This window comes from Gossypium hirsutum, chromosome D11, assembly GCF_007990345.1.
Source record: "Gossypium hirsutum isolate 1008001.06 chromosome D11, Gossypium_hirsutum_v2.1, whole genome shotgun sequence".
Classification (NCBI taxonomy): Eukaryota; Viridiplantae; Streptophyta; class Magnoliopsida; order Malvales; family Malvaceae; genus Gossypium; species Gossypium hirsutum.
Window position 1 is genome coordinate 1613921 of NC_053447.1, and position 124414 is coordinate 1738334.

The 124414-nt window shown below is 34.5% G+C and overlaps 16 protein-coding genes and 1 pseudogene across 20 annotated transcripts; 7 read left to right on the forward strand and 10 right to left on the reverse strand.

The window, feature by feature from the left end:
- Positions 1-6185: 6185 nt before the first annotated feature.
- Positions 6186-10854, reverse strand: LOC107904513 (trehalase). Of its 2 annotated transcripts, none has more exons than XM_016830906.2 (11): positions 10157-10854; positions 9964-10083; positions 9177-9292; positions 8938-9038; positions 8735-8844; positions 7877-7949; positions 7626-7793; positions 7435-7522; positions 7174-7273; positions 6830-7046; positions 6186-6397 (listed from the first exon to the last, which is right to left on the reverse strand). In XM_016830906.2, the coding sequence occupies exons 1-11, from the start codon at positions 10696-10698 to the stop codon at positions 6311-6313; spliced, it is 1722 nt and encodes a 573-aa protein (XP_016686395.2). In that variant the 5' UTR covers positions 10699-10854; the 3' UTR covers positions 6186-6310. The 2 variants fall into 2 exon arrangements, with proteins under 2 accessions (XP_016686395.2, XP_016686397.2); XM_016830908.2 differs by having other exon boundaries at positions 6830-7043; positions 10157-10852.
- A 336-nt stretch (positions 10855-11190) lies between these two features.
- On the reverse strand, positions 11191-14958 carry LOC107904512 (luminal-binding protein 5). Its single transcript, XM_016830905.2, has 8 exons — positions 14742-14958; positions 13753-14020; positions 13454-13668; positions 13117-13359; positions 12552-13031; positions 12310-12464; positions 11996-12078; positions 11191-11901 (listed from the first exon to the last, which is right to left on the reverse strand). The coding sequence occupies exons 1-8, from the start codon at positions 14797-14799 to the stop codon at positions 11400-11402; spliced, it is 2004 nt and encodes a 667-aa protein (XP_016686394.1). The 5' UTR covers positions 14800-14958; the 3' UTR covers positions 11191-11399.
- Positions 14959-24065: 9107 nt separating this feature from the next.
- LOC107904510 (hsp70-Hsp90 organizing protein 3) lies at positions 24066-28249 on the reverse strand. The gene is made up of 7 exons (XM_016830904.2): positions 27098-28249; positions 25622-25910; positions 25365-25450; positions 25037-25260; positions 24879-24945; positions 24725-24784; positions 24066-24335 (listed from the first exon to the last, which is right to left on the reverse strand). The coding sequence occupies exons 1-7, from the start codon at positions 28004-28006 to the stop codon at positions 24222-24224; spliced, it is 1749 nt and encodes a 582-aa protein (XP_016686393.1). The 5' UTR covers positions 28007-28249; the 3' UTR covers positions 24066-24221.
- A 2338-nt stretch (positions 28250-30587) lies between these two features.
- LOC107904509 (elongation factor G-2, chloroplastic) lies at positions 30588-34746 on the reverse strand. Its single transcript, XM_016830903.2, has 4 exons — positions 33827-34746; positions 31656-33070; positions 31029-31541; positions 30588-30931 (listed from the first exon to the last, which is right to left on the reverse strand). Exons 1-4 carry the CDS (start codon positions 34080-34082, stop codon positions 30764-30766), a joined length of 2352 nt encoding a protein of 783 aa, XP_016686392.1. The 5' UTR covers positions 34083-34746; the 3' UTR covers positions 30588-30763.
- Positions 34747-35491: 745 nt separating this feature from the next.
- On the reverse strand, positions 35492-38721 carry LOC107904508 (uncharacterized). The gene is made up of 8 exons (XM_016830902.2): positions 38399-38721; positions 38134-38280; positions 37935-38032; positions 37200-37272; positions 37050-37110; positions 36871-36956; positions 36701-36790; positions 35492-35745 (listed from the first exon to the last, which is right to left on the reverse strand). Exons 1-8 carry the CDS (start codon positions 38507-38509, stop codon positions 35683-35685), a joined length of 729 nt encoding a protein of 242 aa, XP_016686391.1. The 5' UTR covers positions 38510-38721; the 3' UTR covers positions 35492-35682.
- Positions 38722-39504: 783 nt separating this feature from the next.
- On the forward strand, positions 39505-41571 carry LOC107904507 (non-specific lipid transfer protein GPI-anchored 7). Its single transcript, XM_016830901.2, has 3 exons — positions 39505-39936; positions 40150-40182; positions 41244-41571. Exons 1-3 carry the CDS (start codon positions 39627-39629, stop codon positions 41336-41338), a joined length of 438 nt encoding a protein of 145 aa, XP_016686390.1. The 5' UTR covers positions 39505-39626; the 3' UTR covers positions 41339-41571.
- A 205-nt stretch (positions 41572-41776) lies between these two features.
- LOC107904506 (monothiol glutaredoxin-S14, chloroplastic) lies at positions 41777-44094 on the reverse strand. Its single transcript, XM_016830900.2, has 3 exons — positions 43830-44094; positions 42799-43068; positions 41777-42002 (listed from the first exon to the last, which is right to left on the reverse strand). Exons 1-3 carry the CDS (start codon positions 44008-44010, stop codon positions 41947-41949), a joined length of 507 nt encoding a protein of 168 aa, XP_016686389.1. The 5' UTR covers positions 44011-44094; the 3' UTR covers positions 41777-41946.
- Positions 44095-45743: 1649 nt separating this feature from the next.
- LOC107904505 (FAM10 family protein At4g22670) lies at positions 45744-48874 on the forward strand. Its single transcript, XM_016830899.2, has 11 exons — positions 45744-45947; positions 46038-46095; positions 46189-46332; positions 46420-46507; positions 46587-46667; positions 46785-46849; positions 47071-47211; positions 47558-47674; positions 47759-47926; positions 48073-48130; positions 48555-48874. The coding sequence occupies exons 1-11, from the start codon at positions 45826-45828 to the stop codon at positions 48650-48652; spliced, it is 1140 nt and encodes a 379-aa protein (XP_016686388.1). The 5' UTR covers positions 45744-45825; the 3' UTR covers positions 48653-48874.
- An 846-nt stretch (positions 48875-49720) lies between these two features.
- LOC107904504 (maspardin) lies at positions 49721-54753 on the forward strand. Its single transcript, XM_016830897.2, is given in 9 exon segments — positions 49721-49973; positions 50728-50853; positions 51564-51662; positions 51935-52077; positions 52858-52871; positions 52874-52965; positions 53131-53238; positions 53951-54091; positions 54201-54753. Coding segments are annotated over 9 exon segments (1221 nt in total). The 5' UTR covers positions 49721-49901; the 3' UTR covers positions 54627-54753.
- A 304-nt stretch (positions 54754-55057) lies between these two features.
- LOC107904503 (actin-related protein 2/3 complex subunit 5A) lies at positions 55058-56745 on the forward strand. Of its 2 annotated transcripts, none has more exons than XM_016830896.2 (5): positions 55058-55406; positions 55500-55693; positions 55792-55858; positions 55933-56033; positions 56435-56745. In XM_016830896.2, the coding sequence occupies exons 2-5, from the start codon at positions 55596-55598 to the stop codon at positions 56568-56570; spliced, it is 402 nt and encodes a 133-aa protein (XP_016686385.1). In that variant the 5' UTR covers positions 55058-55406; positions 55500-55595; the 3' UTR covers positions 56571-56745. The 2 variants fall into 2 exon arrangements, with proteins under 2 accessions (XP_016686385.1, XP_016686384.1); XM_016830895.2 differs by having other exon boundaries at positions 55065-55406; positions 55561-55693.
- A 1277-nt stretch (positions 56746-58022) lies between these two features.
- LOC107904502 (uncharacterized) lies at positions 58023-60496 on the reverse strand. Its single transcript, XM_016830894.2, has 6 exons — positions 60325-60496; positions 59239-59873; positions 59080-59160; positions 58922-58997; positions 58726-58818; positions 58023-58507 (listed from the first exon to the last, which is right to left on the reverse strand). Exons 2-6 carry the CDS (start codon positions 59851-59853, stop codon positions 58305-58307), a joined length of 1068 nt encoding a protein of 355 aa, XP_016686383.1. The 5' UTR covers positions 59854-59873; positions 60325-60496; the 3' UTR covers positions 58023-58304.
- A 2452-nt stretch (positions 60497-62948) lies between these two features.
- Positions 62949-66344, reverse strand: LOC107904500 (AT-hook motif nuclear-localized protein 1). The gene is made up of 5 exons (XM_041105446.1): positions 65551-66344; positions 64475-64542; positions 64162-64293; positions 63660-63821; positions 62949-63519 (listed from the first exon to the last, which is right to left on the reverse strand). Exons 1-5 carry the CDS (start codon positions 65945-65947, stop codon positions 63295-63297), a joined length of 984 nt encoding a protein of 327 aa, XP_040961380.1. The 5' UTR covers positions 65948-66344; the 3' UTR covers positions 62949-63294.
- Positions 66345-71341: 4997 nt separating this feature from the next.
- LOC107904499 (ACT domain-containing protein ACR8) lies at positions 71342-74516 on the reverse strand. Of its 2 annotated transcripts, none has more exons than XM_016830892.2 (7): positions 74119-74516; positions 73986-74031; positions 73758-73872; positions 73294-73361; positions 72622-73188; positions 72436-72540; positions 71342-72349 (listed from the first exon to the last, which is right to left on the reverse strand). In XM_016830892.2, the coding sequence occupies exons 1-7, from the start codon at positions 74178-74180 to the stop codon at positions 71984-71986; spliced, it is 1329 nt and encodes a 442-aa protein (XP_016686381.2). In that variant the 5' UTR covers positions 74181-74516; the 3' UTR covers positions 71342-71983. The 2 variants fall into 2 exon arrangements, with proteins under 2 accessions (XP_016686381.2, XP_016686382.2); XM_016830893.2 differs by having other exon boundaries at positions 74249-74491.
- Positions 74517-89835: 15319 nt separating this feature from the next.
- LOC107904498 (O-fucosyltransferase 38) lies at positions 89836-96174 on the forward strand. Its single transcript, XM_016830891.2, has 11 exons — positions 89836-90101; positions 90337-90415; positions 90566-90633; positions 92421-92509; positions 92618-92795; positions 93175-93303; positions 93551-93687; positions 94501-94714; positions 94816-95000; positions 95285-95380; positions 95752-96174. Exons 1-11 carry the CDS (start codon positions 89883-89885, stop codon positions 95876-95878), a joined length of 1521 nt encoding a protein of 506 aa, XP_016686380.1. The 5' UTR covers positions 89836-89882; the 3' UTR covers positions 95879-96174.
- A 2153-nt stretch (positions 96175-98327) lies between these two features.
- LOC107903060 (expansin-A7) lies at positions 98328-99831 on the forward strand. The gene is made up of 4 exons (XM_016829119.2): positions 98328-98437; positions 98596-98706; positions 98801-99116; positions 99339-99831. The coding sequence occupies exons 1-4, from the start codon at positions 98380-98382 to the stop codon at positions 99649-99651; spliced, it is 798 nt and encodes a 265-aa protein (XP_016684608.2). The 5' UTR covers positions 98328-98379; the 3' UTR covers positions 99652-99831.
- Positions 99832-100895: 1064 nt separating this feature from the next.
- Positions 100896-110406, forward strand: LOC107904497 (ubiquitin carboxyl-terminal hydrolase MINDY-1). 2 transcript variants are annotated; one of them, XM_016830890.2, is made up of 12 exons: positions 100896-101305; positions 101727-101845; positions 101938-102044; positions 102141-102228; positions 102493-103516; positions 103641-103695; positions 103812-103893; positions 104056-104136; positions 104217-104324; positions 109670-109719; positions 109865-109976; positions 110143-110406. In XM_016830890.2, exons 1-12 carry the CDS (start codon positions 101122-101124, stop codon positions 110296-110298), a joined length of 2166 nt encoding a protein of 721 aa, XP_016686379.1. In that variant the 5' UTR covers positions 100896-101121; the 3' UTR covers positions 110299-110406. The 2 variants fall into 2 exon arrangements, 1 of the variants encoding a protein (XP_016686379.1); XR_005920915.1 differs by lacking the exon at positions 109670-109719 and having other exon boundaries at positions 110143-110354.
- Positions 110407-118429: 8023 nt separating this feature from the next.
- LOC121223006 (DNA-directed RNA polymerase IV subunit 1-like) overlaps positions 118430-124414 on the reverse strand; it is a 6856-nt pseudogene continuing 871 nt past the window's right edge.

Here is a 124414-nt window from a genome sequence, read left to right on the forward strand (position 1 = left end):
TATGCTTTTTCAAAGGAGACTTCTGCAAATAAGTTGTGGGTGGCACTTGAAGAAAAATTTTTGAAGAAAAATAGTCAAAATAAGCTCCACTTGAAGAAAAGACTGTTTCGCTTCACATACGTCCCAAGTACCACAATGAATGATCACATCACCAAATTTAATCAGTTAGTCACTGATTTGCTGAATATGGATGAGACATTCAAAGATGAAGATTTGGCTTTGATGCTGTTGGGGTCACTTCCTGAGGAGTTTGAGTTCCTAGAAACTACTCTACTTCATGGCAGGAGTGATATATCTCTGAGCGAAGTCTGTGCGGCCTTATACAGTTATGAACAGAGAAAGAAGGACAAACAGAAAAACTCAATCAGAGATACAGAAGCTTTAGTAGTCCGAGGTCGTTCATACACTCGGAAGAAAACTCAAAAGGGGAGATCAAAGTCAAAGTCCAGACTCGGGAAAGATGAATGTGCTTTTTGTCATGAGAAAGGCCACTGGAAGAAAAATTGTCCAAAGCTGAAGAATAAGGGAAAAGCTGCTGTAGATGCTTGTGTTGCTAAGCATGATACTAGTGACTCTGAACTATCACTGGTTGCATTATCATCGTCGTTCCATTCAGATGAGTGGATATTGGATTCGGGTTGTACCTATCATATGTCCCCTAACCGGGAGTGGTTCTCTGATTTAGTAGAACTAAATGGAGGAGTTGTTTATATGGGCAATGACAATGCCTGTAAAACTGTTGGGATAGGTTCAATCCAATTAAAGAATCAAGATGGATCAACCAGAGTTCTGACTGATGTTCGGTACGTGCCCAGTTTGAAGAAAAATCTCATCTCATTGGGAGCCTTGGAATCCAATGGTTCAGTTGTTACTATGAGAGATGGGATTTTGAAAGTGACATCTGGCGCACTTGTGATATTGAAGGGCATCAGGAAAAATAACTTGTATTACTACCAAGGTAGTACAGTTATTGGAGCAGTCGCTGCAGCTTCCGGTAACAAAGACTTGGACTCAATGCAGTTGTGGCATATGAAGTTGGGACATGCCAGCGAAAAATCCTTGCAAATTCTGGCAAAGCAAGGATTGTTGAAAGGTGCAAAGGCTTGCAAATTAAAATTTTGTGAGCACTGTGTTCTGGGAAAGCAAAAGAGAGTGAAATTCGGTACTGCTATCCATAATATAAAAGGTATTTTGGAATATATTCACTCAGATGTGTGGGGGCCTTCCAAAACACCTTCGTTGGGAGGAAAACACTACTTTGTTACTTTTGTTGATGACTTTTCCAGAAGAGTTTGGGTGTATACCATGAAAACTAAAGATGAAGTGCTTGGAGTTTTTCTTAAATGGAAAACTATGATCGAAAACCAGACTGGCAAGAAAATCAAGCGGCTTAGGACGGACAATGGAGGGGAATATAAAAGTGATCCGTTCTTCGATGTGTGCCAAGAGTATGATATTGTTCAACACTTCACAGTTAGGGATACACCACAGCAGAATGGATTGGCAGAGCGTATGAATCGAACATTGCTGGAGAAAGTTCGATGTATGTTGTCCAATGCTGGGTTGGGCAAGCAATTTTGGGCTGAGGCTGTGACATACGCTGGCCATCTTGTTAATCGTTTGCCATCATCTGCATTAGAAAGAAAAACTCCTATGGAGGTATGGTCTGGAAAACCGGCTACAGATTATGATTCCTTACATGTGTTTAGATCCACTGCATATTACCATGTGAAGGAGTCAAAGTTAAATCCGAGGGCAAAGAAAGCTCTCTTTATGGGAATCACTTCTGGAGTGAAGGGATTTCGTCTTTGGTGCTTAAGCACAAAGAAAATGATCTGTAGCAAAGATGTTATCTTTGATGAATCTGCCACATTGAAAAAGGTAGCAGATAAAGATATTCAGACGAGCAATACTCCACAACAGGTGGAGTGTACTCCAAAACAGGTGGAGTTTGAGCAGATGGGGATTTGCCCAGTTAATAAGTCTAATTCTCCAGCCACAATGGAGGAATTAGAGGTTGAAGAGGTTCTGACCCAAGAACCACTAAGTACACCAGAACCAGTTGCAGTTGCAAGGCCACGGAGAGAAATTCGTAAACCTGCTCGATTTACTGATATGGTGGCCTACGCCCTTCCCGTTGTTGATGATATTCCTATCACTTATCAAGAAGTAATACAAAGCTTAGAAAGTGATAAATGGAAAAGCGCCTTGGATGAAGAAATGCAGTCTCTCCGGAAGAACAATACTTGGGAGTTGGCGCAATTACCGAAAGATAAAAGGGCAATCGATGCAAGTGGGTATTCGCAAAGAAAGATGGATCTCCTAGCAAGAAGGATATTCGCTACAAGGCAAGATTGGTAGCTAAAGGCTACACTCAGAAGGAGGGAATTGACTACAATGATGTATTTTCCCCTGTTGTGAAGCATTCCTCCATTAGAATTTTGTTGGCCTTGGTAGCACAGTTGAATTTGGAGCTAGCTCAACTTGATGTTAAGACGGCTTTCTTGCATGGTGAGTTAGAAGAGGAGATCTATATGACTCAGCCAGAAGGATACACAAATACTGGTGGTAGAAATTGGGTTTGTAAGCTTAACAAATCGCTATATGGATTGAAGCAATCCCCGAGGCAGTGGTACAAGCGATTTGATAGCTTTATGAGAAGGCAGAAGTACACAAGAAGCAAATATGACAATTGTGTGTATTTGCAGAAGCTGCATGACGGATCTTTCATTTATCTACTCTTGTATGTTGATGATATGTTAATCGCTTCGAAGAGCCAAAATGAGATAGATAAGCTGAAAGCTCAGTTGAATCAAGAGTTCGAGATGAAAGATCTAGGTGAGGCCAAGAAGATTCTCGGCATGGAGATAAGTAGAGATAGACAGAGAGGCAAACTTTGTTTGAATCAGAAGCAATATCTGAAAAAGGTATTACAATGTTTTGGTGTAAATGAAAACACAAAACATGTAAGTACCCCACTTGCTTCTCATTTGAAACTTAGTGCTCAATTATCTCCGAAAACTGAAGAAGAAAGAGAATATATGGCGAAAGTCCCATATGCTAATGCAGTTGGGAGTTTGATGTATGCGATGGTGTGTACGAGGCCTGACATTTCACAAGCTGTTGGAGTTGTGAGCAGGTATATGCATGATCCTGGAAAAGGACATTGGCAAGCTGTGAAATGGATTCCACGGTATCTTCGAAAAACCGTAGATGTTGGTTTAATTTTTGAACAGGATGAAGCACTTGGTCAGTTTGTAGTTGGATATGTTGATTCCGACTTTGCTGGTGATTTAGATAAACGTCGTTCAACTACGGGGTATCTGTTTACTCTTGCGAAAGCCCCAGTGAGTTGAAAGTCTACCTTACAGTCTACAGTAGCTGTGTCTACTACAGAGGCAGAATATATGGCAGTTACAGAAGCTGTTAAGTAGGCTATTTGGCTTAATGGATTATTGAAAGACTTGGGAGTTGTTCAAAGTCACATTAGTCTATATTGTGACAGTCAGAGTGCTATTCATTTAGCGAAAAATCAAGTCTATCATTTAAGAACCAAGCATATCGACGTAAGATATCACTTTGTGCGGGAAGTCTTTGAAAAAGGAAAAATTCTACTTCAGAAGATTCCGACAGCAAATAATCCCGCAGATATGATGACCAAGGTGGTAACAACAATCAAGTTTAATCATTGTTTGAACTTGATTAACATCCTGAGAATTTGAGCACCTTTAGGTGTATGGCGCTCGAGAGCGCATTTGGAGGCACTACAAAAGATAGCTTTATCGAATTTGGGGAGTTGAAGGAAGTGTGTGAAGATGTGATTATCCTAATCAAATCTTCAAGGTGGAGATTGTTGATAAGTTAAATTAAAAAGGGGTTGAAAAGTCAAAAATGGTGGGAGGTGCAATTGGCACCGAAAGAAAAAAAATAGTTGGCAAGTTGTTTAAAGTTGAAAGGGATAATTGCAATTTTGGTCCCTAATTTTTTAGGCCATTTGCAAGTTAGTCCCTGAACTTCAACTATAAATAGGCCTAACCAATTCTCATTTCAACCATCCCAACCAATCTTTCTCTCTTAGTTTTCTCTCTTCTCCCATTTGAGAATTCTTAAGGAATTCTATTTGTTTGTAATACTTTGGAGATAGTAAAGTTATCATCTGGTGTTAGTGCCCGGGGACGCAGGTATAATTTACCGAACCTCGTTAAATCTCTTGTGTTCTTTCTTGTCCTATTTTTCTTTCAATATTTGAGGGTATAATAGTAGTATTTAATTGTGCTATTAAATTACTATAGAAGGGATATTCTGTCTAAGGAAAGACTTGGTATTTAAGAGATCCATGTGATCCACCTCTCTTCCCTGGGAATTGAACTTTGTGTGATTTTTTAGTACAATAATTTACACGCTTCCGACCCTATTGGAACAACACTAATTGTTTGAAATCCAACAACAAGAAGTACAAGTTTGAAGTTTATGTCGAAAGCAGCACATGGTTTCAAATGCATGTTTTTGAGCCAACCAAATCTTTAGTTTCTGGCAGCTGTCAAAAACTACATGCAATGTACGCTTAGAACCAGTTTAAAATATGGTTAAAGTCCATCAATTTTTCATTTAAAATAAAAATATAATGACTAATTTTCAAATTTATCTGTAACTATTTTTGTCACTTCTCTTCTATGTTGTTTCTGTTAATATGCATGCAAAATTACAGTTCTATAAAAAAAAATTTAAGCATTTGTACAAGTTTTTTTAATAATGAAGTATTTTATAATAATTTAACTTTTCGTATTTAATATATTATCCACATACAATTTTAAAATAAATATACATTGATGGATTCATACATCAATAATAAATCTCACATCAATTTTGAGATTTATCCGTTTAACATGTGATATTATGTAATTTATTTTGATATATAAATTTATATAAATAGTACATTAAAAAAACAACAAATATAGTAAACCATGATGACCAAAAAAAAATTATAATAAACCATAATTTAAAGATAAAAATGAAGATTGTACGTTGAGACTGAAATTCTAATAATCTTATAATAAAAAAAGAAAAAGGTTACCAAGTCAAACTTCATAAAAAATACTTATTTTATTTGGACTTTTGTGGTGCAAATATTGGATTTTCTTTATATGATTAATCTTAATTATTTTATTTTATCATAAAATTAAATGAAATTCATATATTCTCCATTTGGTTTCGGTTTGCTTCATTTGCCAGCTCTGTTTGACTAATGAGGTGGGCGGCATTGAATTCATAAATATTGGCGGTTGAACATACTAGGGGTTTAAAAAGTGAGAGTGTTTGAGTAAAAAAATAAACTCAAAAAATAAGTTTGGGTAAAAAAATAAGGTTCGTTTAGAAAATAGGTCAAGTCTCAAGTAAAACTTTTTTGGTCTGAGTCTGACCTGACCCGAATTTGCAAAAAGAAAAAAAAACCTACTCTTTTTGTTGTTTTCCCACTGTTTTCTTGTTATTTTTCTACTGTTTTGTTGACTTTTCACTATTATGTTGCTACTATTTTGTTGTTATTATTTGAATATTATATAACTCTTATTTTATTATTAATTTTGCTACTATTTTAAAAGCATTTGTTTGTTAAGTTGCACCTATCTTAATATTATTTAAGTATAAAGATTTTTTAAATTTTATTTTCAATTTGTTGGGAAATAATTTTTTTAATATTTTTAGTGTTTTTGATGTATTATATATATTTTTAATATATATAATTAATACGGGCGGGCCAAGACTGGGTTTTAACATTTTTGGGTCAAATTTGGACAAAATTTTAGGTCATTTTTCAGGCAATACCAAGCCTATCAAACGAACCTGAAATTTTGTCAAAGCCCAACCCGAACCCGATCCAACCTATGGACAAGTCTAATTAACCTTTGCTTCTGACTATGTTTGTCGATATAAGGATTTATTAAAAAATAAAATTAATTAAATACAATTTTTTAAATGAAGTTTTTAATTTGCCTTAAAAAATTGAAGTTTTTAATTTTAATGTCACTATACTTTATAATCTATGTATAACAGTAAATAATTATATACTTTTTTTTAAAAAGAAATTAATTAACCTATTATTTACAGTAACAATTAATGTTATTAAAGCAGTAAATGATGAATATTTTATCATAATTTTGAATGGCTTAAATAAGAATATCACATTATATATGAAAAAAATTATGGCATAGAATACTAGTACATGGCTGCCAACATTTAACCTCTTGGTTTTTATTTAATGAAAAGATTATTGTCTTGTTTATTTAAATCAAACCAAACCCATTTTGAAGCTTTAGTTGCAGTCTATGTTTTGGTCTTTAGGCCATCCAAATTCCTCCAAAAATGTCAACACCACTCCATTCGACCAACCGAAACCTGTCTGCATTTCATTATCCCCAAAATAAAATCTTTAAAACAAAAACTTTGATGCCATTTTTGAATATAGCAATTCTTTTCTGCAAACTTAAAAAATATATATAAGGTCGCTAAACTATTAATAGATTTTTATTTTGGTCATTCAACTTAAAAAAAACAATAAAATTATAAAAAAAAATTAAATTACATAATGTATAAATGTCGAGGGTTTGATTTTTAAGAATTAAGATTAAATTGATACAATGTATAAATGTTATAGGTTAAAGTTGTTATTATGTCAATTTTAAAAGTTACCACCGTTGGGTGACCAAAAAAGAAATTTACTAATAGTTCATTTTATAGCTTTTGATAGTTGGATGACCAAAAAAGATATTTATTAATAATTGGTGATTATTAACGGAGTTTACGCTAAAAAAATATGTAGATGAAACGGTACCTGGGGTCTATAAATGCCACCAGCACCATATTCGCCACACTTTTCCACGTTATATTTCTCATGCATTGTCCCTGTTTTCTTGTAGGCCACGTAGTTGGCTCTGATCCATCTTTCAGCTATGTCTCTAGCTACTTTCCTTGCTTCTGTCGATGCAGATCTCCACAAGCCTTCAACTATCATGTGCTGAATTGGAGCCCAACCATTTGGGAAGTCCCTGCTTTTTATTTTTATTTTTTTCCTTTGGAACATTAATTCTATGTGAAAGTAAAAGAAAATACATGGACCAGTGTTTAACGCTTGCACTTAAATCTGTGTAGTTTTAAAGAGTGAAAAGATGTGCTAACCATTGGTGTCCCGAATTTGTCAAAGAGGTTGCAATCCCAGCAGCACAAAGCAGGCCTGAACTTTGAAGACTTCTTGTTACCTTTTCCACCAGAGGAGTATCTTTACATACAGACAGACAAACATATCGAAAGATTTTTAAGTTTTTCTTCCATTTATGAAGCAAAAAAAAACACAATTTCTTCTTGTGAAAATAATGCATGGTTTCTAATTGAGATGAATTTGTAAATGGGTAGTGAGGCTTTTTGCAAAAAATTATAAACCTGAGTTGAACAAATCAATCCACAAGGGAACAAAGTTTGAAGCAAACACATTCTGGTTCTGATTCTGAGCTTCCCAAGTTTGTGGTTCCTGAAGGACAGCAACACAAAAAAACGAGAAGAATGTTAAAAGAATTGTTATGGTATAATCTTACAAAACTACGGTACTTTTGGTCCTTTGGACACACACAAACCTTGGGTTCAGCACCATAGTTAAGCCAATAATCCACCCATTGTCCCATGTTTTCGTTCCAAAAGACAGAGTTGAATGCCTTCTTTCTTGTGTGAGAAGCTGTAAGGAAATCCTCAGCAATGGCATCGTCTCCAACAATTTTGGCAAAGAAGGCAATGTCAAGTTCCATCTGTACATATATCAAGAAATGGATGAACATCCATGGAGTTACTGATCTCATGGGTGTTATTAAAAGAGAAAGTTACAACATACCCTCAGCATGAATGCATTTAAATCAACAGGTAAAATAGTTGTTGTGCTCAAACTTGTAAATTCAGAAGGGTTCCTATAACAAAGATTTCATATATTTGATTAGTACAAATGTCCTTCGTAAAATACAACAGACTCGGGTGAAGCTAGAATGTTTTTATTAAGAGGGTTGGAATTGAATTATAAATTTTTATATGGTTAAAGTGTAATTTTATTTTGTATTAACTTATAGATTCATCATTTTTGAAGGACTAAATAGAAATCTTTTCGATTTAAAATGTATTTTTATCATATATTAATTTTTAATTTTAGCATTTATAAAGGACTAAAAGACAATTTTTGTTTCTAATTTGGAGGGGTTGAAGCCCTTGACTGCTCTAAATTCACCTCTAGCTCAATGGTTGATTCGAAACTCTACATTGTTTTTGAAATATCAGTGTCTAATACTACCTCCGCCACATATTCAGACATGGGTTTGGGGAAAAATTCGTGTTAGACACATTACATTCATCACCCACACCCTGATATGAATAACATAGCTGTAGTTAACCAATTCATCAGAGCTGAATACGAGGGTATAATCAGGTGCTTTGACCTTCCAAAAATGAAATTTTTTTCAATTCAGTCTTCTTATAAATAGAAAAATTATAAATTAATATACTAAAATTGCATTTTAACCCCCCTAAAAATGGAAAAAAAATTCTATTTAGTCCCTTTAAAAAGGATGAAATTATCATTTAATACTTGGTAAACTTATATTTTGATCTATGAAAAAATTATAATTAAAGTCCAGCCCTGCTAAAAAAAATTCTGAATTCTCCTCTGATGAAAAGCTATAAATGAAAGTATAATTTGTATAACCTCATCCATCTTGTGCTGAAATCCCATCCAGATTCAGCAGTTGAAGCAAGCTCTCGGTAAAATTTCTGTTTCTCATTAACATTCAAGAACTTGGAAGCAAATCTTTTATCCTGGTACATATGATCATGTTAAAAAAAAATTCCTCAAATATACAACATGAAAATACTAGCAAAGGTAAAAGGAAGTTGAAGACAAGAACACACAATGGCTGATGCTTCAGGCCTGGGTTTGTTCCACATTGCATAATACCGGTTTAATGAGTGATTACAATTCTCAGCATCATGGATGATCATCGTATGTATTTCTACATCATAGTTCAAACTCAGAAAAAAAGCTCAATTTGAAGAAAGATTTTTAGTGTGAGAGGAAGTTAAATCTTATTTTCCGGGAAAGTTAGAACAAGCAAGAAATTGGTCATACAAGTGAAGGGTAATTAGTATACCTGAATTCCAGAACTGATATTCTTTAAGCAATGCAGGGAGAGCCTTCTTCACCAAATCCACATCACCAGTTCTATTGTATATCTCATAAACCATTGCACTCAGGAGTGGAGGCTGGCTGCAAAAAAAAGGGTACCTCAAACCTTGTAAATACTTCCATGAGCAAATCACCTGTAAGGCTTGAAAGCCACTGAACTTTTGGGATTTTAGAGGTGGCTAAGCACTTAGCTCAGTAAAAGCACCATGAGGGCCCTTCTACTGGGAGTCAATTTGCATTTTGTCCCCTTCTACTCTTTGATTATTCCATCAGTCAACTCAGTTTTTAATGGATGAAATTTTTAACAGAAATGACTGGTTTGTTCTTTGCTTTAAAAGAAGAGGACTAATTTATCATTTTTTTGAGTAAAAGGGGTCAAATACAATTTGACTCATAGTATAGGGACCTCTATGATACTTTTACTCACTTAGCTATTATATTCTTATTAGTGATTGCTCACAATTTTTAACTTTCAAGTCTCTATGTTTATATATTATAGCTGGTCTTAAGAGTTTTTTCAATGCGAGATTAGGGTGATAAAAGTTATTTAAGAAAGGAAGGAATAAAATCAAAGATATTCGAATCCTGAACTTACTAGCTATCATCTCTTAAAGGTAAGAAAATATACGTGAACTGATTGAATTAAACTTTAAGACTGAGTTATATTAAAAGAATTTTTTTTTTAAAAAAAATTACCTTTCACAAAATGTCCCTACAAACAATGGGAAGAAAATAAATGAAAACACCACTACCTTCGATTCGTGTAATAGGCTCTGGCACCATTAAGTACATAACCATATGTATCTAGCAACGAAATGAGATTAGTCACAATGGCTTTTGCTGTCTCGTGCATTTTACTCGCCAGCAGCCCTCTGCACAACCATTTATATCACATTTATATCTTCATATGAAGGCAAAAAGTTAAAAAGGAAAATCAAAACTAACCTGATAACCCAATAAGAATCCCAATAATAAACTTCCCTGAACCGTGAACCAGGGATCATACCAGGCACCGGTAAAGGAAGCAAAGTATGCAATTCAGGATGATCATGAACCGAGCTCGAAACTTCCCTACTCAGTTTCTTCCACAAACCATGCACCTCTAATGCCCAAGCTCTCACCTCTGGGTTCTCCACCTTGGGCAAAAACCCATATGGCTCCGTCTCAAAATCCATTGGCTCAACATAAACAAGATCCTCTCCTGCACTTTTAAACCACTTTCCTATAAACTCTTCAAAATCCTTAGTCGACACTGACCCATTTTCTGTCTTGGAAATTTCATCGAACGCCTTCACTGTGGTTGAAAGATCGAACTTTAATGACAAGTCTATAAAGTCTTTGTGATCAAATTTTGATCTCTCGTAAGTTTGGAAAGCAGTTTCTTGGACACGTTCAAGGAAAGTAACTAAAGAGGTTGTTGGTATTACAGGGCCTGAATCTTTAGCACATGAGTAAGGCGATGAAGGTGAGTGATTGGCAGCCGCCATTGGAGGTCTCTCTGATAGTAGTGAAAGTAGGTGAGGAGGTCTCTCCGATAGTAGTTAAAGTAGGTGATAGATGACTACCATGAAAGAACTAAATATTTAATCCTATAAACACTATCAGTTGATCAGAATTAGCTTCCTTAATGTAAAGACAAAAAAACATGAACTCAACAAAAGGACAGGATATTTTTTAAAATTTTAAATTATTAGTTGATAATATAAAATAAATGAAAAATGAAACTGCTAAGTAGTCACATCACCATTGTTAAAAATTACTATTTTAATAGAAATTTTTGTTAGAACAAAAAATTGATGATGATCATTATGCAATGTAAATGTTTATTTCAGGTAAGTTAAACATAATAATTTACTATAAACTTTTTACTTTGATAATTTTTTTTTACGATTATAAACACTAGATAAACTATGATTACAATAACACTTGATAACCAATTTAGAAATAAGAATTTTAACATATAATTATTAAGAGATGTAAGCCATGAAATGTTATTTTGAAAATGTATTACCATTTTTCTAATCCTTCAAAATGTATACATTCACCAAGCAAAAAAAAAAACAAGCGAAGAAAGCGGGAATATTTTTCTCCCTTTTAGAACTTCTACAAAAATTAGCACAGTATCCTCATTGCACCTAACTCTAATAAACTCAATCACTTTTCAGCGGCAGTAGCCAAGATTTTTGTTTTAGAGTTCATCATGTGAATCATCCTCTTCTTCATTTGACGCAGCACCGCCAGGACCTCCGCCGGATCTTTGATATACAGCTGTGATGATAGGGTTGCAAACAGCCTCAACTTCCTTGAGCTTCTCCTCAAAATCTTCCTTTTCGGCATTCTGGTTGTCATCTAGCCACTCGAGCGCTTCTTTCACGGCCGTTTCAACTTTCTCCTTCTCGTCGGATTCAAGCTTGTCAGCAAGCTTGTCCTTGTCGCTAATCTGGTTTTTCATGTTGTAAACATAAGTCTCCAGGCTGTTGCGAGCATCAATCTTTTCCTTCAACTTCTTGTCCTCCTCCGCGAATTCTTCGGCCTCACGAACCATTCTCTCAATCTCCTCCTGGCTCAAACGACCCTTGTCGTTGGTGATTGTGATCTTCTCTGATTTACCTGTGCCTTTGTCTTCGGCCTTGACGTTTAAGATACCATTTGCATCAACCTCAAATGTAACTTCGATTTGAGGTGTTCCCCTGAGAATCGAGAGATCAAATAATAAGAGTCGGTAAACTTGGGCGAAGATTTGAAGAAAACATGAAAGTGAGTTGATGGAACAGAGTAGCAAACCTTGGAGCTGGAGGAATTCCAGTAAGATCAAACTTCCCAAGCAACCTACAATCCTTTGTCATACTCCTTTCACCTTCAAAGACCTGATATCAAACCACAAATATTCAAATAAGGTTCAAATTATGTTTCAGACTCTTCTTTTTCATATTCGGAAGTAGGTATTCAGATACGATCCTTCGTTTTATAGGTTCAAAATATCCCTATATGAATTCAAAGTATCCCGATTCTTAGCATTAGGAAAGAAATCCAAGTCTCATGCCTTCTAATGGCAGACAGGCATTTCTAAGTTTCAATTATGAACCAGTGAAATGTACCTGAATGGAGACAGTGGTTTGCTGATCCTGATAAGTGGTGAAAACTTGCGACTTCTTGGTTGGGATAACGGTGTTCCTGGGAATCAACTTGGTCATTACCCCACCAACAGTCTCGATACCGAGGGTAAGAGGAGCCACATCAAGAAGAAGAATATCTGTACATAGATTCAGTTAGAACAGTTTACATCAGCTATAGTCTCGTGTAGTTGTGATAGAGAAAGTTGCAGGAGATGAAAACGTACCTTTGGTTTCATCACCACCCTCTCCACTCAAGATGCCTCCTTGTACTGCAGCACCATAAGCAACTGCTTCATCCGGGTTAACACCCTTGTTGGGCTCCTTTCCATCGAAGTAGTCCTTGAGGAGCTGTTGAACCTTGGGAATTCTAGTGCTTCCACCTACCAGAACAATCTCATCAATTTGTCGCTTCTCCAAACCAGCATCTTCCATTGCTTTCTTCACAGGTCCCATGGTCTTTCTGAACAGATCATTGTTCAACTCCTCAAAGCGAGCCCTGGTCAGTGGCTCGGAGAAATCGATACCATCAAAAAGTGATTCAATCTCTACTCGGACCTGGTGCTGGCTGCTGAGAGCTCTCTTGGCACGCTCAGCTTCCCTCCTAAGCTTCCCAAGAGCCTTGTTATCTTTGCTGATGTCCTTTCCATGCTTTTTCTTAATCAATTTAATGAAGTAGTCCATAATCCTATGGTCAAAATCCTCACCTGCAAGAAAAATTACCATAAGCAAAATCCATAACATAAAACATTTTCTCAAAAACCTAAAAGCAAAACTAAGAATGATGCTTACCTCCCAAATGAGTGTCTCCATTTGTGGAAAGAACCTCGAATACACCATTGTCAATTGTCAAGATACTGACATCAAATGTTCCACCACCAAGGTCAAAGACAAGAATGTTTTTCTCACCACCCTTCTTGTCCAAACCATAGGCAATGGCAGCTGCAGTTGGTTCATTGATAATTCTGGCCACATTGAGCCCAGCAATAATGCCAGCATCCTTGGTGGCTTGTCTCTGGGCATCATTGAAGTACGCTGCAAATCAAACAGAGAGATCATTTGAGCATCATGAAGCATCAGCAACAGAATATTTTCCAACAGAGAACTCTGGTTCTTATAAAACACTAACCAGGAACAGTGACCACTGCATCCTTGATTTTCTTCCCGAGGAAAGCTTCAGCCGTTTCCTTCATCTTAGTCAGAACCATAGCACTGATCTCCTCAGGACTGAAGACCTTGGTCTCCCCATCCTTAATCTTTACTTGAATATAAGGCTTTCCATCCTTGTTCACAATCTTGTATGGAACAAGTTTCATGTCCTTCTGGACCTCCTTATCATCAAACCTGCAAAGAACAAAAATGCAAAGTAAGCATTAAATCCCAATCTATCCTTAATAACTCAAGAAACATAAGAAGAATGTAAATTACTTTCTTCCGATAAGTCTCTTAACATCAAAGATGGTTCTCTCTGCGTTAACAGCTGCCTGGTTCTTTGCAGCCTCACCAATCAGCCTCTCACTGTCAGTGAAAGCCACCCAAGATGGTGTAATACGGTTACCTTGGTCATTGGCTATGATTTCAACATGACCATTCTTGTAAACACCAACACAAGAATAAGTTGTACCAAGATCAATTCCAATGACTGTCCCCAATTTCGTGGCTTCCTCCTTTGCAATTGAGATTGCAAAGAGACATCCTGATTAAAAGCTCACCCAATGTCAATACTTAATACCATAATAAAGGCCCACTGGATAACGTTTTACATCATTATTAACTGCAATTATGATGTTCGCTCACATAATTAAAAGTAAATTATTTATGGAATCGGAAATCAATATCAGGTGTACCAAAAAAAACATATCACAGACAAAAAAATTGTTTTCCACGGCTAGAAAGATATTCTTTACATTAGTGCATTAAACTCGAAGAACATCATGTATCACACGTAAAGATAAAACGGAATTCTAACGAATTTTCTAGAACGTTCTTGCGCGCAAAATTAACAATTCTAAATTAAGATATTGCACATCAAATGAAAAACGAAATAAAGTGAAACACATGATTTTTTAGTAATTAGTTCAAGCGTCATTTTAGACAAAAGTTCAAATCAAACGAATTAGCTAGTCAATCATTCTATAAATCCAGAGATTACTACTAGTACTCGAAAACCAATGCGGAGAATATCAAACGATATGAGATCGCTAAAATTCTCTTTCATCATCTAATGCATCACTAGAACCGTAGAACATGAATCAGATCCAAACGTGCAGCTATTTACGCGCAATAAAATCATCAAAACAGAATTATATATAGTTTATTTCCTCTCCAACATAAAAAAAAAGATCCATAGATCATGAAATCACATAAAAACAAGCAGATCTAGCAAAAAATAAAAGCAAGAACAGCAGAGCACTCACCGAACAAAACTATAGCTAGAACCACCAAAGAGCCGCATGCTCTCCACGAGCCAGCCATCGCGCGTCCTAAACTCCTCTACCTCTCTTCGAAGAAGTCTCTCGGAGCTATATTTCCACTATAAATCGCTGAATCGTTTAAATGAGCTTTGAGGACCGAGACTCCTTTCCTTTTATAGTGAGTCGCTGTTGGAGCCATTTTTATATTTGGAGTATCCCGAATCTAACATTGGTTTCAGATGAGGGTGCGAAAAAGAGAGAACATGCCATAGGTGCTGACGTGGACCAATGACATTCCGAATAAGGATTTTATGAGCCAATCAAATTAGATCTTGTGTTGGGGAGATCCTGGCCGTTTATTTTCTCTGTTCCCAATCGTCCGCTTTCCCGATTAATAAATAAACGACTCTTTCTTTTTGGTCATATACATAAGACGACTATTGACTAGTAGACTGGCAATTGAACCTAAAACGCACGATAGCTGAATCGTTTTGGACCAGCCCAAAGCCCCAAATGTCGTCCATTAACATTGAGTCAATTTTTTACATAAAATCAAAACAAATCATCAATTGTGCAATAGCAATTAACTTGCTTCTTGAGATTGCGATTTGAATTTCGCATTCGAATAGTGTGCTTATGTAAAAATATATGAGTAATTGGATAAAAAACAAGGTTTGGTTTTGGATAAATTTTTTGTTTGGATTCAATTTAAATTGGTCTAAATTTTTTTCTTTTTGTTGTTTGCTTATGTTTTAGTGTCATTTTGTTATTATATTACTATTATTTTATTATTAGTGTTTAGATATTATATAACTCGTATTGTATTTTTTAAATTTATTTTTATATTTAAAAAATAATATTAAAAAAATTTAATACGAACAAATCAGATCGGGCACAACTTTAATATTTTTTTATCTGTGTTGAAATTTAATAAAATTTTAAATTTATTTTTTAAGTCAAACCCAAATCTAAAAAACAGTACTAAAATATTGCATTGAACTGAGCTAAACCGGACCTAACTTTCACTCCAACAAAACACTATTATTGTATGTATTCAGCACTCTTGAAAGATCTCTTCAAATCAGCAATCACATACGAAAGTCTTACTCGATCAAGTTCATATATGTTGTTGTCGACACCTCATCTCGCAAAATGCTAGATGACAATATACACAGATTATACACGTGGCTCTCATACATATCCCACAGGGATTGGGGCTATACAAGCTTTTCTCATGGCTTAGTTGAGAACTAACATTCTCAAAATACGAAGAAATCAAGAGGAAAGGGAAGCTCTCTCTTTCTCTCCAAAAATCCTTCAATATTCGGAAATAATATTTAATAAATTTGAGATCAGATAAGTATTCAACATGAATAGCAAACGTTCAATCGAATACAGCCTTTTTTTTGCAAATCTTGAAAAGACAAATCGATTCATCAGCCAATCCAATCAAAGAGGGAAATCATTCATTAATTAATGTATGCAAACACTATTAAATTTTTAGCCACAAAATTAAACCAGGCATTACAGTAACAAGAAGAGCAATCTGTCTGTAATAATAATTATTAGCCAGATGTTTAGTTTTCTAATTACAACCTCTGGTAGTGCCACCCTTCTGTTAATTTCCCAGCAATATCTCATCTTCTGTTGGAGATGAGACTTTCTTGAGGTGTTCTCTTTAAAAGGATAATATATATTTTAAAATCATATAACTAAATTCATCGTTATTTAAAAATTTAATTATTATAAACACAGAATCCAAGCAAATTAATTAAATCATTGTAGTTTTTTTGTTATTCAATTAAAATATATATTACTCTATCATTCATGAATCACGATAAAAATGTCATTCAAACTTTTATATCAATAGTTGAATTGTATTTTATCTCTTTCATTAAAAATTTCAACAAATTAATGTTGGGTATGGGTCCCACTACGTGGGAAACCCATATTTTCTGCCACAATGTTTTGCCTTCCTTTTCTTTTGGTTTTGTCAAAAGCCAATTTTTTGGCTTATTAACGTGGGAGTGGGCAGAAATTTCTGCAGAGAGCTAAAAAAAAAATAGAGAGAAAGAGAATAGAAAAATCAATTTTTCAAGCTTGGTGCAGCAGTGATCAACTCTTCGATCGAAGGTCCATCCGTGGTTCGATTGAGCTGATTTTTGGACAGCAGCTAGGTGATAAGGTGTTCTTGACTTTGTACGGTCGGATTTTTCATCCGAGTCTTGTAGCGTCGGAAATACCCATTTTTCAACAGCTACGTTTTTGGTGATGTTCTCTCATTTTTCTCTCTTTTGCTAAAGATTACATGTTGTTAGCCTTGTCGAAGTTGAATGCTTGTTGTAGGCTTGATATTGTGATCTTGTAGTCGAACATTTGATGATAGTAGAGCTCTTTATCGGACTCTAAAGTCCCGTGGTTTTTTACCCTTGATTTAAAGGGGTTTTCCACGTAAAAATATCGGTGTCTCTATTTATTTTTGTTGTGGTTGCATTAGTTGATTTGTGGTTGATTAAGGTTGCTAGAGAACATATCTTGTGCTATTGTGCTTGCCATAATTTTTACAGGAGTTATAAGGAGAGAAAGAACACCGGTTGTGCTTTCGCTTTGTTTCGGTTGTTCGGTTTCTTCCCAACAAACTGGTACCAGAGCTTGGTTATTGTGTCAGATAATTATGGAAATTAATACGAGCAAGATGATTATGTTGAATGGCACAAATTATCAACTTTGGCGGAATAAAATGAAGGACTTGTTGTTTGTGAAGGCTTTGCATCTTCCGGTCTTTACTACTCAAAAACCCGATTCGAAAAGTGATGAAGAATGGGAATTTGAGCATCAACAAGTGTGTGGCTTTATTCGGCAATTTGTTGAAGAAAATGTTTACAATCACATTGATCAAGAGACACATGCTCGAACATTGTGGGAGAAGCTTGAAAGCTTGTATGCTTCGAGGTCGGGCAATAACAAGTTATTTTTGCTGAAGAAAATGATGGCGCTGAAATATAAAGAAGGAATGTCTATAGCTGACCATGTTAGTGAATTTCAGAGTATGATGAATCAGTTGCTTGGTATGGGTGTCAAATTTGATGACGAGATTTTAGGACTTTGGTTGCTTGCTACTCTACCAGACTCTTGGGAGACCTTTCGAGTCACACTCATTAATTCTGCCCCACAGGGTATTATTACTTTGGATTTGGCTAAGAGTGGTGTGTTGAATGAAGAGGTTAGAAGAAGATCTCAGGGTTCTACATCACAGTCCGAGGTGTTGGTTATCGAGAACAGGGGGAGAAACAGAGACAAAGATGGAAAGGGTAGAGATAAAAGCCGAAACAAGTCAAGATCGAGATACAAGAATCTTGAGTGTCATCATTGTGGTAAGAAAGGTCATATCAAGAAATATTGCTTCAAGTGGAAGAAAGAGAACAAAGGTGGTGGTGATAAACACGACCGGAATGACGATGAAAAATCCGAGCGTGTTGCTACTGTTACTCGTGAAGATTTGTTAGTTATTTGTGATCAGAATTTGGTCAACCTAGCATGCGACGAGACTAGTTGGGTGATTGATACTGGTGCATCACTTCATGTCACGTCGAGGAAGGAATTCTTCACATCTTATACTCCTGGTGATTTTGGGGTATTGAAGATGGGTAATGATGGTTTGGTTTCGGTTATTGGTATGGGAGATGTTAGCTTGGTAAGTAACAATGGAACAAAGTTAACTCTCAAGGATGTCAGACATGCACCGGATGTCCGTTTGAATTTGATTTCTGCAGGAAAGCTTGATGATGAGGGATTCTGTAACACCTTCAGTGAAGGGCAGTGGAAGCTGACTAAAGGCTCCTTGGTTGTGGCTCGAGGAAAGAAGAGCTCAAATTTGTACTTGATGCAAGCTTTGACTTCTCGAGAGACGGTGAATGTGACACTGAATGACAACTCAACTGAGTTGTGGCATAAACGACTCAGTCACATGAGTGAGAAGGGGCTTAACTGTTTAGCGAAGAAGAATCAACTTTCAAGTTTAAAGAATGCTACACTGAAGAATTGTGCTCATTGTCTAGCAGGAAAGCAGAAAAGAGTTTCATTTAGAAGCCATCCTCCTCATAGGAAATCAGAGTTGCTAGAGTTGGTCCATTCAGATGTTTGTGGTCCGATAAAAGTAAGATCACATGGTGGTGCACTTTACTTTGTGACTTTCATTGATGATTGTTCAAGAAAGCTATGGGTTTACACTTTAAAGTCTAAAAATCAAGTCTTTGAGGTGTTTAAACAGTTTCAAGCATCAGTTGAAAGGGAAACTGGGAAGAAGTTGAAGTGCATTCGTACTGATAATGGTGGCGAGTACACAGGGTCGTTTCATGAGTATTGTCTGCGACAGGGAATCAGACATCAGAGAACACCACCAAAGACTCCACAGTTAAATGGGTTAGCTGAAAGAATGAACCGAACATTGATTGAGAGAGTCAGATGTTTGTTGTCAGATGCAAAGTTACCAAGATCGTTTTGGGCTGAAGCTTTGAATACAGTGACACATGTGATAAATCTGTCTCCTAGTGTTCCTTTGAAAGGTGATGTGCCAGATAGAGTTTGGTTTGGTAAAGACGTGTCATATGATCACCTACGTGTGTTCGGTTGTAAAGCATTTGTTCATGTTCCAAAGGATGAAAGATCCAAGTTGGATGCCAAGGCTCGACAATGCATTTTTATTGGTTATGGTCTAGATGGTGAGTTTGGTTATAGACTCTATGATCCAGTTCAGAAGAAACTCGTGAGAAGCAGAGATGTTGTCTTCATTGAGGATCAGACCATTGATGACATTGATAAGACGGAGAAAGTGGATTCACAAGGTAGTGGTGACTTGATCGATGTGAATCCGGTTCCCCTAGACTCTTCACCAGATCCTATCCAGGATGATGTGCATGGTGATGTTAGTGGTGACCATCAGACTATAGGTGACTTTGATACTCCCATGGATGATGTTGTGAATGATCAACAACAAGCACCTATAGCTCCACCAGCAGTTCCACTTCGAAGGTCTTCTAGAGATCGACGATCTTCTGTCAGGTATTCTCCTGATGAATATGTTCTTTTGACTGACGGGGGAGAACCTGAATGTTATGAAGAGGCTATGGAGAGTGAATGCAAAGATTAGTGGGTTGAAGCGATGAAAGGCGAACTTCAATCATTGCATGAGAACCATACTTTTGAATTGGTGAAACTGCCTAAGGGCAAAAGAGCTTTGAAGAATCGGTGGGTTTACAGGTTGAAGCAAGAAGAGAAGTCTTCATCTCCATGATACAAAGCTAGATTGGTCGTCAAGGGTTATACTCAGAAAAAGGGGGTTGATTTTGAAGAAATATTTTCTCCGGTTGTGAAGATGTCCTCTATCAGAACTATACTGAGTTTGGCAGCTTGTTATGACCTAGAGGTTGAACAAATGGATGTGAAAACTGCTTTTCTTCATGGTGACTTGGAAGAAGAGCTTTACATGGAGCAGCCAGAGGGTTTTGTTGCACAAGGGAAAGAGGACTATGTGTGCAGATTGAAGAAGAGCTTGTATGGTTTGAAGCAAGCTCCAAGGCAATGGTACAAGAAGTTTGAGTCTGTTATGGGGGAGCAAGGCTACAAGAAGACTACTTCTGATCATTGTGTGTTTGTTAAGAGATTCTCTGGTGATGATTTTATTATTCTTTTGCTCTATGTTGATGATATGCTTATTGTTGGTCAGAATGCTTCTAGAATTGAGAAGTTGAAACAAGAGTTGAGTAAATCCTTTGCAATGAAGGATTTGGGGCCAGCAAAGCAAATTCTTGGCATAAGACTGACACGTGATAGAAAGGCCAAGAAATTATGGTTATCACAAGAGAGGTACATTGAGAAAGTACTTCAAAGGTTTAGTATGGACAAAGCTAAAGCGGTGAATACTCCATTTGCTATGCACTTTAGATTGAGTGTTAAGCATAGTCCTTCCACAGAAAAGGAGAAGGAAGAGATGCAGAAAATTCCTTACTCTTCAGCCGTGGGTAGTTTGATGTACGCAATGGTTTGCACGAGACCAGACTTGGCTTATGCCGTTGGTACAGTTAGTCGGTTTCTTTCTAATCCAGGCAGAGAGCATTGGAATGCAATGAAGTGGATTATGAGATATCTTCGTGGCACTTCCAACATGAAACTTTGTTTCGGGAATGAGAAACCTGTTCTTGTTGGGTATACAGATTCAGACATGGCCAGAGACATTGACTCGAGGAGATCTACTTCAGGTTACTTAATCACTTATGCAGGGGGAGCTGTGGCATGGCAATCGAGACTGCAAAAGTGTGTTGCATTGTCCACCACCGAATCAGAGTTCATTGCAGCAACCGAAGCGTGTAAGGAGATGCTTTGGATGAAGAAGTTTGTGCATGAGCTTGGTTTTACTCAGGAGAAGTATGTCCTGTACTGTGATAGCCAGAGTGCTATTCATCTTGGTAAGAACTCAACTTTTCATGCTAAATCTAAGCATATTGATGTGAGGTACCATTGGATACGAGATGTTCTTGAAGCTAAGCTGTTAGAGCTTGATAAGATACACACTAATGATAATGGTACTGATATGTTGACGAAGGCCTTACCAAGAGGAAAGTTTAAAGCATGTTGTTTGACCTCCGGCATAGAGGCATTCCCCACATAGTTGGAGGGGGAGATTTGTTGGGTATGGGTCCCACTATGTGGGAAACCCATATTTTCTGCCACAATGTTTTGCCTTCCTTTTCTTTTGGTTTTGTCAAAAGCCAATTTTTTGGCTTATTAACGTGGGAGTGGGCAGAAATTTCTGCAGAGAGCTAAAAAAAAAAATAGAGAGAAAGAGAATAGAAAAATCAGTTTTTCAAGCTTGGTGCAGCAGTGATCAACTCTTCGATCGAAGGTCCATCCGTGGTTCGATTGAGCTGATTTTTGGACAGCAGCTAGGTGATAAGGTGTTCTTGACTTTGTACGGTCGGATTTTTCATCCGAGTCTTGTAGCGTCGGAAATACCCATTTTTCAGCAGCTACGTTTTTGGTGATGTTCTCTCATTTTTCTCTCTTTTGCTAAAGATTACATGTTGTTAGCCTTGTCGAAGTTGAATGCTTGTTATAGGCTTGATATTGTGATCTTGTAGTCGAACATTTGATGATAGTAGAGCTCTTTATCGGACTCTAAAGTCCCGTGGTTTTTTACCCTTGATTTAAAGGGGTTTTCCACGTAAAAATATCGGTGTCTCTATTTATTTTTGTTGTGGTTGCATTAGTTGATTTGTGGTTGATTAAGGTTGCTAGAGAACATATCTTGTGCTATTGTGCTTGCCATAATTTTTACAGGAGTTATAAGGAGAGAAAGAACACCGGTTGTGCTTTCGCTTTGTTTCGGTTGTTCGGTTTCTTCCCAACAATTAATTCATATCATGCCACATGTAACTGTCGGATTATTTAATCAAAAAAATGAATTAAATTTTTAATAAAAAAAACTATTTTACTCTTTTGATCTAAGATGCAAAATTAATTTACCCATTTTATTAGCAAATAAAGCAGAATACAATTCGACCCAAATACATGGACCTCTATTACAATTTTACCAAAAGACTTGGGCAATGCCTACACGAAAGAAACTATGTAGGGACTAATGGAACCATGCATTGCAACCTAACAATTGCTTTTTGGAAACCTCAGAGTTGTTTCATTGAGGTGACAGAAAGTTAGTGGCATTCAGACTTTTGTGGTATATGTTGCTAATGGATCTTCATAAATATTCTACAAAGCTTTTGAGTAGCTTTGCTATTCAAAACAGTGGGGATTTAGCCACCTTCTCAACCAATATAAATCTCCAATCTTGTCTCCTCCATTTTCTGATAGCACCACCATGGGTACTTATGCGAAAACCATGATTCTCCTTCTCTTGGTACTCTATCTTGTTCCATTTATAGGTCTGCAAAAATTTTCCATTCACTCATAGTCAAGTTAATTCTAAGATGATACAAAAGGTGATTTTAATCTTTATTTTTTTATTTTCTTTTTGGTTATATTTTGTAGCCAAAGTTAAGGGCTTGGATGCTGGTGCAACTTCAGCTGACTCTGGAATTAATGAGGTAACTCTTAACAGCAAGGGATCAGAAAATTTCTATTTGCCATAAAACATCTCTAAAAGTTTCATTTACCATAAAATATTGTTTGAATTTGATGATTCAAGGAGTTTTGATTTGCTAAGGTTGAATTTTGCTATTATTCCCTGTATTTTAATTTGCTCAATTTTAATCTTTGTATTTTTCAGATGGATCAATTTTAATCCCTATATTTTTTGAATTTAAAATTTTAGTTCTGACCCAAATAATAGAAGTTAAATCTGTCTAGTTAAATTCAATTACTGATTTTTTACTATGAATAGGGATATAGATTTGGTTCATATTCTCCAATTGGGTGAAGCACTTATACTTTTAAAATTTTGAAATTTCAATCTAGGTGCAAATAACATGCATTAATTCATTAACTGAATTTTTAGTACATAATATGTAAAAATAATATTACACATGATAATGTGTTTGACACATCATACTTTGGAAATAACTGAACTTAATATAATAAATTTAACAGCTACTATTTGATGAGGACTGATGTTTAAAAATTTGAAAAGAATAGAGGTTAAAAGTGATCAAATTAAAATACAAGGATTAAATTCACCACTTTCACAAAGTAGAGAGACTAGTAGTGGAATTTAACCATTTGCTAATATATTATGATGATTGATATCTGGTTTTGAAGGATATGGTTGAAGTGAAGATGAGGAAGCTGAAACTAGATGTTGACATTGTAAAAGACTATACTCCGATTATTCCAAATCCTAAACACGAACCACCGCCGAGAGGAAAACCGGGGACATCAGCCGGAAGTGGTGGTGGCGGCAGTTGAGGACTCATAAGAAGTACAACTGTCCTGTACAAGCTTAACGTAGTACTACTTTTTTTTCTGGTTGTCTCTGCAAGTATTTGTATCACATGGGGCATATTTAAGACTTCACTGAATAAAGAACAAGAGAACTGTTAGGTAAATTTTTACTGGGGTTTTTTAGTGTCCTTTTTTTATTGTTCTTAATGAAAGCTTGATGTTTGAAAAAAAAATCACAGAAACTGTTTCATACTCCATGAACCAAAAATCAGTTGATGTCTGCTTTTTGCTGGTTCTGCACTAAAACATAGTCTTCATTTTACGAAACTAAACAAAACATTTCATCATACCTGCTGTTTAAATGATCATGCATGTTTTTTGCTTCCAAGTAGAAATTTTGAGTAATGAGAACAAACGATTTTAAAACAGAAAAAGTAAAATAAATCAAATCCCATTCGAACTTTTGAACAATTTTTCCAACTGAAAACTAGTTTTTTTATGGATTAATCCACTCAAATTCGGACAATTGCAAGTACAAATTTACTATGAAGGAAAAAAAGCAATTAAGTTAAAATTGATCACTTTCACAATTTATCTCATTTGCACAATTCCAGCAGAGACCAGCTTTTGGATCTTGTTCATCACCATAGGGTTCTTCATGTGTTCTTGTGCTGCCTTTGGATTTTCCTGGAAATCAATCAAAACCTGCCCAAATCCAAGTTTTTGGCTTTCAGTAAACCAAACAGCAAAGTATCCACAGACAGGTCCATATATCATAAGTACTTCTCAGTTCAAAGTTGAAACCTTTTTTTTTGGGTTATAATATGCCTGTAGTCCCTATATTTTTGGATTAGGAATCTAGCCCTATACTTAATCCTTTTATTTTTCATATTTTCATATTTTAAAATTCAAATCCACTTGCAATCTTTTTTTCATGAATGAATAGTTTTTCATTTCAAAATGTCACTAACAAAAAATTTTAAAAAAAAACCATGTTAAGAATTCAACCTGATTTGAAAAATCAAAAGACAATTCCTAATTTCCGAAATGTACAAGGACTATAGTCACATTTTAACCATTTTTTAAGCACTTACCTGTCTCATTACAGGATCTGAGAGAATGTTCTGAATTTCTGGATCTTGCATTGCCTTAGCCTGCAATATCACATCAATTTAAAGTTATATTGACATCTTAAACAGCTTGTGTCAATTCAAAAGAAAAACAAATACATATAATCTCGATCCTCACCTGTCTTTCCTTCAGTTCTTCGGGGCTCAAATCACCTCGATTGGCTTTGTTGATCTGTTCTACGCATCTGCAAAATAATTGAGATAACCAAATACTTAAATAAGGTACTCCTGAACTAGGAAGAGAGAACCAAAAATAAAAAAGAATACTGTGTATACCTTCGAACACCATCGAGCAGCTCCTGGTTATTGGCATCGTGTTTCAACCCTTCCTGGTATGTTTCTAAAGCTTTGTCATACTCTTTCATGAAGAACTGAACAGCACCTTTTCTTGTGTAACCTTTGGAAAAGGTTGGGTCAAGCTCAATGCACTTTTCAGCATCTTTTAGCCCCTCGGGCAATGCACCCAATTTTGTGTAGCATGCGGCTCTGTTGCTGTATGCCTGACAAGGCCAAAATGCATTTCAACAATCAAAATGATAATACTATCATTCCTTGGTCAATGATCACCAACAAATTCACAAAAAAATAGAATCAGACTTCCCACCTTTGGATCTTTCGGATTTCTTCTCAATGATTCCGTATAATGCTTCACAGCCTCGGGATACTTCTGCTGCTTGAAACATTCGTTCCCTGTGAATATATTTTTGCAGTCAATAAATGAATATTATACCAGACGACTATTCTGGTAACTCCTATATAACTATTCCACACGGACTAAAGATCAAACTTGATCGAACATAACTATTCCAACATAACCACCAAGGTATTAGTAAAAAATAAACAGAAACTGATAAAGAATACCTTTCTCACGCTCCTCGTCTGCTATCTTTGGATCAAAGTACTCTTGTTGTTCCAAATCCTTCTTTGCTTTTTCAGCATCATTTAGTTTTTTCAATGTGTCTGGATTGCGATGCTCTGTAAGGGCTTTCTGGAAAGTCTCAATAGCTGGTTCATAATCTTTCGAGCATTTTGCCATCTTCGCCAAAGCAGTTCCCTTCCTAGTCAAAGCTCTTGCTATCATTTTATAGTCTGATCTGAGCTCTCTACCTCTTTCAACAGCCTTGTCACAATCCTTAATGCAATCCTCGTACTGCTCTCGAACAAGGAAGTTTCCAAGAAAAGGGCACCAAAGTTTATATTTAGATCTTTTCCAGGCATAGAACATAGTAATGCAGATATAAAAATTGTAGAGAGTTCTTTTATTAGTTCTCAGATGAAATAGACATGCGAAATGTAATAATGGTGATAAGCTGATGACATCTATTCTTACCCAAAAATATTCACTTAAGATATTGGCAGGTTAAGAAAAGGATAGGCTAGTGGAGAGCAATATTTGGTTTTAACCAAAAAACCGATAAAACCAGCCCATTAAGTTCTTCGGTTTTGGTTAGTAGAGGGGGCAGGTTGGTCAGTTTTGACCTCAGTTTAATTGGTTAATTCAATCGTTCATCGGTTTTTGCATCCTAGAACCAAACCAACCGAAAAACCAACTGATTTTATATTATTTTTAAATTATTTAAAATATATATTTATGTTTTATAACATATATAATAGACATTAATCATATAAACCTAACCCAATAACCCTTGACCCAATCAAATTACCCAAGGTCGGTTCAGTTTAGTTAGTTTTCAAAACTAAAATCGGTTAGGTCGGTTTTCTCATGTTAGAATCAGCTAAGTTCGAAAAAAACTCATACAAAACCATCCAATTAAACCAATTGATCTCCCCTAGGAGAGGCTAGCCTCCTTTGAAACTCATTTCCCTAGGCGGAAACTACTAGGCCTTTACACCCAGCCCCCAAAAATAATAGTCTTCTGAAGAATAACACAAAGTCGTTGCGTTAATGTTTGTATATGACATCATGATTACCTACATTATTAAGCAGATGATATACATTATGATCACTAGCAACGCCTAAAACTGCACTCAGAATCACACCACCATAAATTCATACCGTGAAATCATGATCAAGAATTTAAATGGCGACCACCACAAGACCTAAACACGTTCGAAATTCATAAGTTAAATCACTGTTAGATGCTCGTAAAAAACAAGGGTCTATGTCCATCTTAGAGCAGAAGAAAACCCAACAGTGAATCTCATTCCAAAGTAGTATCCTGTCGTTAATTTTTATACTAGACGAAATTAGCATGAATTTACTAACCTAGGCCAAATCAACAAACAGTTTCTAAACTATATTAGTATTGTAACAATAGCTACGTTAAAGGAAGTAAAATTTCCAACTTCTAAATAAATAGATAGAAATAACCACACCTTGCCCATTTCCAAATAAACAGCAGCCCGATTAGTGATGTACGAAATATCTCCTTCATCAAGCTCCATTGCTGTCGTGTAATGCTTAATAGCCGTCTCAAAATCCTTCTTCTTATATGCAGCATTGCCAGCCTCCTTCTCCTTTAAAGCTTTCTCTTTCTTCTCCTTTTTCTCCTTCTCTTCTTCCGTAATTTCCATCGGTTCTGGTTCAGGCTCGGGCTCAGGCTTCTTCACCTCCTCCTTAGCTGGTCGTGAAGGAGACGGAGCTGGAGGTGAATCCGCCTCTGGAATCTCCATATCATCGCCACCACCATGTGCCTTAAACTTAACATTCAACAAAACACCCAAAGCTTGCATAACCCTCTGATCTTGCAAATACTCATTCAATTTGCTAGGATTTCTTTGAATCTCTTGCATCGCCTTAACAAAATCCGGCTGCTGTAAAAACACCCTAGTAGTCGGATCAGCAGTCAACTTCGCCCACATCTCCGGTCCCTGAAAAGCATCACCAAACGGATTAGGTGGCGGAGCAGCCCTAGAACGCGAAGCCGAAGCCGTCGCCGCCGATTGAGCATCAGCCAATCCAGACTTCAAAGCTTCATTATTAGGATCAATCTCCAGACCCTTCTTATACGCCGAAACAGCATCTTGATATTGGTGCAAACCGAGGTGAGCCGCGCCTAGCCTGCTGTAACCTTTAGACCAGTCAGGTTTAAGCTCAACGGTCCTTTTGGCGTCCGACAATGCGGCCTCGTATTGATGGAGAGAAGCATACGCAGCGGATCGGTTAGAGTAAAGGACGTGGTTGGTGGGGGAAAGGTTTATAGCATCGGTGAAGTGTTTGATTGCGGCGTTGAAATCACCAGAGGAAAAGGCGGCGTTGCCTTTGGCTTTGGCTTCGTCGGCCATCGGTGGATGAATCTGCTGGCTTTTGGATCTGGTTTTGGGAAAGACGATATCGGATATTTGAGGGTTTTAGGGGTAATTTGCAAAATTTGGAAGGAACGAAATGTAATTATAAAGAAAGAGAAGTTAGAGGAGCAGACTAGAGAGTTCTGGTGCTTCTCGAAGCTTCTTCAGCTTTTGAGTAGTCTACTTGGATTAGGGGTTGTTTGGACGTCAGTTTAATTGTTTTCCCAAATACTTAATCGGGTTTTTGGGCATGAGGAGAATAAGATCACAAGATTTTAATAATGGGTAAACTACATAGGAGGTCATCTAACTATGGTCAACTTTCGTTTTTGGTCAGTTAACTATTAAAAGTTCTAAATTGGTCACCCAACTAATAGGATTTGTTTTTTTAGTCCTTTTCGTTAACTTCCATTAAATGTATGACGGAATAGTGAGTTGGCAGTTTAAAATTTTGTATCAAATTTAACCCTTAATATTTATACATTATCTCAATTTGATCCTAATTAAAAAATATAAAATTAATCTTTCAATATGTTGTTCGTCAAGAGCCAATGGACACTCTCAATGGATCGATATTATTTTTAATTAGGGTTGTCTCTCAACTCTACAAAGAGCCCAAGTACTTGATGCGCTGAGTTCAATAAAGTAAAAGTGTCTTGTTGAATCAAACTCTGTCACGCACAACCACCTATTAGTGATTTAGGTTGTGAATCAGAGCTCATGATGAATGCACATAGATAGGGGTGATCAAAACTCGATTCGGTTCAAAAAATAAAAAAAATCGAGTTAATCAATTTGAGTTATTCGATTTTTTTTAGTCAACTCAAATAAGTAATTCTGGTTTCGAGTTGAATTTTACAATTCGAATAACATATTGGTGTAAATACTTTTTTGGTCATTGTCAATTTTAAAAACGAGCAAATTAGTATTTCTTAACAAAAATTACAAAAAAATCAAATAAATTTTTAAAATTCCAAAATTTATATTTTAAAAAAATAAAAAAATAAAAAAATTCTAAAAAATATATAAAGAAAGTTAAAATTTAAAAAAAAATCTAAAATAATAATTTTGAACCTAAATAAGTTAACTAATTATTCAAATTTATCATACAAAAATAATTCTTTTTCTTATTTTGATTGGAAAAAAGTTTTTAAATATATATGGTTTCAATTTTATATGTTCTAACATAGAATTAGTTATATTGTAATAAGATTTTAATTTGACATCTTTCGTTTTTTAATTTAACTTTAACAAATTCACTCGATTCGACTCGATTTGAATTTCATTTCACTCAACTTGATTCGAAAATTTTTTGAATCAAGTTAGGATGATAGAAAAAGACCTGTTAACTCGAAATTTTTTCACTTAATTCGAATCAATTCAATTGAATGCTCACTCTTAAGTTACCATGGTTAATATTTGTAATAATAAGTGATAAGATTTTATAAAATTTAAATCTCTCAAAACTCTTATCTTGTAGATGAACTTTAATTTTGACTGTCGATATAATTTAAACTGTATCGTCGAATTTTGGGCATATAAGTAAATGTCTTGTCTTCATTTGTAATTATCTCATTATTGAATAATATAATATCTTTTAGAGCATTTACTCATACACCTTTTCTGTATTTTTTTTTGTTTTTTCTGTTTGACTCAAGTTCTTTTGTCTTTTAAGTTTGTTTCCACTTTATTTCGGTGTTTTAGAGAATTTTCTTAAAGATTTCCTAATTTAAAGAGATAAATTGACTTAGACGAATTTAAAGTAAAAAAATTGTCTAAAATCACATGATTTGCGAAACTTAAATTTTAGTCCGATGATACTAGAAGTAACATAGATACCCATTGACACCATTTAAAGGCACGAGTTCAAACTCCACTAGAAACAAATGCACATGTTCCCTTATTTGATGATCGTGTGATATACACAATTCAATTCCACATCACCTCACAAAATTAAAAGACAATATCTACCAAAAACAATAACAATAAATTCATTGAGGATTTAGTTGACTCCACAAAAAAAGGTCCCATGTTATTGTTGAGAGAATGGTACCTCCTAATATGTTTGTTCAAACTACATAATTTTAAATAAACAAATACCATTTTAAAATTCTCAACTATTCCAACACTAAAAAAATTATATAAAACCACTTAATCTAACTCATTTTTTTCCCTTTTTGGGAAAATTTTACACTAAATAAATTCATCAAGCAGACCTAGATTTTTCTTTTGCAAATTCTGGGACTTTTTTACTTATATAATATAAAATAAAATAAAAAATAATGAAATAGCATATTCCAATAATTATCATATTTAAATTATTTATTTTTATTAATTGAGCCAGATGAGAGAGGGGAAAAATATCACCGCCTATCAGATAGCCACCATACCCCTAAATGGTGCCGCCTATCACTTTGACACCACTACTAAAATATTATTATTATTTTCTTAACAAAATGCTGTCAAAATACTAGGGTGGTGCCAACCATGCACCACCCTCCACCCCTTTAATTGTACCATTTTGGTAAATAATTTTTGGAGCATGACATTTCAGTATTTTTTTTAAATATTATACAGGTAAAAACCCCAAATTCTGATTTATGTTGCATTTTCTACTTCAATAGTTTTGTTACATTTATACCCAAAACTGATACATGAAACTTATAATTTAAAGAAAGGAGAGTGCTGCACTTCAAATTATGAAGTGAACAAAAAATAGTGTTTGGATGCCAGGAAAATTATGAAAAAACAAAATCAAGCAACAACTTCTTGTTGTTTAGTAGCAAGCTCGTTCTGGATATGTTGAGGGACGACATCAAACTTGGCCAGTTGCATGGTGTAGGATGCACGACCTTTCGTCATACCTCGGAGAGTGCTGACGTATTGGAACATCTCCGCAAGCGGAACAAGGGCATCCACCACCTGCAGTTTAATCCGAAACCAAAACTCATCAACACGATAATATTACAAGCAAAACAAGGAGAAAGCATATATTATGATGATGTGATCCGATATATACCTTGAGTCCTCCAGGCTTATCACCAAAGCTGTTAATCTGGCCTCTCCTTGAGTTGAGATCACCGATCACGTCACCTAAATGTTCTTCGGGTGTGACAACCTCAACTTTCATTATAGGTTCAAGCATCCTAGGGCCAGCCTTTCTAATCCCTTCTCGGAAGGCTCCCCTGGCTGCCAGTTGAAATGCCAATACACTAGAATCGACATCGTGGTAAGAACCATCTACTAGCACGGCACGTACATCAACAACAGGAAAACCTGCAAGGACACCATTACACATACACTCCTCCAGTCCTTTCATCACTCCAGGAATATATTCTTTCGGCACGGCTCCACCTTTGATTTCACTCTTGAACTCGTATCCACTACCTGCCTCCATAGGCTCGAAACGAACAGTAATATCAGCAAACTGCCCTTGTCCACCTGATTGTTTCTTGTGTACGTATTTCACTTCTGAAACTTTGGAAATACTTTCCCGGTAATTAACTTGTGGTGCACCGACATTGGCTTCGACCTACATGCACCAAGCAATCAAAATAATGGCAATTAGAGAAATGTCTGTACACATATAGTTGATCGGGATGATCAAGGGTACTAATATGTTTGGCAATTAGATGTTGCTACAAACCTTGAACTCTCTCTTCAAACGATCAACGATAATCTCGAGATGTAATTCTCCCATTCCTTCAATTACGGTCTGGTTGATCTCTTCATCCCGTGAGAAGTGGAAAGAAGGGTCTTCTTGAGCAAGCTTGATCAAACCATTAGCCATTTTATCGACATCAGCTTTAGTCTTAGGTTCAATAGCAACCTTAATCACGGGATCGGGGAAGTCCATTCGTTCAAGTACAATAGGATGGTCAGGGTCGCTAAGAGTTTCACCTGTAATAGTATCCTTTAGACCTGCAAGAGCAACAATATCACCGGCCAATGCAACCTTAACGTCCTCTCGACTATTAGCGTGCATTTCCAATAGTCTACCGATTCTCTCTTTCTTCCCTTTGTTAGCATTCAAAACATAAGATCCCGCAGCAAGCTTTCCTGAATACACCCTCACAAATGTAAGGGATCCCACAAACGGATCGGTCATGATTTTGAAAGCTAATCCGGAAAACGGTTCTTCATCACTTGCTGTCCTTTCAATTATCACTTCGGGATTCTCAGGATCAGTCCCCTTCATTGCCAGCAACTCAAGAGGAGACGGCAAGTAATCCATAACAGCATCGAGTAATGGCTGAACACCCTTATTTTTAAAAGCCGAGCCGCATAATACAGGTACAAAACTGATTCCAATGGTGCCTTTCCTAATTAATTTCTTAATGGTTTCCTCATCGGGCTCAACTCCTTCCAGATAGTTCTCCATAGCTTGGTCATCTAATTCAACGATCGTTTCTATCATTTGTGATCGGTACTCTTCAGCCAACTCTTGAAGATCAGCCGGAATATCAGCATACTCAAACTTTGCACCCAATTCTTCCCCAGACCAAAGCACAGCTTTCATCTTTACAAGGTCAATGACACCTTTAAAATTATCTTCTGCACCAACCGGTAGTTGAATCACCAGCGGTTTAGCACCCAAATTTGTAACTATCATATCTCTCGTCCGGAAAAAGTTTGCTCCTAGACGATCCATCTTGTTGACAAAGCAAATTCTAGGTACCCCATACTTATCAGCTTGTCTCCATACGGTTTCAGATTGCGGTTCAACACCAGCAACACTGTCGAACAAGCATATAGCTCCATCCAAAACCCTGAGAGCTCGCTCCACTTCAAGTGTGAAGTCAACATGGCCAGGGGTGTCGATAATATTAATCCGGTGGTCTTTCCAAAATGTAGTAGTTGCAGCCGATGTTATGGTAATACCTCTTTCCTGCTCTTGTTCCATCCAGTCCATTGTAGCAGTTCCCTCATGTACCTCACCAATTTTATAGTTTCTTCCTGTGTAGTATAGAATACGTTCTGTTGTCGTTGTCTTTCCGGCATCTATGTGAGCCATAATTCCAATATTGCGATAATCTTTCAAAGGTACAGCACGCTTTGACTCTGTTAACAACCAAAAATATATATCCAATTATCCATTTCACAAACTCACAAAGTTGGAAAAAGAACAATAAAAGTATCATAGAAGCCCTAGGAGCCGGATTGCAATTTGCACCCTCTACTCAAAAGTTGGGCAAATTAGTTCATATACGTTAGATGAAGGAATAAATTGGACCTTCTGTTAAAATTTTCATCCAATCCCTGTGCATCAACATGAGATACACGTAGTGTACTACATGTCACTAATTGATTATTCTTTCAGTTATGCCTATTTTTAAGGGTAGAAATAGATTAAATTTTTAACAAAAGTATTAATTTACTGTTTAATCTAATATAGAATGATTGTACATTTAGGCAAAATGCAATTTGACACGGCCGTACTTTTACCCAAAAAATTGTCTAAATAAATGGAACACATTACATCGAAAAACAAGAATACTAAAAAATGTGAATCAAAGGACAAATAATTTACATTAGCATTTGGAAATATTTTAAGTTTTTGCATTAATAAACCCGAAAATTAGCTTAAACAAGCAAGCATACCAAATTTCCTATTGCCAAGCGATGAAAAAAACTAAAATTAAAGCTAGAACCAACAAAAACCCAGTCTTCAAAAATTCAAAACATAACAAAACAAATCAAAATTTCAACAAATTACTTCATAAAATTTTAAGAAAAATTCAACTAAATAACTTAAAACGGTAACCCAGAACAAGTAAAAGAACAGAGCCAAAAAACGCAGAAATGGAAAACGTTTACCATCAGCGGCCATAGCAAAGAGAGAGAAGTTCCTTCTCTTCCCCTTTTGTTGACGTGAAATAGGAAGTCTTGAGCCAATTCTGACACTCCCCATGAACTGGGATAAAGAAGAGGAAATTGAAGAAGAAGAAGCTCGAGGACGAAGACCCAGAAAACGAGTTGAAGAAGATAAAGGGGTTGGTCTCCTTTGAAACCCATTTAGATTGCACACAGTAGAACTCGAACTCGATACTCTTAGCGCTGTCTCTGCTGCCATTTTTTTTTTTTGTTTTTGGCCTCACGAATTATCTGTTCTTTGTTTCTCTTTTTTTTTATGTGTGAGGTTAGGGATAACGATAACTTCGTGGTGTTTATATTTCCTACTGATGTGGTTAATGAGTTTGCCATCAATTTATACTTATAATAACGAAAATGCCATACTCTATGGTTGATGATGAGGTTGGAAGCCAACGGCCGTGAGGCTGCCACGTATATTTGAAATTATATGTCCGCATAAACCAGAACGGTGGGGCAGGTTTCCCTAGTGGACTCCTCTCAGCCTATCGTATATTCATGTTCATCCATAATACAAGCATAAAATGGATAATTTGCAATTTATAGAATTATATAGTATTTGTATTTTAATATAATTATAGTAAAATACGAAGACCATATGAATATATAACATTTTAAACATAATCATATCAATGCTTAAACTTTAACAACCTTCACACATGTTTTTTCTGTTTTATTATACATCAATTCGTTATTTTTAATACACTTAAGTTTTTCATTTATATTTGTATAATTTATTTTATTATATTTATAAAAGATTAATACTTTGTCAGTTCAATTGTCATAATTACTATTACACCAATCTAAAACAGTAAATTCTAGTGTATTTGAAAGTATATGAATAATTTAGAAATAGTATAAAAATTTAACCATAGGAAAATAATGATATTTTTTTATATAATATCTATTCTGAAAATTATGAGTTTGAGTGAGTTTAAAAGTATATGAGTAATTTATAAATGATATAAAATATTAATTATATATCAATGCATTTATTATTTTTATCGGCTATTGCCAAGTGCCAAGTGCCAACTATGCCAGTTGAGCTTTAAAAAGTAAAATATATATATTCGAAGCATCTAAGGTTTTTTACAGGCTGATGTGCCGCATGAAGACCAGACCAACAGCTCGTCCCATTTGGCTACACAGTTCAATTATTTTCAAAGGTTTTGATATATTTAGACGGTTATATTCTATATTTATGTTTAAATATATGTCAAATACGAATATCAAATATATAAAAGAAAAAACAAAAGAAACAGAGAAACATAGGGTGTAGCTATGCCAGTAAAAAGGCAAAGGAAAAGTTGGTGCCAAAAAGCCTAGTCTTCGCCATGTATTTGGTGCCAAAAAGCCTAGTCTTCGCCATGTATTTGAAGGAGAAAGATGTCTCATTTGATTACTGGAAAGATAAGTAAAAATTCTTGTAAAATAACAAGATTTCTTCGAAATAAGTGAAATATTTTCCTTCTATTTGCTAAAAATAAGTTATTGGAGTGGTTAAATATTATCAGTTAAGTTAATTTATTACTAATCCATATACTTGTAAAAAATAATACTCTAGTTAATGAAATGGCTAGAATATGGGAGTTCCTTTATATAGACCATGTCTGAAAAACAGCAAAATCATTGTATAAAACTCTAATTCTGATCCATGTCTTTGTTCATGTAAAGTACTGACCTGATCTTTAGTACAATACCTAAATCTCTGTAGGTACAGTAACTGCTAAAACTGAATTCACCAACAATCAACTAGAGTGATACTTTACTTATCACTAACATTCGGACACATGTAGTGTATACTATACCGTCAAATATTTGAGAACGGCTGCACGGATCTTCTCCATGAAAGCCGCTGCTTGCTTCTGCAAGTTAAGATAAAAATGATTGAACTAAGTTATAGGAGTTCTGTCTGAATTGGAAGTGTATTACGGATATAAACGGTGGCAATGTATTTTTATCGAAGTTTTAGGAGAAGCCCAAGTGAAGTTTTCATGGCTGCTAAAAGAAGATGTCAACTCAAAACACATTGAATGATATTCATGATACAAATGGATAGATATAACATGACAGATGGTATGAATGTTCTGATGTGAACAAGTCGGGTCCATGTTTGTTGGCTACACAGCAGCCAAATAACTACAAGTGCTAATCTTGATAAGGTGATTAGGTTTTGAGAAAACTCACAAAATATCAGTTCAGATATTTTATATCAATTGCAAAAAGAAGGGATGCAAGACCGTTATCGTTGAATAGAAACACCAAAGACAAATGCAGATCCAAGAAGACAACGGAGTGAAAGAAAAGGAGAGATAAAAGAAAATAATGGGCAACTATAGCAAGCAATAAGGTTCTATCATAATCAAATGAAATCATTTTGTCGCCAATCGGCCAAAACATGGATTTGAAAGCATGGTGTTTACAAGCATTTCGCCTACATGGAACCTGATAATATTTTTATAGCCATCAAACTGACACATGAAGGCCATATCAGCCGCTTTCTATTCTGATTCATGGTGTTTAATATAGTCAATTCCAACAAAGGTCATAGTAACCGTTAAAGCACGCCAATTATGACAACAATAAAGTTCCGAAATGATACGGTAATTGTCTTATAGACAGTTGAGATCGAGCAAAATTATTAGCTCGAGTCCTAGAATCAGTTTTAGGGTAAAACCCAAAAGCTTAAAACATTTAAACCAATAGGTTAGTCGCCAGATCGTACATTATAATCTTCGAGAGACCTAACCTATTGTATTTCACCAGAATATGCATGTATGCAAGTATATACAGAATCTTGAGGATGAAGACAATGCTAACCTGGTTATCCATGTTTGCATTTGCTATGTTTTCATCTAGAAGTGTCAATAAGGATCTATTTAGTTCATTGCCTTCAACCATCTCGAGCAACTGCATGACAATACAAAACCTCAGCTGACCTGCATAAAATTAGAAATATAAAACGGACTCAATGATAGACAGGCAGTTACGGTTGCTTTTATATCTTTGGATGACAAAATCTTGGTGAGGCTTTTCTTCGCAGTTATAAGTTCGGCTTGCATTTTATCATATGCTTCTGCAATCAGAGGACCAAGGATCATTAGTAAAAACGAAAAAGGCATTAACTCTTTAAGAGTTTAACTGTAGTTTATACAGTTGGAAAACTTACCGGTGCCTTCTTGTAAGGCCTTTTGTAATGCCTCCAGCTCAATCAATCTGTCCTCCATATCCTGCAAAATTTACCAGCTTTTAAATTCCCAGTTGTCTGACATTAGTTAAACCGAGGGATTATCACACATAAGGTTGTTTTAAGACAAACCTCAGTCTTCGAAACAGCAAATCGAATCTCCCCGATCTCAAATTTCAGGTGGGAGAAGAAGTCCTTATCTAATCTACAAGTTGCAAATAAAGATGGTGTATTGAACTGAGAGTTTAAGGTGCATTTTACCAATTAAGTAAAGGTAATGGCAACGAAATGAAGAAAACACTCAAACAGAACATTTCAACAGAGAAAGACTATACAAAAGGTGAAAGTACCAGAGAAGTCCCTCTATTATATAGACTACATCAAATTAGTCCCTCTACTAAATTGATCGATTTAGTCCCTTACTAGTAAAAGTAAATGAATAAAGCTAAATTGTAATAGAGTTAACATTTACTATTTAAAAAATGACTTAAAATTTTTCTTTCATTTGCAGTAGAATTTCTAGCAAAATATTTCATTTGCAAAACCATAAAAAGCTTTCAAAAATAAAAATATAACTCTGTTAAACAATAAAGAAATGTTTTTAAACAGTAAATGTTAACTCCGATGTAATTTGACCTTATATGATTTGCTTTAACAGTGTAGGATCTAATTTGATCCATAAGGACTAATTTTATCCAATCTCTATAATAGAGTGACCCTATAGAAAAAAACATTGAACTTCTCAATAAAACTCAAGTGTTCTAATAAATTTCAATACCCGGAGAAGCAAAACAACAAACAACTAACATGCAACATTCAACAAACAAGGATTTCACAACTTCTTCGCAGCAAGATTGAAGTACTAACCTATGCCTCAATCTTGCAATCTCAAACTCGATCTCTTGAGCTTCGGTGTCAAGAAAATACTCGATCGTCTCCTCAGCAGTACCGGGTAATTCCCTGGACTAATAATGAAACCACCAGAAGAAGAAAACAAAATTTAAAACATCCAAAATAAAACCAACTGAATAAATTGCAAAAATAAAAATAAAGAAAACTAGTATACTTGGCGAAGAGCTTGGCGACGTTCCTTCTCTTCACGTAAATGTTGCTCAAATGCTTCTCGAGCCTCTGCGTCCTTCTCTAGCCGCCTTTTGAATTCAAGACGAGCTAAGTGTCCTGTCCCCGGCTTTCCTAAAATACCTTCTGGGTCCTTCCTTAGGTTTAAAAAACAAAGAAAAAGAAAAAGAATTGATTTCAATCCAAAGATTCAATTGTTTATCAAACCGTAACCAAAGAAGAAGAAGAAGAAGAAAGTTCAAGTTCTTTACCCATTGGACGCAGGAGATGTTGAGCTTGAAGTGGGTTCGTTTTGTTTTTGTCGAAAAGAAGGTGTTGGCGGCGGGGGCGGAGGAGGCGATGCCAATTGAGAGAGTGGCCATTGTTAATGGCACTTTGATAGAAGCTTCTTTTTACTGCGTCTGGTTTTCTTTTTGGGGGTTCTTTGAAGATGTGTTGATGGCGTCTTATCCGTTAGAATTAGTGCATTTATAATTTTTCTTTTCTTTTTTGCAGTTCAGTTATGGTGGATTTGTTGGGTAGTGGCGGGAGCAAATGGATTTGGTCTTTGGACGGTATGGGTTTTTCAGCTCTCTCTTCACCATTAACGAGGGATCGTTGCATTTGGGCTATGATTAACGATCTAGAGCAGCATTGGGCCTTCCGTTTATTTTTTGGGCAAACTTTATAATTAGCCACCCAATTATTAGTGTGTTTCTATTTTGGTCATCAAATTAGAGAAAATTTTAATTTCATCACTAATGTTTTAGATTTTTTTTTTGGTCACTCTTTGTTAAACGGTTAACATAAGTGATTCCTTCGCCTTTTTTCTAACTAGTATAATAACACATTTAATCTTCAATATTTACATATTCTATCAATTTGATTCTAATTCTAAATAATTTAATAAATTTAACTCTTTTCATTTAACAACTCAAATAATTTAATCCTTAAACACACAAAATTAAATGGTTACCACACCATAAATAATGAGAACCTTGGCAGTTGACACAGATAAACTCTGACACAAAGCTTATAAGTTATAACTTTACAAGATTCCAATGTAACAATGTGGAGAGTTAAATTTATTATTTTTTATAATATATTTTGCACCTTTTTATAATATAAAATAATGATTTGATCATATTTATCTTTAATTATAAGTTAAGGATAAAAATAACTCATTTATATGACTAAATTTATTAAATTATTTAAAATTAAAATTAAATTGATAATATATAGACATTAGATTAAATTTATTATTATATTAGTTAAAAAAACCCTCGCTAGTCGCTAACCATTTTTCAATGATGTACTGCTGAGGTCAGCACAAACAGATCCTTTTTGAAATTATTGGAGTTCCGGTCCAGCCCGGACATCTTTACTATTAATTACAGAAACAGGTGAAATAGGGATTTTGTTTTCATTTTAAGCCAAAACTTAGCAGCTAAGGAAAATCAAAACAACGAGGAGTCTAATTGAATTTCACAAACCCCCAAAATGGCTAACCTCATGATCATGGCGGTTCTCCTGGTTGCGGTGTCGACGGCGGCAACCGTTACGGACGCGCAAGCAACTTGTGCGGCAAAGCTAGTGTCTTGTTCTCGTTACATCCTAAACACCACCATCAAACCTCAAGATGACTGTTGTAACCCGATCAAGGAAGAGGTAACCAACGATCTTTCCTGCCTTTGTAACCTCTACAAAGACCCTAAAGTTTTTGCTTCTTTGAACATCTCCACCGCGCAAGCTCTCAATGTCACTCGTGAATGCGGCGTCACTACTGATCTAACCGCTTGCAACAGCAACAGTAAGTTTCTAATTACTCATATATACAATTTGATTTGATGAAAATTTGGTTTGAATTTAAAAAAAAACCATTTTATTTATTTGTATTTTTCCGTTTGCTCTAAGTGAAGTCTTTGTTCAAAAGCTGTTCATCTCTGTATTCTAATTTCTTCTATAATTTCGATTAATAAATTAATTGCTCTCTCTCTCTCTCTCTGTCTTCTCCTTTCTGCAGGCACTTCTACAAGCTCTGCTACATCCCCACCAGGTAACAAAATTATAAGATTAAATAAGAATTAAGTGTGCTTATTTGCATAAATGAACTAGATTTTGCTAATAGATTTCAAATATCGAATAATATTTAAATTTAAAAAATTAAAATCCAAAAAAGAATCTGAATAATATTAAATATTAAATATTTATTTTGTTCTTTTTTTATTTCTATCAGCAGAAAACATGTGAATGAAACCCTAGTAGCTAGTAGCTACTACTAAAAATTTATTTTTACTTTAATTTAGTTTTTATTTTATTTTGGGGCCACATACTTGAAGTTATCATAAATGTCAATAAGACGGGCTGGTGGTGATGCCATTGTCAGCTGGACTTTGAATTTTTTGCTTTATGTGGTTCTCAAAGTTAACTTGAAAACTATAGAAAATAAGTGATTTTCATTAATGTCTAACTGCTTAGTGGAACCAAACAATGCTGTATTATAATATTTTGATAGAAGAATTTATAATTAATACAAAAATTACAGATCGAATTAAATTGCAATATAAAAATCGAATCATTTTTCTTACGAATCCATGTAAGTGTAATATCATAATTCGTAATATTTATTTTTTGATACAATGCTTAAAACTACTCATAGCTTTTCTCAAACTCTTAAATAGGAATATAATGCACTTCAATGCATTCGAACCCACCTTTTTTTTTATAGGCAATAATGTTGATACTAACTGAGTTAAGACTCAATCGGCCTCAAACTCGATATTTTAACTAAGAAAAAATGTAATAATACTAATTTAAATGATACAAGTGGAGCGAAGTTGAGTTGAGTTGAGTAAACTTTTATTTATAGTCGAGTCCCTCAAGTTATGTAAATCTATTTGCATCAACTACTAATAGTTAATTTAAACTCTCTCTAATTTCTATACATTAGAATTTAAATTAATATTAATCTGGTAAGTTGATTGAACCAATTTACTTCAAAGAATTACGGGCATTTGTGTATTGGGCATAACACATCCGCTTGTACAATATGAGATTGGGTTCGAATTTAGTTTTGTTTTTATTAATATCATAATAATTTTGTTAATATTTTTATAGGAGGACGATCTGCAGATCAAAATGGAGGTGCTGACAGGATATCATTGACTGGAGTTACCATCGTATTCTTTTTTTCCATCTCTATGGCACTGTGATGAAGCGTTATATATCAACTAGTTTTGTCATTATATCTTTAGAGATTACGAATTCAAAATTATATTTTTAGAGATTAAAATTTGAAATAAATTTAAATCTGATTTAAGTCAGTTGCGTAAATGAAGTTGTATCTTTGGTGTTTGGTGTTATACATGGTTATTGGTCAGTGTTGGTTATTATATCAATCCTGTGGTATTAATCTATTTAATAATACGTACTCATATATTTATAATAATGTCCATATTAATTAAGATTTAATTGATTTCTTTTTTCTTTTAAATGCGTATTAGATATTTGAATTTATTAATTAATAAAATAAAAATATGGAACCGAATAATAATTAAATTTTGAATAGATCAAACTAATTTCAATAATTAAAAAGGCCATTTGAATTCTAAAAAGTAGCAGCACCAGAAAAAAAAAAGTGCAGATAAATATGGGGTTCAAATTTTAATTCCTTTATCTTATTATTCCAACAACAAACTGTATAATTCCAATGTGAGACCAACAAAATCAATCACAAAAGAAGTTAAGCCAGCCGAGACAATAAGTAATCAGCTAATTACAAACAAGTACAACTACATCTGTTTTTCAATGCAGATAAGTATCAAGAGCACATCGCCTTCTCCAATAGTTCCTGCAATTCCCCATTTTTATATGCTTCTGTACGTAAAAAGGAAAGGATTCATTAAAAATACTTACAAAACACAATGTTAGAAACTACTCTTAAAATGAGAAAGTAACAATGTACACAATCCATGAATTGATCATCGATGCTATATATAACAAACATTAGGAAAAGTATCATGGAAGTCCTTGTATTAAGAGTTAGATTGTATTTTATCGCTCTACTCAAAAAATAGACAAATTAATCTCAATAGGTTAGGTAAAAAAGGAAATTGATCTTTTTTTGTTAAAAATTGACATGACTGACCAAAAACCAAAATGACCAATTGGCTCCTTGATTTATCGTACAATGACTAATTTACTCATTTTTTGAACAGAGGCTAGAAAATGCAATCCGACTCGTAGTACAAGAGCTTCTATGGTTCTTTTACCAATCAATTGCCTAAAACCAGATTTATTTGGTAAAAGTACCATGAAGGCCCTTATATTAGGAGTTGGATTGCATTTACCTTTTTTACTCAACAAATGAGCAAATTAGTCTCTATATATTAGAGCAAATTACCTTTTTTACTCCATCCATTTTTACATTACAAATTAGTCCCTAAATGGATAAAAATTTTAACAGAAAAGACTAGTTTGCTTTTTGATCTATCATACAAGGACTAATTTGCCCATTTTAAAAGTAAAGGAAATAAAATGCAATCTGATTTTTTGTACAATGGCCTCATAACAAAGCCTCCATGGTACTTTTATCAATTTATTTACATATGAAAGTGAGTTTTTTTTTTTAATACTAAAAAAAATAGCAAAGTGAAATTAACAAGAAGCTTACCAACAGTGATATCGCAACCACCAAAAAACTCTCCTTCGATATAAAGTTGAGGAAAGGTAGGCCAACTGGAATACTCCTTCAGACCCATACGTAGCATTTCGTTCTCTAATATGTTTATGGTTTCAAAAGGAACGTTCAAAGAATTCAAAATCTGCACTACCGTATTTGAAAACCCACACTGTGGGAAGTCCTTAGTTCCTTTCATGAAAAGAACCACCTTGTTTGATGTCACCACTTTATCCAATGTATTCTTTAGCTGAGGAGTTAAGGCTGCACATACAAAACTTCTTTTTGTTAATAAAATCATCCATGATTACACTTAATACAATGTAAGTGCTTCATTAGTATCTAAACAAGGTTATTACATATCATAGCCTACATTAATTTATCCTAATCCCAAATATATTTGACTTATGAGCTGATACTATTAATCTCCTTTCATCACAAGTATGCAACAAGCATGTCTAAAGTGAACACAACAATATAAGGGCTATCGTTACCCTAAGGCACCTGGAAGTCAAGAAAAACAAATGGGTATCTTTTGGCGTATGCTTTCTCTACAGTTAAAGCTGTGGTTCTTTTTTTTTTTTTAAGATATTCTTTCTGCTACCAAAGGCAAGGACGAAACCAGAAAATTGTTTTAGGGGGCAGAGATGAATCATAAATTATTGGGGGCCAAAGTGCATTTTTACTGTTATACTAACATGTAATTTAACAAAAATTTAAGGGACTAAATGGCAGATCTACCATTTTTGGGAGGACAAAGGCCCTGCCCCCTTTGTCTTCGTCCCTGACCAAAGGAGTTGATAACTAAGATGGGTTTTCTCAGCAGTATTTCAAATTTAGTAGTCCTGCTGAATACTCAAACAGGTCTCTAATCGCAATTTTATCAAAAATGGAAAAGGAAAAGAAACATGGTGAATATGAAATTCAATGGATATCCACAAATTGATTTGCTGTAAAGAAATTTAAGGGTAAATATAAAATTCCAAGCAAGTATATTTTGAGAAGGGATAGAGGTGACGACGTACCAGAAGAAAAGCAACGAAAGCGGGCAATCCTAGCAGTAGAGCTCCGGTTCGTTGAATAAAGAGGAAAAGTGAAGGTGCGGTGCGATTGGGAGAGAGTTTTCGAGAAGAAAACCTTTCGACCCACTGCATCAGTTGCAGGCGAACAGGGGGAGGACACCGCCATTACACACCTCAAAGCCATCTCATTCACTTACCACACAAACCTACACCACACGCGTTTCCATTTTCCAGGACTTGATTTTATTGGGAAACTAGTTTTTTTGGTGAATGTAGGTTAGAGGTCCCTCTATATAGGAATTTGATCAAATTAATCCCTATACTATTAAACGATAAATTAAGTAGATCAAATAAGATCAAATTAAAACAGAAAATAGTTAATATTTACTTTTTAATAAAATTAAAATTTTTATTATTCGATAAATAAAATTTTTTGTTTAGAATTAAATTATAATTGAAAAAAATATTTTTTAAAATATTTTTTATACAACAAATGTTTATTCTCTTACAAATTAGACTTAATTAATTCTCTTTAATAATATAGGAATTAAATTAATCTATTTAATAATACAGGGACTTCTCAAGTGTATTAACTCTAGTTTATTTTCTTTTCGGTTCCATGCACCTATATCGTGTGTAATAGTTAAAATATATTATATTATATATGTAAAACATGTATTAAGGGACTTCTCAAGTGTATTAACTCTAGTTTATTTTCTTTTCGGTTCCATGCACCTAGATCGTGTGTAATAGTTAAAATATATTATATTATATATGTAAAACATGCATTAAAGTATCAGTTATTTATTTAATAAATAATTTAATAAGTGAAAATATAATCCATACGTAAATTAAAAAACAATTTTAATTTTAATTTTTTAATATAATAAAATAAAGCAATAATTGTTAAAAGAACAATCTCATTAATAATCTTAAAATTTTAATACAATTAATTGAATTAGACATTAGATACTTTCAAAATAGGTGATAAATAATTTACATTGAAACTAATTTTTTTAAATTAAAAAAATCAAATTTTATAAAGTATATTAAATAATTTCCTCATTTAGTATCATATTTACTTTCTAAATATAAATTATAAATTTATTTTCTTTATATATAAAGCAATAAACTTAATCATATCTTATAACAAAACAATTTTGTTTGCACTTTAAGATCATGCCTATACTGGGCCAACATTTACTACTAATGATTAGAAAAGAAATTTGCCCATAGTTTTCTTTTGGTTAAAATATGCTATTAGTGCTTGATGTTGACAAAATTTAAGATTTAATCCCTATATCTAAAAACTTAAAAATATTAAGTCCTCCTACATTTTTTTTAAAAAAAATATGAGCCTAATCACTAAAATCTTAAGGAAGGGTGAAGGGAGGGGCAGGCCTAAAATAAAAAATTATGCTTTTAGCCTCTGAAATTTTATAAAACTTTAAGTAAATAAAATGATAAAATTATTGTTTAGCCTCTAAAAAATGATAAAACTTTGATTTAGTCTTTTTAAAAACTGTAAAGATATATGTTAATATAATGGTGAAATTTCATTTTAACTCTCACAAACGCATGTAACTCAATCTTGCCCCCCAGAAAATGATTTTTCCTTCGCCCCTAATCGTAAGTATTTTCTATCAGAATTTTTTAACTTAGAATTTTAATTAGGTAGTCCTCATATGACGTGACATATAGTTAACAAAAAATAAACATAACAAGTTGATAAATTTTGACATAAACTACCAACGACGACGATAATGATTGAACTAATATATTTAAATTGAAAGTGTAAGAGGATGGAATTTTTAACTTTTAAAATAGAAGGATTAAATTTCAAACTCTATACAAGTGCAGGGACTAACAACTAAATCTAATCTTTCTTTTTCCAAGCTTGTTCAGCATAATGCCCGTGGAAAGACCTGGAAGAACAGTGACTGTTCTGTACTATTTATATTGTTTCGGTTTTGAAACATAAAAAAAAACCTCTGCAAAAATGAATTTAACAATGGACGAAGCAAAATTAAAGGAGCTAAAGGAGTTCATTGATCAGTGCAAAGCTAATCCTTCCATTCTAAGCGACCCTTCACTCTCCTTCTTCCGTGACTATCTCCAAAGGTATATTCACTCAATCGTTATCTATTTTTTGCTCCTAATTTTTATTCGTTAATGGAAAAAAAGAAGTAAATAACGGCACCGTTTTGTCAGTCTCGGAGCAAATCTTCCATCTTCAGCTTGCGGCCATGAAGCTGGAGACTCCAAATCGGTAACCGTTTTGATACTAATTAGCATCAATCGTGTTTTTCATTCTTTTTTTTTTCTTATTTACTGATCAAACTGAGGAAATTGATTTATAAAGAGTTATGTGATGGAGGAGAGTGACGAGGAAGTGGCAGACGGTGGAGAGAAAATTAATTTAGAGGAGGAAGAAGAAGAGATTATTGAATCTGATATCGAGCTTGAAGGCGATGTCGTTGAGCCTGATAATGATCCTCCTCAGAAGGTAGGATCTCATCTCACAATTTTTCAGTTAATTTCCGTTTTAGTTTGTTTAGTTATTTCTAATTGTGTGTGTGTTTTGGTGTTGTAGATGGGAGACTCTTCAGTGGAGGTTAACGATGAGAACCGCGATGCTGCGCAGTTGGCTAAAGCCAAAGCCGTGGATGCTATTTCTGAAGGTAAATGAATCACTATAATTAATGTTTTTGTCTTCTTTTTTTTTATTGAATTTGTATTTACTGAAGCTGCTTACTGCAGGGAAGTTAGAGGAAGCTATAGAGAATCTGACACAGGCGATTTTGCTGAATCCAACATCGGCAATCATGTATGGAACCCGAGGTTAGTGTTTTGTTATTTAGCTACTTACATTCTCTGTTTTTATTTAATTTTAATTGAGATAGATTCTTATATTTTTTCGAATGATTTGGTTGCTTTGTGTTCTTTTTTCTGTTTCAGCTAGTGTTTATATCAAGATGAAAAAGCCAAATGCTGCCATTCGAGATGCCAATGCGGCTTTGGAGGTTTGTATGTATATATTTACATATATTGTTGTTTGCCTTCGTTTGAATGTGTGCACATGCTCGAAGGATAAATGCTTAAATGGTAATTATGTAAATTTTAAACCATGTATTGACTTGCTTGATATGTAAGGAACTTTTGCTGAGCAACATTGTGTTCCATATTTGTTTCCTCATTTTTTATGGATTCATGAGACATATTTATCCTCATTCTTGTCTCGCAGATTAACCCAGATTCTGCTAAGGGCTACAAGTCTCGGGGCATTGCACGAGCAATGCTTGGTCAATGGGAAGATGCCGCCAAGGATCTACGCTTGGCATCAAAGTTGGATCACGATGAGGAAATAAACAGCGCCCTTAAGAAGGTTTGCTCTTTCTGTTTCATTTTTTTTCTCCTTGCAAAAGTGAATGTCTATATAGTGTTCTTGCACTAACTAACTGAACTCATCCAAGTTGTATTGCTTCTTCTTTTTACATTTTTAACTGAGTGATCTGATCAAAATGTGATGTATCAGATGCATTGAGGATTTCTCCAATTAAAATAACTAGGGGTACATATACATCTTTTTTGACATAGAAATGAAGTATTATTCTCTGCCACTAATGTTTGTTTTCGCTGCATCGGATTCACTAAAAAATGCGTAACAGGGCTATAGTTGTTGGGCGTAAATCCTGCTTTAACAGCTCACGCTGACTTCTTTGCTTAAACAGGTTGAACCTAATGCACACCGCATTGAGGAGCACCGTAGGAAGTATGATAGACTGCGTAAAGAGAAAGAAGATAGAATTATTGAACGTGAGAGACGGCATCGTCATGCTCAAGCTCAAGTAATTTTGCTCTTATTCATCCTTTGCTAACATTACCATATCATTGCTTTCTTGACTTTGATTCCATTGCATATTTTGCTCAAGGCTGAATATGAGAAAGCAAAGAAGCAGGAGCAATCATCCTCCAGTACAAAACCTAGTGAGATGCCTGGTGGGTTTCCAGGTGGAATGCCTGGAGGAATGCCAGGTGGTTTCCCTGGTAGTATGCCGGGTGGGATGCCTGGAAACGTTGATTTCAGTAAAATATTGAATGTGAGTATATGATGAAACAGGCTTGGGGTTTTTTTCTTTTTATGTGCTAATGCAATTCTTTTTTCCCCTCCTTTTCACTTTCTTTAGGTCATCTAGAAAATGCTTGTCCTTTTATGTGATTTCTAATGTTGATATTTTTCCGCCAGGATCCTGAATTAATGGCAGCATTTAGTGATCCAGAAGTCATGGCTGCTCTTCAAGACGGTAGGCATTTTGCTATACCATATTTCAAATACATTTTCCTTGAAGCCTGTAGTTCTAGTTGATCTGTATTCTTTAATACTTTTGATAATTTACAGAGTTTGCATTTATCCTTATATGTGCTATGTGGATGATTCTTTTTTGTGATTGTGCCAAATGATCAAGTTCTAACCTACATGGAAGTTAAAGAACGAATAATTCAACACTCGATATCTTTTCCGTTCTTTTTCCCGATCTTTATATGCTTATAACGAGTTTGCCTTAATAGTGTTTGAACATCATTGGGGTTTCTTTAAGCATATACTGCAATTGCGGATTAGGAGATTAGGAAACCATTCATATTTTCTCGAGAAATTTATTTATCCGTAACCGAGTTTTATGCATTTGAGCAATGGTTGTTACTTGATCTTGTTGTTGGTTTTTGCAGTGATGAAGAATCCTGCTAATCTTGCAAAGCATCAAGCAAATCCCAAAGTCGCACCTGTAATTGCAAAGATGATGAGTAAATTTGGCGGACCCAAGTAAAATAGTTCCTTAGTAATTTGATTTCGTTTGTGTTGTAAATATAAAATACTCATCTTTGTGTTCATTCCAAGGAAACAAGTAAAAATTATGGTCAGTGTTAGGAACTGGTTTATAGGTTTGCAGGATTTTTCTCTTTAGGACTAAGAGTGTTTTGTTTTTTTTTTTTTTCCAACCTTTTTATCTTTTTAAAATTATATTTTAAAATAAATTATCTATTCCTTACGTCACATATTTGAAAAATTATTTTATTTTAAGAAATTTAGTTTTTATATTGTTTAGAAATTGAAAGGTAAGTGTAATTGCTAGTCCGTTAATTAGTTAATTAATTCTTTTAAATAAATATACCAGGTGAAATTTTATTAAAAAATTGAATATTAGTATAATATGTTGTCAATATGTTCTTAGGTTAATGTTGTTAATGTTCAAATACTGATGAATTTGTAATAACAAAGATTAGGTGATAATTATTTCCATGATCTTTTATAATTCCATGGCATCTTCACTGAACTGGGGACATATTAGAGACTGAAGGCTGAATGGTTGATCCATAAAAATAAAATAAAAAATCCATCTTTACCTAATTATTTCCTCTCTCTTTTTTTACCATTGCTTTTGCTTTATATCCTTTATAATTATTTATTCAAATATAATGTAACTGAAAATGAAATGCTTTATTAATAAATTTAATCTCTAAATTATATCTCAATTCTTAAATTAGTGCTTAAAGTTTTTTTGCCAAACTTATTTTTGAACTATCAATCTTATTCCATTTTATTTAAGAAGTATACGACATGCAATAAAAATATATTGTATTCGATAAGAATATATTGTATGTGATATTTTTATTGGTTGATATAATTTTCTAAATAAATTGAAATAAATGAAAAAATTTAAGGACCAATTAAGATATTGGTGTATAGTTTAGATACTAATTTGCTAATAAAACCGAAAAATAGTCATTGGAAGATACCGGCTCGTCTAAAATGCACCGATAAGGTGCACCAAAATTTATACTGCGCACCCCTTGAGAGATAACGCTGACTGGTTGATGACAAACGTTTCCGTCAATTGATCGTTATAGCTCAGCCACGTGATTTCTCTCGTCTTCTCGTCAAAATTAAACTTGAAACTAATAGAAATATAATAATATAATAAAAAATAAAAACAGAGAGATCGTCGATCAGATTTAGTTGATTGATCCAAAGAATCAAATGGAATGAAATGAACGTAGAGTGAGTGGATTTCAGCAATGAAAAGCGTCTTCTCGGCGCCCGGAGATTACATCTACTTCAAGTCCCAAGTCCCTCTTCACAGGATCCCCGTAAGTTTTTTTTTTTAATTCTCTAAATATTTTTGTTGACTTTTATAATTTTTTTATCACGGGTTTTATGATTAAAGTTTATTGCGATAATGGGTTTATTTTTGTTTTAGCTATAGTCTATCATTGTGTGGGTTTTGATTAAAATTCTGATCTCTAAATTACAAAATGTTGTTCTGGGTGTTCATAGGATTTGCTTAAATCTGTGCTTTTCTTACTGTTAATGACCATTTTCAGTAAATTAGTTATTCATATGAGCTTAGATATTTCCTCATCTTGAAAAAATAAAAAAAGAATTGGATTTCAGTTTGATAGATTTCATGCTTATTATTGAATTCTTATCTGGTGGAGTTTACTAGTTGACTTTGTTTTATCACTAAGGATGCCTATGATTGAATGGTTATTAACCAGCTGGTTATTTGTCTGATTTTCCTCAGTGCCACGGTTTCCTTATTACTTTTAACTCTTATGCTTACGATTGTGAAATCCTTACTTCAAAATAGTTTCTCGAGGTTTGTCAGATCAGCGGTTAATTAAATTGTTATTCATTATATACTGTTTTCATGAAGGTATATTGTGATTTCTGATAAATTTTATCATCTATTTATCACTTCAAGTCTAGTATAGTTTACCATACCTAGTTGGTTATGGCATTGCTTAGCATGTGTCTCGAAGTTATAGACTCATCTTGTCTCTCTGTCATTACCTTTTATTAATTGTGATGACTCATTTTTGGAGTTCCTTATTTTTCTCACAGATCGGCACGAAGCAGTGGCGGTATTATGATTTTGGTCCCAAAGTGGTTACTCCACTCATATGTCTTCCTGGAACTGCAGGGACAGCAGATGTCTACTACAAACAAATCATGTGCTTGTCCATGAAGGTTGTAAGCCATCTATGATAAGTAACTTTGACATAAGATAAATGGAAGGCAACCTTCATAGGCTATGTCTTTTTGTTCCCTTATTGCTTGATATAGTGGATATTCTGAAGTTCTATTTTTTTCAGTGAGTTGGCTCCTAACACGTTATTAATCTTATTTTATTAATGAGTAGAGTTCCTAATTTCCTTTTGGGTTAAACCATTATTTGGGGCCTGAAATTGGCGACAATGTCCACATTGGGGTTTGAATTTTTTTGTATAAGTTAGTCTCTGAACTTGGTAATTGTTCCCAGATTAGGGCTTGAACTTTTTTTTTTCTGTTCAAGCAAGTCTCTGAACTTGGTAACTATTCCCACGTTAGGGCTTTAACTTAAAGGTTTTCAAGGAAATATCAGGCACTTACTTGGACCAAAGAAAAGTTGAGGCCCCAATGTGGGAACAATTGCCAAGTTCAGGGATTAATTTGGACCAAAAAAAGGATTAGGCCCCTATGTGGGAGTAATTGCCAATTTCAAGCTCCAAAAAGTGATTTAACCCTTTCTTTTCAATGCTAGCACGCTCAAAGTTCCCCATTTCATTTATTGGTTGGTGAAAAGATTATTCATATTCCTGATATGGATTTACTCAACTTATTTTATGGTTACCGAATAATATTGTGAAGAATGTTTACTTCTCATTAACTCTAATCGTTTTAATTTCACAAATGTTCAGGGCTACCGGGTCATTTCTGTTGATATTCCCTGTGTTTGGAATCATCAAGAGTGGATTCAAAGTTTTGAAAAGTTCTTGGATGCCATCGATGTTCATCATGTGAGAACATAATATATTTGTGGCCCACGCTTCATTCCTTCCCTATTATAGCATTTATTTTTCCTTTTAGTAGATATTTTATATTTATTATTCTATTATATTTTTCTGGAATAAAGCATAGGTTACCTGCTTAAAGTGAAACAACATCGTGCAGTTGACTGTAATATTAAGTAGACTGCACAGTTCTACAGTGTAGTTCTTAATCTAATTAGCAGTAGTTTATCTTGAATTGTAACATTTGCTTAGCAGACTGAGTAGCATGTCTTTGACAGATACATCTGTATGGGACATCCCTTGGAGGCTTCCTAGCACAACTTTTTGCTCAACATCGTCCCAGACGGGTTAAATCCTTAATTCTATCAAATACATTTTTGGAGACGCGCAGTTTTGCAGCAGCAATGCCTTGGGCACCTTTGTATGTTTCTACATTTCTTGTTATCAACTCTAGGCTGTTCTAAATTGATTCATTTATTGGATTACGCATATTAGCTATTCATTTGCTTAAGATTTGCGTCTAAGTGCGTTGTAAATTCATCAGAAATTCATTGGAAATTTGAAATCCGATAATGCATGCATGCAGTTTTGTGTGGTATCGAGTTCAAACAAAATTCCCTTGCAATGAGTCAATTCCCGTAAATTAACCACTTGCGTGCGTGCTTGCATTTCTTGGATGAAAGAAAAAAGTATATTCATTCTGCTTTTACATATATTTTTGGGTTAAATCACTATTTAGGGCTTGAACTTGGCAACTATTTATACGTTAGGACCTGAATTTTTTTTTATCTAAGTTGGGCCTAGAACTTGACAATTGTTCCCTTTTGGGGTCTGAACTAAGTAACTGTTCCCATATCAGGGCTTGAACTTTTCTTTGTATTAGTTAGTCCCTAAACCTGGCAATTGTCCTCACATTGGGGCTTGAACTTGGCAATTGTTCCTACATTGGGGCCTGAGCTTTAGGATTTTCAAGGACTAATTTGGACAAAAAAAGTTCAAGCCCTAATGTGGGAACAACTGCCAAGTGCAGGGTCTAATTTGTACAAAAAAAGAAGTTCAAGCCACAAAAAGTGATTCAACCCTATATTTTTCTATTAATTTAGTGTTTCTTGGTTTTTATCCTTGTCTGGTCTTTTTATTAAATTTACATATTGCTTGTCAATATGAATGTGTTCTTAAGATATTTATTTCCGACATGCAGTGTCAGTTGGACCCCGTCTTTTTGTTGAAACGATACGTCTTAACAGGAATCCGTGATGGCCCTCATGAACCTTTTATTGCCGATTCTGTGGACTTTGTTGTTTCGCAGGTATGTTTCAGGGAACAACATGACTATTTTTCTTTATTGGGTTTTTTGTTATTAACATTACGGTATGGGGCACTTCGTATCTTTTGCTCTTTTAAACGCAAAACTGTCTGCTATAAAAAAGAGATTGCTGTCGTTATATGAGGCCATATGTGAAAATCATTTCAGGTCGAAACACTCTCAAGAGATGAATTAGCATCCAGGTTGACTTTGACAGTTGACTCTGCTTCAGTAAAACCGCTACTACTTTCAGATTCATTTATTACTATAATGGATGTAAGTAGTCTGAAACTTGCTTTTTATCGGCTGTGCACACTAATGTATCTCAAGTATGCATGCCGTTTCTGGGAAACAAAGTTTCCTTGCTAAACTGAGAAGAAAAAACATAAAAGATGGTAGTAAATATAATTTTATTTTTAAAAAAAGCCCATCTCATTGTTTAGATATCTTTCAGTTAACTTGCAGCTTAATATGCCAAATTTTCTAGGGTTAAAATATGCCATAAGTCCCAGTACTTTTTGAAATTTTGGAATTTAGTCTCTATACTTTTATTTCAAGGAATTTGTCTTCTATTTTTCAGATTTCAATTTTCAGATTCAACTATTAACACTGTTAAATTTTTTTGTTATATTTGTTAGTATGACATTTTGAATTAAAAAAGAAAAACTCATTTTGTAGCTATGTAATTACAAAAATGATGTTATAATTAACTTGAATTTAACCAAAAAAAAATTAACAAGGTTGACAGTGGTGAACTTGTATTTTGAAATTTGATAAGTAGAAGGATTGCATTTGTAGAAATAAAAATATAGTAACTAAATTCCAAATTTTCGAAGAGTACCGAAACTTTCAACATATTTTGACCATTTTCTAGCTACATGATTGAATTCATATGAGGAAGCTTTTGCCTTCACCTTCAATACTAGGAGAAATTTAAGCTTTAGCTGGTAGCTCTATAATTGACATGGTTTCTGACATGGCCTCGAAGACGAACGACTACTCGGCAATTCCTCAACAACTTAAAGATCAGTTGAGTGAGAGGTACCCAGGTGCAAGGCGAGCTTATCTCAAAACAGGAGGCGATTTCCCCTTTCTTTCCCGCCCAGATGAAGTTAACCTACATCTTCAGGTACAGGAAGTTTATATATCAAAACGGAGCTTGACCCATATATGTGATTGATTGTACTATCGTTATATCAAGATGACTGTCGTTTCATCTGGTGTGTGAATCATGGCAGCTGCACCTGAGACGGGTTGGATTGGAAGCTCAGCCAGAGCTGGTTCAGAGCATCCCAAAAGATGGCACCGGTGGAGGCCCCAGCAAAGAAAATGATAAGGAGGATCGTGATGATGAACAAAAAGATAATGGGGGAAATCCCGAAAGCAATTCTGAAGAAAGCCAGCCGTCACCTTCGGCTCCGGAAAGTTCAGAATCTCATGGTCTAGATGAACAGCTCCTCAGCAATGCCGAAATTCATTACATCAATCAGAAAGATTCAATCATTTTGAAGCCTTCTGCAATGTCATTGAATCAACACAGTGCGGCTGCCGGAATCCTCCTCCAATCGACATGGGAGTTCTTTATTTTCTCTTTGCTGCCGTTATATGTGGATTCATTATACATTTATTCTAATAATGCTTGGAAATTGAGACAACTGGTGTAAATAGAGCATTGGTTAGCAGTTTCTGCTCGTTGTTTATATAAATATAAGCGCTGTTGCAAACAGTTTCTCCATTGACAATGTTGTATCTATTCAGTTATTTTAAGTTCCTCATTATTGAATTTTCAAATCGAATCTTGTTCACCAGACACCGTAAATGCTGCAGTATCCGAAGAAGCATGCAAAGTTCAGATCTTCAAGTATTTGCAATTTCAGAATCAGTAACAAAATTACTTGCAAAACCCTTATGAGCAATAATCTTAAGGATACCATGAATTCACAAAACATATACGAAGTTCTCGAATCCTAACTGTTGACCTAGTACGAAGTTCTCGAATTCTAACTCTTGACCAAGTAGCATTGGGCGTTCAGTCCAAAAATATCGCAACTGTTTGAATCATAGGAACAACCCTATTTGCAGTCATAGTCTGGTAAGCTCGCTCTTGTTAAGGGTGTGCGAGTTAATTGTAAATGTAAAATTAAAAAAAAATGAAATTCTAGTATAACCTCATGTCTGGTTGGTTGTAATAGTCATTTCATTACTGATCAATTCGGTGATAATAAGTGATCCCTTTGTTTGGTTCACCAAATCATTCATTCCATGGAATCGTCATTCATCTCTTATTACAGTTTCTCCCTAATTAGCATTCCTCACCATACCCAAAAAACAGCTGAGAAATAAAGAGAAAAACCTTAACCTGTCATTATTGTCCTTTATCACTCTCAGCCTCACTAATACCTCAAGTCACCACACCCCCAAAGTAATCGACAGAGTTGATCCCGGTAAAGTTATTATTCCCCTTAATCTCACTTCGGTTGTTAAAATTTCATCTCTTTGCTTATTTGGTTAGAAATCTAAGCTTGTTTATATATTAGGTCCATCCCACTAACTCTAAAAGGAGTTCTGTATGAAAGGAGAAAATTTTTTGTTTGGCAGGTGATTGATCAGAGAGAGCGAGTGAATTGGCGATAATGGCAGAAGTGAAGAAATCTGTGGAATCTGATAACGCCGAGGATATACTAACAAAAATAGAAAACAAATCTTTGAAGATTGAGAGCTTAATTAAACAGTTGAAATTTCTAATATGAATTTGAATTTCCCATTTAAAAGTTTTAAAAGGAAAATAAAAAACCCTAATTTTGTAGGATTGATTTGTTTCTATCTCAGATATAAATTCATTGAAGCGATTAAAACTGCGCTCGAGGGTTATCCTCCCCGAGACGAACGATGCAAGGTTTGGTACCCTAAAAAGAAAAAGGTTTTTTTGTCCATTTTTTTATATTTTAATTTGGATATTGGCATTTGCAGTCTGCAAATTGGATAGGTGTGCATAAAGCATTAATGGCTATAAAAGATGTTGAAGGAATGCTTCGTTCTTTAGATCCCCAGTACTATGATATTCTTATGAAGTGAGTCTTTTCTCTTTTTTTGGCATTTTACTTGTACATCTCATTCAATAATAGGGTCTCTTTCAAATTTTTTAAATGAGATTTAAGAGTATTTGAGCAAAATGAAATCTGATCTGATTTACTTAATCCCCGTGAAATCTACTTTTATGCTTTTCCTCTTTTAGCAGTTGTTAGTGCACAACTGTTGTTGCACTGAATGTTACATTATTTGTGACCAATGAATAGCTAGAAGCACCTGCAGCTGATGAATTTGCACTTTGTGAGAAAATCTTTTACTAGGTTAGTTGTTCCCATTGTTGAACATTTTGCCTAATGATGTTATAGCTCTTGAGGAAACAATTGCTTTCATTATAAGCACAAATGTTATGTGGGTCATATATGATTGTTATGAATATTTTCAGGTATATATATAGAGGATTGTCGACTGGAAATCGCACAACATGTGACCAATGCCTTAAGATCCATGAAAAGCTGACAGAGAAAGCTGGTTTCGGATGCATACTTCGTTCCCTTGCAGACACTGTGAATACAGTTTGACTCTATTCACCCCTTCTTCTCTTTGAAAAGATAATTATTATAGAAATGTTCGGCATTTTCTCTTCATTGTTCCACATATATGTGAACCACAAATTTTGTCCATCACTGAATGATTAGAGGCTATAATTTGTCATAAATTAATAATACAAATATCTGGCTTTTCAGTTTGGGGTCATTGCAAGTGTTTAATTATCAAATCATATTACTAGTGCATCAGTTGTTTTTCTCTGTTTACTGCATTTTTTCCCCTTTAATATATAAATTAGCAGATTGAATGCATTTGAAATCGTTTTCACCATGACATCAGCGTCTCCTCTATGCTGCTGTGCTTTGCTTATTGGGAACTTTTGTCAAACAGTTGTTACTGTGTCTTAATTTGGGCTCAAAGAAGTACTTATGAGATAGAGCTCTTTCGGAGTTGTAATCTATGAAGACCTTGTTTGCCTTCCACCTGGGTTGTATTCAAAAAAAAAAAGTTCAATGTCTAATTGTTGTTACTCTTTTTTTTTTTTTACTTTGGTGGCGAGAGGAATGCCCTCTTTAAAAGAAAAATGCCAATATTGTACGAAACTTATATATAAGTGTAAAAATTATTTCTCGTCTTTATTATTTTATTTTTATCAAATTTATATCTAATGTGAATTCATTCTTTTTTATAACCATAAAAAAGTCAGTCAATTCAGACATCGCGGTTTCCTTATTATAACTAACTTATTTTACACAAAAAAACCGAATAATTAAAAATCATGATTTTATTGATGATATTTTGATAACTTTTTGTATATGTAATATTTAGATTATATAATGACATTATAAAATGGCACAAATTATTGTAACTTTTTGATATTATCAAATTTAACATATAAATTACATATAAACTAATGACATCATATAACCTTTTGCTAATATATATACGTTATATTTAGATGTAAAATATAATCCTCCAGCTATATTAAATATAGTCCTCTCGTATAAACATTAAATTATTTATTTCGCGAATAATGTTCTAACACATTAAATATGTATTACAAATTAAAAATAATAAAATAAATTATATATATTTTTCTAATATTGTATATTATATATTTTTAGTAATTCATATTTTAATAATAATTATATTAAAAACATTATTAAATTATATTTAATAATAATCCTATTACAATTTAATAACAATAACAATAATCTACTTAAAAAAATTTCCACTAAAGATACTCTGATCATTTCAGTATTTTTCTTGTGCTATTAGAACATCTATTTCATTCGACCAAACACAAGAATACTATTAAAGTTCTAATCCATTCCATTCAATCAAACAATTAAATTACTAATTACAGTTCTATTTCAGTGAACCAAACTTTGCTTGTGAACCAAACTTTGCTTACTCAACACAAAGCCTAAACATCAAACACAGACTCGAGTGCAAACATTAGCACATCATTAAAATTCCTCATAAAAAGTGAAGCAAAGCATTTGATTATTTCAGATTGCAATGTTAATATACTAGAAAGTAGATATTATATAATCACTATGTATTTGCAGTAATTGTCTAAAGCTCTCTCTGCATTAGCAACCCCCCTTGGTAAAAGGACTGCCACAACAGACGCATGAATCATAAAAGCTCTAAACTAGGAAAACATGGCAACAGCCAAGCATACAATACTACATACATATATATAAGAGGAAAGGCAATGCCTTCTGCACCACAAGATCATCTCCGTGTTAACTCACTCCAACTTAGTCCCTACGTTTCCCTTGAGAGTGAGAACTCTTATCTTTAAAATCTGCTGATCCTTTCATCCTAGTGTGTTGGCTACGCAAAGGCCCTGACCTGTCTCTTGCATCTACCATCATCCTCCCTTTTGGTTGAGAAGACTCAGTAGAGGGAAGTGCCCATCCTCCCCGACCTGCCTGCCCGTTCTGTCCACTGCTGCCAGTCCCTGAGACAAAAATTGCAGCAACAAATATGATTTGATGTTATACGGTGTAAAAAAAGCATTGCCTAGTGTTATTCCTATTGTCACACCCACAATATATCCGGGAAAAGATAAACTGGTATTACGCAAAAAATGATTGAAAATCTAGTGTTTAATATGTAGTGTAACCGAATAAAAAAAACGAATGAACAAAGAAGGCATTGTCCTAAGACGTAACTTACCTATGTTATCATGGCCAATAAAACTCCCGGACCAGCCAGGCAGACGCTTTTGGGCTTTTCCTTTCCAAGATTCTTCAAAACCAGGAAGTTCATCTGGAAAGTTCAATTTAAAACATTTACTTTAACTGCCATGGGACCAGGTAATCTAACTCTATCAACAAATACACCATGGCACTCTGTTGTATATAACATTTACCTTCATTCAAATTATGTAAGGTCTGCATCGTATCCACCCTACCATCCGAGTTCAGCTTTCTCATAACTGAATGACCCTAGAGCAAAAATACTAGTCATAATCCAATGTCAAAGACTCGGAATTTAGATTGACTGAGAAAAACAAGATTTGCAAGCCACCTTGTTGTGAAGTCCCCTAGAAACCCGGTGGCTTGCTTGGCCTGTAGTTGTGTCTGCTTCTTTGCTTTCTTCAAAAGTAATCTATTCCACAACAGAGAAATGTAAGACAATAAAAAAAGGATTATCAATGAACATTCTTTAAGCATCAGAAGAACTTACTCCATCACTTCCAGTCCTCCTTGTTTTTGATGAAGTATGGTAAGCTCCATCAGCGCCACCATAAGTGACAGTGGAGCTCTGAAACACAAAACTACTAGTTTGAGGCTGTTGCTGCTGCTGATTTTGATACAAACCATTGTAACCATTCATATACTGCAAATGCCTGTTCCTTCTCTCAGATTGTCCAGCTTCATCATCTGGAACCTCAACATAAGGTTCGGCATTAGACCTACCATGCTTCCTAGGATTCCCTTTCATCCCGGTATCTGCTTCTTCCTTCTCATCATCAGAATTTAGTTCTTCAATAATCAGACCCCTTGGTCTCTTTGGCTCTGGAGCCTGACGCTCAATAAACCCAGTCGGATGCATATCCATAAAAGGACTTTGACCGGGGCCAAAGAAGCTTGAATCAAACATGCTTCCAAAAGGGCGTGTGATAAAAGGGTCATCAAATGGGTTCCTTCCTCCAAAGAAGTTGGAGAATAAATTTCTAGGACCACCAAATCCTCCAAAGCCCCCAGAACCACCGAAGGGGTCACCACCGAAGAGGTCACCACCGAAGGGGTCACCACCAAAATTGAAGAAAGGATCTCTTCCACCTCTGCCTCCCTGCATTTTCTGAATCCCTCTAAACTCTGAAGAAGAAGAAGAAGAAAGTTAAATATGAATTTCGAGAAAAGAAAAAAGAAAGAAGGAACCAATCTTTGTAATTACTTAGATAACGCCACATACATCATTCTAAAGGTAAATATTTTGTCAAAAACTCAACAAATAGAGCAACACAAGCAATCGATTCCAATTTATTGAACTTCTAAATATGTCTAAATGGAACATAGGAAAAAAAAACAGCGACCGTATCAAATTTCAGAAGCGAAAATCAATCTAAACCCTAAAACCAAAAGATTGAAGGAACATTTCACTTAAAAACAATAAAATATAATCAATGTTTAAAAAAAGTACTAATTTAGTAACAAACAATCGCGAAATTAAGAACCAATCGGTGATTCAATAGGAAGTGGTCATCGTAGCATATATGCTAAATTTCAATGAAAATTGAAGCCTAAAAAGGGAGAAAAACGAGAATACCTTCGATGGAAAGAGGAAATCAAGTCAAATTTGGGACGATCGAAACCCTAGATGCTCTGATTTTGATCAAAATATAAGTTAGGGGGTATTTTCAGGTTTCTATTTATATGGGATCATAAACCGCCTAAGTTGCAATAATGGTATTGAAAAGGAGGATTCTACTTCGTGTGGGAGTTCTCCGTGGTACTTAAGGCCTATATTCGCACGTACAAAGCCCAAGTTTGAAACTTAATTATCTTTTCATTTTAGTTTTTAGTATAAAAAGGACAAATTATACCAACTCAAACTATATTTCGACCATCCAACTTTTAAAATTTATGTAATAGCTATTAATGTTATTGAATTATTATATTTGTGTTATTGATCCATTTTCTTCCATTAAAAATAATGACATGGAACGTTAATTTAATGGGCTAATAATCAATTTGGTCTTTCTTTTGATATTCTTAATAATTACTCCAAAATATTTTTAAAAATATTAAATATGAATTAAAATTATTAATAATTAAATGTATTAAAAAATTAAATACAAATTTTACATTAATATTTATACTAATATTAAATAAAATTAATTATATTAAATTAACCACGTTAAAGAAATTGATGGCATATTTAACCAATGAAAACGTGGCACGGGTTCATCATTTTTCTTTGTCATTCGTGGCTATTGATCGATAATATAACTATTGAAACGCGAATTGATCATTGACTATTTAATATATATTTAAATTTTTTAGAATTTTTTAATTATTTATAGCTTATATAATTTTTTAAAATTTTATATAATTGATATTATAAAAAATTGAATGTTTTCAATTTAAACTTATTTATCATTTTTATATTTTTTATATAGTTTGTTTATTATAAAATTATTCTTAAATTTAATTTTTTTCTATTTTATATATTCTTTAAATATTATAAAAATATATTTTTAAATGTTTTCTTAATGAATTCCAAGCCATCAATTTCCATATCAAAATGAATGCCATGTGATACATTTTCATTTGTTGGATGTGTCATACCGTTTTTTTTTTTACATTAGGTAGTGTTTGGAAAGCCACTTAATAATTAGATTTGGGTGTAATTACTTGTAATTACAGATGGTGGTATGTTTGGATAACCATTATAATTTATAGCTACCATTGAATTAGATGTAATTGGAGCATCCCAATTACACTTTCTAATTTTTAAGGGTGAAAATTATAGTAATTATGCACTTGATTACACCCAAATTTAATTTTTTTTAAAAATATTATTTTTATACTAAGTTATAATTTTTTATATTATAAGTATGAATGAGTGTTTAGGATAATTATGACTTAAGATTTATTATATTATAAATCTTAAAAAATCATATTATAAAAAATAATTTTTGTGTACTTTATACAGTTATAACAAAAATTTATATTATTTAAATCCTATTTTTTAAAGTTATGATAAAAAAGTTTATTATAAAAAATAACTACATGTTATAAAAGTGTAACATATTTATAAAAACTTATGGCTAAGAAATATCGACATAACTTAATTATGTGTCTGCACTATATATTATAAAAAATAATATGCTTATTGGTAAAAAAAAAGTGTTATAGTTTTTTATTATAACTTATTTGTAAAAGAAAATAACTTTTTAAAATTATGACAAAAAATTATATTTTTTATAAAAAATGTTATGAAAATTATTAGACTATAAAAATTATATATTATAGATTTTATATTATTTTTGTCTTAATTAATATATTATAAAAATGTTATAACCTAGCACAATTATTTTTCTAGCTTAAGTTTATATGAGTTTTTATGATTAATACTACATGCTATTTGCATCGTGAACCCTAATATTATATGTTAGATGTTACTTATGCAAATATAAAAAATTTTCTTGCATTATGTCATGGAGTATGATATCATTTGAGGGAATGAAGCTAAACACAAGCACTAGAGATGATTCATGAACTTTTTAATTTGGGACATTCGAGGTTTCAAAATGTGGTTGAGAGAACATTTGTTGTTTTAAAAAAACATTTCTTTTTTAACAGCATCACCTTAGTATAGCATAAAAGAAATAATGCTAGATCGTACTAGCATGTTGCATATTTCATAGTTTCATTTATAGGTCGATTTAAGATGATTCATACGTTGAAGAGTACATGGATGAAAGAGATCTTGATAATTTTAATGATATAAATTCATATTCTCAAGATGATGAACTCGATCAATAACCAACATTTGATGAAAATGAGTTTATATTAAATATCAAAGAGGGAATAATCCAACAAATATGGAACACTAAAACAATTAGATAAAATTACATATGATATTTATTTTTATTGGTAATAATATTATCAACTACTTTTTTTGGACTAACATAATACATATGATAATTTGATTTTAATTTTCTTTTACTTGTTTAGATTTTTTTATCGTCCTAATAATTTTTCTATAATAATTAATATATTTTTAAAATATAAATTATGTAACTTTGTAATTACAACTTGCAATATGATATAAAAAATTAATTTGTGAAGTACAAGGACTAATAACAGAATTTAACATTTTTTTTCCTCTTCAATTTGAGATTTTAGCTCTTTTTAACTGATTCAACCAGCTGACTGAACCAATAATAATCTGAAGCTACATAAATTATCCATTAGCAATGAATTTGAGATGTTCAAAATACATTGGTTTTTTCTCAATCACAAATCCATAACTTGGAAGAAAGGCTAATGCTCTCTCTCACTAAAACAGTACACTCAATATTCTACACTGAAAAGACTAACTACTAGAGAAAAATAAATTGGGTAAACCAAACCCGAGCCGGACATGAACATGAACATGTCGGTACTTGTGAGAAGTCGATAAACTTACACATAAAACAACAACAACAGCAACAACAACAACAACAATGACAACTACGGTGAGAATGAAATTCATTGACGCTTTTGATATCAAACATTGTAATGTTTTATATTAGCCTCCAGGCAGAGATGCATTAATGTCAGTGGGCTTATTTCTTGAATCCGTCGGCGACCAAGTATCGCCACGGAAAGATGAGGAGATGTTTAATTTGGGATCGGCACTAGAAATGGGAATAACAGCCATTGGTGTGGCAGCTGATATTGTTACAGAGTCGTGCTTCTGTTTCTTCAGATTCTGTTCGTGCTGGTTCCCGGCCAGAAAACTGCCTACTACAACCTGGTTTGCAACAACAGAAAGTAAGAAGTTAGAAGCTATGTCGTAACTAGGGTTGCGGTAATCATTTGGTTAAACGAAGTTGTGAAAATATGAAGACCGGAAATAACAGAGAGAAAAGAGTGGCAAAACCGAAGCCAAACCTGCACGGGACCAGCAGCTACTAGGAGTCCAGCGACTCCACCACCTACTACACGTCCATCTGGACTTGCTAATGAAACACTCATCCCGCCAGATCTGCTTCTTGTTCCTCCACTTTCATTGGGCATGAAAGAACCGGACAAGGACAGTATCTCAAAACGACCCTACAGGAAATTTGAGAAGAGATCATACGTTTGCCGATGAAGGATGAAATAACAAAGTAGAACTACTTCACCCTAGGATTAATGAACATCAAAGTCAAGAAATGCAGAATTATTATGAAGAGGAGGCCATATTGCAACTTAGAAGAGTAAAATCAATCAAAGCGATGTCGGTTTTTCTGGAAATTTTACTCCTATACTTCGAATATATGCTTATGCACAAGGGCGTGCACGTCACATGTACATCTGTAAGATGTTCATGCAATAGCTCACAACTTTTGACGATATAATTCAAAGGATGTCTCACAACTGATGTAGAATTAAAGAGAAACAGAGCATTTACCTCGTATGTCAATGTACCCCCGGAAGAATCTGGTTGCCGAAGAGTGACACTTGAGATGATCCCATTTGCAGAGAGAATACATATAGCTCGAGGCCCTTGTTGGGAAAATGATATAATCTTCATTGTGACATCCTAAAAGAACAAAAATTAAATCCCCTGACGTAATGAATTAACGAGTTTTGTTCTTGGCTAAACATCAGAATGAAACTCGCAGTATTCTTGAACCATATTCCTCAGCAAGAAAATTCAGATCTTTCACATTCATAACCAAACAAAAACATCACGCAAGCTCAATGTTATCTATACAACATACCTCACCAGCATTAACAGTGATGATATGCGGCGTAAAATTAGCTCCGACAGAACATGGAACCCATTCACCTACATTGAGAAAGTCATAAGAATCAGCAACAGCACATAGGAGTTATCTCGGCATAAGAGATCTTCCATCAACACACACAGAATTGTGAAAACAAAATCGGATTAAACAAAGAAGAGAAAAGAGAATGATGTAATAAAAAACCAAACACCGCAGAACACAAATGCATAGATATGAGATTTCCAAGAAACTATCATGATCCACTTATCCCCAAATTATAACCAAAACGGAAAACCAACTAAAAGTTCATTGCGTAGCACAAATCCAGCCAAAGAACAAAGATCACCCCGGGGACATTCATGAAAATCACCCGGTTTTATTTTGATACACCGAAAAACAGTGTATTACACCAAGAAGTTGCTTTGTTCGCTAAAATAAATGGCATGACACTCAATCTATCCACCTTACTAGTAAAGATTAAAACTATGATACATATGATTTATATCCTTCACTTCAAGTTCAAACACTCAAAAGAAACTAAATACAGAGTAACCAAAACAGAAGCCCCATATAGTCATAGTTACAAGAGCTTATAAAAGCAACCTATGTTATTTCAAGTCGAGTATGAGTTCGATTCTTTTTCTATGTATTTATAGAGTCATTCTCGTACTATATGTCATGTATGATTTTCCAATAGTCTGAACAGATTTCATATCAAAGTCAGTTCAGATTCTGAAAGATTTGAACAGGAGATTCAAAGCAGCTACCTTCCACAATTTTTTCACCGCATATAATATGCCAAGTGGCAAAGCACACTCAATAACGATAAGATTCCGTAAGGAAACTCAATAATAACCCATAAAAATGCTCTCACTATCATTCAAAAAAATCTACCGCATACACACGCTTCTCAAAGAGATCTCTCGATTATGACTTATAGAGAGGCATGGAGCCCCAGTTCTAAGGCCCCACTTAAAAGACCCATCAACATAAACAAACAAAGAAAACCCAACTTTTAAGATGAAAACAATCCACCAAAATCACTTGAAATGGGTTATGGTTTTTCTCACCTAAATTCTCCGGCTCGTTCTTGGCCTTTGAAAACGATATCGGAGATTTCACTTTCCCTCTCTTCACGGCAGAGAAGTCGATAACCGAAGGTGGCGCTGGCGCAGATGTTGATATCGGTTTCGGAGAGAGCGCTTTAGTGACTGAACCGTCCGGTCCATATTTTCTAGGCCTTCCCCTCTTCTTCTTCTCTGGCATCCCCGACACTGAAACCGGCGGCGGAGGTCCCGGTTGCGTCGCATGGGGCTGCGGCGGTGGAGCGGATCCGGGAGTCGGGTTCGGGTTTTGGGTTGAGTTTTCGGACCTTGGAGCTATGTGGTAGTCCGATGGAGAATCGGATCCTACCACTGTAACTCCAGCAGTAGCAGTAGTGGTAGTTACAAATTCTTTTGACTCCATTGTTAAACTTTAATTTTTGAAAAAAATTAGTGTTTTTTTTTCTTTAGATTTCTATCAAAAATTCATTTGGATTTTAAGCTCAAACAGCTTGTTTCGTTAAAAAAAATTCAAGAAAAAAAATTAAAAACAAAACAGCTTTCAAAGTTCAAAACCAGAAAACATTAAATTTTTTATACTAATTTAAGATTTTCGAAGCTAAAAAAGAAAAAAAAAATCAGTTTAAATGAAACAGGGATTATGGAGGGGTTTTAATTTTTTTTAAATTAAAATTATTTTTGAAGGAGAAAAATTAGATTTGAGAAGGAAAATTGAAAAAGAAAATTAAGCTGAAGGAAAAATGATAGAGATTTTAATAAAAGAGAGGTTTTGTTTTTGTTGTTCAGCTTTTGATAATTTAGCTTCCTAACTTTCTTTTTAAAACTGTTTGAATTTAATATTATTAAAATAATGAAAAGGAATTTATTAAATATTGTGTTTTAATAAAATATTAATTATTTTATTACATTAATATATTGATTTTTTTTTATCTTTGATTGGAATCTAGTAAAATAAAATATTTAAAAATATGAAAGTGGGTAGATTTTTTTTCTCTTTCCTTTTTAATTTTATATTTTTTTATAGAATGAAAAGTGGGTATATATTATTATATAAATATATTGAAAACGTAGTTTTTTTTTGTCGTGAATGACAAGTAATTTCAAGTTGCTAAGTTTTTGAAGAAATTATTTAGAAAAAAAATCAGTTTGTACTTAATTAATTTTTTTAGTAATTAAAAATATTAAAAATTATATTTTTAAAATTTTTAATGACTTTTAAATTTTTTATATTTAAAACATAATTAATTATTACGCAATAAAATTAACAAATATTAATTTTTCTATTTATTTTTAAATTATTTGACAAATAACACAATGTTAGGAATTAAAAGATACTGAACAATTAAATAGAAGATTAAAATGTTTTTTATACTTCAAATAAGTATCATACCTTTAAAATTCACTTTTAAAAAAACCATCTCAGTTAAAAATTATTGTAATTACTTTGCTCTGAAACAACTCATCAACTTAAAAAAATTATTTTTTTACTCGTATTGTGAATGTGACAAAATTTGATATTAGTAGTTAGGTACATGTAAAAATATAAAAAAAAATTATATAAAAGTCAAAATGAAGTTTATTTGAATCTATCAATATTTTGTAATATTTACATTTTGTGGTTTTGATTTTCCAAATTAAAGTACAAGTATCTTAGAGGAAGCAACTCTTTTTTCTAAATATTGGATGCCAGAAAAGTTACGTATATGTAATTTAAGAATCATAACTCTAATTAATATATAACTTTTACACATTAATTTTAATTACTAATTAGTGTATTATCAATTAAAAATTAGTTACATGTATACATATTTAGCTCATACTTTATTTAATAATTGAAGCTCAACAAATCTTAACCATATTAAATCACTTTTAATTTACGTATATATGTGTGTGACATCTATGTTATCAAACAAAAATTTTGTAAATGTTCAAAATACACGTGTGTATTTTATTAATTTAATAAAAATATAAATAAAAAACACCCTAACAATATAATTTAATTTGCATATAGAAATGTATTTTAGTCATTTTATAATTGAGTTGGTGTCTGATTGACTCGTGATACCAACTCAATCAAAAGATTATATATATTACTAAATTATGATACACCCACGATGGTGAAACAAAACTTATGTAAAAAATAGATTTGTATATTTTATATTAAAAATTAAATAAGGCTTTAATGAAACGATTAAGTAGAAACGATCAAAACATTCTAGAATAGTTCGAAGAATTATGAGAGCCGAAGGGCAATGGTGTATCAGATATGTCCTTAGAAACCTTAATAAAGTTGATTGTTTGTCGAAACTGAGTCTAAAGGAGAGTTCAAGTCTTCAAGTTTATGATAGTGCCCCGAATGAAGTTTTAGAGCTCATTCGACATGATAAGAACAATGATACTTTTGTTCAATTTATCTTTTATAATTCTTTTCCGATTTTTTAAAAAGAAAAAAAAAAGAACATTTTCTTATTAATAATCTTTATTTTCATGGATTTTTAATTATTTCTCGATTAAATTAGTTTCCGAAATAAAAATTAATTTATGATTAAAAACCAAGAGATAAAGATTAAACTTATTTTAACAAAAATAAATATATAAAATACGTTGCTCACTTTTATCCTGAATAAAAAAATCGTTAACACGTTGTGGTCATCAAATTGGTGAGGTGTAACGGCTAGGCCAAATATATTTTTGAAAAATGACTATTAAATGTAACAAAAAATTTAACTTATTAACAAAACCACTGTCAATAAAATAAAATAAAATAAAGAACTCTAAATATTCGATTTTAAGATTCTATAACTTAAACAAATCAATTAAACTTGGAGTATTGATTCAACTTAGAAGCTTTAGTTAGATCGATTATCTCAATTTAATCAATAATAAATAATTGCAATTATAATTTCTAAAATGAAAAATCGTCAAGCCATCGATTAAACAATTTAAAAATAAATTATTTCATACTTTTCTTACGAAGAAAACGAGAGGAAAAAAATTATTATTGTTTGTTTATTGAAAAGGGAAGTAATTCTGATTTAATAGAAATAAATAATTTTATATTATAATCATGGATGGACCACAAGACTGACCCATTGGAAATGCAATTAATTTTCAGATTATAAATATTATAACAAAATTTAAAAGGTAAGTTACATAAAACAAGAAAATGGTGGTATTAAATAATTAATTTAAGATAAGAACAAACCAAGTCCTACTATTTAATTCATTTTCAAAACTTTTGTTTTAAATATTATTGATGAGCTCGATGAACATTAACATCCTCACCTCTTTTTTTTCTTTATTTATTTTAATTTATTAATAATGACAAATATTATTATTACTTGAATACAGCAGTGGAATTCGTAAACATCTTTAATTTATTTAATCTTTTTGGTCGGTAAAAAGCCTTTAACTTTATTTATTTTATTTTGGTTTCTAACTCATCGAATGGGGAAAATAAGAACAGATGATTAAGAATCTTTTAATTTTAAAAAATAACGCATGATGCTAACGCTGAAAAATAATATTACTATATTTTATGTATTTATTTATTTTATTTTTCTAATCAGAAAAGGCTAATTGCTGGCATTCCAATAAAGTTTAGTCAAGTAACATGGCTATTTGATTTTCAATACATAATATAATATTATTAAAGTTGAGCAAACAAAACTAAGAAATTGAAAATTGATTCGAGTTGATGGTTTTTGGATTTTTTTCATAAGTTAATTGAATTTATTTTTATTAATTTATAACATAAAAATTGGAAATTTATATTAATTAGTAAAAATAATTTAAAAATTATATAAAAATTTATTTTTCAAAAAAATATTGTGTATTGGGCATGGGTAAACTCGTTTTAGCGATATTATCTTAATCGAATCGGTTGGTTGGACTGGTTAAACTGAAAATTAGTTAGGTATCGATTCAGAGAAAAGTTTTGGATTAGTTGAAACAGGAATAGATGTGAATTGATCTAATCGAGCTAAAAAATTAATTATATATTTTAATGAATATATTGAACTAAGCCATCTAAACTTGTTATACACTGATAAATCAGTGACTTAACCTCTAATTTTAAAAACTTTGCATTTTAGTATTCATACCTGATAAGTGATTTGGCTTCGTGCCTCTTTTTCTTTTAGTCTGTGTGGGGCACTGATGTACTTTCCTCTTTTAAAGAGTTTTATTAATGAAAAAAAAAAGTTCTATAAAAAAAATATTAAAACCTTATCAAAGAAAGTGTAAAAATAATAAAATAAAAAACTTATAAAAAAATAAAATTGAATCAATTATCATGTAAAGTTTAAAATATTCTGAATAAATTGAATCAAACTTAGCCTTAACATACATATACATATACACACCACTGATACACAAGAATCAGGGTTGGAGATCTAAAGTGGTTTTGATGAGTTCGGAGATGAATTGAAGGTTCTAAAAAGGAATTGAGCTTGGCAAGCAGAGTGAGTCTGTTTTTCTTTGTGGAGTCTTTTAGGTAGAAAACAAAGCTTATGTAACCGATGAAGTAAGGAATTTTTTTTTGAAGTACAAAATTAAATTGTATATTTTTATGATAATAAAATATAATTTTATTATTTTAATAGTTTATATCTTTATAATTTTTAAAATATTAAATTAAATTTTCATCATTTTTGAAGTACCCAAATACAACTTCACTACTATTAGTTTAAGATTCTATAAATTATAAAAAATATAAATAATTTAAAATTCATTTTAGGGGAGACCATTTTATTATCCCGCCAGCCCTTAGATCCACTCTGGTACATGATGTGGATCCGTTTAAATACGTTTAATGGTGGAATTATAAAGGGACAGATAAAATATGACTTGATAAAATAGTGAAGAGTTGATAGTTATGAAGTGGCTTAGATATGAAAATAAGAGTGTCCAAGTAAGCTCCACATGTTATTTGACTAGTTGCTCTTTATGAGTGAGACATTCCCTCAGCCCATTAATCTGATGAGGTCCTTTTTGGATTCTTCCATCATCAAATGGTTGATTTGATATGCTTGTTGTCGTCCCATTTTTTGTTTTAGTTTTCTCTTTGCTCTCGGCAGAATAATGTCTGAACCTTTTCTTTATTTCTTCAGCCTTGGATCGGCAATCTAAGAGGTATTTTCGACCATCTTGTAAGGGTTTCCCTCATACTCCACCCTCGACATTAGGCTTGGCCCTTTCAACTTTTCTCCAGCAACCTCATCCCTTTCTTTGTTTAGTGCCATTATATCTTCGGTTCCCTGCTAGTTGGAGCTCGACGGAGCTTGGGATTCTCCGGACCAGCTAGTTTGACTAGTGGCTAAAGCCACTTTAACAGCCATAAGTTCTTCCACTGACGTTGGCTCCCTTCTGCTCCATGGAAATTCACGATGCTATTTTTGGGTCGCCGTGCATGGTCTCCCTGCGAAGGCATTACATGCCGGCGAAAAGTACATCCCCTACTCTCGCCTCCAGCTACTCCGACATTCCCTAGAGCTCCTCCGATAACAATGGTATTTTAGAGGCTAGGATTTTGTAGCTTTGAGGCCGGGGTTCTTAGGCCTATAATTTGTACACACCAACTAAATTAAAAATTAAATTTTAATAATACCATTTTACTTGTAATGATTAGAGACGAAACATGGTGAAGAATTTACCCTTTGGGCAAAGGATTCATTTTTAGTAAATCTAAAAGTGTAGGACCTTATGTCTCCATATGTTTCAAAAAAAAAGGACCTTATATCTCCACAATATTCAACTAACTAAAAACTATATTAATGGACCCAACCAAAACATAGTATACAAAAAAGAATATATTTTATAACATAAAGTCAACCATTATAGTTAATACTTGAAAGTCATTATATACAAATGTTATCCATTAGAAACCATGATTTTTCCACCACCTATTCCATTTTTTTCCCCTTTACTACCAAACTATAACTCTTAGCAACCATTGTGGGCAACAAATAATACCAAATTCCACCATTTTCACATACATAAAGGCTATAAACCGTTAAAATTACTATGGAGATCGCAAGAATAGGATATAAAATACATTTTACTCTCTAAATTCAAAAATTGAACAAATTAATTCATATAAGTTAAATCAAAAAGTAAAATAATCCTTTTGTTAAATTTTTCATTCATTTCTACTGTTATAAGATTTTTGTGCATCAACATGACGTTCATATGGCACATCATGTGCCACTGTTTGATTTTTCAGTCATGTATGCTAATTTTAAACAGTACAAATAAAAGAATATTTTAACAAAAAAGACTAGTTTGTCTAATTTTTTAAGTAGAAGAGTTAAAATGCAATTTGACTCGTATATATATGAAGGTCTCTATGATATTTTACCACTATCAACCCCAAAAACTGGAGCAAAAGAATATGCCTATTTTCTTCAACCAAATTTCCCCTACCATGGAGTTGTCACCTTCAAGAATAGGATTTAATCAACCCCAAATTGTATAGGTTCTTTCTCACTAAGCTCCCAAGCGATAACAAAACCGCCCCGCCAACCCCGATTTCGTGTTCATCCTGCCTTTCAGCCATTTGATGATGCCTAAATGGTAGTTCCTTCACCTTCAAGTTACCTAAGCCGATCTTTTGTCTTACAGATTCAATACTTTTGGGATCTACTAGGTTCCTGGTCGCATCGGTTACATGAAAAACATTCATTGCCATGCCCATCGCGGTTGATATTTCAGCCCTTGTCACATTCAGTCCATTTTCTCTGAACGTTCGGGTCACATCGGTTAATAAACCTTGCCTATCTGATGTGCATAACTCAAGCCTGATGCCCTGAAATCACATATGAACTAGTATGCGTAAGTGTTTGGAATATAGATGAACATTGAAAATCGAGAAGGATCTGAATTGGAATATACCTCAGATGCTCTCCTTTCGATTGCAGCTTGTAAGCATTGGATCAGTCGATGCCTTTCTGGTTCCGAACTAATTGGGGTTCCATCCGTGTGTCTAATATAAAATTCCTGTTACAAGAATCAACAAATTTTAGGTCCAAAAAGTCTAGGAGCCAATGTTTGTAACCAAAACATGAAACAACATAGTACCAGATATGCTTTATCCCCAGTTGTGTTAATAGAGGCATGGAACACAACATATTCCATGTCTGTCAATGTGCAAACAACATCGAACAGAAGCTTAGGCCGATCCTCACATTGAACATTCACGACTGAATAACCCCTTTCTGTCCAATTTTGTACATTGACAACCAGCGAATCCGTCCAACATTGCAAATCAGGCTTCCGTTCATAGTCACGATCTGCAGACATCATTTGATGTAACCTTCTCTCAGTGTGTGTTACAGCCATAGAAACTGAAGTTCTCGCACTACGAATATCATTGTCCCCTCTCAAAACATTCCTTAAACGTGCTTCAATCCTGTCGATTCGTCGTGAGTCCTCGATCGGGGACCCTGAATTACAATCTTTTACATAGATTAAAGACGCAATCCGACCGTTGTGAGTCCATACTTTAGCATCCACCACATTGCATTGTAACTCAGCTAAAACAGCAAATACTTCAGACAAAAGACCAACTCTATCTGTTCCAGTCAATTCCAACGCTGTTAAGCCATTAAATCCAAGGCTTTTATCAGGATAAGTGGTCTCAAGTGACTGTAGAACCCGAAAACAAACAGAACATACATCAGTTTAACAACGAATCAATGTAATAAAAAAGAACATTAACACTAAATAAAATCTAAGTGTTCTAATAACTACCTGTTCAATGTAACTAATAACACTCTCATCGGTTAATTTGTTTCCGTTTAGATCAGTCACATGAAAAACTGCAAATCCATAAAAAAAGAGCCAGTAACAGCAATTTCGAGCAAAGCCCAAAATTTATAACATGGAAACAGAACGAACTTTGGTAAAAGTACCCTTGGACTAGAAATTAGATTGCATTTTTCCCCTTTATTTAAAAAAATTGAGTAAATTAACCACTCCACGTTAGATCAAAGAGGAAACCAAAATTTTCTGTTAAAAATCTCATGTTAACAGTATAAACGGATGTAATTTTTAACCAAAAAAACCAGTTTGTTTTTTTATCTACCATGCATAGACTAATTTGCTTATTTTGTGAGTAGAAGGGGTAAAATACAATCCTACTAGGAGAGCCTCCAAGGTAATTTTACCAACAGACTTCATTTCAGAATTCATGCTTTAAATAATATTTTTCTTACCATCCATGAACCACTGGCCATCTGATGAAATGTAAGCCTTTTTAATTGAAAGATTAAGGTCTGTTAAAATCTGAACAGCATCTAACAATGTTCCATGTCTTCTAGCACTATCAACCTGAAGAAAAATCAAAGTAAACAAGAACTTGAATGAGCCAAAAAGCTTTGAAAAAAAAATCAAAGTGGGGGTGCCTTCATATTTCAGACCGGACAGGTTCAACGGAAGCTAACCTTAACAACTGTCGCTGTGCGACAAACGGTATTGTCGATTACCACCCTGTAAAAAGCAATAAAGCAAAATCAGCAGTAAAATCCACAAAAACGAAATGGGTTTTTGTTTCTTTGATGATTTTTTGTTGCAAACCTGGGAGTACTCATCCGAATAACAAGCTTTTGATATTCATCGAGACAAGCATGCCACTCCATTGTTTTCGTTTAGAAGAAACCCCAAAAAAATATTGAAAATTTTAAGGTAAACACCAAAAAAGAACAACCTTTTTTAATGTCTCGAAACACCTATGAAACCAACAATAGACCAAAATCTGGACACATTTAAAGCTCTTCTGCTTTGAATCCTTTTCTACTAAGTCGCAACTTTTTAACAACTCCCACAAAACTCTTCTTTAATTAAAGAGTTGAAAACGCAAAGCACGCCTTGTTGTTTTAAGCTCTTTTTTTTTCCTGGTTTTATGCTCTCCCATATATAAAAAAAAATGTTGTTTGAATGTTTGTATTATTGTAATATTTTACGCCTTGATTAGTGTGTGTATATATATACAGAGAAGAAAAGAAAAAAAATGGAGCGGGTAACGCCTACTCACTAAGTCTGCCCGTGCTGACCTGCTTTTTTCTTACACGGTGGTTAAATTTAATGATGCCACGTTGTCGATTAAAGTCCAGCTCGGATGCACGTTATGAAAGAGATTATAAACTGGAACCCCACACGTTGGACCAATTTGTTTTAGGCGAGTGCAAGCACTGAACTTATTTCCTTCGTTGCATGATATGTAGTTGTAGATCTAATTCATATATTTTAGTTCAACCGCTATTAGTTTATTTATTTTACGAGTTTTGAAATTTTATTTTTCACAAAATGTTGTTGTTACTTTTTTTTTATTTTCAAAATTTAATATGATAAAATATATTATTATTGTGTAATATTATTTTAGATTATTATTATTAAAAAAAATATTTGATTACTGAATTTAATAGACTTTGTTTACGTCAATATTGAAATTTTAAATATTGAAAAGTATAAAAATTTAGAATAAAAATTAAAATAAATTTATAACTTTACATATAATCATCTATTATTATTTAAATCAAAAATTAAAATTTTAAAAATATAAAAATTAACTACATAAATTATGTATGGTATCGAAAGAAGTAACAAAATTTAACCTCTATTTATATACATAAATGATAAATTATGTAATCTGAGTATTAAAATGTTTAAATTCAAACTTGATTGATAACAAAGATTTGTAGAGCAAAAATTATTAGTCAAATAAAAAAGAAAAAAAGGCAAATTGTACGTAGCCGTATTTAATTTGTCAAAAGGCAAAAAAAAAAACACCGCGCGCATGGGTTCAGAATTCAGATGTAGCCGTGGATGCACGCTTTCGAATTTATTTAGTAGTTTTTTATTTATTTTTAAATTACTTTTTTCAATAAAAAATTCTTTTCTTTTAAATGGATGATTTAAGACGTGTCGAACCAACACTCCGCAGAACATACATCTGGGGCCCACTGTCTGTAAATCAAGTACAGGGTTGTCAGAAAACACGTTCTCCGGTTTAGCTACACCGTGTCGTGTGCACCGGTTCCTACGTGCACGTCTTTACAGTTAAATGGCTATACAGCTGTACCCCAATTAAATAAATAACAAACAAACATGAAGCGGAACTTAATTCTTCTCAATTTTTGGGTAAATTGCACTTAAATCACTAAAATATTAATAAATTTACGTTTTGGTAACATAACTTCAAAAAGTTACATTACTATTGTATTATTCGAAAATTTTATTTAAGTCAGTGGGTTGTTATTATTAAAAAAATTCAACTAACAAGCTCCAAGTAAAGATTTGGCGATCGATATAGTGGATTAATACTCATCGACAAGTAGAATATATTTTAGATTCAAATCGATCAGTTAGTTAATGACAAAGATCAAAGAAAAAAATGTTTAGTTTTCTATTCACAATTTTATGAGGTTTAAAGTCGTTTATGAAAACAACTAAACTGTGGAAGGGGAATGAGAGCTTTCAATTGACACAAGCAGTGTAAATAGAGAAGATCATACAATAATAATTTTAATAATTTAATGACTTAAACGTTAACTTTCTAATAGTTTAAGAACTAAAACATAAATTTATAATAATTTAGTACCTTTAAATGTAGTTTACCCTTTTTTTAAGTCTACGTCTACATCGGCTTATGAACATAATTACGTAAATAAATAAATTAAAATCGAGCATGAAAAATAATTTACTTTGATCAGATATTTAGTTTTAATTATAAAACAATCTATTAACTCTACAATTAAGAAGTTGAAAGCATGCCACGTGGGAGCAAAGCTGTTAAAGCGACTGTTATTGGCGGTTAAAACTTGTGAAATTAAAAGGTTAATATTTAAAAGGGTGAAAGGGACCAGCTTCGGATTGGACATGGCGGGAAAACGGTTTATATTCCCGCCAAACTGGACACCGGTGTGGGCCACGTCATCGCGGAGATATCCAATTATACGTCAACTAGAAAAGCTTGGCTAGAGTCGGGGGCTTTTTACAACAGTGAAGAGTCAAGTACAGAGGCCACTGTGAGCTGGCACGTGGAAGACAGCTCAGCACGTGGATATCCGGCTGGGTCCCTTTGTTACTCACGTTTAAAAAGAAGTTATTATTAATTTTAAATTTTGGATTTTAAAATTTATCTTCAAGATTTGTTTTATGGTTTATGATTATGATTTGATAAATTTTGGAAGGTTTTTTCAAAAAAATTTTAGAAAAATGAAAATTTTAATTAAATTGAAAATATTTACTTTTTATTTAATATTTTAAAATAAAATTATTACAATAATTATGAATTATTTTCATATTTTAAACATAAAATATTTATTTTAAATTATAAAAAATAATAAATTATAACTTAAATAAAAAAATATTTCAATTCAATTAATCATAAATTTTAATTATTTCAAAAATTATCTAAACACATCAATTTAAATTGGTTTTTAATTTTTAATTTTTGTTTTTTTACTCAGCTTGCGCTTCTTTTGGCTCCAAATTCTAAACCGGGTTATACTTGGAGGAAGTGTTAAGCGGGATGGGAAGTGGGTTAGGATCCCATATAGCGGCGCCGCAAATCTCTCCGTGAGACACTCGAAGCATGTTTTCATCTAATGTTATTAAACACGTCACACTAAAAAATAAATAAAATAAATTCATTGATACTTTCCATTATATAAAAAGTAGGTGATTTTCGGGCATTTTACTTAAAAAAGCACATTTTTTTCAATAATTACGAAAATGGGCCAACTATTTAATTATTTATCGGATTGGTCCATTTTCCTCGAAATCGCTGCCACGTCAGCGCGATGTCAGGATACGCGTCAGAACATTGCTACCACGTCAGCACATCGCGCTGACGTGGCAGCGATGTCGGCCGCCACGTAGCGCGTTCCGGGGGACGCGATTTTGACTTTTTTTCACATTAGGTTTTTTCAGCTTTTAGGGCTTAAGGTTCAGGCTTTTTAGGGGTTTTAGGTCCGGGAAGAAATAAATTTTTTTGACCTTTCTGAGCAAATAGTATAAAATCGCATATAGCAGGATGCTATTTGAGAAGAAATTTTGAAATCGCGCCCTCGTTAACGCGCTCTTGCTACAGTAGGTCATGGATGAAATATTTTTTTTTGACGTTTCTGAGCAAATAGTATAAATTCGCTCCTAGCAGGATTCTATTTGAGAAGAATTTGTAAAATCGCGCCCTCGTGGACGCTAAATTGCTACAGTAGGTCATGGATGAAATAAATTTTTTGACATTTCTAAGCAAATAGTATAAAATCGCTTCTAGCAGGATGCTATTTGAGAACAATTTGTGAAAATCGCACCCTCAGGGACGCATTTTTGCTACAGTAGCATGTTTGGGCTGAGGTTATAAATTAGGCAGAAAATGTTCTCAGAATACATAAGTCAGAGCAAAAATAATTTAGAGATGCTAAGAAGGTTAGAGTTTCAAATATGAGTGAACGTATTAGTGCTGTTATTTACTACGATGGTGAGGTTTGCCATACCGAGAATGGTGCTGTTTTTTTGTCGGAGAATACGGTGCGACTGGTTTTTAACCAGAACATAGATTTGACAGAACTTCGTAAAAGAATTAAGCGTAAAATTTTCGAAACGACGCCAATGAAAGTTCTGTCTATCACGTATCGATTTTGTTCTTCTGTTGATCCGATGACATATGACTCGTTCGACATAAAAGGTGCTCGTAGCTTGGAGGCAATGGTGCAGACTCATCTTGCTAGTGGAGCAGCTTATATTGAGTAATATGTACAATTTACATCGCCAACTGATGTACTTGCGACCAGTGTTCGAGATGTATACACGACCCCTTACCGACACTCGGTTAGCGGGTTACAAAATATGGAACAGCCCATGTTCGGTAGCGGTGTCGAATACACATCCCCCGCAATACACTCTGTCAGTGGATGAGACATGTACGTTGGTAGCTCGACGTCTGATGCTGGAAATACGTTCTGGGAAACGACATCAAGTTCTAGTGGGTGGCAATCTACACCCAATTGGGGACGTTATCAAATGCCCCGAAGAAGGGATGACATACTCCCTATGATGTCAACCGGTGAGGGGACCTTATACGCTGCAGATGATTGTGGGTTAGAAGATGTCTCCGATGTGGATCCATCTCGAGCGCCCGGACCGGATGGTGCAGAAGTTGGCTTATTTTCTGAACCGGAGCCTATTCCAACAGAACCTGAAGATGTTGAAAGGAGTTCAAACGAAGAAGAAAATCCACGATTCAGAGCATACTCACCTCCGGCCCACATGCATAATGTCGATCTCTCTGTAGATGATGCATTAGAGTTTCCAGATCTACCACACCGGTTGCGTAATCGTACAAGTTCGGGGGTAGATTCTGGTGAATTTGAAGTTGGTAATCAGTTTACCAACAATGATAGTTTTATTAGTGCTTTGAAGCAACATAGCATCAAAAACGGTGTTAACTATCACGTCGTTAAATCCAAATCTGATAAGTTTGAGGCGAAGTGTGCAGTGCAAGACGGCACATGTTCATGGAAGATCTACGCCTCATTAAGGAAAATAACAGGGTTGTGGGAGATAAAAAAGTACAAAGGTCCACATACATGTGCTGCAGGTACAGTATTGACGGTATATAAATTTTATTATGTAATGTTGCATTATTTAATGTACCCTGTTAATAGGTGTTTCACAATATCATTCCAAGATGGATTCAGCTATGTTAGCTAGCTTGATACTGCCCACGGTAAGAGCAGATCCCAGGACTTCAGTGCCGGTGTTAATTGCCAGTATCCGTAGCCAAATAGAGTACACTCCCTCTTACCGCAAGGCTTGGATAGCTAAGCAAAAGGCGTTGGAGAAGATGCATAGTGGGTGGGATGCCTCATATAATGAAATATGGCAGTGGTGTCATGTGCTAGACAGATACGTCCTAGGTGCCATCACAGACCTTGAAACGGAAAATGCGTACTACAACGGCCGATTGCTACTTGGATGTAAAGTGTTCAAACGCCTTTTTTGGACCTTTAAGCAATGTCGAGACGCATTTCCGTACTGCAAGCCGTTGGTACAAATTGACGGTACCTTTATGTTCGGTAGGTATACTCATTGGCTATTGCTTGCAGTGGCACAGGATGGCAGTGGGAGAATTCTTCCAATTGCATTTGTAATAACACCGGGGGAGTCGTCTGATGACTGGGATTTTTTTCTCTCTAGGTTAAGGTGGCATGTGTGCCCCCAACCTGATATCTGTGTTATTTTAGATCGGAGCGCCAGTATACTAGCTGTATTTGATCGAGAAGGAAGCTTATGGCAGAAACACACCATAGATATTGCCCAAGACACATTACTTCGAACTACTACACGTAATATCCGTCTAAGAGCGAACGACGACAAGTGACCAACATAGGTATTTAGTCTATATATGTGTTATTTCTTTTGTCAATCTGAATTAGTTTTATTGGTAGAAGTGGTGTAAGTTATTCGTTATGATTTTATATTGGCAGGGTATGAAATAAATAAAGATCGTTTTCATGAGATGTTGGCCATTTTACGTTCAATTAACGTAGAAGGGGCGGACTACCTTTGTAACATACGTTTCGAACAGTGGGCACAAGCATACGACAACGGCGTACGATATGGCCATATGACATCGAATCTGGCTGAATGCATAAATTTTGTTCTCAAAGGAACGCGCCATCTACCGATAACATCGGTTGTGCGAGAGACATATTTTCGTTTGACGATGCTATTTCCAAAGCGAGCAGCAAGTTATGCAGGCTAGATGCAAGGAGGCCATGTATGGTGCAGTAAGGTAGTTCGAGAAATTAACAAGGCCAATGCGATGGCAAACACCATGTACAGAGTGTGTCACGATCGAGATAATTTATGGTTTCGCGTGACAGAGTTTGACAGACCACACCAAGGTGTTGTAGGCGGGCAATATCGTGTACACTTGCGAAATAGGACTTGTGACTGTGGGAGGTTTGATGCACTTCGTTATCCATGCGCTCATGTTATTGCAGCTTGTCAGAATCTCCGTCTGGATCCGATGAGTTATGTGGACGAAGTGTACAAATTAGAAAACATGTACAACGTCTGGAGACATGTTTTCCCACTGGTCCCAGATGAACGTAGGTGGCCGCCCGTATCTCTTGCTCCTTTTAAGCTATTACCGGATAGAGAATTACGTCGCAAGCCAAAGGGTCGACCTTGCTCGACTAGAATACGTAACAATATGGATATCCGAGAAAGAGTCAGTTAAACGAAGTTGTGCGGATGGTGTAGGAATCCAGGCCATACAAGTCGATCATGTCCTAATCGCAATAGTTGAATGTAATTGTAAAAAATTAAGTTTGTGAAATTATTAATTGATAAATTGTATTATTTGTCAAATTATATAAAATTATTAATTGTTAGAACTAGTGAAAATATTTTTCCAAATCTAACATTATGTGAATGTTAAGGGTTAGGGTTTTTAAGTTTAGAGTTAGGGTTTTCAACTTAATTAGGTTAGGGTTTTCAACTTAATTAGGTTAGGGTTTTTAATTTAATTAGGTTAGGGTTTAGGATTTAATTAGTTAGGGTTTAGAATTTAATTAGGTTATGGTTTTTAAGTTTAGGGTTAGGATTTTCAACTTAATTAGGTTAGGGGTTTTAAGTTTAGGGTTAGAGTTTTCAACTTAATTAGGTTAGGGTTGTCAACTTAATTAGGTTAGGGTTTTTAAGTTTAGGGTTAGGGTTTTCAACTTAATTAGGTTATGATTTTTAAGTTTAGGGTTAAGGTTTTCAACTTAATTAGGTTAGGGTTTTCAATTTTTATCACATCAAATAAACTTCTATTTTATTACATCATATAAACTTCTATTTTATTACATCAAATAAACTTCTATTTTATTACATCAAATAATATCAAAATAACTCAAAAAAATTCAATTTTTATTACATCAATAAAACTTCTATTTTATTACATCAAACAAACTTCAAAATATTCAAAATATTTGTACAAATATTTTTAAATACGGTAATCAATGTCTATGCCCGGGGATTCAGTGCCACATGGCGGCCGTCGACGGTTACGCGCTAGATTCCTCATTTCTCTAGCTTCCGGCGGCGGTTGTTGTTCCTCCGGCGGGGATTCTGGTTCTTCCGGTACGGCATCTGGTTGTCAGACTTGGGACGATGATCCACCTTCGAAGAATAGTGTATGTGGAGGTGTTTGCATCACGAAGGGCGAGAGTGTTTGAAACCCATACGTTGCTGGGGATTGGTAAAAAGGAGAGCTCCCCGACGGTCCCTCTTGCGATCCCTCGTGTCCCGCTGACCTATACATCGGCAGCCTACTTGGCGTAACAGGAAATGGAGCTGAACCGGGCATTTGGCTCCAACCTGCCATAGGACTCGGAAAATGATACATATAAGGGTTAGGATACATGTAAGGGATAGGAAACGCACCTGACATCGTCTGAAAAAGCGATTGAGTGGGTATCATTGGTTGAATTACAGTGTCGGGTGAATGCCTCGATGCTCTAGTTGGGCCCGGTGATTGCATGGCCGCTGATGATGAGCCGGGTGAATGTTTGGGCCTCGTTGAGGGGCTACCTTCTTCGTCTTGTCGTCTTGGATTTAGAGGTCCGCATATTTCCCTTCCGATATGTATTTGCCGCTGCCTCTCCCCTGGCGTCAGTAAATACGACTTGCCATGGATCCTAAACCATGGCATGTATTCTGGAACGCACGCTAACTCCGGAACGATGATTCGTTCCCGAGTAGGTTGATATTCATGCCAATTTTCCCACATATCTATGTATCCGGACCAGCATTTAGGCCAATCCATACCTAATAGCCGAAGGTCGATTTTGTGGTGATCGTCAAACTCCTCAGGATCCATAGGAATCGGTTGTCTACATCCAAACTGTCGTAGCACTCTCTCTGTCTGGTGCGGCTCCACGGTTGCGAAGTTCATCAGCACGACTTTGACGCGCCAAGCGTTCAGATTTTGTAAAAACTCTTCCGGTATTACTGCCTGAATTGTTGGATCATCGTATGGTGTCCATTGAAACTATATGAACATGATAGAAATGTTAGTTATATACATAATACTAAATACTAAATACTAAATACAAAATATTTATTTGCAATAATACTTACTTGTGCTTCCGACCGTTGGTCCAATAGAAACCGTATATCTTCAAGTTCGGTAGGTAATCGAGCATGACTTGCCGGATGGTTCCACCTAATTAAATAAATTTTTAGCATACTTTTATTTTTAAAAATCTATATAATAATTGTAAAATCTAATATAAAATTTACCTCGTTATGAGTGGGAATGTATATGGGTGGTCCACTCGAGGACGTAGAAATAGAAAGCGAAACCGTGCCCATGACTGCAGTAATGACAGGCAACCTCTGATTTTCGCTCTCCTCAGTCGCGTCGCTCCACACATCTCCCGATACAACGTTGCCAAAACGGCAGACCCCCAACTAAATTCACCGACTTCTGTAAAATCTACGATTTTTAGGAGCCATCTTAGATGTACGCGGCTCCGTGACGTGTCAGGCATCAGATAACCTCCAATTGTTTAAAGAATGTATGCCCGAGCATATCAGATTCTTTCAATTTCGGTTGACTCTTCAGCCGGATCAGGGAATGTGTCACGTAACCAGCCCATCTCTATCTTACCTCCCTCCATTTTATTAGGAATAGCGCCCAAAAGTTCGTAGCACACCGCCTCCCAATTGCTAGATTGAGCAGTCTCGGTGACTGGCTTCCCGTCGACCGACAATCCCAATTGCAGACTCACATTTTCTAGAGTGATAGTGCACTCTCCACATAGATGATGGAATGTGTGCGTCTCGGGTCTCCACCTCTCGATCAATGTATTGATTAGTGTCGATTACAACTTGCATCCCCGGCTTACCGTCGCCACATGCCAAAAACCCGCTTCCCGCAGGTAGTTCTCTACCAACGGTGATGGAGGATCATGCATGTTCCGGATATTGCATTCCAACACCCGATCTACAGACTTTTATAACAAATAATAAATTAATAATTATCTAAAAAAGCATAAATAAAAAATTCTTAAATAATATTTAAAAATTAAATTTAACACTTACCATTTCCATTTGTTCCACCGATATGTGTTGCCTATCAAGACGAGTCAATGATCCGGCCATTGATGAAATCGTAGAAATTTTTACGATTTATAAAAATATAAGTAAAAATTTAAAAACTATTTTAAAAAAGGAAATTGAGAGCAAATTGAAAATAAATATGGGTTTGAGAGATTTTTGGAATGAAATTGAGAGAAAATTGAAATTAAATATGGATTTATGAGAATTTTTGAAGGAAATTGAGAGAAAATTGAGAGGAAATTGAGAGAAAATATGAGAGAGGATTTGTTTGTGAAAAAATAAAAAGGGGTGGGGGTATTTATAGTTTTTTTTGACCGTTGGGGGGGCAACGGTCAAATTTTTGACCGTTGGGCTCTGTTCACGCGCGGGCCGACATCGCTGCCATGTCAGCGCGATGTGCTGACTCAGCACATCGCGCTGACGTGGCAGCGATGTTTTGACGCGTACCCTGACATCGCACTGACGTGGCAGCGATTTCGAGGAAAATGGACCAATCCGGTAAATAATTAAATAGTTGGCCCATTTCCGTAATTATTGAAAAAATGGTCTTTTTTAAGTAAAATGCCCGTGATTTTCTTCTTTCTTTATTTAAAAATTAGGCTAAATTCTAAAATTAGTTACTAAATTATTAATATGTTTTTTATTTTACTCATTGAATTAAAAAAAATTCAATTTCATCACTAATATTGTCGTTTGATTCTATTTTAATTACTCTCCATTAAATAATTAACAAAAATATACCACACTTAATTCTAAGTGCTTACACATTTTATCAAATTGGTCATAATTTTTAATAGTTCAACAAATTTAATCCTCCACAATTACAAAATCTATCAACCATATTTAAAAATTTTAAAAATATTTAGAGCTGAGTTCATATCTTTTTTTTTTTGTTTGTTTTTTATGATAATTTTATTAATTTTTATTTTCTATATGATGAATTTTCATCAAATTGAGACAATATATTATTTATTTTCATTTTACTATAAATAAAAATAATATTTTCGAAGTCACTATCCTAAACGTCCAATTTGATTGAGGCATGAATTTTGATTGCCGTTATTATTTTTAATTGATTTCCAAAACATTACATGATTTTTGACGTTTCAAAGTCAAAGCAAAGTGCAACTAAAATTTGTCAACTGAAAGATCTTTAGCCGACAAAATAAGATAGTGTAATAAAAAAATCATGATAAGGTCAAACTTTGTGCATGTGATACTCCACTACTAACCTGAGCTTTTAAATCATGCTTTGACCACCATTTCTTCGGCATGGGTATGTCCTTCCATCCTCATTGTCTCTCATCTTTATTAAATTTCGGCTACTGATAACTGATGGCTCAATTTAAATTTTATATTCACGTACTTGAATTCGTTTTTAAATTGATTTTATTCCATTTTTTATTAATATGTTTTAGAATCAAATTTTAAATAAAAATATTATTTATGTAAAATAATTTCGGATGGATGAGAATCGATATAATAATTTACGAGGAAAGTAGAAAATGGACGTTATGGTTCCCTTTCACAAGGCAAACATTAACAATCCAATTTCAGTACTTATTATGTGCCCAAAGGAGCAAATTGAAAAAGAAAAAGAGAAGGCAAAATAATTGGTTTATTCACAATTGGCTTATTCAACAAATAGCAAAGATATTGTTGATTTTTACTTTCTTTTTAATGATTAGGCATGAATTTTTCAACAAATAGCAGTCCCACTATATATTCTTTTAACCAAGTAATCATAATAGAGGGATATGAAAATGACAAGTTTCTTCATTGTTCATTGTAAAAAATATTCATATTAGCTTTTTATTCCCTTTTGAAATCCTTCAATTTGATTTCACCCTTTAGTTTATGTTACAATAATGAATCGAATTATTTCCGATTTAAAATTTAAAATATCGTACACCAACTCATAACGATACATAAAATTGAATAGTCATTTATTCGTTAAGTAAAATTGATTCAAAAATCGATACGGGTTAATTGAAATGAGTAAAAAATTGGTTAAATCAAGTAGTTGAATTGATTGAACTGAATTTTCTAATTTTTAATTTTTTGAAAATTTTAATGATTTAATTAAACGAATCGGGAGGATTGGGCAAATAGGTGGAATCGATGAACCGGTGCCTGACCGATTCGATCACCGGCCCGGTTATACAAACCTTGGTTTGAGTTTTGTGGATAGGAGTGCAATCAAATCGAGCTGAATTTGGATATTGGCAAGCTCAAGCTTGACCAAACGTTTATTTTTTAAGCTAAAGTTCAACTTGATATATAATTGAACCACTTGAGCTCATTTATCAAATTTGTACTCGAGCTCAACTAAACTCACACATATTCAAACTCGACTCAATTAAAAATAACAATGCAATTTAATAATATAAAATATTTAAAATATATATTAAAAATGATTTTTTTCCTTTTTATAATCTTCATACCTGTTTTAGGAGCCATGTTCGAGGTTTTCTTCCAACAATATTATCTCTAAAGTTTAAACTTGCATATTTCATTGAGGATACAACATGCCTTACCGTTGAGCTATTTGAGTCAAGTAGTACTAAATTATTTTTACTAACTATCGAATTGAGTTTAAATTTTTAAATTAAACTCAAATAGTTTGCGAGCATTAGTGTATCCTTATTCGTGGATAAAAAAAGCATTAAAAAACTCTAGTGATTACCAAACACCGTATTCGAAATAAAAAGAGCCTCGCCCCATAAAGGTGGTTTTTTTTTCTGTAGAAGATCATGTGTTGGTAGATTAACAAAATAATTAGAAAACAGAGGGTTTTGCCGCACAATACTTAGCCCCTTATTAAGATTGCGTGGTACCCCCCTAAAGATTTTGGATTAGGTTCTCATACTCCCCACCTGCTGGTTAATCACGTAACATCATCAACGCATTGTTTTTATCAATGATATCATGTGTTGTTGCCCAAACATGTTTATTGAAAGATAATATACCTTTGACTTCTGTTTTTTCCGACAATATTTTAATGTTGTTATAATTTCTTTTTCTTTTTTGAATCCTTAATCTACAATGTCCAATTGGCTGCACAAGAACATGTTTGGTTGGGTGTTGGGAAGAAACTGAACTTTGGATGCCACCCGATTGGTAGTGTTAAAGCATTATTTTGAAGGGGAGATTAGTAATTACGATAAAATTCCAAATTCAAATTGGGATAATTATAGAATAGAATTTAATCTATACAAAATGTAATAGATAAGAAATTAGAAAGAATTGGATAGAATTCATCAAATAACACATGCACATGTTGGGATTGGAAACCAATACGTAGTAATCATGTATAGTTGGATGTGAACGTCGATACTTAACCAATAATGTCAAGATTTCATTTACTTTCTTCTTCCTTTTTTTTTTGCATGTGTATTTTTTCCATAAATGAGATTTTCATGGTAAAAATGTCATGAATGTCTTTTTACTTTGATTGTATTTTATCTTATTTACCTAAAGAAAAAGGGTAAATTAGTCTATATATGTTAGACTAAGGAGCAAATGAGTCATTTCATTAAAAATTTCATTCATTTTTTTGTTAAAACTTGATCCCTATATGTCAACATGAAGTATATATATGATACATCACGTGTAACCAATTGATTATTCCAACAGCCATGCTAATTTTTAATAAAAAACAGATAAAATTTTTAATAAAAAATACCAATTTATTTTTTAATGTAACGTATATAAAATGAATAGACATAAAGAGGGTTAGCAAGCAATAGCATTGTTTTTTTATAGCCCATGTAAGAAGACTATGGTTTTAGTTCAGTTAAACCCAAAAAATAGTTGATAGGCTTCGTTTAAGGATCCAGGGCTATGCGTGGGCTTTTGTTTTTTTAAACATAACTGGCCTTTTTCAGATTTTTTAAAATAAAACAATAAAAGAAAAACAGAACTACTAGCATCAAAGTCTAGCAATCATCTCATCACTACATCTGTTCGTCCTCGAGTTATCTATTTAAACTTGAAGGCTCGTCTGAAATTTAAGAAGTCTTGGGTAAAAAAAATAGATTTGTTTAAAAAATAGGTAAAATTTGAGCTTAAATATTCAATGCTTTGAGCCCTACCTAACTAGTCTCTTTTATTTTTTTAACACAACATTAAGGGTAGAGGGTGGAGATAACACCGAACTCGTGCCAAACAAGTATTTGATAAAAGCTTTAATGATCTCTACATTTAAGTCAAAACCTCTTTTTTTTTAAATTTATAATGATTTATATTATGTTACGTATTTTATTACACAAGAATTAAATTTATAGTAATATACAATACTATTATAATGTATATATTAACAAATGTTACTGTATATAAAATTTTAGTAAATAGAATTATAAAGAATTATTAAATATTGAAATAAAATAAAATAATTTATTTTTAATTTTTTTTATAATATGGACGAGCTAAAAGGGATAGGTATTTACAAAATTTTAGATTCATATTTCATATGAAGTTGAATTTGTACCCATAAATCACCTCTACCCTCTGCACACGGCATGCTCAGCTCTGACAAGGCAAGTTGATGCCGTCAAAAGAATCCAATGCCTCCCAAGGTTAAAACCGAAACTGGCAAAGAGAGTGACTGGCACCATATCCGTAAATGACATCAGCCGCTAACTCGATCAGAGGAGGAAGCGCGATGGTACCCATAATCACACCCTCTCCATTCGCAGCAACCAAGGTGGCGATGGAAATAGAGGAGCTGAGGACCCACCGGATCAGACAGATAGACCAAATTCTGGACACCTTTAAAGGAGATGTGAATGCAAGATAACAAAGGACATTAATAGAATAGCCTTCATATATAACTCTGGGTAAAATTTCAACCAAATCAACGAACAAGTGTTCATCTTTCCTAAGACAAACGTACACATTACAGCATCCGAAAGAGAAGCAATTGATTACCATCCAACAGAACACGGCAACTAATGTATGTTGCTCCTACATTCCCTTGTCATATACGGCTTGGATTTTATCCGCCAAGTTAATCAAGAAGTGTTTCACAATCATAAATTTTATGACTAAAGAAAGACATCAACAAGAGTGCATCCACCTACTAGCAAATATCGAGAGAATTTCCATAAATCTGAAACCAACACATAAGGCAATAAACAAATATCACCATCATCAGGTACTGACACAAGTTGCACCCCTAATTTTAGATTTTACATGTTCACAACCAATATCACCATCAGCAGAATGCAGATGTTTTCAGCCAATTACCATATCTTTTTCCTCTCATTTTAATGAAAGAAATAGCTTTACTCAAAAGAAAGAACAGTACAAGGGAGTAAAAGAAAATTGAGAATATATTTCAGAACACCAGCATAAATTGCTTCCACCTGAATGAAAAACTTTTCACATCAATAAATCCATGTATTCACTTGACAGCAGATTGTAAACAAACGGTTAAAATAAATGAGAAGGCAAGAACCTAAACTGAATTTCAACCTAAGTAAAAATGTCAAGCACTCCAACTAAAAGAAGATCCTAACATCATAGATTACCTATTTAACAGACAAGACTATGCAGCAGAAGCATTGTCAACAGGAGCCAACAAAAGTTCACCCACAGTACAGATGAATATAACTATTAAAAACTATAAAAAGAGTTGTTATAGTGTTAGCCGACCCGCTATCTGACTAAAACCGATCCGACCGATTATTACTTATGATTATGTAGCTCTCCGCTTAGAAGCTCGCATACCACACAGATCGCCTGTAGGTTTCGCTAACATGCAGTTTGCCAGCATGCTGGCAAATCTATACCAAGAGGACACATGTTGATATTAAAGGAGGGTACATGTTAACATGCATGTAACCTATTTAAACTTAGACGTCACATAAATGGACCGTACCTTATAAATATGGAAATAGATCCTTAAGGGGAGGGAGGGACAATCACTCAACAAGAATGGTAAACCCTAGTAATCAATTCAGACACATTGGAAATCATATTAGGCGCAAGAAAATGGTCCATGTCAGTATTCCGTTAAACACTTAATGGCTGAGTGAAAAAAAAAAACAATGTAAAAAAATTAATGATCAAATTGTAATTTTTTATAATTAAGTGACTAAAGTGAAAACTTACTAATAGTTGAGTACTATTCAATGTAGTTTACCCTTTAAAATAATGTGAATTATATAGTACTGGTAGGCGGAAATACAGAACGTGATGCGGGAGATCTGCTTGTTGGAATGGTAAACCATAGGGGCTCGTCTCATAATCATATGAGAACAGCTTCAACAGCCAAATTTATCTCTAGGAAACAATCTCCCAGGGCCATTGCTGTTTACATATTCCTCCTCTTTGCTTTCTCAATCTTCATTTTTGTCTTCAACGCTGGCAACATTGTGGAAGACCACCCCGCCCCAGTTATCTCCATCCAATCCCACCCTCAAACTAAATTTCTACAGGTCTCTGATTCAATATTTCTTCTGTTTCTCTTAATGGGTTCTTATATTCGAGGCTTTTGAAAAATGGGTCATTGTCTTTTTGCGGTATCTGAAAATTATATGAACAAATTGGCAGCTATCTAGGTGGTGGTGTTATTATAAAATGTATAATCTAATTTTGGAAAACCGTTGTAGTTTGCGGAAAAAGGTAATTCAATGATAAATTGCTTCTATAATTTCATTTTGACTTATGCAGACAGCTGATGATGAACTTTGGGATGCCCCTTCTCGCCATGGTTTACGTCCATGTATCAAGCCTACGAGCAGATATAAAGGTAAAATCTACAATTTTAGTTTGTACTCTGTTGCCTTTTTCTTTTGGAGCAGTTCTTTTGCCGAGCTTACTCTTTTGATCAATGTGTAGTTGTATATTTGTTTATTTGTTTGTAACGAATACTTCCTAATTCCATTTAATGTTATGTCAGCTGCACATGGATCTGACCGCTATTTAACAGTGAAAAGCAATGGAGGATTGAATCAAATGCGCACCGGTGTATGTTCACTTACATCTATTTCTTTTCTTTTGTTTTTGCTTGCCTTTTCACTGTGTCTAATTACACCCAGAGTCACATCCTATGGTTTCATAGAATTAAAAACTTGCTTGAGTTTATGGCATTAATAATTGTACCGATCTTCTTGCATTTTAGCCTTGTATTTTGTACTACAAGGTTATGTTACTTAGACACAGGAGTAAGTGTTAGAAATGGATGTGTCTGACATAGATATGTTAATTTTTTTCTAGGCTTTCATATATATATATATATTTGGAGAGTCTTTGGAGGGTCATATCACTATAATCATGTCTGAATATATGTTGAATACAGTTACTTTAAGAAATAGAGAGTCGAAGCAGCATAGCTACATTGTGCCTTCCTGGAAGTGAAAAATACTTTTTAGTAACTTTTTTTCTCCTCTGCTCTTCATAAAAGAGGAAGTTAATAGCGTTTTGTTTTGTCATTCCAGGTCCTCTTTTATTCGTTTTAAAATGAAAAAGCATAGGCTAAGAATGTGTCAAGGCGTATGCTTTTATGAGGATGTTCATTTTAAGAGCGAGAAATGTTTTGAAGAAAGACTTCATGCCAGTATAACCAGCTATGTTTGAGTTTTTCTAGAAAGCCTTTACTTTCTTTAAGTTTCAAATAATAATTTGGATCAAGAAGAAATTCTTCATTTTAAACTTTAATCTAGAATTGAAAGTTCAGAAGTTTCCTTGTATGAATATGAAACTTTCCAATTATAAATGATTGTCAAGGCATGCTACTAGGTAGGCCTTCACCTTGCACCTTAGCATTAAACAACAAAGCAACTCAAACACTTTCGGGCAAGGCTCATTTGATCAGGTGCACACTTGGTTTGCCTAGGTGTGCCCCTATTATTATTATTATGTTCTTTTTTTTAAGGCTATAATCATAAAAAATGCCCTCCTTATTGAAGTTCTCTTCAATTTATTTTTAACTTTTAAAATAGATGTACCTCTACTAGCAAGAAAGGTGATAGCGTCAAATTCTTACTTCTCAATATGTGAGTATTCAACAGCAAACATGGGACCGTAAGAAAATCATGCATATTGGCCAAAGAAAAAGTTGCATGTTTGTAAATAAACTAGATCACACGTCAGAGTTTATTATCATAATTGTATGTCTTAAGCTATCTTATATATACACACGCAGACACAAAGAGACACATATGCATATCGTCCCTTACTTCACTCAGGCGGGTGCTTCTTTTGTGCCTTGCACTTGAGGCAATGTAAAGTGCTAGGCCCTAGAGCATGCCTTGACCCTTGACAATAGTATATGGTAAAAACCTTTATTTTATATATTTCATATCTTATATAATCCTAGGAATGACAATGAGGTGAACTTTCATATTCTAAGAGTACTTTGCATATCTTATATAATCCAAGGAATGAAAATGATATGAAATAGTTAATATTTTAAGTCCGAGCTAAGCGCTTGATGCTTTGTATTCTAAGAGCAATTTGCATATCATTTTTTACACTTCTATAGTGTTTGGGGTCAATAAAAATTGTTGTGAAAGCTTTTAACTGTTGGCACATCAAAAAAATTGTCTCTATGTTTATCCTATTTGACTTGCTTGAACTTGTATTTCATAGAGTGCATTTATTAGCTCTACAATCTGTTGTGTTTGCTTTCAAGTTTCTTACATGTGGTTGAATGCATTTGTTAGCTCTAAAATCCATTGTTGTTTGCTTTCAAGTTTCCCAGATGCTGCCTTGTTGGTTCATTGACCAAAACTTCGGTAACCATTCTCTTGTAGATATCAGACATGGTGGCTGTGGCATACATAATGAATGCGACCTTAGTCATTCCCCAGCTGGATAGACGATCCTTCTGGCAAGACTCAAGGTATTATCATTTGTTTCTCTCTTAACTCCAACAAGTCTGTAATTGTTTTGATCTTAATTAGTTTCCTGTTATTACTTAAGGTATCTTATCTTGAATTCTGTGAAACAGTATATTTTCTGATATATTTGATGAGCTTCATTTCATCACAACTTTACAAGGAAATGTGAGGATTGTTAGGGAGCTTCCAAAGGAACTGGAACTTGTTCCTCGGGCACGAAAGCACTTTACTTCCTGGTCTAGCATGGGATACTACAAAGAAATGATGCAGCTATGGAATGATCATCAGGTTTATAAACCATTTTCTTTGCTATACTTGTTGGCATTATTGTTTTTGGTTGTGGCTTCTTTTAGATACCTTCTTATAGAGACATTCATGATGTGATTAATCTGCATTGATGCATTGCAATCTGTCTGAGTTAACATTTTTCAGAGTATAATTCACTGTTACTTTTTGTTTAATGCAGTTATAACAAGTAGAAAGGAATTCATTCTTTTTACTAAAGAATTTCTAGGTGGTTCAGTATTAAGGCAAAGTTCTCCAGAATGTAGTAATAAAATTTCAAACTGCATGCTCTTTCCCCAAATTATGTAGGATGCAAAAAAAAAAGAAAAGAAAATTAAGGCAAGTTTTAATTCCAAGGATGCTGACCAAGAAAAATTTGCAGGTGATCCATGTTGCTAAATCAGATTCTAGACTTGCGAACAATGATCTTCCTCTTGACATACAGAGGTTGAGATGTCGTGCTCTATATCATGCTCTCCACTTCTCTCCCCCCATTGAGAGCTTAGGAAAGGTGAATTGCTACTCTTTGATGTTCATGCCCATGTTAATTTACTGCCTGCACACATGAAGAAAAGGCATGGGAAGCTTTTTAAAAGCAGCTAGAATTTAAGACCTTATAAAAAATTCATCATGTAATGGTAGAATATAATTGAGCACAGCGCATTCATGTTTATTTCAGTTTTGATGCATTTAAGAGGTCTCTTACGGGGCTTCCTTTTTAAATTATGTTCTGAGTATGCATGATGATGACACCACAGAAGCTGGTGGATCGTCTGAGAATGCGGAGTGGAAAATACATTGCACTTCACTTAAGATATGAGAAAGACATGCTTGCTTTTACTGGTTGTACTTCTGGTTTGACTGATGCAGAATCTGAAGAGCTGAGAATAATGAGGTGGGAACCTATCCTTTGTGCTAATGCATTTGCTTTCAGTCTTAACAAGAATTCGTTTCTTCATCATAAATTCGATTTGTCTTAGGCTTTACCATTGAGGTTGAAAAGTGATTTTTCAACCCAAACCATGGTTTCAATCCAAAAGCAATAGTAAACAAGGAGCTTTTCGAACCAAACCATGTTTTTTAACTGAGATTTTAGCTCAAGCTAAAAAGTCAATTTTTTTAGCTTTTGGTTGAAATTACTTTCTTATCCTCATTAAAGAAGTCCAACATATCTTCTACTTTACATCATCATTTCTAAAATAGACTCTTTGTTTTTTCAAAAGCAGTTTTCAACTATGGTAAGCAGTGTCAAACTTTTCGGAAGCACTTTTCAACCTTAATGATAAACTGGCCCTTATTGAAAACAACATAGAAGAACTTCTACGATGAGAATATTAGCCTCTGGCTTGTTCATATGGTCTGGGTAATTGCTTTGTCGATTACTCGCCATCCGTTAAACCGTATACTAATCTCCAAGTATTTTAGATGTTTTACCAAGTGAACCTTAATGAATAAACTAACCTGATAACAGTCTCGATACATGGACTTCAAATCTTTGTTTTTAATTCTTTGAAGTTTCAGAAAGGTTAGCTAGTTTCACCTTATCCTTGACGTGCTTTAGATGGTTTTCTTTGTTATTTAAATTTACTAAAAATGGGGAATAATGTGACTAGATTGACCAAGTTAATTATTAAAGAAGTCATCTTTTTGGCGCTTAAGCATTTCTGCATTTTTTAGCTTATACTGAACTTTCTAAATATCTTTCCAGGGAGAACACAAAGCATTGGAAGGTTAAAGATATAAACTCTACTGAACAGAGGATAGGTGGCTTTTGTCCACTAACCCCCAAAGAAGTCGGGATATTTCTTCAAGCTATTGGCTATCCTCCATCAACATTAATTTATGTTGCATCTGGTGAAATTTATGGTGGCGATGCTCGCCTTTCAGAGCTTATGTCTTTTTTTCCAAATCTAGTTTTCAAGGTCTGCAAGTCATATTTTGTCTTTGTTATAAATAGTTTGATATGCATAGTCTGCCATGAGGATGTGGTGCCTTCATGACTTGGTACTTATGTTGATGACAGGAAAAACTGGCAACAAAGGAAGAGTTGAATGCGTTTGCTAAGCATGCATCTCAAAGTGCTGCACTAGATTACATTGTTTCTTTGGAAAGTGATGTGTTTGTTCCATCATATTCAGGTAACATGGCACGAGCAGTTGAGGGGCACCGCAGATTCTTAGGCCATCGGAAGACAATCACCCCAGACAGGTTACTGACAGTGAAAGTATTATTTGGTTCTTTTTAGGACAAGGTTTTCTATGAGGACATGAACCATTGATCTTTGGTCTTGTTAGTTAGTTTGTCTGGTTCTTTTAATACAAGGTGATATCAACTTTAATAATGGTTTTTTAACTTCTTTTCGAGAAATACTTAGTACTATGAGAGACCCTATGGTATAAGAATACTTCTGTGTTTTTTTTTCCGAAAGAAATATTATTCTTATTCAAGCAATTTATATTCTTATCTCAAGTGTGTTAATATATATTTTACAGGAAAGGACTAGTCAGGCTTTTTGATGAGTTAGAAAGTGGACAGCTCAGAGAAACATCCTCATTTTCCGATCTTGTGCAGCAAATGCACAAAAACAGGTAGTTATGTTGCAACTAGCAACTATCAGTTCTCCATGAATTAGACCCTTTGTACCATGTGGACCTACTTAAATGTACCATGGAAGCCCTTGTATTAGGAGTTAGATTGCATTTTACCTCTTCTACTAAAAAATGGGTAAATTAGTCCCTATCTGTTAGATCAAAGAGAAAATCAATCATTTTTGTTAAAAATTTCATTCTTTTGTAATGTAAAAAACTGGTGTGGTTGATGGAATGACTGGACAGTGACAAAACAGCTTGGACGTGGAAACTTGTACAAAATTGGAAGTATCTCATGACAGTGTCCAATGGAATGGCATAATTTTGGATGAAATTTGATATTCATTTTTCTTTTTGTATTTATGATGTAGACAAGGAGCTCCAAGAAAACGAAAAGGTCCTTCACCTGGAATAAAAGGCAAAGCACGTTTTAGGACCGAAGAATCCTTCTATGAAAATCCATACCCTGAGTGTATATGTAGTTCAAAGGTTGTATAAAATAGTCATCAACTGATTTGGCTGCAGTGAGTTGCTTGAATGAAAAGGATCTCCCCATTTGAGTGCGTATGGTATGTTAAACCGAGATGGAAGGTTCCCTGGATATGAACTTCAAGCAATGAGCGTGCACGGTGCAGCTGCTATTTGACTGACCCAAAGTTCACAATGCAGATAATAGTAAATTGAATCTCCTCTTATACGAGTTGCATTCCTTGGCAGGTAGTAAAAGCTTGTAGTACCACTTTTTTTATGAACCCTGAATTTTATTGCTGATAAAATCTTTTTTTTTCTTTTTCTTTTTTTGCTCTCCATTGTTCTCAGTTTTAAAGATATGATGATAGTTTTTATATATTTTATTTAGAACACCGATGAGCAGCAATCATGATTTTAATGTAGTTTATTAGAAAGTTGACTTATAATTTTTACCTATAAAGGTCTTGTAAAGTAAAAATATTTTCAATTTAAGGCTCTTATCTATTTTTTGCTGATGCATTAGAAATTACAAGCACTTTAACATCAATATAAAAGTACTAAAAAAATTTCGAAACCATATTAGCACTTTAAAAAAATATTATATTATTTTTTATTTAATAAATTATGCTCGTTAAATTGACATCAGTATTAAATAAAAATTAATTTAAAACTTCAAAAATATATATATATATTAAAATTCAAGGCTTTCATAAATAAAAGTCGAGCTTGTTTAATTACAAAATAATATAAGGATTTGTTTAATTTAAAATAGTATTAATTTTCGTAAAAAAGTGTCGTATCGAAACAAAGTGGAACAATAGCAGCATCATATAATTTTGACCTTGATATATGTCTCAATCAATGCCCATTTTCATATTTATTTATTCGAAATCTTTAAGTACTTGATTTTTAATTCAATTTCTATTTCTTGCCATTATTTTTTTCTTTTTCATAATTACCTTTATTCATTAAACCTAACCAGACTAATTTACTATTATTTCGTTGTTTAAATATTGTGAGGGTTAAATATTTATAATTTTGCTTAGGAAAAAACTATTATCTAATTATTCTTTTTCTTTTTTTATCACCCAACTATAAAAAATTTATAAAATAGTCACCTAATTATTCCATTATCTTTTTTCTAACTAATATAAAAATGGAAACATAAAAAAGAATAAGAAATAACAATTTATTTAATTGATTTTGATGTTTTGAAATCTAAAATTTCAATATTAAAAAAAATTTAGAATTTTCAGTGAAAGGTAAACAAGTAGGATATGTCAAATTTTTAATGCATTATTTTAATTTCTACCCTTTTTTCATTTTAATCTTTAATGTTTTTTTTATCCGATCAATACTTAAAAAGAATTTTATTTGGATGACCAAAATGAAATCAACCTAAAAGTTGGGTGATAAAAATAAAAATGTAAACATAATGTGACGTGTATAGTCATTCACTATTAGAAATTTAATGCTTGAGTGATTAAAATAAAAACACTTTAAATATTAAGTAACAAAATTACAAAAAATTTGTTTTAGGTGACAAAAATAAAAAAGATAAATAAATTTCAATTTCAATTACGCAATTCAAGGTTAAATTTTATTCAAAACATATTTTTAGAAAAAAAAAACCTATTTTCCAAAAAAATATTTTTAAACGGTTTGATTTTAAATTTAATTATTTGTACTCGAGTTTTAGTTAATGAACTTGCCAACCGATCTTATATGGTACGAATAATCTAAATTATACTTGGTCGTTTTTTTTTTCTTTTTCTTTTTTGAACTTATAGTTGGTCGGTTTGAGATAGCATAAGGTCGACAATGGATTAAAATTGCGTTTTGCAAGGTTGACATTTATAAAGCATGCTTGCCAAAAAATACTAAAAGAAAACCCTAAATATGTCAGTATTAATTCTTTTGAAGGTGTCAGTATTAATTTTTGTTGAACCTACAAAAGAAAATTATATATTTCATGGCGGCATATATATATTGAATTTTAAATACAAATAATTTAACTATTAATAACTTTTTATTATTTAACTATGAAAAATTATGAAGTGATCATTTAATTATTTAATTTTATTTTTTTTGTCAGCAACTACTAAGGGTGGTAGTACCTTCAATATTTATAAATTACGTTAATTTAGTCTTGATTTTTTTAAAATAATTAACTATCAATATTTACACATCGAAATTTTAAAGTTATTCTATACCCAAGATAATGATTACACTCTCAACCACTGGTTAAGATAAAAAAAAACCTTTATCATCTCATCTAACTCTGATTTATAAGTTTTTAATTTTAGATTATCATACATTAATCAAAATACATTAATCAAAATTGATTAGACAAAAACTAAAACATTACTAAAGTTGTTTCTTCAATAATTTTAAATAATTAAATTAATCTAACTAAAAAGATCACAAATAGAACCTGCACGCACGTTGACAAATATTAAAAGCAAATACATGATAAACAATATCCATTTCAAAAATTTCGAGTTTGACTTTCAGAGAATTTTAGCTTCATGAACGTGTCAGAAAAGCATGCATTTCGGTTTTCTGAATCCTTCTTCGGTCGGGTTGGTGAGTTTGCAAACACTATATATAATGTGAACATGTAGAGTCAATAACAGGAATTAATTGTTCGTAACTTGTTTGATCAAAGGTCTCATAGAAAAAAAAAACCATGTCTTTTTCATTGAATTCATGGAGCTTTGTGTTTCTTTTTATGACACTAACAGCATTGGCAATCATCGGCAAACCTTCTGTAGCTGCCGTAGTGTACCGGCCAAGCCCTTGGGCACTCGCCCATGCAACCTTTTACGGCGATGAAACCGCCTCCGAGACTATGGGTATGTTATGTCGCAAATTATACGCGTTTACAGGTGAATATTCAGACATGAAATCCAGAATAATCGGTTATAATTAAATGTTTTTTCTTTACAGGAGGTGCTTGTGGGTATGGGAATTTGTTTAGCAATGGTTATGGTATTGACACAGCTGCACTGAGCACAACATTGTTCAACAATGGGTTTGCTTGTGGGACTTGTTATCAAATAAAGTGTGTTAAGTCGCCTTGGTGCTACAGTGGGGTTCAATTCACCACCGTGACGGCTACAAACCTTTGCCCTCCGAATTGGGCCAAAGACACCAACAATGGTGGGTGGTGCAACCCTCCACGAGTCCATTTTGATATGTCGAAGCCCGCTTTTATGAAAATTGCTCAGTGGAAAGCCGGCATTGTTCCTATCATGTACCGAAGGTACGACTTTTTTTAATGATTTTGAATAGGGATATACCCACGCTACATATACCATGTTCAAAAGGAGTTGTCTAAATAAATATCTATCACTTGCTCCTCGAAAATAATATCTCCAATAAATTATAAGGGTGAATAGTCCTTAACCATCAAACTAAACAAGAAAGTTCCATAAAAAATGTTATGATCGTTATTTTATAATTTCGAATTTTCGATTCCTTACAGGGTACCGTGTATAAGACGAGGGGGGCTTCGATTTTATTTTCAAGGGAATGGGTATTGGTTGTTAGTGTATGCGATGAATGTAGGAGGAGGCGGTGACATTGCCAAAATGTGGGTCAAAGGAAGCAAAACAGGGTGGATTAGTATGAGTCATAATTGGGGAGCTTCGTATCAAGCATTTGCAACACTTACGGGCCAATCTTTATCTTTCAAGATCACTTCATACACTTCCAAGGAGACTATCATATGTTGGAATGTTGCACCTGCAAATTGGAACGTAGGTTTGACTTACAAGTCAAATGTCAACTTCCATTAATCTGGTCTGGCCTAATTTATGAACACATTTATTTCATTTAGTTGATCCCGTTAGTTTTTCCTTTTTATTGGAGAATTGTATTTGTACTTTTTATAACATAGGCAATGATGAACATCCACGTGGTTCAATCGAGTCTGAATAATGTAACTAAGAGAATTATAATATTGTTTTCTTTTAGTTTTGTGGCGGATCTTAACATGTAATTTTTAAGAGAATCGTCAATTAATACAATGTATATTTGAACTTGTTTTATTTCAGGTCACAACATACATGGTCATATTTGTACAATAATCGAACTCTTGGAATGATTTTCATTTCTGCAATGTGAACAGTGAAAATGAACATCCAACTAGTATTTTAGGCCCATACAATTCAATGTTTAATTTGATACTTAAGTTTCTTTTTGTTCCAATTATCTAAGCTCAATTTCAATGTTCAATTTAATAATTGAGTGTTCTTTTTGTCTCGATTAAGTACTTATGTTTTTTACTATAGCACACGTGTCAAATTTTAATTGGATTACATGATACCGTTTGTTTTGGGTACCAAATTGAATATTGAATGACGGGTAGTTGGTTCGGTTATTCCAACTAGTGCACACCATTCCAATAATAAACCATTGTAACTAACTCCATTTTCCGCATCGGTTAAAATTTCAACTTATGCCAATCCTACCAATTTGTTCCACTCAATTTTGGCCGCATTGGCCAAAATATTGCGCACTGAGTGGTGCATAAATAATATTAAAAAATATAAAATTTCTAACTATCTACCATTATGATAATAAATAATAATAAAAATTTACCAAAACATTGTACATTAGCTGGCATATGAATATTTTATCTTTGAAATTTATTTAATATCATTCATTTGATATTTGTAATTTTTTTATATACATAATATTTTTTTTTAAAATATCAATAAATCATAAAATGGTACACTGAAACAAACTAATACCAATAAGCACCAATTCCGGTGATACTAACTACTTGATATTGATAAATTCTAATTGAGGGTAAAAAAACTTAAGTATCAAACTGAATATTAAACTCAATTTCAGGTACCAAATGATTATTAGCCCTAAATTTTTAAAAGCTTTTGGTCCATCAATTTTACCATTCCCACGCATTTCATCACCACTCTGGACAGGTCAGCCCATAATCATTAAGCCTTATCTCAATAGGTTGCTTTTATATAGTTTCAGGACCCTCCAACCTTTTTATTTTTTGCTCATTTACGTTATGGGCTAAAGGCTGAATCTGAAAATCAACTAGTAATTGGCAATGGGTTCCGAAAAACATGGAGGGAGCTTGCCTGAACCTGAGGCAAAATCAACACATACTAGAAATTTTTTGCCTCACTCATGGATTTGAATTCTATGAAATTTTGATTTAGATTTTAGCAGTAACATAAAAGAATTTCAGTGATCAAATCGTTTCATAATCAAAACAACGAAAACAACAACAAAAAATGTCAGCGGCTGCTTCTTCGTCTTCTTCTGTGTATGAATCGAGAGACGCAGTGAAAGAAAAACAACCAAAGCAAGAAGTAATTAAAGATTGCACATACAAGACTAAGGCTATCCAGTTCTTAGGTCGTACTACGCCTATTATTCTCCAAAACGACAATGGACCTTGCCCTCTCCTCGCCATCTGTAACTCTCTCTCTCCATTTCTGTTTTTTTTAATTGTTGATTGGAATATTCGGATTGCAAATTCAATTTAAAATTTGATTTAGGTCTTACGTTTTTAATTTTAGTTTAAAAAAAAAATGGAAGAATTTCGTTTCAATTTTCTTTCCATTGTTTCTCAGAGCGGTCAAGTATGGATTTCTTTACAGCATCGCAATTATTTGATTATATTTTGGTTTTATTGGCTTGATTCTTTGTTGTTGCTTTTGCTTTTAGCGGGAATACCTCAATGAAAGAACAGGACAGTATATACATGTGTATATCATTTATGGATTGAATTATGAACATGATCAAATTTCTAATTGTTCGACATCATCATTATCATTTTATGGTGGCAATTTGAATTTGGAGCTAATTAAGTTTTGAAAATGAACGTCTGTGACAGGTAATGTTCTCCTTTTAAGCAACAACTTGAACCTGAGTCCCGATATAGCCGAAGTTTCGCAGGAGAAACTACTTTCACTGGTGGCCGAGCGCCTCATTGATTCCAACAGTAATGTCGACGTAATTTCTTTACCTTTTTTTATGCTTGATTCATTTTCTTGCTGCTGGTATAGTTTGTTCATAGTGATAAATCCTTTCTTTCGGCAATGTAGAATAAAGATGCCGGATACGTCGAAAATCAACTGCGGAATATTGCTGATGCGATCGATTTACTCCCTCGTCTTGCTACAGGGATTAATGTAAATATCAAATTCAGGAGGTTAGCGTTTTCGTTTCTTTTTTTCTTTAAGTTTTTTTTCCTCCTACAAACCAGTTCATTTCGTGGTTTGTATTGAAGAATGTGTACAACATACAGAACAGACGATTTTGAGTTCACTTCAGAGTGTGCCATATTCGATCTACTTAATATTCCTCTCTATCATGGTTGGATAGTTGATCCCCAGGTACTCCAAAGCTAATAAGAATTGTGTATTTATATTGCTGTTGTTTCCTTTGTTGATCGTATTGTTGTCGTATGCATCTTTTATGGCTCGATGGGGTACGGATCATGTCATCATATCGGTCTTGCCAAGCTCCTAGAGTAATCCATGGAAGCTTGTTATGTGTATAGGATTTCAGTGTTTCTTTGTCTGCTTGCTCAACAAACATGATTAACCGTTAGACAAGGAACTTTGATGTTTTATTTTCATGGTACACATGTGTGCCAGGACTATCAAACTGCTTCTGCCGTTGGTTCAAAATCCTACAATGCAATTATGGAAGAGCTTGTTGCACTGGAAGCACGAAATATGGAGGTTTTACGTAAAAGTAACTCTGGAGATTGTGTGGATTTTGCTGCTGCAACAACTGCCACTCTGGGAGTTCCCTCTCCTTGCCTCTTGAAAACCAAATCTTTTGACGAGTCTCCTCGTTCTTTGTCTGGTCAGAAAATATTAAGAAAAGGGGATCTCGATGAGGAAGCGGAGCTACTGAGAGTCTTGAAATTATCAGAGGCTGAATCGCAAAACTCGGTTAGTGATCCTGGCAGTTCCCATGAAAGATCATGTTCAAAGAATCTTGTTTCTGTAGATACACTAGAGGGGGAAAAAGGCGTTGAAAATCCAAACTTGCAGTGGACCGAACCTTCCTTATCAGATAATTGCACTTCCTTGAGCAATGATAGCGGTAGTAAGATATGTTCCAAGACCCTCAAAAGGGAAGAGTCCCAGAAGACTGATGGGATTAATCAGCATCAGTCATCTTATGTTAAATCCGGAGAAATTAACCTTTCAAATGATGTGGCTGAGAATAAGGGGAATGGTGCAGAAGAACTGGTCCAGGTTGAAGGTGCACTTCCTGTTTATCTGGCAAAAGATACTGCTTCTAACAATGGAAATAACACTGAAATATTGCAAGGGGTTCAAAAAATCGAGATTCAATCCGATTCTACAACCGATCCTCATGACATTCCTGATAATGTGAATGGGTGCCTGATCATAAAAGTATCATCCGTGGCTTTACAAAATGCCGGTTCAGATTCTTCTAGTGGCAGAATGCATCATGCAAATGTGCCTCAAAGTGAACCTATATACGAAGGCGAAGAATGCATAGCAGATTCTGCAACAACAGCAACAACATACGAAAACCCGGAGCCAATGTATGAAGGTGAGGCAATTCTTGCAAAACAAGTTGACCAAAGAGCTGTAGATGACTGCAATGTAAGGTCTAAAGATGAAATCACTCCACAACAAGGTTAGTAGTGCATCTTACTAGAAAATATAGATCTTTATTGTCATAGAGTGTGTATATCTTTCTTTCATCTATTCGACCTCCGTTCTTCGTTATGTAAGGTCTAAAGTTGCTTGTTGCTATTCAGGGGAACTGATCGGAAACTTCTTGAAGAACAATGCCAGTCAATTGACCTTTTATGGGTATTCTTAGTATTATGTAGCTGTTTAAAGATCCAATTTCTTCGAGTCTATTACATCGTAACTCTTTATGTCATTATCAAGCTTGTTGTTTAGTGACCTATTAATCCATTCTACAGGCTTTTTTGCTTACAAGACGGACTTAAAGAACGCGAACTTTGTGTTTTTTTCCGTAATAATCATTTCAGCACCATGTTTAAGGTCAGTTTCTCTGTGGATTAATACCTGTGACCGTCTACGAGCTGCCAATTATGTGTTCCCTCGAAACGACTTGACTAAACTAATAAGCTGATATAAGAACCAGTTTTCTTTGTTTGCTCTAATGGTCATTTGTTCATTCATTGGATCTCATCTTTTTTGCAGTATAATGGTGAACTCTATCTTTTAGCTACTGACCAAGGCTATCTAAATCAGCCCAATTTGGTTTGGGAAAAACTAAATGAGGTAAAATTGTTACCATTGTCGGGAATTAACCCATATCTGACATTTATACTTGAGTCTGAGTAATATGTTGATTCTTTCAGGTCAACGGAGACACGCTGTTTATGACCAGCAGCTTCAAGGAGTTCAAGGTGAATGATAATCATGTCACAGGTACTTGGGATGAGCAAAATGCTATGGCCAGTACTGCTGTGAGTATTTTCCCTTTTTTGCAAGCAAATATTTTTAACTGTTGATTCCTATTTACTTAGTAAAAATACCATGAAACCCTTGTACAATATATCAGATTGCATTTTGCTTCATTAAAAAATGAGCAAACTAGTCTCTGTATATTAGTATTGAAGCAATGGTTAGCATGTAGCAATCACATGTTTTATTATTATTATTATTATTATTATTATTATTTGGATGTAATGATGTAACTTAGTTGTATTCCAACTAAGTTTGTTAGTGGTAGTAGGTGGTGATTTATTTTAAGTGGATGTAATGATGAAACTTAGTTGTATTCCAACTAAGTTTGTTAGTGGTAGTAGGTGGTGATTTATTTTAAGTGGATGTAATGATGAAACTTAGTTGTATTCCAACTAAGTTGTCAAGTTGTAAGCTTATATAAATAGGCTTTATGCCATTTTAAAAAAAAAATGAATGAATTCAATCAAGATTTCATCCATATACTCTCTATTTTAGCTTTGCTTAAAATTTATTTCATTTTTCTTCTTTGTTTCTGCCGCAAGTCTCGATTCTTGCTCGGTAAGCTTTTTGTTGAACCTTGCTATTTGTTGCACTTAGCTCCAACAATTGGTATCAGAGCCTATTTCTTAAGGGATCTGTTATACAAATTCATGGCTTCATCAAGCTTTTCACCAGCTGCACCTCAAGTCTTCAATGGAGAAGGCTACCACATATGGGTGGTTAAAATGAAGACCTACCTACAAGCTTTCGATCTGTGAGAGGTAGTCAACTCAGATGTTGAACCAGAGCCACTTAGAGGCAATCCAACAGTGGCTCAAATCAGGCAGCATGCTGATGAGAGGACCAAGAGGCACAAAGCCATGTCTTGCATCCAGAACTCAGTGTCAGATGTGATTTTCACAAGGATTATGGCCTGTGAATCACCAAAACAAGCCTGGGACAAGTTGCAAGAGGAGTTTCAAGGGACAGAGAGGACAAGGCAGCAACAGTTGCTGAACTTAAGGAGAGATTTCGAGAATTTGAAGATGAAGGAAGAAGAAACTATCAAGCAGTACTCTGACAGGATTATGGCTGTGGTTAACAGCATAAGGCTCCTTGGAGAGCAGCTCAAGGAAGCTAGGATAGTGGAGAAGGTTATTGCAACTCTGCCCGAGAGGTATGAGGTAAAAATCTCATCTCTCGAGGACTCAAGGGACCTGTACACCATCTCCCTGACAGAGTTGATCAATGCTTTATATGCTCAAGAGCAAAGAAGAGCAAGCAGACTGGAGGAGCATCAAGAAGGTGCCTTTCAGGCAAGAACAAACACTGCCTACAAAGGCAAGAAGGCCTGGAGAGACAAGCCAAGGACTGATGTTGCAAGAAAAGAGGGTCAGACTTGCAAGCACTGCAGAAGGGCTGGTCATCCAAAAGAAAAATGCTGGTTCAATCCAGATGCTGTATGTCAACTTTGTAAAAAGAAGGGTCATGTTGAGAGAGTCTGCAAGAGCAAGGCCAAATCAAGGCAGAGTCAGTTTCAACAGAAGAAAGCTGAGGCTCGAGTAGCTAAGGAGGACAGTGACCAAGAGGAGCAAGTCTTTGCTGTGTTATGCTCAGCTGCTCAAGAAAGGTTCTCATCTGGTTGGCTTTTAGACAGTGGATGCACCAACCACATGACACCTGATGCTGCAATCTTCAAGTCTTTAGACAGAAGCTGCAGAACTAAAGTCAAGATAGGAAATGAACATTTTATTCAAGCTGAAGGCAAGGGTGATGTGCTGATATGCACCCCCACAGGTGCCAAAGTGATTTCAAATGTGCTTTTGGTGCCTGAAATTGACAGAAACCTGCTCAGCATAGCTCAGTTGCTGGAGAAAGGTTATTCTGTTGTGTTCAAAGACAACCAATGCCAAATCAATGATCCAAGTGGATCCAAGCTGATGGCAGTTCCTATGGCTAATAAGAGCTTTGTAGTTGACTAGACCAGGGAGTCAGACATTGCCTACACAGTCACATCAGATGAATCCAAGCTTTGGCATCAAAGACTGGGACATGCCAACTTCAGATCGATGGCTCGAATGGTCAGAGAGGACTTGGCTGAAAACTTCATCAACTCAGTGGATCATGATGATGTGTGTGAAGTGTGTCAGCTAGGAAAGCAGGCCAGACTCTCATTTCCCTCGAATCAAGCCTGGAGAGCCTCTGAAAAACTCCAACTGGTGCACACTGATGTGTGTGGCCCTATGAGGACTGAGTCATTAAGTGGAAACAGGTACTTCATACTGTTCATTGATGATTTTTCAAGATATTGCTGGCTTTACTTCATAAAACAGAAATCAGAGGCGGCCTCAGTGTTTTGGAAGTTCAAGACTGCTGCTGAGACTGAAACAGGTTGCAAGCTAAAGTCCATAAGGTCTGATAATGGGACTGAGTACACCTCAGCTCAGTTCCAAGCCTTCTGTGATAAGGCAGGCATCAAACATCAACTTACCAACACATATACACCTCAGCAAAATGGTGTAAGTGAAAGGAAGAATAGGAGTTTGATGGATATGGCCAGGTGCTTGATGATTCAGAAGAATCTGCCTAAAGCACTATGGGCAGAGGCAGTTAACACTGCAAACTACATTCAAAATAGGCTTCCAACCAAGGCCTTGGATCAGAAGACTCCATTCGAAGCCTGGTTTGGATTCAAGCCATCACTGGCTCATCTGAAGGTCTTTGGATGCATCTGTTATGCTCATGTACCTGCTGTCAAAAGGGACAAATTGTTTGAAAGGGCTCGACCTGGTATTTTGGTGGGCTACAGCACTGTTAAGAAGGGCTATAAGATCTTGGATCCTTCAACAAAAAAAGTGTCAGTCAGTAGGGATGTGGTATTTGATGAAAAGTCATGTTGGAACTGGGAAAAACATGAACCTGAGGAAGTTTCAGAAGGACTTACAGCAGATCAAGCTGAGCCAGATCAAAATGTTCCTGAAATGGACATTGATGATGAACCAGTTAGAGGAACAAGACCATTGACTGAGATTTATGAAAGAGCTCATGTAGCCATAGCTGAACCAAGCAATTTTGAAGAGGCTGGAGCTCAGCAAGAGTGGAAGCAGGCAATGGCTGAGGAGATTAGCATGATTGAGAAGAACCAGACCTGGGAATTAGTTGAAAGGCCAGTCAAAAGGAAGATAATTGGGGTGAAGTGGGTGTACAAAGCTAAGCAAAATGCTGATGGTACCTTGAACAAACTGAAAGCAAGGCTAGTTGTCAAGGGGTTCAGTCAGAGGTATGGCCTGGACTACCTGGAGACCTTTGCACCAGTGGCCAGGCTAGACACCATCAGATTACTGATTGCCTTAGCAGCACAGCTCGAGTGGAAGATCCATCAACTCGATGTGAAATCAGCCTTTCTGAATGGTTTCTTAGATGAAGAGATCTATGTTGAACAACCACAAGGGTTTGAGATAGCTGGCAGAGAGCATATGGTCTACAAACTGAAGAAGGCCCTATATGGCTTAAAACAGGCTCCAAGGGCCTGGTACAGCAGAATCGATGGCTACTTGACTAATTTGGGATTCGATCGAAGCAAGAGTGAGCCAACACTGTATGTCAAGAAGCAAGGGACACAAACACAGCTCATTGTATCCCTATATGTTGATGACCTGCTGGTGACAGGAGGAGATCGAGCAGTGCTGGTCGATTTCAAGACCAAGATGCAAGAAGTATTTGAAATGTCTGATCTAGGGGAAATGTCTTATTTCCTTGGAATGGAGGTGACTCAAGCACAAAATGGGACATTTCTAAGTCAGAGAAACTTTGCCACAAAGATTCTGACCAAGTTCTCCATGCAAAACAGTAAAGCAACTAAAACACCTGTTGCTGTTGGAGAAAAACTATCGAGCCAAGGTGATTTTGAGAAGGTTTGTGAAACAACCTACAGAAGTCTAGTTGGTTGTCTATTATATTTAACTGCCACTAGACCAGACATAATGTATGCTGTAGGATTGCTCTCAAGGTTCTTGCATTGTTGCAATAAAAAGCATTTACAAGCTGCTAAGAGAGTGCTTAGATATGTCAAAGACACTTTGAGCTATGGTTTAAGGTACAGCAAGGAAGGAAATCTGAAGCTGGTTGGCTACACTGATAGTGACTGGGCTGGCTCGATAGATGACATGAAAAGCACCTCAGGGTATGCTTTCAACCTTGGTTCAGCCATGTTTTGCTGGAGCTCGAAGAAGCAAAGTCTGGTGGCTCAATCTACTGCTGAAGCAGAACATGTGGCAGCTGCAAGTGCTGTCAACCAAGCCATTTGGCTAAGGAAAATCTTAGCTGATTTGAAAGTGCATCAAAAGGAAGCTACTGAGATCTTCTGTGACAACCAATCTTCAGTTGCAATTGCTAAAAATCCAGTGTTCCATGGAAGAACAAAGCATTTCAGCATCAAGTTGCATGTTGTTCGAGAAATGGAGCAAGCTCAGGAAGTGAAGCTGATCCATTGTAATTCTGAGGATCAACTTGCAGACATTTTGACTAAAGCCCTTAATGTCACAAGGTTCGAATGTCTAAGAAGGAAGCTAGGTGTTTGCTCCATGCAAACCAAGGAGGAGTATTGAAGCAATGGTTAGCATGTAGCAATCACATGTTTTATTATTATTATTATTATTATTTGGATGTAATGATGTAACTTAGTTGTATTCCAACTAAGTTTGTTAGTGGTAGTAGGTGGTGATTTATTTTAAGTGGATGTAATGATGAAACTTAGTTGTATTCCAACTAAGTTTGTTAGTGGTAGTAGGTGGTGATTTATTTTAAGTGGATGTAATGATGAAACTTAGTTGTATTCCAACTAAGTTGTCAAGTTGTAAGCTTGTATAAATAGGCTTTATGCCATTTAAAAAAAAAATGAATGAATTCAATCAAGATTTCATCCATATACTCTCTATTTTAGCTTTGCTTAAAATTTATTTCATTTTTCTTCTTTGTTTCTGCCGCAAGTCTCGATTCTTGCTCGGCAAGCTTTTTGTTGAACCTTGCTATTTGTTGCACTTAGCTCCAACAATTAGATATATGAACAAATTGATTCTTCCTATTAAAAATTTCGATCTATTTTTACAATTTAAATTTTAAAATTGGCATGACTAATAAAATAATCAAATAGTGATATATGATGTGTCATATGTAGCTCATGTTGATGTATAATGACAAGTTTTAACGGTAAAATTGAATGAAATTTTTAACAGAATGATCAATTTACTCCTTAATCAAACACACAGAGATTAATTTGTCCGTTCTTTTAATAAATGAGATAAAATGCAATTTTTACCCTATTTACTTTCATGAATACTTACCAAACAAATTTTCACCATGCAAGGACTACATTGCCAGCATTGATAGTGCAGTGCAAGCTGGATTGGACGTAAAGTACGTTACATGTATCGATGTTAATCTGTTCTAATGATAATATAAATTTCTCACAATTTCTTGGAAGTCATTGTTCTGTCTATTAGAAAATATTTCAGAAATGTTGCTTTTGATTCGATTGGTTCTATGAAAATTTTCATTGCAGCTCGGATTTACAGCTTGCAATAGCTCTGCAACAACAGGAATTTGAAGAAGACCCACCACCGCGTCAGCCACCACCCGTTGTTGGTGGTTCAAGATTAGTAACAACTCAACAGGTATTCGATTCTTTATTTTTGTCGAAATATCCATGTTTGTAGCCCATATCCTACGTATAACCAGACTCGATTTTGAAGATATGGCACTTCCAAGATCCTTCAAATACATGAAAAAAACTTATATATGTAGCTTTAAGATATTTGTGTTGAGGTGGGCATTTTGCAGGGGCAGAGAAGCAGTGGAAGGAGCTCCTCGTCGTCATCTTCGTCTTCATCCCCGAAGGAAGATACGAAATCAAAAGATGTGTATTGTGATGTAAGTTTTTGCTTTAAATCCATTTGGAGAAAGACTTTGTTTACTGTAAATGGTTTGTTTCTTTGATCCAATTGTATTTCAACACTAATAAAAACCATAATTCACCACTTATTGTGATTTTAGACGAACATTTTGACTATAAAAAGGGAAAAAAAATCAACAATATTTCTTTAATTGATGCTAACTTTGATAATTCCTTTAATTGCCACTATGATTTTTTTTCCATCATCAAGAAATTACCAAACACATTGTTTTAAACCTATTATAAATGTCATAATTAAAAAAAAAAAAGCTTGCGATCTTAAAAATATCATGGAAACCTTGTGTTTCGTGTCAGATTATATTTTGCTTTTTCTACTAAAATAATGATAAATTAATTATTGTATATTATATTAAAGAGTAAATTAATTTTTCTTTATTAAAAATTTAAACAATTTTTATTGTTAAAAATTGACGTGTATATAATTAAACAGAAAAAAAAAGAAACGAAAGGGATGAAGTCACCTGTTGAACACAGGTAGGAGGGAAATAGATTTCGATAGCAAGAATTCCAGCATTCTTTGCCATTTTTGCGTATCCAAGTAACGAAAAAAGATAAGGTACAAAGCCTATATCAACAATAATAGCAACTACAACTCTTTATTATTAAAATTTAAAAACAAACAACCCTTCTTTTTTTATTGGATAAACTAAAAAATAATCACTTTTGTTTGCCTCAAATTATATTTTAGTCATTTATGTTTGAAATGTTATGTTTTAGTCATTTACGTTATCGTTTTGTTACGAAGTAGTCACTGTTGTTCCAATAGGGTCGGAAGCGTGTAAATTATTGTACTAAAAAATCACACAAAGTTCAATTCCCAGGGAAGAGAGGTGGATCACATGGATCTCTTAAATACCAAGTCTTTCCTTAGACAGAATATCCCTTCTATAGTAATTTAATAGCACAATTAAATACTACTATTATACCCTCAAATATTGAAAGAAAAATAGGACAAGAAAGAACACAAGAGATTTAACGAGGTTCGGTAAATTATACCTACGTCCTCGGGCACTAACACCAGATGATAACTTTACTATCTCCAAAATATTACAAACAAATAGAATTCCTTAAGAATTCTCAAATGGGAGAAGAGAGAAAACTAAGAGAGAAAGATTGGTTGGGATGGTTGAAATGAGAAATGGTTAGGCCTATTTATAGTTGAAGTTCAGGGACTAACTTGCAAATGGCCTAAAAAATTAGGGACCAAAATTGCAATTATCCCTTTCAACTTTAAACAACTTGCCAACTATTTTTTTTCTTTCGGTGCCAATTGCACCTCCCACCATTTTTGACTTTTCAACCCCTTTTTTAATTTAACTTATCAACAATCTCCACCTTGAAGATTTGATTAGGATAATCACATCTTCACACACTTCCTTCAACTCCCCAAATTCGATAAAGCTATCTTTTGTAGTGCCTCCAAATGCGCTCTCGAGCGCCATACACCTAAAGGTGCTCAAATTCTCAGGATGTTAATCAAGTTCAAACAATGATTAAACTTGATTGTTGTTACCACCTTGGTCATCATATCTGCGGGATTATCTGTTGTTGGAATCTTCTCAAGTAGAATTTTTCCTTTTTCAAAGACTTCCCGCACAAAGTGATATCTTACGTCGATATGCTTGGTTCTTGAATGATAGACTTGATTTTTCGCTAAATGAATAGCGCTCTGACTGTCACAATATAGACTAATGTGACTTTGAACAACTCCCAAGTCTTTCAATAATCCATTAAGCCAAATAGCCTCCTTAACAGCTTCTGTAACTGCCATATATTCTGCCTCTGTAGTAGACACAGCTACTGTAGACTGTAAGGTAGACTTCCAACTCACTGGGGCTTTCGCAAGAGTAAACAGATACCCCGTAGTTGAACGACGTTTATCTAAATCACCAGCAAAGTCGGAATCAACATATCCAACTACAAACTGACCAAGTGCTTCATCCTGTTCAAAAATTAAACCAACATCTACGGTTTTTCGAAGATACCGTAGAATCCATTTCACAGCTTGCCAATGTCCTTTTCCAGGATCATGCATATACCTGCTCACAACTCCAACAGCTTGTGAAATGTCAGGCCTCGTACACACCATCGCATACATCAAACTCCCAACTGCATTAGCATATGGGACTTTCGCCATATATTCTCTTTCATCTTCAGTCTTCGGAGATAATTGAGCACTAAGTTTCAAATGAGAAGCAAGTGGGGTACTTACATGTTTTGTGTTTTCATTTACACCAAAACATTGTAATACCTTTTTCAGATATTGCTTCTGATTTAAACAGAGCTTGCCTCTCGGTCTATCTCTACTTATCTCCATGCCGAGAATCTTCTTGGCCTCACCTAGATCTTTCATCTCGAACTCTTGATTCAACTGAGCCTTCAGCTTATCTATCTCATTTTGGCTCTTCGAAGCGATTAACATATCATCAACATACAAGAGTAGATAAATGAAAGATCCGTCATGCAGCTTCTGCAAATATACACAATTGTCATATTTGCTTCTTGTGTACTTCTGCCTTCTCATAAAGCTATCAAATCGCTTGTACCACTGCCTCGGGGATTGCTTCAATCCATATAGCGATTTGTTCAGCTTACAAACCCAATTTCTACCACCAGCATCTGTGTATCCTTCTGGCTGAGTCATATAGATCTCCTCTTCTAACTCACCATGCAAGAAAGCCGTCTTAACATCAAGTTGAGCTAGCTCCAAATTCAACTGTGCTACCAAGGCCAACAAAATTCTAATGGAGGAATGCTTCACAACAGGGGAAAATACATCATTGTAGTCAATTCCCTCCTTCTGAGCGTAGCCTTTAGCTACCAATCTTGCCTTGTAGCGAATATCCTTCTTGCTAGGAGATCCATCTTTCTTTGCGAATACCCACTTGCATCCGATTGCCCTTTTACCTTTCGGTAATTGCGCCAACTCCCAAGTATTGTTCTTCCGGAGAGACTGCATTTCTTCATCCATGGCGCTTTTCCATTTATCACTTTCTAAGCTTTGCATTGCTTCTTGATAAGTGATAGGAATATCATCAACAACGGGAAGGGCGTAGGCCACCATATCAGTAAATCGAGCAGGTTTACGAATTTCTCTCCGTGGCCTTGCAACTGCAACTGGTTCTGGTGTACTTAGTGGTTCTTGGGTCAGAACCTCTTCAACCTCTAATTCCTCCATTGTGGCTGGAGAATTAGACTTATTAACTGGGCAAATCCCCATCTGCTCAAACTCCACCTGTTTTGGAGTACACTCCACCTGCTGTGGAGTATTGCTCGTCTGAATATCTTTATCTGCTACATTTTTCAATGTGGCAGATTCATCAAAGGTAACATCTCTGCTACAGATCATTTTCTTTGTGCTTAAGCACCAAAGACGAAATCCCTTCACTCCAGAAGTGATTCCCATAAAGAGAGCTTTCTTTGCCCTCGGATCTAACTTTGACTCCTTCACATGGTAATATGCAGTGGTTCCAAACACATGTAAGGAATCATAATCTGTAGCCGATTTTCCAGACCATACCTCCATAGGAGTTTTTCTTTCTAATGCAGATGATGGCAAACGATTAACAAGATGGCCAGCGTATGTCACAGCCTCAGCCCAAAATTGCTTGCCCAACCCAGCATTGGACAACATACATCGAACTTTCTCCAGCAATGTTCGATTCATACGCTCTGCCACTCCATTCTGTTGTGGTGTATCCCTAACTGTGAAGTGTCGAACAATACCATACTCTTGGCACACATCGAAGAACGGATCACTTTTATATTCCCCTCCATTGTCCGTCCTAAGCCGCTTGATTTTCTTGCCAGTCTGGTTTTCGATCATAGTTTTCCATTTAAGAAAAAACTCCAAGCACTTCATCTTTAGTTTTCATGGTATACACCCAAACTCTTCTGGAAAAGTCATCAACAAAAGTAACAAAGTAGTGTTTTCCTCCCAATGAAGGTGTCTTGGAAGGCCCCCACACATCTGAGTGAATATATTCCAAAATACCTTTTGTATTATGGATAGCAGTGCCGAATTTCACTCTCTTTTGCTTTCCCAGAACACAGTGCTCACAAAATTTTAATTTGCAAGCCTTTGCACCTTTCAACAATCCTTGCTTTGCCAGAATTTGCAAGGATTTTTCGCTGGCATGTCCCAACTTCATATGCCACAACTGCATTGAGTCCAAGTCTTTATTACCGGAAGCTGCAGCGACTGCTCCAATAACTGTACTACCTTGGTAGTAATACAAGTTATTTTTCCTGATGCCCTTCAATATCACAAGTGCGCCAGATGTCACTTTCAAAATCCCATCTCTCATAGTAACAACTGAACCATTGGATTCCAAGGCTCCCAATGAGATGAGATTTTTCTTCAAACTGGGCACGTACCGAACATCAGTCAGAACTCTGGTTGATCCATCTTGATTCTTTAATTGGATTGAACCTATCCCAACAGTTTTACAGGCATTGTCATTGCCCATATAAACAACTTCTCCATTTAGTTCTACTAAATCAGAGAACCACTCCCGGTTAGGGGACATATGATAGGTACAACCCGAATCCAATATCCACTCATCTGAATGGAACGACGATGATGATGCAACCAGTGATAGTTCAGAGTCACTAGTATCATGCTTAGTAACACAAGCATCTACAGCAGCTTTTCCCTTATTCTTCAGCTTTGGACAATTTTTCTTCCAGTGGCCTTTCTCATGACAAAAAGCACATTCATCTTTCCCGAGTCTGGACTTTGACTTTGATCTCCCCTTTTGAGTTTTCTTCCGAGTGTATGAACGACCTCGGACTACTAAAGCTTCTGTATCTCTGATTGAGTTTTTCTGTTTGTCCTTCTTTCTCTGTTCATAACTGTATAAGGCCGCACAGACTTCGCTCAGAGATATATCACTCCTGCCATGAAGTAGAGTAGTTTCTAGGAACTCAAACTCCTCAGGAAGTGACCCCAACAGCATCAAAGCCAAATCTTCATCTTTGAATGTCTCATCCATATTCAGCAAATCAGTGACTAACTGATTAAATTTGGTGATGTGATCATTCATTGTGGTACTTGGGACGTATGTGAAGCGAAACAGTCTTTTCTTCAAGTGGAGCTTATTTTGACTGTTTTTCTTCAAAAATTTTTCTTCAAGTGCCACCCACAACTTATTTGCAGAAGTCTCCTTTGAAAAAGCATACCTCTGCTCTCGAGAAAGGCATGATCGAATTGTGCCACATGCCAACCGATTGATCGCCTTCCAATCTTTCTCCTGTACATCATCTGGTTTCTCTTCATCAATGGCAATGTCTAGACCCTGCTGAAAAAGGGCATCTAGAACCTCACTTTGCCACATACCAAAATGGCCCGTGCTATCAAAGATCTCCACGGCCAATCTTGCATTTGCAATTGTCGGTCTTGTCCACATGGACGATGTTGAAGCTCCTACACCGACCGTTTTCTCCATAATCTTTCAATATACCTAAGGAAATCTTTTCTGATGTGGAAGATCAGTTTAAACTGCAACCACAGAGCATACTACGATTAACCTTCGGCTCTTGATACCACTTGTTGTTCCAATAGGGTCGGAAGCGTGTAAATTATTGTACTAAAAAATCACACAAAGTTCAATTCCCAGGGAAGAGAGGTGGATCACATGGATCTCTTAAATACCAAGTCTTTCCTTAGACAGAATATCCCTTCTATAGTAATTTAATAGCACAATTAAATACTACTATTATACCCTCAAATATTGAAAGAAAAATAGGACAAGAAAGAACACAAGAGATTTAACGAGGTTCGGTAAATTATACCTACGTCCTCGGGCACTAACACCAGATGATAACTTTACTATCTCCAAAATATTACAAACAAATAGAATTCCTTAAGAATTCTCAAATGGGAGAAGAGAGAAAACTAAGAGAGAAAGATTGGTTGGGATGGTTGAAATGAGAAATGGTTAGGCCTATTTATAGTTGAAGTTCAGGGACTAACTTGCAAATGGCCTAAAAAATTAGGGACCAAAATTGCAATTATCCCTTTCAACTTTAAACAACTTGCCAACTATTTTTTTTCTTTCGGTGCCAATTGCACCTCCCACCATTTTTGACTTTTCAACCCCTTTTTTAATTTAACTTATCAACAGTCACTCTACCATTAAACTCCATTATCGCCCTAACGGAAGTCTTACGTGGCAATCCAAATGAGTTTTAAATGCCAACTTGGATGTTAGTTGTTGGGATGAAAATAAATTTTTAATTAAATAAATTTAATTTGGATTGCCACGTAAGACATCCAAGTTGGCATTTAAAACTCATTTGGACTGCCACGTAGGACCACAATTAGGAAGGTAACAGAGCTTAACAGTAGAGCAACCAATTTGTAACAAAACGATAACGTAAGTGACTAAAATGTAATATTTCAAATATAAATGACTAAAATGTAATTTGAGGTTAACAAAAATGACTATTTTCGTAGTTTACCCATTATTATTTTATTGTTATTGTTTTTATGTTTGTGAAGAGTAAAAATATTGACCCTCTTTTATAATATGTTTCTCATTAATATTATTCATTTTCAATTAATTATGATAAATGTTAATAGAAAATATTATTATGAATAAAATATAATATTTACTTGAAAGAAAGTTCATTATTCTTTGAATTCATGTCCAAAATTTATATTATTCGAAGTTTTATATATATTTATGCCCAATAGCTATATTTAATACATATTTCGATGCAGATTCAACTAATATTCAATTAATATCTTCCAGAAAAATTCTGCCAGTTTTAGATTTTTTATAATTAACTTAAAATAAAGAATATTTTTTTATTATTTTTCTGAATAACAAAATGAGTGATTTGTGTTAATTTGTATGAACTGAGTTCAAGCTTAAATTCTTTTTAAAAATTAGATCTCGACTCGATCTAATTCAACTCATGAATACATTTAATTGTAACATTATAGATACTTAAAATAGAAAATAAGCCATGCATCTTATATTAATCATATAATATTAAAAGGGTAATCTTATAAACGGGTTGAGATTTTACCACATCTCCTATTTAATTTTTTAAAATACAATTTAATAACACATTACAAAATCTTAATCCCACTTATAGAGTTAAAAAGTCCCACCACCGGTGTACCAAACAATTATCCATATTAAAGAGTAAATATTCAATACATAGACGATGAAAAGTTTTAATACTACTCTGTACTCTTTGCATATTTAAAATTTACTCTTTTTTATTATTTCAAAAAATTAATCCTTACTCTTCAAATTTAAAAATATAAGTTCAATTGCTAATCCCATTCGTATGTGACATTAATTACTAGATCAATTTTTTTTATTTTAAAATATCACACTAATGAATTTAATAAAAAAATTAATCCTTAGATTTTTTAATATGAAAAATAAAAGACTAAATTTTAATTTATATAAAAACTTAAAACATATTATAGGTTATGCATTCACTTCATTTTCAACTAGCAACTAATAATGGTTTTTTTTTCTTTGATGAAATTGTGAAAAATTTTCTTTTCTTAAAAATAAAACAATGCGAAATGAAAAATATTCAAAATGAACTCGTGTGATTTGATCTAAACTTTGATAATTAATAATTATTCACCTACAAAACCCGTCCGGTTCAAGTTTCCGGGGGTAAATGTAGATCTTTATTTGGATAGCTCTCTTTGGACATAATATGTACGTGTGCGGTGTAACCAGAACCTGTTCACTCATAAAACCCACTTTGATTCAAAGTTTTCGAGGAGCAAGTGATATGTCTTTATTTGAGCAACTCCTTATGACGTAATGAGTGTTAGAGGTGTTCATAAGCCAAACCTAAACATAATATTAACACAATTTATACTTATCTAAAGCTAACTCAACTCGAAATATAGGCTTAAAATCACAAACTTAAAAAAGCAAGTCAAGCTGGGCCAAGATTGGGCCACGAATTTTCAAGTCCGAGTTTAGCTCATATTTTAAACGAGTTTAATTTTTTTTACCCAATCTCATTTTTTGAATCTAATACTTTTGTTCAAACCATCTCGTATTATGGGCTAGTCTTTAAATTTTAGTAAATAATTCAACCCATGAATAGGTCTAATACGTGCATGTGTGGTATGTATATATCACTAAGCTCAAAAAAAAGAGAATCATCAGTGAAGAGAACAATGATATAATAGCTGAAACAACAATGTTACTTGTATTTGTCACAAGTATATCAAGAAATACAAATCGAAAAAAGGGTTCGGAGCTTCACGTTGCTGCTTCGACTAGATCTTTTCTGCTTAAATTTGAAGAAAAAAAAAACAAGCAAGTTCCAGTAGAAGGAGCAAAAAGAAGCTGAGGATGACCCTATTTCAACAACAAAAGAATACAAACAATGTGATAATTGAACAACATTGCCTGTGCTGTGTGGCTAAGATCCGGATTTGATCTTTCAAGTAAAAACCCGAATTTTATCAAACTGTTCAATGTAGAAAGTTTTTGTATGTCATTGCTGTAGTTCTTAATGGCAATCATTTTGTATGAATGGGTGTTTTTTCTGTATATTACAAGCACATGTGCTTGTGGAGCCGGTTTACAGATTACCGGATTGTGACCATTTTGACTTGTAGAATTGGACCTTATCGGGGGCGATGACCTCAAGAGCCCCGATAACGCATTTATGATACGAGAAATCTACGATTGCCCCATCGGTCCTTGCCAAAAGAAAGCAGCGAGAATTTTTATGTTCAGGGTGATACCCTACCTGCAAAAAATAGGGGAACGAAGATCAAGAAACCATCGTATCTGTGCGTATGTACATGTATAATAGATGTTAAAACTCCAATATATTTTAACATACCTTTATTTCTTGAGCTCCAGATCCGACCTTCTCATCTCTTCGAGGATGAAAGTACAATGCCATCATTGCGGAATTCCAGTCAGCTCCGCTTAACCGGTGGCCAATAGGAGACCTACAGTCAGCAAAAGTGTAAACTTAGAAGAAGTAAATAACTTCAAGTCTGAGAAATTAAGAATACGAAACATGTCTAGTCATTTTATCGGAATTGATGTTGAGAATCAAAACACTCAAGACGAGAAATCAGGAGATATCATAAGCTATCCACCATTCTAAGACATACAAAGCAGTGCAACAAGCTCAAGATAAAGGGTCAACTTGGCATATATTCGGAATTTAGCAAAGACATATTGAAACCGATTATAATATAACATCACCAAAAACCTGGAACTATATGGCAATCAGAGAACGGAAAAGCACGACCAAACTGAACAGAGAAGGTAAACAACAAATTGGAGGAAAGCTTACTTGTGCAATATATCCTTTAAAGTTCGCGAAAGCCTCTGAATGTCATTTAACGTCAGAAATTCTCTCAATATTTTTGTTTCAATATTTTTCAGCCGTTCAAAGGCAGAATCACCAAGTGCATCCATAAGTTCAGAGACATATTTCTCGGACTTGATGTTACAAGCTTGGGGTACTTCAAACTCTACATCTTGGTTCTGAGAACCAACAATATTTCCAAGAAGATTATACACATCAACCGGTTCGGTGATCATTTCATCCTGAAATTAACAATGGCATGAACACAATTAGCTAGTTATTTCTAAAATGCATCATTCATAAAAATAACTTTGACAGTACATTATGTGCAAGACATGCATAAATATACCTTCATAGAGTACAGTATATCAAACTGTGCACCAGTCCCGATGCAAGGAACTCTTCCCCATGACAATGCATCAATGGTCCCTGAAGATTATCCGAAACTCCTTTCTTTGCAGCTTTGACAAAGGAAGCACTGGGATTCTGCCACAAATTAGATAAGGCTAAGTCGACTTTAAAAACGACATTTACTTGGCTTAAATTAAGAGCATCAACTAGATATAATGATACTAACTGAAAAGCATGCTTGCATAAAAGGAGATGAGACAAATGCATGTTCTTGTCGTAGTCTCAAGCCTTTTGAGTTTAAGCCAACAAACTCCCGGTAACAGACAGACAATCGGCGACAAGATGCAAATGCTCATTTAGTATAGTCTTGCCGGTATCTGATATAGCGCTCTTCAAATTCTGCATTTAAAATAGCATGAAGCAAGTTAATTTAATGCAGTTAACCGGTAGAAATATGTGGAGTAATAACAATGACGTAATACTTACATTGAGAAAAAATTTCCATCCAGAATCTATGCCATATGCCGAGCAAAACTGATTAATATCATCTGGATGACTACGTGTCCAGTCGATCAAATCCATTATTGGAAGGCAATCATTCATAAGCATGCCCCAGAGTTTTGTTTTACCAAAACCACCTGTTACAGCTACCCTCAAGTAAAGTTCACCAGGAGAAGTTTTATGAGATTTTGAGACTTTGAATCGATCATTCCATAAAATTTGCACCTTCTTGATCTCCGGGAATCCTAAAGAGAATTTTATAGATTCAACACCAAAAGAAGACGAACGAGATTTCGAATACTAGTAAATTTGGACAAAAACGGAGAACTAGAATTACAAACCTTTTACAACTGCTTCCAGAAGGGAAGGTAGCACTATGGCTTGAATCACATCCAATTCTATATGAGACCTTTTGGAAGGCTCAACAATCGTGACGGTGATACAAAACATATCATCTTTATTTGGCATATCAGTATGAGAACAAGACCTGCCACTCAATCAAGCAAGTCAAGAAGCAAAATAAAGTTCAGCGAATAAATCAATAATGCTAGCGGACATGTTTTATCTCCAGAGCTGGCAATTCACTGTTTTGTTTAAAACCCAAGCAACTTTCCACGGATATAAGGATAAGTTGGCCTAACTTAAATGGACAGATATTTTGATATTCATTGAACTATGTAAAAGATGAATTACATTGTATTAATAGTGTCAGTGAGTAGTTCTTGCAACAATGGGACATGCTAAAGAAAGGGGGGGGGGGAACTTACTTGCTTGTAACTTGGATGTCAGGCAAATTGATTTTCCATAATTTTTTGGCATTGGCGTAGTGCATCTGAAGAGAACCAATAATAGAATGCACTGAAAGGCGCCTCCTTTTCATGGTCTCCTGTAAAGTACAGCATTTTATGGGGGAAACTTGAAAGTCGAAGATTTATCATCATTAAAAATACCATTTACCTATCACATTACCTTGCACACATGAAAATGGCAAACCCAAGGGTTGAAACAGTTTTCAGTTGACTTCTGCGGGGAGTAGCTATACCACAGGACACAATTAAATCTCGAGTAATAATAAGAAAAGCATAAAACGAGAAAGGACGAGTTATAAAAGAAATAAAACTCACGTTATTAAGGCAGTAGATACAATATCCGAAAAGATCAACCTCTCCAAATAATTCTTGATTTCTAAAGCTGCATACTCGAAACAATGTCTCCCCTTTCCAAGTTTATCCGATAAAAATAGCGTCATAGTCTGGTCTGAATTCCTTCTTCTAGAACCACATTCAAGGACCTCTGAGCAAGTTAATCAGATTAATTTGTTAGCATTTAACATGTGCAACCATTTTTATATCAACCAACTAAATTCGGGATTCACACCATCTCGCCATCAGAAGCGAATTTAGAGTGGGAAAATTTTTTTAGTCTCCTAATAAATGATAGAATTAAAGTTACTATATGGTAAACTTGCACTTTGGCCCCCAAAATAAAAAGATTTCTATATAGTCCTTTCAAAAGTGATGAAATCATAAGTGAATACAAGATAAAATTACACTTTAGCCTCACAAAAAATTTATAATTCAATTCGCCCCCCCCCACAAAAAAAGAACTTCTGGATTTGCCCCCTGCTCACCATCCCATCAGGGCTAAAACTTTGGTGGACTGGGTTGTGGTGGCACATATAACATAAAAGAACATGGACATTGAGAAGCAAAATGCATGGAATTTGACCATAAGCACATTCGAACCATTTGCTTTTAGTTCAGAATGTGTCAAGTTGTTCCATGGTTCTTAGGAACTATATTAGATAGGTTTCAGCACAGTACTAATTTGTATCCTTAAATTTTTCTTTAGATGAAGACCATGGTTTTTAGCAACTAATTAAAGAGAAAGAGAGATGCACTTCAGGTTTAGCAATGGTGAAGTTTCAAGTAACTAATCGGTTGATCCAAAGCACTATATGCAGCCTCAGAAATGGCACAGGAGACAATGAACCAAAGTTGGCCACTGTTCCATCAGTAGGATACTGCCTGACTTTGTAGTTCATTAGCAAAACTAGTTGCAGTAGATGTACCCTTATCACTACCATAGCTGAACTGAACACCTGATCTCCATATGCATTCCTCACAGTTCCGTCATATGATGCGCATAGATCACGCAAGAAGAACATAAGCCTCGTGACAGTGTCCAGGAAGGTCAGCTGGTCGCTGAAAGAACTATCTCGACTAGTAACGGAATGCACAAAACATTCTAGTGGATTCAGGCCTGTCATAAAGAACTTTCGATCACAGCATATGGGATGAAATTCTTTGCAGATTCAACACAGTCATCACCGTTCTGGGTTAAGCCCTGAGATTTTAGATCATTCCATTCAGAACATGAGAGTTTAGGAGGAAACCTGAATGATAAAGGTACAACTGAACGTTGCAGTCCCAAGACACATGCTATGCTGCACTAGCTTCAGCAAGTTACCCTTGCTCCCTGCTTTGAACATGGTCAATAATGAATTGTCTTTATTTGCATATTTGTATGATAAATTCTGGATATCTCGAAAACTTGCTTAAAAGAATCAACAGAAGCTTGATTAACTGCAGCTGATCTTTGCTTCTCATAACACATCCGCTCAAAATCAAAACCCACAAAACCATCAATTTCTTCATTATTTCCAGCAAGGAAATCACAGAAGGAATCAACCATTAACTGCTTAAAGTTGCAAGTCAGCTCTGTTTCTTGGAGACCATAGAAGATTTCATCCATCATGTTCTTTCGTGAATTTGAATCAGGAGTTAGGTATAGGTCCAAGAGTGAAACGCTCATACCCCTCATTGATAACCACTCACAAAGAACTTCCTGAGCACCATGCAAAAATCAAGGACCTTTCCTCGACAATTTTAATGAGACTTTCAAAAGGTTGCCATCAGCATCTCGGAACCAAGAAGATCCCTCAGATGAAGTTATAAGCTCCCCATTACGGATAACAACATCACTTGGAGAAAAACCATAATCCAATTCGGGAGGAAAGAGCATGCTGAATAACTGCTTTCCAGTCCAAACAGGATTACTCAATAAAGGAGCTTTGATGATTGCTGCGACGGTGAACGATTGGGACAGAACATTTCAAGCTGTTGCATTTCGTACAAGTTCAAGAGAACCCCATCACCATTGACCAAATAAGCAGCTGATAAACTATCATGACTCAGTGAAAGTAGATTTCGGCCACTTTGGCCATTAATTAGCTGCCTATTCAAAGAAACAAGCTCGCTGAGCTCAACCCTTGTGTTGATGGACTGAGGAACATAGCCATGAAGGCAATCACCGTCAAAATCTCCACGAAAAGGGGAACAAATAAGGGGTTTATCGAAACAGAGGAACTCACAGGTAGAACTTTGACAATAGGGCAATGAAAGAGTGCTGATGTATAGAAGGAGTCTGTTTATAAGCACATATCCCCATTATTTAGGGGCCTATAGATGATGTCCCCAGTCGGATCTTTTCATTATGATGAATTCTAACTAATGTACCTTCTCTCCTAATACAAATCTCACCCTTCTCAAGAATACGCAAATTACAGCAAGCTTTCAATCTTTCCTCGTTCCACTTGTTCAGTTGCTCAGCAATTTGCAACCTCTCTGCAACAGGACATGGTATACCAATTTCCGATAGTTTAAGATTTGGATTTCCGGTAAGAACCATGCGGAAGCAATGGTCATTTCGCTTTCCAAGAAGAACGTTTTTCATGTATCTTAAACCAGACATGTTAGAAACAGGATCTTTATTCCTTGTCAGGGCAAGGATAAGTTCATTATCTTCATTTGATGGCTTCTCCTGGAACAGCTGCACAATGAATGTAACCACAGAGATGGAGCATAAGATTCCACAAAAGTTGAACCAAATACAAAAAAGAAAACAAGGCACTGTAACTTGCCTTTGAAATTTTTAGGCAGTCCAATACATGGGAACTCAGTTCAT

What these genes read in the sequence shown, in the direction of transcription:
- LOC107904513 (XM_016830906.2), bottom strand. Translation starts at nt 10,698, where the DNA reads ATGGCGGCTGCCAATCACTCACCTTCATCGCCTTACTCATGTGCTAAA. An exon ending in TAAATGCATTCATGCTGAGG is followed by an intron (nt 7,794 to 7,876) that starts GTATGTTGTAAC and finishes ATATATGTACAG; the next exon opens with ATGGAACTTGACATTGCCTT. An exon ending in ACAAATTCGGGACACCAATG is followed by an intron (nt 7,047 to 7,173) that starts GTTAGCACATCT and finishes AAAAATAAAAAG; the next exon opens with CAGGGACTTCCCAAATGGTT.
- LOC107904512 (XM_016830905.2), bottom strand. Translation starts at nt 14,799, where the DNA reads ATGGCTGGCTCGTGGAGAGCATGCGGCTCTTTGGTGGTTCTAGCTATA. An exon ending in TGCAGTGGTCACTGTTCCTG is followed by an intron (nt 13,360 to 13,453) that starts GTTAGTGTTTTA and finishes TTTGATTTGCAG; the next exon opens with CGTACTTCAATGATGCCCAG. An exon ending in AAACCACTGTCTCCATTCAG is followed by an intron (nt 12,079 to 12,309) that starts GTACATTTCACT and finishes GTTTGATATCAG; the next exon opens with GTCTTTGAAGGTGAAAGGAG.
- LOC107904510 (XM_016830904.2), bottom strand. Translation starts at nt 28,006, where the DNA reads ATGGCCGACGAAGCCAAAGCCAAAGGCAACGCCGCCTTTTCCTCTGGT. An exon ending in GAAATCCGAAAGATCCAAAG is followed by an intron (nt 25,261 to 25,364) that starts GTGGGAAGTCTG and finishes TGGCCTTGTCAG; the next exon opens with GCATACAGCAACAGAGCCGC. An exon ending in CAGATCCTGTAATGAGACAG is followed by an intron (nt 24,336 to 24,724) that starts GTAAGTGCTTAA and finishes GGATTTGGGCAG; the next exon opens with GTTTTGATTGATTTCCAGGA.
- LOC107904509 (XM_016830903.2), bottom strand. Translation starts at nt 34,082, where the DNA reads ATGGCAGCAGAGACAGCGCTAAGAGTATCGAGTTCGAGTTCTACTGTG. An exon ending in CTTTGCTATGGCCGCTGATG is followed by an intron (nt 33,071 to 33,826) that starts GTAAACGTTTTC and finishes GGTTGTTAACAG; the next exon opens with AGTCAAAGCGTGCTGTACCT. An exon ending in ATAAGCCTGGAGGACTCAAG is followed by an intron (nt 30,932 to 31,028) that starts GTATATATCGGA and finishes ATTAAACTGCAG; the next exon opens with GTGGTGGATGCCCTTGTTCC.
- LOC107904508 (XM_016830902.2), bottom strand. Translation starts at nt 38,509, where the DNA reads ATGGCCACTCTCTCAATTGGCATCGCCTCCTCCGCCCCCGCCGCCAAC. An exon ending in GTCGCCAAGCTCTTCGCCAA is followed by an intron (nt 38,033 to 38,133) that starts GTATACTAGTTT and finishes TTTCATTATTAG; the next exon opens with TCCAGGGAATTACCCGGTAC. An exon ending in ATTGCAAGATTGAGGCATAG is followed by an intron (nt 37,273 to 37,934) that starts GTTAGTACTTCA and finishes TGCAACTTGTAG; the next exon opens with ATTAGATAAGGACTTCTTCT.
- LOC107904507 (XM_016830901.2), top strand. Translation starts at nt 39,627, where the DNA reads ATGGCTAACCTCATGATCATGGCGGTTCTCCTGGTTGCGGTGTCGACG. An exon ending in AACCGCTTGCAACAGCAACA is followed by an intron (nt 39,937 to 40,149) that starts GTAAGTTTCTAA and finishes TCCTTTCTGCAG; the next exon opens with GCACTTCTACAAGCTCTGCT. An exon ending in CTCTGCTACATCCCCACCAG is followed by an intron (nt 40,183 to 41,243) that starts GTAACAAAATTA and finishes ATATTTTTATAG; the next exon opens with GAGGACGATCTGCAGATCAA.
- LOC107904506 (XM_016830900.2), bottom strand. Translation starts at nt 44,010, where the DNA reads ATGGCTTTGAGGTGTGTAATGGCGGTGTCCTCCCCCTGTTCGCCTGCA. An exon ending in CTTTCGTTGCTTTTCTTCTG is followed by an intron (nt 43,069 to 43,829) that starts GTACGTCGTCAC and finishes TTGTATGTGCAG; the next exon opens with CCTTAACTCCTCAGCTAAAG. An exon ending in TGGTTGCGATATCACTGTTG is followed by an intron (nt 42,003 to 42,798) that starts GTAAGCTTCTTG and finishes TTTTACGTACAG; the next exon opens with AAGCATATAAAAATGGGGAA.
- LOC107904505 (XM_016830899.2), top strand. Translation starts at nt 45,826, where the DNA reads ATGAATTTAACAATGGACGAAGCAAAATTAAAGGAGCTAAAGGAGTTC. An exon ending in TTCCGTGACTATCTCCAAAG is followed by an intron (nt 45,948 to 46,037) that starts GTATATTCACTC and finishes CCGTTTTGTCAG; the next exon opens with TCTCGGAGCAAATCTTCCAT. An exon ending in ATTTCAGTAAAATATTGAAT is followed by an intron (nt 47,927 to 48,072) that starts GTGAGTATATGA and finishes TTTTTCCGCCAG; the next exon opens with GATCCTGAATTAATGGCAGC.
- LOC107904503 (XM_016830896.2), top strand. Translation starts at nt 55,596, where the DNA reads ATGGCAGAAGTGAAGAAATCTGTGGAATCTGATAACGCCGAGGATATA. An exon ending in CCCGAGACGAACGATGCAAG is followed by an intron (nt 55,859 to 55,932) that starts GTTTGGTACCCT and finishes TGGCATTTGCAG; the next exon opens with TCTGCAAATTGGATAGGTGT. An exon ending in TACTATGATATTCTTATGAA is followed by an intron (nt 56,034 to 56,434) that starts GTGAGTCTTTTC and finishes GAATATTTTCAG; the next exon opens with GTATATATATAGAGGATTGT.
- LOC107904502 (XM_016830894.2), bottom strand. Translation starts at nt 59,853, where the DNA reads ATGCAGGGAGGCAGAGGTGGAAGAGATCCTTTCTTCAATTTTGGTGGT. An exon ending in CTTACATAATTTGAATGAAG is followed by an intron (nt 58,819 to 58,921) that starts GTAAATGTTATA and finishes TGAACTTTCCAG; the next exon opens with ATGAACTTCCTGGTTTTGAA. An exon ending in TATTGGCCATGATAACATAG is followed by an intron (nt 58,508 to 58,725) that starts GTAAGTTACGTC and finishes TTTTTGTCTCAG; the next exon opens with GGACTGGCAGCAGTGGACAG.
- LOC107904500 (XM_041105446.1), bottom strand. Translation starts at nt 65,947, where the DNA reads ATGGAGTCAAAAGAATTTGTAACTACCACTACTGCTACTGCTGGAGTT. An exon ending in TCACTGTTAATGCTGGTGAG is followed by an intron (nt 64,294 to 64,474) that starts GTATGTTGTATA and finishes TTGTTCTTTTAG; the next exon opens with GATGTCACAATGAAGATTAT. An exon ending in TAGCTGCTGGTCCCGTGCAG is followed by an intron (nt 63,520 to 63,659) that starts GTTTGGCTTCGG and finishes GTTGCAAACCAG; the next exon opens with GTTGTAGTAGGCAGTTTTCT.
- LOC107904499 (XM_016830892.2), bottom strand. Translation starts at nt 74,180, where the DNA reads ATGGAGTGGCATGCTTGTCTCGATGAATATCAAAAGCTTGTTATTCGG. An exon ending in TTATTAGTTACATTGAACAG is followed by an intron (nt 73,189 to 73,293) that starts GTAGTTATTAGA and finishes CGGGTTCTACAG; the next exon opens with TCACTTGAGACCACTTATCC. An exon ending in CTGGGGATAAAGCATATCTG is followed by an intron (nt 72,541 to 72,621) that starts GTACTATGTTGT and finishes TTCTTGTAACAG; the next exon opens with GAATTTTATATTAGACACAC.
- LOC107904498 (XM_016830891.2), top strand. Translation starts at nt 89,883, where the DNA reads ATGGTAAACCATAGGGGCTCGTCTCATAATCATATGAGAACAGCTTCA. An exon ending in CTCAAACTAAATTTCTACAG is followed by an intron (nt 90,102 to 90,336) that starts GTCTCTGATTCA and finishes TGACTTATGCAG; the next exon opens with ACAGCTGATGATGAACTTTG. An exon ending in CAGCAAATGCACAAAAACAG is followed by an intron (nt 95,381 to 95,751) that starts GTAGTTATGTTG and finishes TTTATGATGTAG; the next exon opens with ACAAGGAGCTCCAAGAAAAC.
- LOC107903060 (XM_016829119.2), top strand. Translation starts at nt 98,380, where the DNA reads ATGAACGTGTCAGAAAAGCATGCATTTCGGTTTTCTGAATCCTTCTTC. An exon ending in AACCGCCTCCGAGACTATGG is followed by an intron (nt 98,707 to 98,800) that starts GTATGTTATGTC and finishes TTTTCTTTACAG; the next exon opens with GAGGTGCTTGTGGGTATGGG. An exon ending in GTTCCTATCATGTACCGAAG is followed by an intron (nt 99,117 to 99,338) that starts GTACGACTTTTT and finishes GATTCCTTACAG; the next exon opens with GGTACCGTGTATAAGACGAG.
- LOC107904497 (XM_016830890.2), top strand. Translation starts at nt 101,122, where the DNA reads ATGTCAGCGGCTGCTTCTTCGTCTTCTTCTGTGTATGAATCGAGAGAC. An exon ending in GTTGGATAGTTGATCCCCAG is followed by an intron (nt 102,229 to 102,492) that starts GTACTCCAAAGC and finishes CATGTGTGCCAG; the next exon opens with GACTATCAAACTGCTTCTGC. An exon ending in ATGCTATGGCCAGTACTGCT is followed by an intron (nt 104,325 to 109,669) that starts GTGAGTATTTTC and finishes TCACCATGCAAG; the next exon opens with GACTACATTGCCAGCATTGA.